Source organism: Phodopus roborovskii, unplaced genomic scaffold, assembly GCF_943737965.1.
Source record: "Phodopus roborovskii unplaced genomic scaffold, PHOROB, whole genome shotgun sequence".
NCBI lineage: Eukaryota > Metazoa > Chordata > Mammalia > Rodentia > Cricetidae > Phodopus > Phodopus roborovskii.
Window position 1 is genome coordinate 8,565,729 of NW_026126636.1, and position 140,302 is coordinate 8,706,030.

The 140,302-nt window shown below is 53.8% G+C and overlaps 3 protein-coding genes across 17 annotated transcripts in view; 2 read left to right on the forward strand and 1 right to left on the reverse strand.

The window, feature by feature from the left end:
* The first annotated feature begins 966 nt into the window (after positions 1-966).
* Positions 967-84,273, forward strand: Pou2f2 (POU class 2 homeobox 2). Of its 14 annotated transcripts, XM_051207490.1 has the most exons (17): positions 967-1,205; positions 20,785-20,845; positions 57,663-57,728; positions 57,818-57,852; positions 58,005-58,061; positions 62,676-62,858; positions 63,049-63,336; positions 77,103-77,208; positions 77,293-77,384; positions 79,488-79,649; positions 79,804-79,945; positions 80,048-80,196; positions 80,275-80,448; positions 81,758-81,824; positions 83,021-83,222; positions 83,323-83,396; positions 83,682-84,273. In XM_051207490.1, the coding sequence occupies exons 3-17, from the start codon at positions 57,671-57,673 to the stop codon at positions 84,005-84,007; spliced, it is 2,115 nt and encodes a 704-aa protein (XP_051063447.1). In that variant the 5' UTR covers positions 967-1,205; positions 20,785-20,845; positions 57,663-57,670; the 3' UTR covers positions 84,008-84,273. The 14 variants fall into 14 exon arrangements, 13 of the variants coding, with proteins under 13 accessions (XP_051063447.1, XP_051063446.1, XP_051063448.1 ...); XR_007835936.1 differs by lacking the exons at positions 967-1,205; positions 20,785-20,845 and adding an exon at positions 46,543-46,612 and having other exon boundaries at positions 83,157-83,222; positions 83,682-83,746; XM_051207489.1 differs by lacking the exons at positions 967-1,205; positions 20,785-20,845 and adding an exon at positions 46,543-46,612.
* Positions 84,274-93,472: 9,199 nt separating this feature from the next.
* Znf574 (zinc finger protein 574) lies at positions 93,473-96,469 on the reverse strand. The gene has a single exon (XM_051207044.1). The coding sequence runs from the start codon at positions 96,422-96,424 to the stop codon at positions 93,731-93,733; it is 2,694 nt and encodes an 897-aa protein (XP_051063001.1). The 5' UTR covers positions 96,425-96,469; the 3' UTR covers positions 93,473-93,730.
* Positions 96,470-103,879: 7,410 nt separating this feature from the next.
* Grik5 (glutamate ionotropic receptor kainate type subunit 5) overlaps positions 103,880-140,302 on the forward strand; it is a 55,841-nt gene continuing 19,418 nt past the window's right edge. The window contains exons 1-12 of one of the 2 annotated variants that reach the window (XM_051207171.1): positions 103,880-104,191; positions 107,508-107,636; positions 107,871-108,035; positions 110,477-110,574; positions 110,653-110,818; positions 112,719-112,897; positions 114,704-114,757; positions 114,855-115,016; positions 116,062-116,214; positions 116,528-116,632; positions 116,745-116,852; positions 127,431-127,634. In XM_051207171.1, the coding sequence (XP_051063128.1) occupies positions 107,558-107,636; positions 107,871-108,035; positions 110,477-110,574; positions 110,653-110,818; positions 112,719-112,897; positions 114,704-114,757; positions 114,855-115,016; positions 116,062-116,214; positions 116,528-116,632; positions 116,745-116,852; positions 127,431-127,634 (1,473 nt within the window). In that variant the 5' untranslated portion in view covers positions 103,880-104,191; positions 107,508-107,557. The remainder of the gene's footprint in view (positions 104,192-107,507; positions 107,637-107,870; positions 108,036-110,476; positions 110,575-110,652; positions 110,819-112,718; positions 112,898-114,703; positions 114,758-114,854; positions 115,017-116,061; positions 116,215-116,527; positions 116,633-116,744; positions 116,853-127,430; positions 127,635-140,302) is intronic. The other variant, XM_051207172.1, reaches the window with a different exon arrangement.

Genomic DNA, 140,302 nt, shown 5'->3' on the forward strand with positions numbered 1-140,302 from the left:
CTCCTTTCCACTAATCACTCGAGTCTTGACCCTTTTCACACTTGGGCCATTCTCCCTGTCCCTTAGCTTCTGGTCTCTGTCGGGGTCTCTCCGGGGGTCCTGCCTTTATCAGCTCCCATCTCTGCTCCCTGGGGCCTGGCTCTCTCCACCCGGTGTCTCTCTGCCTCTGGCCTCTCTCTGTGTCTCTGTCTGTTTTGGGGGGGTCTCCCCTGCTGTTCAGTCCGTGTGTCCTGCCTCTGCGGGCTCTGTTTTTTGTGCTGACTCCTGTCTCTCATCCCTCCCTTGCACGGACCCCCCTTTTCCTTATCTCTTTGTCTCTGGTGTCTCTGCGGCTCTTGGTGCCTCTGTCCCTCCAGCCCCTCATCCGTGGGTCTGGATGTTTCTGTGTGTCTCTGGACCTGTCTCTGCCCCTTGCACTACACCCCGTCTCTCTTCTCCCGCCGCTCTTTGTTTCTGGGTTCTCTCTGCACCTCTGACTTTAGGGCCTCTTCTTGTGTTTGAGCCCTCCACTCTGGCTCTCCTCTTCTGTCTTCCGATGTCTATTTGTTTTTTTTTTCAGTGTCTCTATCACTGAGTATCTCTCTTCCTGTCTCTGTGTGTCTCTGGATGTCTCTGTGAGTCTCTGGGCCCGAGGGCCTCCCTCACCCTGTCTTTGAGTGCCTTTCTGTTCACTTCCTTTCCCAGTGTCTCTGCATCTCCTCTCGTCTCTGATATCTCTGTGTGTCTCTGTGTCTCAGGGCTTCCCCTTGTGCCGGGTCCCCCTTTACTCCTCATTCCTCTCCCAGCTCCGTGTCTCGATCTCTGCTTATCTCTCTGCGTATCTCTCAGCCGTCTCTGTGTCTCTGTGTCTCTGTGGGTCTCGGGCCTCTCCCTGCCTCCGTGTCCCCTGCGCTCCCCGCCCTCTCCCTCTCCCTCTCTCCCCCCCTCGCTCTCTGGCTCGCGCTCTCTCTCTGAGCATCCTTGGGCCCGGGGTTGCCATGGGGACAAGGTGGGAGCCGGGGATGGCGCGCGCCTGGGCTCGCGCCGGCAGCTCAGGCGAGGAGCAGCGGCCAGAGCAGCGCCAGCAGCAGGCAGCGAGCGGGCGCGGGAGCGGGAGCGGGAGCGGGGGTAGCGTTGGCGGCGGCGGCTCCTCCTCGGCCATCCCCTCGGAGCCGTGCAGCTGACGCGCATGGCGAAGACAGCGGCGCCTACCGATGGGAGCAGCGGTAAGGCAAGGCGGCGCGGCGCAGCCGGGCGGGCGGGCGGCGGGCAGCCTCCTCCTCTCCCCAGCTCGCCTGCGCGCCCGCCCGCCCGCCCTCCCTTCCTCCCTCTCCCCTCGCAGCCCCTGCCCGCCCGCCCGCGCCGCGCTCGCCCTTCCATTTAAAAATCTTTAAAACTTTGCATATTAATATCTGCGCTTTGCATAATCTGACCCGCGCTTTATTGATTGCAAGAAGCTTAATGCAGCCGGCTCGGCCTATTGCAGAGAGCTCTCCGGGCGGGAGCCGGGCGGGCGCCGCTCGCTCCGCACCGCGCTCCGGCTGCCCGTGCTGCTGCGGGCCCCGGCCCTCTCGCTTCCCTCTCGGAGCCCGCACCCAGGCTTTGCCCCCTGGCTGGGTATTTTTATTATTTGGGGGCGAGAGTGTGTGCGGGGGATCGGCTTGCTGTTGGTGGCGGTGAAGGAGCCAAAGGAGAGATAGATGGGGGGGGGGGGTGAGATGGGAAAAAATGGGGACTGAGAGGTGAAGAGGGAAAAAAAAATAAAGGAGAGAAGGCAAAAAGAAAGGATAAGGAAAGAGGAGGCGTGGAGGGGGAAAGGGGCGAGGGAAGGCAGCTGGCGGAGGACGGAGCTGAAAGGAAGGATGAGCGAGAGCCGAGACAGAAGAAAAAAGAGGGAGGCGAGGAGCGAGCGCAGAGTAGAGAAAGAGCCGGAGACAGCCCCGGAGCTGGCGAAAGAGGCAGGCAGCAGGCGCTCCATCGTCGCCGTCCCCCAGGCCAAAAAATAAAGAAAAGAAAAAAAGGGGGGGAAATCACACCAATAAAAAGGTGCAGAAAACAAAACGCATCGCTTGCTGGGGCCACCGAACACAAAAAGGAGTGAGCTTGGAGACGCCAGGCGAGGTGCCATCCGCTCCTGGCTGGCCGCGGAGCTTCGGAGAGGCTCCCAGGGCTGGGTGGGACCCCGGTTCTAACCCAGCATTTGAGGAAGGGGTGACTGTGGAGAAAATGAGGCGAGAGGGTTCAGGGCTGGTGGCGGTTCGCCTGCTTTTTTCTCTCCTCTCCCCCTCCTTCCTGGGGGTGTGGGGGCCGGTTTAGTGAGGTGATGGTTGGTGGTGCTGTCTGGAGCTCCGAAGCAAGCTGGGTGCATGGGGGGGAGAGGTAAGGGCGCTGGGGACCAGAAGAGGCCGGGGTGGGAATGGGGGCGTGAGAGAAAGGAACGGGGTGCCTCGGCCAGCAGGGAGGGTGGAAGCAGCCGGGATGGGACGCGGAGAGGCGGTGGCGCCTCTCAGGCGTGAAGAGAGGTGGAAAGCGGAGCCAGGGCCCCAGAGTGACGTTAGGGAGATGCAGCGCACCCCTCAGCTCTCTGGACAAAGTCTGTAACTTGGGGGAACCCCTTGGGCTGCTCCTTGTTGCCGTCCCCTTTCTGTCCCCTTTCGTCCTCTCCTGCCTTCTTTTCTCCCTTTATCCCTTCTCTCTAGTTCTTCTCTTCCTCTCTGCGCTGACGGCCTTCCCTCGCCCCCCAGGCTGTCTTCCTCTTCTTTCTCCATTCTCCTTACCAGCTTCCCTTTCTTTATCTCTCTTTCCCCCTTTATTTCATTCTCCCCTCCCTGCCCCTCTCCCCCTCCCTCACTCTCATTTATTCATCACTTTTGCAGCCTCAGCATCCAACAGGGTGCCAGGGAGAGGGGCTCCGTGCAGAGGCAAAGATCCCGGAACTTCCCACCAGAGCCTAACCTCCGTGGCCAATTCTCACAGATCCGCCTGCCAGTTTGTCTAGCCGGGGCCCTGGGGCCACCACCTATTTCCTTCTGGCCTCTGGAAAAGTGTCTTTGAAGGTTCATTGGGGCATGGGGAGGGGGAGGGGAGACCCTAAGTGAGGTCTCATCGCTGGAAAGGGTGTGGACAGACAGGAAACTGACATGGAAAGGAAAAGGGGCCTCTACCTGAGCCGGTCCTCAGAGCTTTGGAGTCTCAGGTAAAAGATCCCAAGAGAAAGGCTCCGGCCTGCTGACCACTCCCCACTTTCTCCCTCTATCCTTGGCCTGTAGAACTCGATAGAACCAGTAAATCTTAGATCCAGAGAAGGGTCCGATCAGCTCCCTAACTCTACAGTTGTAGACTGTTACCATCCCGACAGGTGAATTTGTCATTGCTTGGTGGGGGCCTGGTGTGTACAGAACCAGGCCATGGCGGCAGCGTGCGTGTGGACGAGGCCTTCGTGGTAAGGAAGAGAGGTGTTCGGGACGGGCTAACTGTGTAGGGCTCTGGAACCCCAGCAGTGAGAGAAGGTGAAAGTACAGAGCCCTGACGTGTGTTTTTAGTGGGGTCTGGGAGCCTAGTGCCCCCATTGTGGGTGTTCCCACACACGAGAGGGAGTGCGCCGTGTATTCGGACCCGTCCCTCTGAACCTTGCTGTTTTTGTACGATCCGTTATAACGTGCATGCGGGAGGCCCTCTCTGGCTCATGTGTGGAAGTGTCCGTGAGTGTGAAGGGCCATGTTTTAAGTGTAGTGTGAGCGGTGGCCAGGAGACACCTTGGAGTAAAGCCTGAGTGTGCGGTTACTAGGTCTGAACGTGGCCTGTGTCTGTTCCAGTGGCGTGTGTGACAGTGCCCTTTCTCCCAGAGCTGTTGTTATTGTTGCGATTGTTGCTGTTGGGGGTCCCTGTGTGTCCTGAATAAAAGGGTTGGGCAGGTTTGTGAGGCAAGGTCTAGGTGGAGTGTGGAGGGATATCTTGCTCACACAGCATCCCGTACCCTGGGTTCAGGGAAACAAAACAAACAAACAAAAAAAGATCTACCCTCCCACAGCTGCCCCCCCCCAGACCTTCTTTGGCCCCGCGGTAGTAACAAAGTATTCTCATGTGTGGGGACTGGCAGGGGGAGGTGCCTGAAAGGAAGGAAAGGCTCAGGATCTCAGACAGCTTCTCTAGTTGTTTGGAATGAGATTGGGTCTACTTCCTGATGTGTAGGTGATGCTGGACAGAGGCTCTTCCATGCACGCATGTTGGAGACATCTACACCCCTGGTTTTCAGGATGCTGTCCACCATCCCTCTTGCAGGTGGAGAGCTGTCCTTGGGGAGCGTGGTAGCCTCACTGTATGTCCATCTTCGTAGGGAAACTAGAGTGTTCGATGTACTGCGGTGGGAAAGGCTGAGTGTGCTTACGCACACTTGCTTTTGTGTACACTCCTGTACCTAGGTTGTGTGTGCAGGAGAGGTGGTTAGCCTACATCCCCTAGACCTTATGGCGTTGGCCAGACATTTTTCAGTGGCCACTCGGGTCTACCTCCCACCTGGTTCGCAGACACTCCCTCCTTACATTCAGGGCTCACAGGGTGAAGCCCCTTCACCCATGAAAACAACAATCAGGCCGGAGGTTGTGCCCTTTGCACCCCATTGGGTAGGGCTTTTTGTAGCCTTGGTGCACAGTGATAATGGGGTGTGGGGGCGGAGGCATGACCCGTTGAAACGAATGACAGATATCCATACCAAGAGCTGGCTGGGTGGTGATCGGTGCCAAGGGTCGGGTTTCCTCTCCAGCATGTGCTGGTTAATTTCCAGGATTTATCAGGCTAGAACTGGCTGGGAAACCCGGATAGGGAGAATCGGAGACCTGTTAGAAGCGATGGCGGGTGTGAGGGATTCCTTAAGTGGCCCTGTTCCATCTTCTAAGTGTACCACTTACTGCTTTTTGCTTTGGTTTCTTCCCCATATAATAATATTAGTAGTAATAACAACAGTGGGTCCCCACCCCCACCCCCACAGGAGACCCGGCAGGTAACCTCGTTTACAGATGGAGATTGGGACGTTCACATTATTAGCTTACTCCATAAGCCCCCAAACTGGGGCCAGAGTCAAGGGTTCTTGGCCCCTGGTGGTGAGCTTTGTCCTTCGAAGTCTCTCCCAGTCCTCCTCAGCTGTCCTCACCACCAGACTTGGGCCCCCTCCCCTTCCTCCCTGCCCCAGGAGACCACAGACCTGTCTCCAAGGACCTGTCAGGTGGATGGATGCTGTACATGACTCTGTGAGGGCTTCGAAGGTCCGGGTCTGGCTTTCCATCATGAGAGGAAGGCTGGACAATGAGTGGGTTGAACCTGCTTGGTCAGATGGTGTACGGAGCAGCTCCTGGGTCCTCTGCTCCTGCCTCCTTGTGAGCCCAGGGCGAGTGATGGTATTGGGAAGCAAATATACATCCCTTCACCTGTCTTCACCAGACAGCTTCCCCAGCTCTGACACATTCTGGGGGCTGGAGGGCCCCACCACCCCAAAAATGAAAGGCTTTGCATTCAATAGGTATTTGTTGAGTGGCAAAAGTCGGTGTGTGAATAAAGCCTAGTGAGTCCCCAAGGTAATTAGCATAGCAGCTTGATCAGTTTTGACCTGAAAATAATGGCTAGGCACCAACTACTGACTCTTTTGGACCTGGATTCAAACAGGCGAGGTTCCAGTGTGGTGCCTGGCTGTGAGCACAAGAAAGGAAGAGGACAAATGGGCTCCAACTCGGAGATGGGGCCTGGGGGGAGGCGCAGGGGGAGCGTTGAGGATTGCTTATGTATCCGGAAGGGAAAGTGTGTCAGGGCATCAGGATGACCGTGTGAGGGAGGGAGGGAGGGAGGAGGCATCTCACGTTGGAGGTTTGTTCTTGGGACCTGAGTTTGGTCTCGTGCGGCAAAGCCTCTTCTGTGGATGCCTAAAAGATGCTCTGAGAAGTTTAATCTGACTGGTAGTGGAGTGTCGTGAGCAACCACACACACACACACACGTGCACGCATGCAGCTCACAATGTTCTTGTAACTCAGGGACTGTCATGTGTGAACATGAGCTGCTCCTGAGTACCTGTACACCAACAAGAGCAGCCATCCTGGTGTCAGTTCAGAACGTCCCTTCCAGAAATGAACAAGGGCGGGGGTGGGGGTGAGGGCTTTACCCCAGGATCCTGTAACAAGCAGGGCTGTGGCCCACACATGCTAAAGCATTGGGAGCAGGCCAGGGACCCTCCCCCACCCTGGGTGTGGACTCATGTGGCATTCATGGTCTTAATCCGCCGCTGGCCGCTGCTGCCACCGCCGCAGTGAGGCCTGGGAGGCAGCATCTGTCACTTTCACAAACACAGGCGACAGAGTCTGAGGGACACTTGTCCATAACCCTCAGGAAGCCAGCATCTACCGTGCACTGCCCCTCCATGCCTGAGACTGAGAGGCCCTCACTGTCCCCGCGTCAAGCACAGAATGACGTACCAGACCACTCCTGCAACTAAAGCACGAGTGTGCACACACACACAGGCATGCACATACACACACATGCATACGTGAACACGTGGAGTGTAGCTCCTTCCATTCTACTTGCCATATGCAAAACCACACATACACTCATGCACCCTTTGACTTAACTTACAACTGCTGACACCCTAACCTCCTCTCTCTCTCTCTCTCTCTCTCTCTCTCTCTCTCTCACACACACACACACACACACACACACTCCTTTTGACTTAAAACACAGCAGCCACCACCCATACACACACACCTCTAAGCTGATTCACACACGCGCGCACGCACACACACACACACACACACTCAAACACGCCAGAATCACTGTGGCTAGCGGTCATTGAAGAATGACAGCCTGAACAGTGTGCTAAGGAGGGGGGTCGCCCTGAGGCAGGGGCCGAGGGTCACACAACAGGGTACATCGGACTCCCTCGAGGAGAGAGTCAGGCAGACCCCGAAAGGGCTCCAGTGGTCCGGATGGTTCTGCCAGGTAAGGGAGATTCAATAAATGCAGGCCAAAAGCAGGAACCAGCTAATGGCCGAGGCCGCTGATGGCCGAGATGGCTGGTCAGCGAGGAGGGGAGGCTCTACAATTGATGTGACTCAGGGCTGGACAAATGATGGCGCATCTGGCTGAAGCTTGCCTGGGGGTGGTGGGCAGAGACTAGAGACCAGGCAGCCTCCCTCACCTCAGTGGGGAAAGGGCCAGAGCAGGCTCTGGTGCCGCGGGGTGGGTTCTCTGACCTGGCTCCACCATGCCTTCTGCCTCCTGACAGACATAGGTGTCTTGAGGTCTTTGTATGTGCCAGGGTGCTTGTCTGTGCACATGGGTGTCCGTTCACACACCTGCCTGCCTGCGGTTGTCATGTGTGTCTGCCTACACAGAACTTGATGTCTTCGGCTCTCTTGATATGCATCCTTGGGTATGCCTAGCCCACCTGCAAAGTGCTCAGGGACATTTTAGGTTGCAGCCGGGGAACCTTTGTGTCTGTGTGTATTGAGTGTGCAGGGACATTTCTCACTGTACACCATGTGTGCTTGTATAAATGTTTATGTATGGTATAGACATCTACATGGATTGCATTGGTGTGAAGGTTAGGGTTGGGGGAAAGAAGGAGCCTGGCTCCATACCCTCAACCCTTGATGCATTTGGTGGTCCATGAGGCTGTCTTTGTGCATCTGCTTGTCTCCGTCTGGATGTCTGGAGGTGGGTGGTGGATTTATATGTTTTCCTGCTTCACAGTTTGAATACCTGTGTCCACAACTATCTCCCTCTGGGTAAAGCCCATGGGTGGGGTGGGGCAGACTAGGATGAAGGGGCATCTTCCTAAATCTCCTCATCCCTCTATAGGGAGGTCATACAAGCCATACTGGGCTCGGCGAGGATCCAGTAGCCCAGCACAGTGCAGACCACTCCCCTCCTCCCCCCTCCATGACCTTTGAGCACAGCAGCCCCAAATACATATTTATCAGAGGGGCTGTGGGGACCAGCCCCTCCCCCACCACTCCCCTCAGGGCCCAGCCTGCCTGGCTGCAGAGAAATTAACCTTGTGACACAGGAGCTTGCTGACACCGGGGCCCCTCCCCATCCTACACAGTGCATATGAGCACGGGTGTGTGTGAGCACGATAGAGAGAAGACACTTCATCCACACTGGGAAGACGGCAGCAGCTGGAGGAAGAAAGACACACTGGTTACACATGCCTGTAACACACACACACACACACACACTATCCAAATTAGAGGGACCACAGAAGTTTTGGATGCACGCCCGAATACACATGCAGATGTAGGTATGGGCCCTGAAAAGGAGAGCCCTAGATTCTAGAACACAGACACATGACAGGCTTGGGATGTACTTCAGTCAACAGAGTGCTTGTCTACCACACACACACAAGGCCCTGTGTTTGATCCCCAGTACCACGAAAAACAGGCTCAGTGGCTCAGACCTCTCGTTCCAGCACTCTGGAAGTAGAGATACAAGAATCAAGAGATCAAGGTCATCCTTGGCTACCTAGAGAGTTCAAAGTCAGTCAGGACTACATGAGACCGGGTCTCAAAAATAAATAAACTAGCAAACAAACAAAGAAACCGGAAACCAATACAACAAACACATGTAGCCGCGGGCCCAGGGACGGGGTAGTGGTGTGCTGTGTCAGAGAGTCTGAGAAAATGAGTAAGTCCTAAGCATGCGTGTACGTGCTAAGGCAGCCAGTCCACACACAGACGCCTGCGTCTGTCTACAGAGACCCTAAAGTGAACACACAGGATTTGGGAACGAGCTTTAGCCCATGTGCAAGGCTATGACGCCAAGGTGTCTGCTCAGGCAAGTGAGACAAGACAAATGCCAAAGTACCAGGATGCTCATCCCACGGAGGGTTTCCCACATGCTTGTCTAAAGACAAATGCTGAGACACGGCGAAAATTCTGCCTGTGCGGGCACACTGGTCAGTTCAGGAACCACACGGTGAAGCCAAAAGGGGCACACCGAGTTACAGGACACAGATCACCCAGCCTAGCTTCGTCCTCACCCCATCCCATTGAAATGAAAATGGGAAGATGCTGAAGTCCGAACAAATGCTTCTAAGGTGTATTTGCTTGTTGCGTACATCCCGAGTGCCTGCATAAGCCAGGCCTCCTCCTAGATCCTGGGGGAAAGGAAAGACAGTTACAGAGTCCACCTGTGCCCACAGACCAGCCCTGAGGGGACCCTGATGGCATGTGGGGGACCTCATGGGGGGGTCAGGCAGAGGTTATCCTAACGCTGTGACCCTTTAATACAGTTCCTCATGTTCTGGTGACCCCCAACCATGAAATTATTTTCATTGCTACTTTATTAATTTTGCTGTTATCAATGGTAATGTAAATATCTGTGTTTTCTGATGGTCTCGGGGCACCCCTGTGAAAGGTTTGTTCAACCCACAAAGGGGTCGAGACCTACAGGTTGAGAAATGCTGGAAAGGCTATTCAAGCCAAGTCACACACACACACACACACACACACACACACACACACACACACACACACACACTGAAAAGATACCAAAGCCACATAGGCATAAATACCCCAGGATTCAGATGTTATACCTACACTGTGCCTAGGAAACCCCTCTGGGTATGTCTCCAGGTGGCTCATGGCGTCTACCAGCTGTGGTCCAGGTTTGGGGGACTGTGACCAGACATATGAAACACATCAGGCACCACGGAAGGAGACTTCGGGAGGCCTTGTCAGGGAGGCGCCCTGGGGGCAGGCATGGCGTGGCAGGCAGTATAGAATGTCCCACCAGCTGCAGGAAGGTCAAGGTCACTGGACAGGAGGATGAAGGAGGCGTCATTCACATAGCCATGAAGGGATTCAGACTTACGCTGTAGGAGGGTTTGAGGGGGTCCAGACCACATGATCCAGGGGCTGCCCTGAAGGACTGGTTCAGGGGCTGGTGAGGGAGGGCTAGGATGTGGTACCCAGAAGAAGGGAGCCCCAGTGTAGGCCTCTCAGGACGTTCCTTCCCTGGGTCCAGACCCCATCTTTTGGCCATTGGTGAGAGCCCACAGTGACAGTTGCCCACAAATGGAGGCCTGCCAGGGGATGGAGGTGGAGTTCGGATCCCCTCTAGCAATTGCTATTACTTCATAGTTTCCTAAAAGGCTACTCCGGTGGTCAGGCCTGAGATAACTCAGCCCCCTTCCTGCTTCGGGGTGCGGGGGTGGGGGTTCGTGAGTCCCTGGTCTGGGGAGGTGGGTCCTTGATAAAGCCCTACTAAGAACTTGGTTTATCAAAGGTTTGGGGGCTGTGGGGGATATGGATCAGACTCCCCATACAGTTTACAGCAAAGAGGCAAGGACCCCAGTTCTGAAGGCAGAGGAGCCTCAGGGTGAGGGTGGGAGCCGCCGTTTCCTCACACAGAGGAAAGTTCCTCACAGATCGTCCAGTGGGTAAATGGCTGGTTGTGTGAAGTATGAAGGCCTGAGTTCAGGTCCCCAGGCCCCACATAAGAAGATGGCTGTGGGGTACATGCCTCTCTCAGGGCTGGAGAGACAGAGGCAGGCAACTCGTCCAGTTGAATCGGCCAGCTCCAGGTTCAGTGAGAGACCTGCCTCCAAATATAAGGCAGAGGGGACAGAAAGAGGCTTGCCGTGCAAGCCTAATGACCTGTGTTCAGTTCCTGGAACTCCAGCTTCGGGAGTTGCCTTCTGGCGTCCACACGCATGCATGGTTCAGCACTTGAGTGTAACCCCTGCCCCGTCAGTCAGTCCTACCCTCGCCCAAGATAACCATCAAAGAAAGACAGTAAGGTGGAGAGGGATTGAGGGGGCACCCAACCTCAACTTCCAGCATCCACGTGCACTCACCTACACATGCATGCATGCTTGCACACTGCTCCATGTATGCACATACAAGAACACACAACCACCACGTGCAACAGCAACAACAACAACAACAAAAAAAAGGAAAGCCAAGCATTGTGGGACATAACAGTAATATCAACACTAAAAATGTAGAGACCGGAGGATCAAGGGTTCAAGGCCAGCCTGGGCTACAAAGCAAGTTCAGGGCTAACCTAGGTTACATGGGCCCTTTTCCCACACAAAAGGAAGAATGCCATCTCCCTTGGCCTGAAAGCCCTACAGGAGTTGTCTATTTGAATTTCACTTCTTTCACGGTAGTTCCCAAAGATCAAGCCGCTTTCTTTCTCTCTTTTTAATATATATATTTAATATATATATACATACATATATATATATATATATATATATATATTATGTACGTTGGTGTTTTGCCTACATGTAGGTCTGTGTGAGGGCGCTAGGCCCCCTGGAACCTGAGTTGTAGACAGTTGTGAGCTGCCATGTGGTGCTGGGAATTGAACCTGGGTCCTTTGGGAGAGCAGCCAGCGCTCTTAACCCCTGAGCCATCTCTCCAGGCCTGCCGCTTACTTTCTTGCCGTTCTTTACACGCATCTTCTACCTCAGGGCCTTTGCACCTGTGAACTGTGCCAGGAAAGCTCTGACTCCTCGGTTCTTTGGGCGGCTGTTCAAATGATCTAAAGTACCACCCATAACCCACCCCTGCCTGCCTGGTTCCCTTTGGTGTGTGTTTTCTTACGGCGGCATCTCTCCCTCCGCTAGAAGCTCCGAGGGCAAGCACTCCGTCTTGTTCACGGCCACACCTCTCTCTGCACCTAGAAAGCACATAGTCTGCTGTTGCCCCTGGCTGTCCTGTGTGAGGGACCACTGTCCTGGTGGAGGGGAATGCCAGACAGGAGCGAGGGCGCTTACTTTCTGGGGGACCACGCCTGTCGGTGCCACAAGGGACATTGGCGAACCAGTTGCCTCCTCGCTGCTGGAGACTCAGAGTAGCCAGAATTAGAGTAACTTTTGGGGCCTGTGCATTCCCGTGTTCTTCACACCATTCATCTTAGCCCCAGAGTCTGCTCCCAGTCTGTGTGCTGAGTTTGTCCCCTCCTCATCACTGAGGTGCTCCCCGGTGTTTCTCTATCCAGTCCTCACTGAGGGCCACAGCTTTGTTTTGACACTGGCTGTCATGTAGCCTAGGCTTGCCTCAAACTCTCTAAGTAGCCAAGGATGGACCTTGAACACCTGACCTTTCTGCCTTTACCTTGTACTGACATTTACAAGTGTGCACCACCACACTCACTTTACATGGTGCCAGGGATCCAACCCAGGACCCTAAGTATGCAGGGCAAGCACTCTACCAACTGAGCCAACCTCGAACTTCTGGCCCTCCTTCTTCCTGCTTCCCAAGTTCGGGATTACAGGCATGTGCCACCAAGTTGGTATAGGTGGTTCTGGGAAAACAATTCAGAGCTTCATGTATGCTAGGCAAGTATTCTACCAAGCTACACCCTAGTCCTGGGTGTCCTGGACCTTACTCTGTAGACCAGGCTGACCTTGAACTCACAGAGATCCGCCTGCCTCTGCCTCCCGAGTGCTGGGATTAAAGGCGTGTGCCACCATGCCTGGCTTAGATTCACTTATTTTTATTTTATGTGTATATTTTGCCTGCATGTATATCTGTGCACCAAGTATGTCAGGTGCCCTTAGAGGCCAGAGTTAGACACTGGACCCCAGGAACTAGTTATACATGCTTGTGAGCTGCCACGTGGGTGCTGGGAATGAACCTGGGGTCCTCTGGAAGAGCAGCCAGTGCTCTAATTGCTGAGCCATGTCTTCAGCCTCTGAAACTTTATATTGTATTTTTGTTGTTCATTAAAAAAGAGAAGGGAGGAGCAGGGTGGTGGAGGCACACGCCTTTGATCCCAGCACTCAGGAGGCAGAGGCAGGAGGATCTTTATGAGTTCAAGGTCAGCCTGGTCTACAGAGTGAGGTCCAGGCTCCAAAGCTACAGAGAAACCTCGTCTCAAAAAAAAAAAAAAAAAAAAAAAAAAAAAAAAGGAAAGGGAGGGACAAACTTGAGGACCCCTGGAGAATCAGGGCTTGGGCTGGCCCTGGGGTTACAAAGGTGAAGATACCCACACATGCCCGAAGCAGCAGAGAGGTCAGGCCTGGCGTCGGGAGAGAGGGACCTAAGGCACTTTTTAACAGAAGCCCCAAGGGACAGCGACTCTCAGAGATGAGGGGCCAGCCTCAGTGTCTGTTCTTCCCATCAACCCACTGGGAATGTTCCTTATTTATGTCTGGGTCGCAGACTCTGGGGGGGGGGTCTTTCCTAGAATTAGATTCAGGAAATGTCCATTGAATGAAGGAAGGGAGGGAGGGAGGGAGGGAGGGAGGGAGACAGGAACATGTTTACCCAGGCACCTCCATTGCGTTTATCTGCTCAGGTCGCCACAAACGCCATCCCCATCTTCCTACTCACCTGAGGCACCTGGCAAATCATCTTTTCTGCCACCCACTTGCCGCTGTCTCTGTGTCCATGACAGCTGAATTCCTTCTGAGGAGAGGTTATAGTGTGACTCCCACTAGCGTTATGAGGCCAGTATAATTATCCTTCTGTTATGTCTGAGAAAACAGAGAGGTGAAGTGACTTGCTCTGGGTCACACAGCAAGGGATCGGAGGTCTCATGTTTTTTATCTCTTGTCTTTGCTGTAGCCCAGGTTGGACTGAAATTCTTTAATTCAGAGAGAGAGAGAGTGAGAGAGAGAGAACAAGCATCCGTACATGCTTGTGCAGGAAGATACCAGGCGCTTACCTTTATCACTCTCTGCCTCCGTAGTCCTTGAACACAGGGTCTCTCTGGGCCAGGCAGTGGTGGTGGCACACTTTTAGTCCGGGCACCTGAGAGGCACAGGCAGGTGGATCTCTGTGAGTTCGAGGCCAGGTTGGTGTACAGAGTGAGTTCCAGGACAGCCAGGGCTACACAGAGAAATCCTGTTTTGAACCCTCCCCCACATAAAACAAAAACCCCAAAGACGGGGTCTCTCAGTGAACTGGAAGCCTGCCATTCCACTGGTGGGATCTGCCTGTCTTTGACCCCCAGCTCTGGGGACCCAGGTGCACACAGTCAGGCCGTTTCTGATGGGGACCCAGGTGCACACAGTCAGGCCGTTTCTGATGGGGTCCCAGGTGCACACAGTCAGGCCGTTTCTGATTTGGGTGTTGAGGACTCAAACGCCAGTCTTCACGGTCTTCCCCCACTGGCCTTGTTGCCCCTGCTTGCACTTGGGGAGCTGCGACGATAAGAGGCCTGTGCAGCCATGTCTGGGGGCGGGGCTAGTTTTAACTGGGGCGGGGAAGGGGCGTCTGCAGAGCAGACGCCTTCGGGTCCGAGTGGACATTACTCTCACAGTTCTTTCCTCCCGGAGTTTCTGCTTCTGGCTCTTCTGTAAACAGCTGAGTAAGGCTGGGGGACTCTCTTCCTCGGCTGCCCTGGTGTAAGCCCTCAGTTTCCCGAGGAGGAGGGGCAGAATTGAGCTTGGTTCTATCCTGCCCACTTTATTGGCAGGCAAAACCCGGGATAAGCTCTCAAGTGGCGTTCAGATTCACTGTGTAGCCCTGGCTGTCCTGGAACTCAGATCCACTCACCTCTGCCTCCTGAGTGCTGGGTTGAAAGATAAGACACCAAGGTGTAGGACCCCGCCCACATTCCTGAAGGCTCTGGAATTCTGCTGGGTTTGGCATAGAAGACAGGGCGATTTTCCCTGAGTCCTTGATCCCAGACCAGCCAATAGAGGGTTAAAACTCCACTTCTAAGTTACTAGTTGTTGTGATGCATGTCCGTGATAGTCTAAACTAATGAAAGAAAAACAACTTTTTTTTTTTATTTTTAATAAGCATGATGGCATACAGCTATAATGAGGGGGAGACAGGAACATGGAGAGTTTACAACTTAATCTGAGCAAGTGAAACTGAGCTAAAACTAAAAAAAAAAAAAAAAAAAAAATCAAAGGTTGGAGGTGTGGCTCAGTGGTAGAGCCCCTGCCTAGAATCCCCCAGTGAAGGGCTGGGGTGTGGCTCAGTGGTAGAGCCCCTGCCTAGAATCCCCCAGTGAGGGGCTGGGGTGTGGCTCGGTGGTAGAGCCCCTGCCTAGAATCCCCCAGTGAGGGGCTGGGGGTGTGGCTCAGGGGTAGAGCCCCTGCCTAGAATCCCCCAGTGAGGGGCTGGGGGCGTGGCTCAGGGGTAGAGTGCTTGCCTAGGGTGTATGAAGCCCTTGATTCCATCCCCAGCACCAAATCATTAACACCTTTGTATCCCTCTCTCTGTATAGTTTACCCCCAAACTCACAGGAATGTATATGTCTGGGATCCAAACTCAGGGTTCTGATTTCTGCTCCCGATCTTTCCTTTTCCTTTCCCTTTTCCTCCTCTTCCCCCCCCCCCTTCTTTTTTGGTTGTATCTGTGTTCGTAAAAATGGGATTATATAGTTCATGCTTGGATGTATAAGTTGCATTTTTTCCCCCAACAATGGATTGTGAGTGACATGTCTGTGCCAGTGAATTTATTTCAGGCTTATTTCCCCCAGCCCCACAGTGTTCCTTCGTGCGGCTGCTGTGACATCGTTTACCGTGTCAGCCCCAGCCACAACACAGCTCAGTTCTTTCACAGGTGTCCCAATTATAACCGTCCCCAGGTAACAGATGAGGGTACTGCGGCGGGCACGCAGGTCGCACACACGTGAAAAGTAGAGGCACTGTTGCGGGCAGGTAGGGGTAGCATGGGCACAGTTCCTGGCTTCGGCTCAGGCAGAGAGGCCCCGGAAGGGGACAGTGTGGGCAGAGGCAGTCCACCAACGCATACGCCTAAGGGAGCAGAAGGGACATTTGAGGAGACCACCCTATCCCAGGCCGAGAGCCCGGCACACTGCACACCTGAGCCCCGCCCCGTCAAGCACTCCACCCCTCTCTGTCTTGTTCCCTGAGCCCACTCACCACCTGCTCCATCCTTGCCAGCTTATCAATAGGTTAAGTGGTCGGGTCAGCGATATTGACCATTTGATTAGGACCTTGTCAGATCAATCCCCAGCTCATCTCACGGGCCTCCTCCGTCCACGTGTTTCCTCCGCTCTTCCAGGCCTGGGAGCAGCTGGCTGTGGAAGCAACTATCACCCCCACACGGGATCCCCAAACTAGGAGCCCCAGCCCTGACTGTCCCCCTAGGTTCCAGCTGCCTGTCCCACATCCCTCTCTGCAGTCAGGGAGCTTGTTTGCACTATGTCCTGTGCTCAGGCCGTCAGAGCTGCCAGCTCTCGGCTGTGTGACCTTGGAGATCGGCCTTACCCTTTCTGAGCCTTCGTATGCTCAGCAGTGTGTTTGCAGCGACCCCGGGAGTTGAGAGGAATCTGCCACCACGCTTGCAGAAGCATCTAGCAATGTTTGGTGCACGACTGCGCACTACTGGAGTTATTCATATTCGCGTCTGTGCCCCTGTCCCTGGGTGGAGGTGTGTGTATAAGCAGGCGGTGTCTCGGGGGACAACTGACACCATCATCATAGATCTGTCCTAAAGTGACAGCGCAACCATATCCTACTCTGGGTGACGCTGTAGTAGGCTGACCTCACCCTGCCCTCGGGTAGCTCATCCCTGCCATCGGGTAGCAGGAAGGCGGTAGATGACTCCAGGACACAGCCAAGCCGAGTAGCTAGTGAGTCAGGCCCCACTGGAAGTGCAGATACCTGCTCAGAAAGCGACTCTCCCTTCTGCAGAGGTGACGTGGGAGTTCTGAGCCCGGAGAGCCCGGCAACAGTGTAGGAGGCAGGCCTGCCAGGGTGCTGCCGCCCGCGGGCACCATGTGGGCAAAGTTGGCAGAGCACCGAGGAACACACGTAGGCCCTGCGAGCTGCCTTGGGGGAAGACCCCAGCCCTAAGGCACCGTCTGACTGAGGGGGGCTCCTCTGAGACTGGGGATTCCCCTCCCGCCCGCCATCACTTACACCAATATTGACGGTTAATGCCGTGTCGCCACCGTGTTCAACACTCAGCGCGGCTAATTGTTTTGACTGGGAATCGGCAAGGCGATTAAACGCCATCGATTTTGCCCTGCGCGCTGCATCGATTTTTAAATTTCCTATTGATCCCAGCCCTAAATCTCCTTAACCAAGACCTCACCGTGGAGATGACAGTCACTGATTAGCCCCGAGGTGGGGGGGTGCGCATAAGTTGGGGGGACACCCCCAAGGGGAACCACCCCACCCCCCTCCCCCCCAGGATGGAGGCCCAGCCAGACACCGGGAGAAGGGAGGGGGTGGGGAACTTGGGGGAGCTCCAGCTCCTTTACCCCTCTTCTTTGCTGTTTGGGATTGTCTCTGCTTTCTTTGCATGGCCACCCCTCTTGTCCCCTCATCTCTTCTGACTTTCTCTCCCCATCCCCTCCCCCCCATCGCTGTCTTTTTCCCTCCCCTCCTCTCTTCCCCAAATTCCCCGAATGCTTGTTTGATCCTGGGCCTCAGTTTCCCACCTGCCCCTGTCGGTGTGCCACGATGTAGAAAAGTCGTCTATAAAAGTCCACCCCCCACTTGCGGTCTCCCGCTTCTTGGGAGGGCGCCCGTGGGCTCACACATGGGGTTGGGTCTGCGCTAACTGACCTTGTGACCTGATTCTCAAGGCCCTCCCTCTTGGTGTTATTTTTGTTTGTTTTCACATTTTCCCAGACAGGGTTTCTCTGTGTGTAACCCTGACTGTCATGGGACTCACTCTGTAGACCAGGCTGGCCTTAAACTCAACAGAGATCCACCTGCCTCTGCCTCCTGAGTGCTGGGCTTTGGTTTTTTTGTTTTGTTTTGTTTTGTCTTTTTAAGACAATTTCACTCTGTAGTTCAGGTTGACTTAGAGCTCTCAATACACCCCAGGATGGCTTCAAACTTGAGACCAAACCTTCTTTCTCAGGCTCCCAAATGCTAGGATTGCAAGCATAAGCCACTGTGCCCAGATGTTCTTAGAGTGGGTGTGTGATCATACAATTCCTCTGTGGTGTGTGTGTGCCCATGCATGCATGCACGCACTCATGCACGCGTGCACAAGAGCATGATCACATTGTCGTGTGTGTACATGTGTGTGCGTATGTGTGGAGAAGGGTGTTCCACCTGTAGGCAGCTCAGCAGGATGGAGGGTGTCCTTTGTGGGTCCCTCAGTTGGTCTAACCCTCTTGCAGGATGCTCAGCTGGTTTCTGCTTCTTCCAGGCAGTCTGGCCTGTTCTCAGTCTTCTCTGTAGCTTGGCTTCCATTTTCTGAGAGGACCCCCGGCCTTCATTGCTTACTCTGGCAGGGAGGGGCCTGGTGCATCTGGTCGGATTTAGGAACTTCCTGAAGTTATTTTGACTCATTTACCTTGCTGCTTAAGGAGCTTCCCTGTGGGATAAAATGTTTCTGTCTCGGAGGAAACTGTTACACAACAGTGTGTATGTGTGGGAATGGGTGCACGTGTGTGTGTGTGTGTGTGTGTGTGTGTGTGTGTGTGTGTAGGGAGGGTGTGTGTGGGCGTGTTACCGGGTTGTTGTGGAGGTCTCGGAACTGTCCACCTTGATTTTTTGAGACAGTCTCTTTCTGGGACTTGTGCTCTCTCAGATCTCTCGATGGGATTAGCTGAGGTGTAAGGAGTAAGGTTTCTCCTCCCGCCACCTGGTCTGGTCCCGCCACCGCGCCAGCCCCAATTAACACAGAGAGACTCTGTATTTGATATAATCCTGTTGGCCAGTTACTAGTTTCTTATTGGCTAGCTCTATCTTAATTATTAACCCATTTCTATGTATTTCCACGTGGTCTTACCGAGAGCGGCGGAATGGCGGTTCTGTTCTCTCCAGACTCTCCATCTTGACCCTCCTTACCACTTCCTCTTTCCTCCTTGCCTCCTAGTCCCTCCTATCTTCCTTTCCTATTGGCCAACAGTGTTTTATTCAATGACCAATAAGAGAAACATATTTACAGAATGGCATCTCCCATCTCTGAGGCTGGCTGGTCAGTGATCCTCCTGCCTCTCTGCCTCCCAGGCGCTGGAACTGTTAACGCCACACCCTGCTGTTTACATGTGGTTTCTGGGGATGTTCCTGAGGTCAGTATTTCACTGACTGAGTGATTCCTCCAGCCTCTCACTGAGACAGAATCTTGCTATGTAGTCCAGGCTGGTTTTGAACTTATGATCGTCTTGCCTTAGACTTCCACCTGCTAACGTGGGCGCTGCCATGTCCAGCTAGCCCTTCTGTGCGCAGTCCCAGCCCCTTCCCTAAATGCTCACAGAAGGCAGGGGCCAGGATGATCTTTACATGGGCTTGGCCAGATTTCCTGTGCAGCCTGCCTCTCCAGGAGGTGGGGACCAGGTCTCAGCCGCCAGAAGACCCAAGCCCTGTGTCCATATCTGCTCTCAATGCGGGCTTTAAGTCACGACCCCTGCTGCCCCACCTGGAGGATGCTTAGAAGCCAGTGTTCCTTGGGGACTGCCTGCCAACCTGGACTGAAGTTCATTCAGCATCTAGATTTGGCTTGGCTGTTGATCCCTGCCCCTGCTTTCCTCTGCTAGGATTCCCTTTCCATCTACCACAGCACATTGGTGGCAGCTTTCCACCTTGTCCTCCCAGCTTGCCTGTGAGTGCTGGGGAGGCAGGACAGACATCTGTTCTAACCCATGCCTCGACTCCCACACTTGGGTCAGACACACTTTAGAAAACCTCCGCATTCGGCCAAACAGAGTGGCTCAGCCTGCAATCCTAGCACTAGTGAAGCTGAGGCAGGAGGATTGTGAGTTTGAGGTCATTGTGGACTGTACCGTGAGTTCTGGGCCAGCCTGGGCTACATATGCGGTCCTGTCTCTAAGAGAGGTAGGAAGGAAGTAGGAAGAAAGGGAAGGAGAGCAGGAAAGAAGGGAATGGAAATATTTGTTGTACAAATGGATAATTGAATACGCAAATGTCCAAGTCAGAAATCCGGCAACCTCACCACTTAAATTTTCATGGCCACACCAATCATAGCCACTCCATAACAATCAACCCTTTCAAATTTCTCTCTCATCAGATCTCGCCAGCCCTCCTTTAAGATACAGTTTGCTAATTAATTAATTTACCCGTCCATCAATTTATGATTCACTCTGCCATCCCTTTGTGATCTTATAAATGCTTCAGATTGGTCGGGTCCACTGCCAAATGCTAACAACATTGCAATGTGAAGTTCCCTTTCCTTCCAGGAACTTCCTGAAGCACTGTAACCCTAGGGAGATCTCAGGGGACTGGGCAGGAGGCTCTTGAGCTTGAGACCAACTTGGGATACATAGCAACACAGAAACATTGTCTCAAAAAACCGAATAGGACTGGGTGTGGTGGCCCAGGCCTTTAATCCTAGCACCGGGGAAGCAGAAACAGACAAATCTGAGTTCTGTCAGCCTGGTCTACCGGGCAAGTGCAGGCCAGCTGGAGATGCATAGTGAGATCCTATTGCAAAGTGGAAACAAGGGGTAGAGGGAGATGGTTCAGTGGGTAGGAGGGCTTGCCACCAAGCCTGCGTCCCCAGGCTCCACACGACACAATGAGAAAAACAGTTCCTGGAAGTTGTCCTTTGCTCTGTGCTCTATGACCTTTGGCATGTTCTATGCATGCACACACACAGTCACACAAAAATGCATACGTAAAGTTTAAAACCAAAGCAATAACCACAAGCTTCCCATCTGATGGGAAAACAGGTGTTCAACAAAGGCGTGCCTCAGTGTGCCCATTATAGGACGGCAACATTGTGTCTTAGAGGTCAGAGGTGAGAGCAACCCAGTAGGACCTGAGTCCCAGGTACCCGTCCCCATGGCTTGTGGATTTGTTGATGGGGAGACAGGAGGAGGGCCGCTCTATGCCAGGGGGGAGCCTCATCCTACACGAGGCCCAGACCACTGCCCTGGGACATTCACTCTGTCCTCTCTCCCCCCAGGTTCTCGGCTGGACCGGGTTGGTGGCCTGAATGTATTAGCTTTGCTGCGTCTGCCTAAGAGGTAAGAGCTGTGGCTTGTGGGTTGTGTATTTCTATGCTTCTTGCTTCCCAGAGTCCTTGTCCCTGGCCTCCTCTTGAAGGCAGCCACCATTCCCCATGCTGTTTCTGCTTCCCAGGGATTACAGTCTATCTGGCATTTTTTTATTTCCTCAGTGCGTCCTGTGGTTTTCCTGGCCAAACAAGCGTTTCTGAGGGTGGGCGACGGTAGACTGTGGTTGTTTAGTTTACATCTTTGGGGCAGGTGTGCGTGATTATAAGGGATTTGAGGACGTTGGGGCTACCATGCTGTTGCCTATAAATGAAAACAGGGGGCCAGCAAGATGGCTTAGCGGGTAAAGGGTGCTTGCCACCAATCCTGGTGGCAGGAGAGCGCCAACTCCTGCAAGTCATCCTCTGACCCCCTCACACAAATCATAGCATGTGCACTCCCCCACAGACACACACAAACAAACAGACAAATAAGTGTCATTTTAACGTTCCAAAAAGAGGATAGCAAAGCCCCCCACCCCCTTAAGCGGTGTAATCGAGGACAGAAGGTAGAGGACAGATTGTATGATTGCAGGCGTGGCTCAGTTTCCCTCTCCATCAGAGAAGCCGCATGGAGATGCAGGCAGACAGCTGGAAGACCCACCCCCCCCCCCCCCCCCGTGAACGTGAACGAGTAGGGATTCTCAGAGCCCAGCAAGGCTCCCAGAATGAAGCCAGGGCTGCCGGGGCATCAGTGCAATGGGAACCACAGGTGTGGACATTTACCCTGCTGTTGGCTCTGCTCAGTTCGCCGCCGCTGGTCCCAGCCCCTTCTCCTGGCAATGAGTGGCAGGGGAGGCTGTGAAGTGGGACCCTCATACTACCACCCCTAAATTAACTAGAACAGCTGAGCCCACAGGCCTCAGGGCCCCGGTGAGCCACCTGTCACCCTTGTAGGCCTCCTGGTCAGCAGTCCCCTATTGTCCCTGAACCACGGGTGCCCTTTGGGAAGCCGGGGAGCGCCGTAGACCATGTTTGCCATTCATCTGATGAGGTAGGGGGTCATGGTGGACTGGAGAGTGGGGAGCGGCAGCTTCTTGTTCTTCTACAGACAGCTCTGAGTCGATCGGTTTTGAGTTTCCCAGAGAGGCAGAAGGGCTGGGATTGTAGCTCTGTTAGAACAGTGCCCGCTCACCAGCATGCACCAGGCTCTGGGTTCCATCCTCAAAGTGCTGCATGCAATCCCAGCATGCACCAGGCCCTGGGTCCCATCCCACAACGCTGTATGCAATCCCTGTACCTGCCGTCCTAGCCCTCAAGAGGCAGAGGCAGGATTGGAAGTTCGAGGTCGTCCTTGGTCACATGGTGAGTTTGAGGCCAGCTTGGGCTATGTGAGACCCTGTCTCAATGAGAACAATGACAGGAAAAAAAGAAAGACAATTTTTTTTTTTTTAAATGGGACATCCCACAGTGTTTAAATGCTGACAACTAATGTAGAATTTTAAAATTTTCTCTCTGGTCCAAACCACTTTTCAGGGCCATAAATGTGCGGATTTACAATAGTTACAGACTGGGACCCAGAAAAAACACTTGTGTGTACCCAGTCCAGTGACTCAGGATGTTCACATCCACCACAAAGTGTGACTCAGGGATACTCACACCCACCATGAAGTTCATTCATGAGCTCTTGTTTTAGCTGGTTACTATGCGGGCACCTTAGTTACAGAATTCCCAACTGTCTCTCTCTCTCTCTCTCTCTCTGTCTGTCTGTCTGTCTGTCTGTCTGTCTGTCTGTCTGTCCATTCATCCATCTACTCTTCCTCCTCCCTCTGTAGCCCAGGCCTACCTCAAACCCTGAATCCTCATGCCTCAGGTTCCTACTTCAATTACAGGCATGAGCCACATGCCCAGCCTCTTCAAGGAGTCACATTGCCTCTCTCTCGGGGTTCTCATGTCCTCAGATGCCCTTGGTGTTGAAGGGAAGCTCTGTCAGGGCTGTGGTCGGCTCAGGGTTAGAGACTGGCTTTGAGGACTGCTACGAGCTGGGTTAAAGTAAACAGAAGGCAGAGGCAGATTTCGAACCCAGATCTGCCTGAATTTAAGTCCTCATTCTTCGATCTCATTGAATGCCAATATACTGCCAGAAACCCTGCAGATTTCTGCGCTTTGGGGGTGAATTTTGTCTGGGAGAACAGAGTCAGACAGGCTTAACTTATGTGGAAGGGCCTGGCTAACACTGCCAGGACTATTTGTGGGTACCATGAGTAAAACTAGGGACAGTCATACAGTAGAGAGGTGTTTGGCCATTGGGGTTTCTTGCAAAGTGGCTTTGAAAACCACGGCCACAGTACTTGAGTGGTTCAAGGACAACATCGACCTGCCATCCTCATCCTGCAGCTCCTGAGAGCTGCACAAACAGCTACAGGCAGCTGCAACAAACAGAATGCCCGCCCTCGCTCTTCCTTTAATCTCTGTTTGGAAGGCAGGTAGCTCCCCAGATATGTCCCCATGAGAGCTGGAGTCCCAGGAAGACTGAGACTCCCTGCTCCCCACCCCCACCCTGGGTCTACTGCCCAGTCCCATCCATGGGCTGCTTCACCCCGGCTTGGCACTTGGCTTTTGTGTATCCCCATAAGCTTCAGAGGGAGGAGGGGCCTCTATTTGTCTACATGTCGGCAGTCAGTTCCTGGTACAGTGTCAGTGCTCAGAAAGTATTTGTCCAACGAATAAATAAAGGAGCGCACACACACAACCAAATCCATATCCATCCATTTATTGCTGCAGCACCCAGGCCCCATCTGGGGGGGAGACTGAGAAGTGAGGCCTCAGAGAGGTCCCTGGGCTGGGGAAGAATCAGGCACAAATGTTTTCAAGTCTGGGGCTGTAAGGGGTCAGAGGAGAGAGAGGGGTTAGGTGCCTCACCCAGGGCCTCCCGGATACCTTCCGCAGGGAGTTCTTGAAGGGCTAAGAAGTCAATGTAGTTTTGCCCCAGTGGGTGGGAAGTGGTAATGGTTGATGGACTTTTGGGGAAGTGAAGGCTGGTGTGGCCTTACAGTCCTCTGGGGCTGATAGCCTCTGAATGCTAAGGCAGGGATAGGGCTGAATTACTGTCTCCCTTCTACCCCATCCATGCACAAGCATGAAGGTCGCACAGGGTCACAGAGTGACGAGGGTTGTGTCCTGAGACTCCTGTACTCCCCTGCTGGAGTCCTGGAGATCTGTGGGAGCCGAGCTCGGTTGTAGGGAGCAAGGCTTGAATGGCTGGCTCTGAATCGCTGGGACTTGGAAGAACCCAGGGCTATGTGAGGCAGTCTGTGGGGCCTGGGTGGGGAACGCCTCCCGCAGGTAAAAGTAGAATAGCCAGGGCTGGTTCACATGTCCATAGGTGGGCCAACAAATATCCCAGATCTCCAGGTCCAATCAGCCTCTGTTTGAGCTGGGTCTGCGGTATGGGAGCGGCTGGCCATGAGCCTTGACTTTAGCACTAGGGTGTGTGCTGTGACCTTTGTGGTTTAGGGCGGGGCCAGAGACAGGGCTTCAGTGGTAGGGCAGCTCTTGGTATGGGGGGGATGGGATACCTCCTTAGAGATGCGTACCAGACACACTGCCTGAACGGACATCGTTCATTACTGGATGTTTAGTTCAGATTTGAGGACAGGGCATTCTAGGAGGTAGCAAGTGATGATGGCTTTGATGCCTTTGTGGTTGGTGTCTGCTTGCAGGGTGGGTGGAAACAGTTGTAATTCGGGAGTGTCTCTTACCCACAGGGTGGGGCTTACAGATGTGGGGGAGGTGAAAAATAGGAAGCTCACCTCTTTTAGCAACCTAGGATGGGCAAGTTGCTGGAATCCCGGGACAGTCCCACAGCAAAATGAAGGCAGGCTGTGAGCTCAGAGTCTCGATCCGCACGCACGCAGCAGAGGACCTCACAGCCACCCCAGGGCCTTTGTGCAAGGCCTTTTGGGAATCCCACTGAGCACTGGTGTCCAGTTTCACTAGCCCCACGGGTCTCCACTCCTGGCCTCTGTCCTCACCTCCTCCATGCCTCTCGGTGCTCCCAACAGGCAGGCTTCATGCTGCTCGGTGAGATTTCGTTCCTCTAAATGCCTGTCAGCCCTGCCTTCCATGCTTCTTCTGAGCCTGGAGGTGTGTAAAGAGCCTGTTAGCCAAATGGAGAGGTGGGGCCTGGCCCGGGTCCGGGTGGCAAGGGCAGGGGGAAGGCAAAAGGCACTGAAGACCTACAAAGACCAGAGGTGGCTTCCTTTGACCCTACTACTGCCGGACAGCTTTTTCGGGGCGCGGGGCGGGGGGGGGGGCGCTGGGGAGTGCACAGGGGACTCAGAGGGGTCTGACACTGGAGAAATTCGGGGAGCTCTGGAGACTGGCAAAGAGAAGGGAGGCAGGGGAGACGGGGTGGGGTGGGGGGCAGGAGAGGCAGGAAGTTCTCTCCCAAGCCAGAGTCCCCGGAGACACACTGTAGGTGGGACAAGGCCACAGCTTGATAGACCCCCAGGAGGAAAGATGAGGGGACAAGGGCACCAGAGAAGGAAGGAGGCACAGCTGTGTGGCAGGAAGGCTCCAGGTGTACCTGGCAGGGAACCAGTGACGTGGCATGTGGGGGGGGGGACCGTGACCACGCTGGCTGCTGTGTTGGTGGGGAGGCCGGCCGCAAGGCTCCCAGCTGATACCCGAGGCCCACTGTCCACCCTGCCCCTCCCCACTCTGGCTCTAGGTTAGGGAGACAGCTGAGTGAGTGAGTGTGTGTGAGTGTGTGTGAGTGTGTGTGTGAGTGTGTGTGAGTGTGTGTGTGAGTGTGTGTGTGAGTGTGTGTGTGAGTGTGTGAGTGTGTGTGTGAGTGTGTGTGTGAGTGTGTGTGTGTGTTCACGGTGGGGAGAGGACTTTGAACCCGCCCCCACCACATCTTTGCTGACTTGGGGTCCTCGCTACGTCACCTCCGTCTGCACGTCTGTCTTTATTCTGTCTGTCTGTCTGATCCCATTCTTACTCTTGTGTCTCTTCCTGTCTGTGTTCTCTAGCTGCCCGTGGCTGGGGCTCCCCGCATCCTTATCTGGCTGCTCCCCCTGTACCATGCCGTCCTCCCCTGTGCCCATGGCTTTCTGCCATCATGGTCTCTCGTTTCTGCCCGTGCCTAGCTCTGGGCCTCCTCCCTGCCTTTTCTCTAACTCTCTCTTTTTCTTCATCCCTGTCTGTCTAGGACTCTAGCTGACCATCCCTGCCTGTGCGCGCGCCTCCCTCCCCCTCCCTTCCCCCCACTATTTTTTTTTTTTTTCTGTTTCTAACACCCACACTCACATCCACCTCAGGAGTAATTGCTTTTGTCTGGGTTGGACTGGACTTGTGGTGGGGGGGAGGGCGGGGGGAGCGGGTGGCGCTGGGGGGGTTGGGAGGGACGGAGGTCGCTTGGTGGAGTTGAGGTAGTGTCCACCAAAGCAGAGGGTGCTGAGGGGCGCCCGCCCAAGGTGGGAGAAGGAAGGGGGAGCCTGAGCCCATCCTGGCAGGGGTCTGAGGCCTCTGGCAGAGAAAGAAAGAAGGCAGTGGGCCCTTACCCTCTGTGCAGCGATGATGTCGCCATCACACTCATTAGTGTCTTGCTCCTGCACCCCTCCCCCCAGACTCGGATGTGTGTGACCTCTACCTCCATCATGTGCACTGAGTCATCGTGACACACAGGGACACACCCAGAGCCTCCACCCCACTCTTGGGAACTCACTTGGCCATCGACACACAGGGTCGTCTGGACCAGGTAGACTCACAGAGAAGCCACCTCAGTCCCCAGTGCTCACGGGGTGCGGTCTTCCATACACACGGGCACAGGGACACATGCAGACTCACTCTTCGAGAGACACCCACACTCAGCCACACGCCAGCAGGGACATGGGCTTGTCACCGCGTGTTAACATACTAGAGTGTGGACACATAGCCACCGCCCTTCCTGGGAAAGGGATTCATCCACATCTTCCCAAGGGCCACACGGGCATTTGAGGACACCCCATGTCAGGAAGACACCATGGATGGATACACATAATGCCAAGTGTCCCCCGGACAGACCTGATAGACTCCGTCACACGCAGGCATGGCATGACTCTGGGGTGAGGGCAATCAGGAGACAATTCTGGAGTCCCCCCCCCCACCCCAGCACTGACTAAGGACCTGTGCACACCTTGCACGTGTGGCGGCATTTCGGACTCCACGGCCCTTTGGCTGGAACCTCATGTCTGACACCCCCACCCCAGCACATTCAGCCAAGGCCCTGGGGTGTGGCAAGGTGGTTTCCAACCCACGGGGACCCAGAATGGGATGGTCCTGTGTGGAGGTGTCAGGTGGCCAGCCACCTCCATCCACCCTTCCACAGGCTCAGGAAACCGTATCCCCACCCCCACCCCCAGCCAGGGACCCTGCCCACCTCCCAAGGGCTCTAGCCTCACCCTCACATACCTTCAAAGGACTCCATCTCTCTGAGCTGCTCCCAACTGAGGGGCGGAGGTTCAATTTCTCCCTAAAGGACTGTTTGTTCCTCAGTTTATCCCAACCACCTGACCTGCGAGTGTGACCCCCTCACACCACCCATCTGCTTCCCCACCACCCTCATACTCACCCCCTCTCCTGGCTCTCCAAGCTCTCTCGGCCTCCCTAAGCTCGCCCGCAGTAGGGGAGTGTGGGGTGGAGGCTGGCCCCGCGGAGGTAGGGTAAGGGTGGGGGCCTGGGTGCGGCTGGCTCCGGGAAAGAAAAGGCAGGGAAGCAAGGGAGACAGAGAGGCAGAGGCAGGCAGGCGGCCAGCCGGCTTTATATCCCTGCCGTATTGATCCACCATGTCACAGCCTGCTCGGTCGATAGCCAGCGAGAAAGAGAGGGAGAAAGGGAGGGGAGGTTTGGGGGGAGGGCAGCCGGGACCCCTTAGCCCTGGGTGCGTCTCGGGCCTCCTGGGCAGGCTGTGGAAGCACACTTGAGCTCCCCTAAAAATAGAGGTGTGCCGTGCCCCCCACTGCCTTTTGGCTGCGGTCCTCCTTCTCCCCAGAGCCCCCTGAGCCTTGGCAGGATTTAAAGACCTAGGGTTAAGGACCCCTTTTTGTTTTCCCAGGGGCTCTTTATCCCCATAGGCAGGACGGCTGCCAGCCATGGCTCCGGTTTGCCAGCCCTAGTCAGGCTGGGCAGATAGCAGGCCTCAAGGCATGTCCCGTCAGGGCAGACCAGACTGTGCTATGTGACACTAGCTGGAGAAAAACCGCTCGCTCTCTGAAGGCCTCTTCCCAGGTACTGGGGGGCCAGGGGCCGTGAGGGGAGTCCTTGCCCTTTTCAGCTGAGTCTCTAACCACAGACAGGTGCCCAAGAAGAGCCTATGCTGAAGGGTTCTGTCCTTTGGTCCCTCAGCCTCCCTGGCTGGCCTGGAACACAGGGCTCAACCTCTCCAGCTCCTTCCTGCGTCCGTCTCCTGTCCTCTCTTCCCACAGCCTTCTATTACCTGCCCCCTTGAAGGGCCAGCCCCAACCCGGAAGAGAGAAGGCCAGGAGAGACAAGAATGGGCCTGGAAACCCTAAGGCTAACCCTGTACCTACATTGTCCCTATGACCCTGCTTCCCTTCCTTGGGCCTCAGTTTCCTCCTTAACCTCAACTCCATCCTGCCTCAGCTCAGCTGGGAGGCCCAGAGGGATTGGTGCAGCTGGGAGGCAGGGTCACTAGGAAGGGAAAGCTTAGAGCAGCAGGGTGCTTGCTGCCCCCCCCCCCCCCCCCCGCCAAGGCTGTGGGTCCCAGGTGTTTCCCGGACAGCCCCCAACTCCACCTCCCGTCCTTTGTCTTCAAGACCCTCCTCCCCTCCCAGCCTAGAGAGGTTGAGGAATCACCTTAGCCTTGACCCGAGGGGGCGGGCGGGCAGAGGAGGGGCAGGCAGCCCTCACCCTGCCTCCTGCCCATGGCCATCCACAGCCCCTCTCTGGCTTCCCTCTGACTACCAGGCAGCACCCCCCCCCCCAGCAGTGAAGGTCTGCTGTTCCCTTTGTTAGGAAGGGGGAGGGGAAAGAGATGAGCTGAGGGGACGTGGCCTGACCCTCGACCTCTCCCCCTCCCTCCTCCCATCTGAGTCCTCAGGGGCTCAGAGCCCCTTGACGGACAGTTCTGACCATCAGCCAAATGGTTCCATGAGGAAGCAAGGGGCCAGGTATGGGGGAGGGGAAGGGGGTCTGTCCAGGGCCCTGAGCCCATCACAGTGGGTGTGGGTGTGTGGGGTTCTCCTGAGTCCTTAGCAAGGGTAGCGTAGGGCCAAGCTTTGGGGGAGCTTGATTGAACCAGGGCTAGGGTTATGAAGTTAAAGCGGGGTTCACCCCATAGACAGCAGCCCTAGAAGCCAGTGGGCAGAGCCTGGCCTGGGCAGAGGCCCCCACCCCATCTCCACCCAGCCTGCAGCATTGGGAGTGCAGTGAGCTTAAAAAAAATTAAAAGAAAAAAAAAAAAACAGGAGCAGAAGCTGGGGGAAAAATATATAAGAAAAAATATAATAAGAACTAAGCGGTGGCTGCAGGAGAGAGAAAGGGCAGGAGGCGGGGAGGGGGGCGCAGGGGGGAGGGCGGCTGGGGCCCTGGTCGCTGCGGAGGCCGGGCCGCCGGCCTCTGTGCTGAGCCCTCCGCGTCCCCCCTGCCGGCCCCCTCCAGCCCCGATCGATCCAGTTTCTTGGCAATAAAGCATTTTTATTGTCAGCTGCCCTGAATGGCAAATGTGAGCCTGGTCCTGCTCCCCCCCCCCACACCCTGCTTCCTCACCACCCCTCCCCCAACCTGCCTTCACCCCCTCCACTACAATCCCCTCACCAAAGAAGCAGCGCCGTCCAGGGTGGAGACCCCCTCCCCCTCCTCCTCCTCATCCATGGGTCCCCAGCACGGGCACACCAAGCCTCCCACCCCACCTAGGCGCTTGTCCCCCCTCCCCCTCCCCCACCCCCTAACCCCAAACCCAGTGGGGAGCAGAAAGTGGTGAGCGGTCTTAGGAGGTAGCAGGGTGCCGGCATGGGTGACAGATGATGAGCACGGTGGGGGAAGGCATGGACCAAAGTCCCAGGAGCCAGAGAACGGGAACAATAACCAATAACAGGTGGGTGTCAGCGCTCGGCACCTGAGGGGGCAGGTGCCCCGCGGCACGGTCCTCTCTGCTCCTCTGAGGTCCTGCCTCTGTTCCCGCTACTCGGAACTAGGCCTCGTCTTCTGGGAAGCAGGTGGGTGAAGAGAGAGGGACATGGTTGGAAGTTGGCGGGGCCTCCCAAGTGTGCCCATCTGTGGCAGCTTTATCCAGGACCCGGGACGACACCCCAAAGGAGAGCCCGTGTGAAGGGGCCAGGAGGAGGAGGGTGGGCAAGCCGTTTACAAAAGGCCCCGGCCCCGTGTCAAGTGGGTGGCGTGTTCTGCCCCCTCCCTTTCTTCCTTCTCTTTGTGTCTTCTCTGTCTTGGCCCCTCTGTCTCCGTTTGACTCCTTTAGTGCAGCCTCTCCCCCCAGGGAGTTAAAGACCTCGCGCACCCCCCCGTTCTAGCTCCCCCCCCCCCCGCTCTTTCCTCCCTACATTCTTCTTCCTTTGCTCAGGCTTTCCCTCTGTGCTTCTGTCCCCCCCCAGTCCCCTCCCATAACCACAGAGAACTTCAGCAGGAAGAGAGGATGGGTCACAGCCCCCCAACATCCGCCCCTCTTCATCTTTGAGAACTCATAGACACCAGGACAGGAAGAACCAGAGTCCCAAGGGGCTTCTCCTCTGAGCCTCAGTCCCTACCTCTGCCCCCAAAGATGGCTCCTGTGGCCCCTTGCAGGCTGGCTTCTTTGAGCTCACAGGAGCGGTAGCTCTTGACAGGAACAGTCACCCCATGGTCGCCCCGGAGTCCTCATGATACCATGTCAAGGATGCAGGCCTGTGCTCACCTCTTTGTGACTTAAGAAGCCGGAGGAGTCAGGACTGACCTGCTGGGATTTTCCTCCTCTGTCTGGGACGTAGAGGCCCTGACACAGTCATGCTAAAGCGAGACTCTGCCTCGCAAACATACAAGGGCCAGTGATACAACTCAGTACTGCGTGAGGCCAACGTGCGTAGAGCACTGGGTTGGATTCCCAGCAGTGCACGATCTGGGTGTGCTGCTGTGCTCAGTAATCACACAGTTTGGGAGGCAAGAGAGTCAGAAGTTCAAAGTTAGCCTGGCTGGGGTGGCACTCCGGAGGCAGAAGCAGCTGGATCTGTGAGTTCGAAGCCAGCCTGGTCTACAAAGGAAGTTCCAGGATAGCCCGGGCTACACAGAGAAACTCTGTCTCAAACAAACAAACAAACAAACAAACAAACACAAAACCAAATAAACAAAAAAGTTTAAAGTTATCCTTGCCTACAAAAAGAGCTCAGGGTCAGCCTTGGCTACATGAGACCCTATTTCAAGAGTAAATAAATACAACATGGACACTCATAAATAAACAAAGTTAAAACACACACAAGACCCCCCCCCCACTCCACCCCCATTATCAGTTCCCGGGGCCGGGGCTGTGACATCAGAGGGAAAGGCTCAGGAGCCATGTGTGGAGAAGCGTCAGTGTGGTCAGGGGAAGAAGGTGGCCTAGAATGGAGCGTGTGTGTGTGTGTGTGTGTGCGCGTGTGCGTGTGTGAGACTGTATGAGGGGATCTAGGGACTCTGGAGGTGTGAGAGGATCCGGGGACAGCTGTGTACTTGAGACAAGGGAGATCCTGGGCCTCCTTTCCAAGCCACCGCCTTTGCCCAGGTCTGTTACCCTCACCTCGCCCCTGCAGAGGTCTTCATTAGAGCAGTGTGAAGCCTTCCTGCCCTTGCCCGCAGAACTGCCATTGGAGAGGAGGGAGGGGTCCTGTGGTAGTGAGGCCTCCCTGCCCCCATGGGTAGGACTGACATATTAAAGAAAAATAAAAAAGACCACGTCTAAGCCAAGCGTGGTGATGCAAAACTTCCCTCAGCACTTAGGAGGAAGAAGCAAGGGGGTTAGAGTTCAAGGTCATACATCCTGAATTCCAGGCCAACCTGGGCTACATGAGATTCTCTTTCAAACGACGATGACAGCGCCACCAACAATAAATGGTGTGTAAGCGCGCTCATACCTACCCTATCGAAGACGGTGTAGGCCTCAGACAGCTCCTAAAAAAAAAAAAAAAAAGAAAGAAAGAAAAAAGGTGTCCCTAAGTTGAGAGCACAAATCCTCCTGCTTCGGCTTCCAAATAGAGGGAGTACAGGTGTGTACCGCTCAGGCTTTTTGCTGCTGTTTTTCACTTTTGAGGCCTTTAGGTAGTGTGTGGTGAGGCTGAATTCTTCTCAACCCTTCGATCTTCTTCCCTCGGTGTGGACCTTCACGCCCATCGCCCACCTCACCCCCACCCCCACCCCCAGTTCTATCCCTGTTAGTAAAGGGCCTGCCTAGGAGAGGAAACAAAGACCCCTCGGAGCTGGCCCTGGGGAAGCCCGGGTGTGAGGGAGAGTTCCAGATTGGTGCAGGTGTGTGGGAATCTGGGAGAGGCCACGAGAGGGGAGATGGGAAGCCTCCTAAGACAACCGCTCTACCTCCTACTTCTTGGGAGTCCTCTGATGAGATGGCTCGGTGGATAGAGGCACTCGCTGCCAACCCTGGCGTCCTGAGTTCGATGCCTATAACCCACACGGTGGAAGGTCAGAACTGACCCCTGCAAGCTTTCCTCTGACCCCCCCCACACACCTTGCTGTGGTGCATGTGCACAGGTGCGTACGCGTGCACACACATAATTAGTAAAAGATTTGGGAGTGCCCTGCCGCCTGGCTCCAGGTGACCCCTTTAGGAGGTTCTCTCCACCGATGTGATCCGTTGCTCACGCCGTTCCATCGTGTGGGTGGGTGGGTGGGTAGGTGGGTGGCAACCTCACTGCTGCTCAAGGGTGGGTCCTCATGTGGTGAGCAGGCTCTCTTGACTCACTCACACCGCCCTCTGCAGAGGTGCTGCCCTCATCCTGACTTCCAGGCGGTGACACTGAGGTTCAGGTTAGTGGCCAGACAGACGAACAGCCCCAGTGAGTGTCGGAGCCCACAGCTGCCATTGAGATCCCACTGATCTGGTTGATCATAGAAATAACTGGTCAAGAGCCCACGGGGTAGCTGACCCAGTATGAGATTCAGGCACCTTCGCTCTGACATGGACTCTCTGTGATACGGTGGCTAACGCCTCCTCCTCCCCTCGGTTTCCTCCCCTGGGTTAGAACCACCACCAAATCGGATTCTTCTTCCTCCGGCTCCTCCTACCTCCACTAGAGGCTGGGTCGGGTGTAGAGGTCATTGTGCCTTCGTCGGTTTCGTCAATAAATAGAGTGTGTTTCAGGCACTGGGGTATCTGGGCATGCAGAAGACGCAGGTCAGTGAGTATTGCCACAGTTCTAATCTGAATACTGAGTGTGAGGCTTGCCCTGACATTAGTTTCTTAAAATATGGGCTGGGGTGTAGATGAGTTGGAAGTGTGCTTGCTGGCATGCTCACAGCCCTGGGTCTGATCCCCCAGCACCCCACAAAACTAGGGGTGGTGAAGCACACCTGCAATCCCAGCACTTCTGTGCAGGGGAGAGCGTTACATGTTCAAGACCATCCCTGGCCACATGGGAGTTCCAGCCCAACCTGGCTATGCTCCCGCGCACACATGAGTGTGTATGCATATATATATATGTATATATATATATATATGCATGCCAGGTATAGTGACACAGTTCTGTAATGCTGGCACTCAGGAGACTGAGGCAAGAAGATCTCGAGTTCAAGACAGTATGCGTTATATACACAGTGAGGCTTTCTCTGTAAATAAATAAATGGAGGAGGGAAGAACAGAACAGCAGAGGACGTACTTACACACAGAAAGTCTGAGTTACAGAGGCTGTAAAAGTGCTTGCTGTGGGCACAAGCCTGATGACCCATGTTCAATCCCTGGGGCCCATATTACAAGAAAAAGCCAGAAGCTGGAATGTTGAGAAGGCTGAGGTAAAGGCGCTTGTCACCAAGCCTGATGACCTAAGTTTGATCCCTAGGACCAACACGGTGGAAGAGAGAGATTACTCCTGCAGGTTGTCCCCTGACAAGCATGCTCACACAGTAGCACACACCAAGGCCCTCTGTGTCTCTGTCTCTGCCCATAGACACACTAAACAAAATATGAGGAAAGGAAAGGAAGGAGGGAAGGAGAGAGGGAGGAAGGGAAGAAAGAGAGAAGAGAGAGAGAAAGAAAGAGAAAGGCTGGATACTGTGGCACACATCTACAATCCCCATAAGCAAGCTCACTGACCAACTGGCCTGGAGTAAGGACCAGACAGAGTCATCGAGAAAGATCCTGCCCAAAGACAAGATGGAAGAAAGGGCAGAGCCCTGACATTTGCCCTCTGACTTCCAAACATGTGCCAGAGCATGTGGGCACCCCTCCACCCATGATTAACACACACACACACACACACACACACACACACACACACACACACACACACATTAAAAGCTGAGTATATCGATGGCCCTTGAAACCCAGCCCAGGAGTCTGAGGCAACCTAGTGTGACCCAACCTCAACAAATAAAACAGAGGTCCAGAGATGAGAAGGGCATTGGTCTGGGTTGCAGGAAGAAACGGCCAGACTGCTTGGGGGATGTAATCAGGGATTTAGGGAGCTTGGGGGAAGTAGCAGAAGTCGGCAGGGCCCTCGTCACAAATTTGGCTGGAGAGTAGCCTTTGGAGAGAGTAATTTTTTTCTTTTGATGGCTTTTCGTGGGGGTTAAGGGTTTTTATTTTAAAACAGGGTGTCATGTAACCCAGGCTGCCCTTGAAGCTACTATGTAGCCAAGGATAACCTGGAAGTCTACCTGCTTCCTGAGTCTGAATGAGCCTTGAAACTGGCTTTGTTGGGCGGCCTCCCTGTTGGTACCTTGGACAGCAACCGCAGCCGCTCAGCATTATGGAGCTGTGGGCGGCACCTACCAACTCAGCGATTTTCTTTCTGGGCAGTGACATGGAAGAGGGCATGGGAAATGGGTAACGCGCCATCTCCCCCAAACTAGGACTTGGCTTCTCTCCACAGCAGTGTATGTAAGTGGATCCTGAGTGACATAGAAATGAATCACTTGGGGAAAGGTCTCACCATGTGTGTTCTTTCCCAGCACGCCCTCTCTCCTGCTGGAATAGCCACTATCCTCACCTTTGGAATGATCATTTCTTTGAAAGTCTTCCCTTGTACCATTTACTATATTAACTGTTGGCCAGGCATTGGTGACACACGCCTTTAACCCCAGCAGTCGGGAGGCAGAGACAGGTGGATCTCTGTGAGTTCGAGGCCAGCCTGATCTACAGAGCGAGTTCCAGGACAGGCTCCAAAGCTACACGGAGAAACCCTGTCTCGAAAAATAAAACAAAACAAAACACACACACAAAAAAAAAAAAAAAAAAAAAAAAAAAACAAAAGCAACTCCTGGAATCGAGTGATTCACACACCTCAGTTTCTCCAATCACCACCACTGGGGGGAAAATCCATTTTGGTTCTGTCTTAAATCTAATTTTTTTTTAAGACAGGGTTTCTCTGTGTAGTCCTGGCTGTCCTTCCTGGAACTCACTCTGTAGGCCAGGCTGGCCCTGAACTCACCTTCCTCTGTCCCTGAGTACTGGGATTAAAGACGTGTGCCACCATGCCCATCTTAAATTTTAATTTTTAGTTGTTTTTAAAGACAGGGTCTCACTATGTAGCTCTGGCTGGTTTGGAACTCACTTTGTATATAGACCAGGGTGGCCTTGAAATCACAGAGGCCCTTCTGCCTCTGCATCCCCAGTGCTGGGATTAAAGGGGTGTTCCACCATGCCTGGTGTCCCCCCCTTTTTAAGACATGATCTCATGTAGCCCAGGCTAGCCTTGGAGTCACTATTAGCTGAGGATGACCTTGAACTACTCATCCTCCTGCTTCTATCTCTGGAGTGTTGGAGTGGGGCCCAGCTCTGAAATAATACACCATCCTTTTTCATGCTTACATAGAACTCCCAAGAATGAATATACTATATTTTCTTGGTCACTGTCTGGTTGGTGACATCAGGAGGGTTTCTAATGTTTCTTAATCTCCAGTTATTTTGAATTTTAGTTTGTCTTGGCGAAGAGGGGGGTGCTCTCACTGTAGCCCAGGCTGGCCTCTGTTGTCCTGCTCCCCTGCGTCCACCTCTCGATTGCTGGTGCCACAGGTGTGTGCCACCACACTGTGCCCCGAATCTCAAACCTGAATGTCAGGCCTGTGGATATGGACCAGTGGCTTGGAGCATTTGCTCTGAAACCTTCAGGACCAGAGTTTAGATCCGGGAACCCACGTGACAAGCTGGTGTGGTCTCACAGGTGCCTATAACCCCGGCCTCGTAAGAGGTAGAGATGAGATGACCAATGGATCTTTCTGTCTTCCGGTTCAGAGAGGCCCTGGCTCAAAAGGATAAGGTGGAGGGTGGTAGAGGTGACATGTGACACCCCTCTCTGGCCCAGACACACACACACACACACACACACACACACACACACACACACACGGGGGGGGGGGGACTCGTTTATGTTATAAGCCCCTTTTCGCTCAGGCACAGTGGAAACTTTTCTATTGAAGATGTTGAAATTCCTGTCAGCCCGGGGTCACGGGCCCATTTTCCAGAAGAACTGGGGAATTAGAGGGGGAAATCCCTGCCTGGGTATATAGCAAACGCACAAAGAAGTCAGTCCTCCAAATCGGTCACTATGCCCCTCCAGTCCTGAGAGATCTCTGTTCTATGGCAGGCCAGTGAGGGCCCAGAGCAGACGTTACCAAACCCCGCTCAGTCCCCAGGAGTCAGCCTCCCTGGGTAGTGGCTTTGTCTGATGCCACTTACACCTCATCTCTTGAGAGTTCCCTGGAGTGGTGCGAACACTGAGGCCTTTACTATCTTTGCTTCTCTTTCAGATAAAGCCTACAGGGAAACCAGGTGGGCCTGGAACTCTAAATCCTCCTGCCTCAGCGCTGGTGTATACCACCAGGCCTGGCCTGGCCTGTACTATTAATTGAGTCAGAAGCCAGGTGAAGTGGCATATGCCTTTCAGCCCAGTGCGTAGGAGATAGAGGCAGAGAGCTCTCTGAGTTCAAGACCAGCCTGGTCTACAGAGCCAGTTCCAGGACAACCAGAGCAGCATAGAGAAATCCTGTCTAAAACAAACAAACAAAACATTGGATTAGGGAGGGCATCTATAGAGAGAGCTGAGCTTAGGTAAAGTGTGTGTAACACATACAAGGCATAGTCTCCATATTGTTTCTGTGTGTGTGTCTCTGTGTGTGTATATATATGTGTGTGTGTGTCTGTATGTGTATATATATGTGTGTGTGTATGTGTGTGTATATATGTGTGTGTCTATGTGTATGTGTGTGTGTATATATATATGTGTGTGTGTGTCTGTATGTGTGTATATATATGTGTGTGTGTCTGTGTGTGTATGTGTGTGTATATATATGTGTGTGTCTATGTGTATATGTGTGTGTGTGTATATATATATGTGTGTGTGTGTCTGTGTGTGTATATATATGTGTGTGTCTATGTGTATATGTGTGTGTATATATGTGTATGTCTGTGTGTGTGTATATGTGTGTGTCTGTGTGTCACAGGACTTGTGTCAGGGCCTCGTTTTCCACCCATTTGAGACAGGATCTCTTTGTCCTTTGTTGCTGTGCAGTGTGCCCCAGGCTAGCTCAGTTTCTAGAGATTCCCCTGTCTCTACTCTCACCTTACCGTAGGAGTGAGTGCTGGGTTGTATGGGATTCGAACTCAGCTCCTCCAACTTGGATGGCAACTACTTGACCCATTGGACTATCTCCCAAGCCCCATATTCTTTTAAAAATGAGTTAGTGGAGTGGTGGCGCACACCTTTAATCCCAGCACTAGGGAGGGAGATGCAGGAGGATCTCTGAGTTCAAGGCCAGCCTGGTCTACAGAGTGAGTTCCAGGATGTCCAGGGATACACAGAGAAACCCTGTCTTGAGAAAACAAAACCTACCAAACAAAAATATTTATAGATCTTAAATTTTATGTATGTAAATGTTTTTCCTGCATACATGTATGTACACCACATGCGTGCTTGGTCCCTTGAGGGGGCCAGAAGAGGACGTCAGATTCCCTGGAACTGGAGTTACAGATGGTTGTGAGCCATCATGTGGATGCTGGGAATCGAACCTGGGTCCACTGCAAGAGTGAGCAACGAGTGCTCGTAACTGCTGCGCCGCCTCTGCAGCCCCGCCCCACGTCTGCTCTTGAGGGTGGAAGGGAACTCTGAGGACAAACGACTGGCCTGATGAGGTTGACAGATGCTGTAACACTTGTTTGGAGAGCCAGCCTTGGGCTTCAGTCTGTGGGACATGGCAGTGTGAAGGGGGTTATTCGTCCAGCCATGGGATTCCAGAGCCCACTGTGTGCTTGGCATTGTTAATATCCCAGGAGTCCCGCAGTGAGCAATGCAAATGATGGAACCTGCTTTTGCAGAGCTTGCGTGTTAGATAGAGAGAGGGCAGGTAAAATGACTAGACAGGCACTCCGAGATGCTGGTAAGAAAACACAAAAAAAAAAAAAAACAAGTCACAGAGTGGCAACAGGAGGAGGTGGCTGGCCTTGGAGATGAGTCCTGGGGACAAGGACACTGTGAAGAGTGAGGCAGTACTCAAAGGCCTGCTATGGGAATGAACTTGGCTTTCTCCAGTGTGACTGGGGTGTGATGCCCACGTGGGAAGAAGGCGGGTCCAGCGCGGCCCTGGAGACCATGGCAAGGTGGCTGTGCTTGTCTGTGGGAACTCAGGGGAGTCCGGGAAGACTAGAGGGAAGGACGCCAATGGGAAATACATTTCAGCCTTTGGACAGCTCCCAGCGAGCCGGAGATTTGGCAGCCTACGGAGTTGGTGTTTGGTGGTGTGAACTTGGAGCAGAATGGGAAGGGCCTGTGGGCTCTTAAGAACCTGGATGCAGTAGGAGATGCTGGGGTTCCTGGGATGAGAGTAGGGACAGGTACTTGCTCCTCGAGAGACTGGTGCATCTGACTGCCAAAACATGTTCAGGCTGCCAAGAGACACAGGATTTGGGGTCAGTGAGGCCCTGGGACTTTGCTCTGTGACTGTTCTTAGCTTCCTTGTGATTAAAATGGGGGAAAAAAACAAAACAAAACACACCATTTTGTATGCTGACTGGAAAAATTAATAAGAAGGGGGTCCTGAGCATGGCTTGAGGATACGAACTCACGTTTAAAAAAAAAAAAAAAAAGTGAGTTCTCATAACCCCAGCGCTGGGGAGGCGGAAGCTGGAGGATTTCTGGGATTTATTGGCCAGTCATTCTAGCCTAATTAGTGTGCTCCTGGCTAGGAAGAGACCCTGCCTCAAAGGAGGTGTTTCTGAGGATGATGCCTGGGGTTGTCTTCTGGCTTCCACACACAGGTGTGACATATGTATATACTCCTGCATGTTCGTGTACACACACACACACACACACACACACACACACACACACACACACGCCTTTAATAGGAAGAAAATGGGAGATCACAGACTCAGGTAATCTCAAGCATTCCCAGATGGGCCCTGTGTGAAGAACAGTTTTAGTCCCTCCCTCCCCTGTCCCATCTCTCTGCAGCTGCTTGAAAGAGCCTGCAGCAGTGGTGTATGCGCCCTGCACTCAGGTGGGAAGATAGTAAGTTCAAGACCAGCCTGGGAATCACAATGAGACCTCGTAAAAGAAAACTAAGCAGGTCGGGAGGGCTTGCCACACAAGGCCTGAGTTTGATCTCCAGCACCCACGTTTATAAAAAGGCTGGGTACAGGCAGCGTATCCTCGCTATGCCTGTGCTTGGGAGGCAGAGGCAGGAGCATCCCCGAGGCTCAGTGGCCAGCCAGACTAGGCAGATCAGTGAGCTCAAAGTCCAGTAAAAGATGCTATCTTAAAAAATAATAATAAACTGGGCGGTGATTGTGTATGCCTTTAATCCCAGCACTTAGGAGGCAGAGGTAGGTGAACCTGAGTTCGAAGCCAGCCTGGTCAACAGAGAGAGTTCCAGGACAGCCAGGACTACACAGAGAAACTCTGGAAAAACCAAATGATGATGATGGTGTGGAGAGCAATGGAGGAAGACATCTGATGTTGACCTTGGCTTATGCGCGCATGCGCGAGCGCGCACACACATACACACACACACAAATGAACCACCTGTGGCTCTTATCTATAATTCTAGCATCTGTGTCTGAGGCAGGAGGATTACTACTAGTTGAAGACTAGATTGTGATACAGAATGAGCTTAGAATATACTTGTCTCCTATTCAGAGATGGGGATAGGGTAATCACCCTCAATCATCAGGTGGTCAGTGCCGGGGCAGGCACCTCACAGGGCTCTGTGTGTGTGTGTGTGTGTGTGTGTGTGTGTGTGTGTGTGTGTTGTCTGCCTGTGTACCACATGTGTACCTGGTGCCCATGGAGGCCAGAAGTTGTTAGATCCCCTAGAACTGGAGTAACAGGTGGCTGTGAGCTGCCAAGTGGATTCCTGGGAACTGAACTCAGGACAGCTGGAAGAGCAGACAGTGCTCTTAGCCGCTGAGTCATCTCTCCAGCCTTGATGAGCTTTTATGGTTTCTGAACCACATTGCAGAGACTCACTTCTCCCGGAGGTGAGCTGGAAACTCTAGCAGCTTTGTAAAAACGGGGGTGATGTCCAAGTATGGAGAAGAGGGCCTGCTTGTGTCCATGTGGATTCACAAAGTCTGTGCCACTACCTGGCATCACCCCAGCTGCCAGTAACGTGCTCTTCCTCTGTACAGCTCCTCCTTTCCCCTCTGTCCACTGGAGATAACCTCAGCATCCACCCATCTCAGGCTATTGGGCCCGTGGTCCCTGCCTTGAATTCCTACACTCATTTTGTCCCAGGCTTCCCACCACCCATCTTGCCTCCAATTTACCCAGATTTCTTCCTGAGGGATCTCTTGACTCAGAATATCTAGCAAAAGATTTCCATCCATTTACGTGTAGGGGCGCATTCCTGTAATCTTAGCGCTCAGGAGGCTGAGGCAGGAGAATCAAGAGTTCAAGGCCAGCCTGGGCTACATGGCATGTTCCAGTCTCAAAGGGACGGGAGGAGGGAGGAGAGGGGGATGGGGAGGAGGAGATGCAGATGCTGCCTCTGGCTGCCATCTCCTGCAGGGTTGCGATCACTTTGGGCTCTAATTGTCATGAGCTTAGAGCTCTCCTTCTTTATCTCTGATGGAGGAAAGATAGTTCTAGGGACCTGGGGTTCATTCTCGACTCCACCAGCTCCTCATCTTGCATCATCAGCCAGTTTCCAGATCTTGCTTTGCCAATTGTGTCCAGGAATACAGGAATACTGGCCTCTTTTCTCCCCTATTGCTAAGACCTGGCTGTACCTGATCACACCAGCCCCCTACCCCCCAAAGGCTGTTAGAATAGCCTCTACAGCAGCTCAGCCCAGTGCTCATTAAAATTCTCACCGAGGGAGGGACTGGAGAGATGGCTCAGAGGTCAAAATACTGCCTGTTCTTGCAGAGGACCCAGGTTTAATTCCTACCACCCACATGACAGCTCACATCTGTCTGTAACGCCAGTTCCTGGGGATCCAGTGCCCTCTTCTGGCCTCTGTGGTCCCCAGCCATGGACATGGCACACATATGCATGCAGGAAAAAGACCCATAAGCATAAAGTAATTTTTGAAAAAGTCTTTAAAATGCTCACAGAAGGGCTGGGAGATGAGTCATTGATAAAGTGGCTGCCGCACAAGTTTAGGGACCTGAGTTCAATCCCCAGCACAGATGCCAACACTTCAGTGCTTGGGAGGTGGAGATGGGCATGCCAGAGGCTGGTTAGCCAGCCAGTCTACCCATATTGGTGTTTGCAGGTGCCTTCGGGAGACAGGAAGCTGGATCCCCTGGGGCTGTGAGCCACCTGATGTGTGTGGTGGGAACTGAACCCGGGTCCTCTGGAAGAGCACTGAGCCAGCTCTCCAGCCCTCTACATGTTTTCTTTGAGCTGGGCAGTGTTGGCACAAGCCTTTAATCCCAGCACTTGGGAGGCAGAGGCAGGCAAGTCTCTGTGAGTTCCAGGCCAGCTGGTCTAGTGAGTTCCAGGACAGCCAGAGTTGTTACATAGAGAAACTCTGTCTCAAGAAAAACAAACAAACAAAAAAATAAATATTTTTTTGAGAGAGAGAGACAAGGTCTCACTCTGGCCTCACAAGGCTGGCTTGGAATTTGAAGCCCTCCTGTCTCAGCCTTCAAAAGTGTTAGAATTATAAGCCTGCATCTCCATGTCTGGGAGGAAATATTTGCTTGGAAACATTCACAGCGGGAGCTCTTGGGCTCAGATGTAACCCAGTGCTTTGCCAAATATCAAGAAATACATGAGTTAGGCAGTGGTGGTGCATGCCTTTAGTCCCAGCACTAAAGCAGAGGCAGGCGGATCTCTGTGAGTTCAAGGCCAGCCAGGGCTACAGAGTGAGTCCCTGTTCCCCACAGGTGTAGGGGACCCCACATTCAGCTGTGGACTGTAAGGGAGGGATCCCAGTGTTCTCAAGAGGGCAAAGGGCAAGGGCAAAGGGCATCTCCTTCTGTTGGCTGTCAGATGATGGGAAGGATTTCAAATTCTAACAAAGAAGCCCACAGTAACCAGAGAATACCAAATCCTAATCCCTAAAACCCAAGGGCTCTAGGAAGCCCACAGTACAGAGAGAGACTTAGGTTCAAATCCTCACTCCGCCAGTCACATGCTGTGTGATTCAGGGCATCTGATGTTACCTTTCCAAGCCCTAATTCTTTAGTAAAATGAGACAACAGATTCATATTCTCAGATGGCTGGAATAACATGTAGGCTCAAATAACACAAAACAGGCCGGATGCTGCTGCCACCCCAGCTGCCCACCCCATCTCCTACACACACACACACACACACACACACACACACACACACACACACACCTCCCCAACTCCCCCACCCGCCACCCCATCCCCGCTGCCAAAGAATCTTAAGTCAGTAGATATTAGTCTTTAATTGTCCGATTTTTTTTTGTTTGTTTGTTTATCTGCTTGTTTTTTGAGACAGGGTCTCATGTAGCCCAGGCTAGCCTTGAACTTACTATGTTGACATTGAACTTCTGATCCTTCTCCTTCTACCTTCCAAGTGCTGGCATTACGGCATGAGCCACCACGTCCAGTTTTGTGAGACTCAGGGATGGAAACCAGGGCTTTGTACAAACTAAGGCAGCTCTTTATCTGGACCCCATGCCTAGCCCTGAAGCCTTATTGACTTGGGGCCACTGGAAGAGCGGTACTGAGGGACCTCACATGCAGGTGAAGAAATATGTAACAGAGATATATTGTTGAAGGGGCTGGAAGATGCTCAGTGGTTAAGAGCTGTCCCTGCTCTTGCAGAGGACCGGGGCTCAGTTCCCAGCACCATGTTGGCTCACAACCATCTGTAACTCCAGTTCCAGGGAATCCAATGCCCTCTTCTGACCTCCGTGGTCTCCAGGAACACACGTGGTGCACAGACTTACATGCAGACCATATACCCATACAACGTAAGGTAAAGTAAGTCTTTTTAAAATTAGCCAGGTGTTGGCGGCACACGCCTTTAACCCCAGGAGGCAGAGGCAGGTGGATCTCTGTGAGTTCGAGGCCAGCCTGGTCTACAGAGCTAGTTCCAGAACAGGCTCCAAAGCAATACAGAGAAACCCCGTCTCAAAAAACAAATTAAATTAAATTAAAAGAGCTGAGTTGGAGTCCAGAAGCCAAGAGAGCAGACAAGAGGTGGGCGCTTGTTGCTTCCAGGCTGAACGTGTCTGGGGTGGTGAGGACGGCTGCATATCCCTGTCTGCATGGGTTTGTTTGCCGCCCCTACCATTCTGTTTTCCCATTTGTTTAGGCCCCTAAGTCAGTTGTCCCCAATGCCCCAGAGGCTGCCCCTTGGCCTGGGCTTCAGAACGGAGGCTGGGCCTAAGATTGCTTCTAGTGACTCAGGCCTAAGTTCATCGTCTGTCTCAACTATCAGTGCTGTGGCCTGCGCCTCCATCTCTATGTTTTCCACAGTCTAGGGGTCTGAGGGGTCTTCTTGAGCAACTGCATGCCTCAACCCTAGAGATGAGAGCGTCGCCTAGAGGCCAGACCTTTTGAGTGTCGTGCAGGCCGAGGCTAGGCGATAAGATTGCTAAGGATAGCAGGAGTCCAGAGAGAGACCAGAGGACTGAGCCATGGAGAGGGTCCCCAGGGGTGGCCAAGAGGAAGAGGCCGTGCCAGGGGGCCAGGAGGGGTGAAGAATCTCACTTTACTGTCCCCGGTGGGCTGGCTGCTCCCCCCTACGGCTCCCCGGCGGGCCCCCGGGGGACCTCGCTCTAATAATGTATTTGATCGACTCGCCGGCCGCGTACAAGCGATTATTGTCTTGTCGGGAGTCAAACGTATCGATCCAGCGAGAAATATGAGCGGAGCAATGGGGCCCGCGTGTCAGTTACCGGCCCTGCTGGCCCTGGGGAGCCCCCTACGTCTCCTTTAATTACCGCTCAGCCTTGAGCCCAGTCTGGCCTAACCTGTGCCGCCTCCCTGCAGGCTCCCTGCACCTCAAGTGGCCCCCCACTGCTCCCCAGTGCCTGCGCCCTACCTGCCTTACTCATTGATGCTCCAGTGCCAGAGAAGCCACTCCCCACTACCCCATTCCAACCTGCCATTCCCCCATGTCATGGGCCCCAAACTCTGTCCCTTTGTTCTTCACCCCTTCTTCAGGATCCCCTGGAGCCACAGACTCAGTGTTCTGCATGGAAGGTGATAGAGTGGGAATTGGGGGGGACCATCCAGGCCTTCCCTCCCTGGCCTCACCCTGGAATGTCTCACTGGAAATGGGTGACCTTTCTTTTCCTTGCTCGCCATCTGGGGCCCAGCCTGGTGTCTGTGCATGATGCTGAGTTGGTAAAGGGTGGGATGTGGGGGAGGGTACCAGCTGAGTCCTAGCCCTCCAAAAACACCCTAAGTACCTCTGCCACTCTGATTTCCAACCTGTCCAAACATGTACCCCAAATGAAGAAGGAGCTTACTGGGCAAATCAGGCTCCGATTCAAGAAAGAATCCACTACCCTACGGCCGCCTGTCTTCTGCCAGGAAGACTCCCGTGTATAGAAATTCTGCCGCTGGCTTCTGTGTGGTCTGGAGATAGCCTCTGGAATGGCCTTTCCGATAATGGGATGCTGTAGAGTGTAGATACCTAGACACTGTCCCCTCCGTGTGTGTTGTAAGAGTCTGGTTCATTCCAGTCAGGCCCACCTGCCAGGTCTTGGGGTGTCTAGGTGCACAGGGCCAGGGGCAGAGGGTACTCAGTTCTTTGTGTCTTTCATGGCTCTGCACATGGGAGTGTGGACACAGGTGGCCAGGCCTGGGCTGTCCATATGTGTAGATTTGCCCTGTGCCTGTGGGTCTGTGTGAGGTAGTAGAAGGATTATGTGTAGTAGAGGGACCTTGGTCTGGTTGGAGGGCTGGTGTCAGAGCCCTGCAGAGGTGTGTGTGTGTGTGTGTTTGTGTGTGTGTGTGTGTGTATAAATGCTAGGGGTCTGAGAAGAAATACTTAAGTGTGTGCATCGTTGTAGAAGGATGAATCCAGGCATCTATCTGTGTGCATGCGTGGTTTGGGGGAACCCTCCAACTTGGGGTGTACAGTGTTCTGGCTGGCCCTGGTAGAGAGGAGAACTGTTTAGGAGACGCCAGGGCAGCTCAGCAACCTGGGACCCCAGGATCTGAGGGGGAGAAGGGGACAGTTGTCTCGGGCGAGCCTTTGTCTGCGCCACTGTGCGCCCGCCCGAGTCCAGCGCCTTTGTGTGACCCTCGCAGGTGTGCGCGCGGGGCGGGGGAGGATGCGGGCTGGGAGGGAGCAGAGGGCGGGGCTCCCTCTTCCGCAGCCGGCCCCGCCCTCCAGCCCATTGGCTGGACGCTGCCGCCCTCTGGCGGGCTTCACGTAAACCGCGGGGCCGAGAGCGGAGCGGCGGAAAGGGTCCCACTGGAAAGCTTGGGACTCGGCTCCGCTGTCCGTCCAGGATGCATGCATTTAGCCTCTGGCGCTGTCACTGGCTACAGGTTCGAGCCGTCTCCCTCACTGCCACTGCCTATGGGCGCTCTTTCTTCCTAGTGGCGGTCCAGGGTGCTTTACCTGTGACAGAGGGTGCAGCAGGCCTTTGGTCGGTCGGTCCACGACATCCCGGTTTTGGACTTGGTTTCTTCTTGGCCCTGGTCCCTTGAGAAAGCCACTGTTCACTTCTCTGAAATCCCGTCTTTTCGTTGGTGAAACGAAGCGCGAAATACTGGCCTGTAACGTGACACCTGTTAGGTGGGAGGTGCAAGGCCAGGGACTGAGAACTCTCCCCGAATAAACCCCAAATTGTGCTTGCCCTTGTTATTGTGTGTCCTCGCCTCTCAGCTCGACAAGCCCCGTTCCAGCTGTGTTCCCCCCATGCGAGTGACAGGAGGGCTGTATAGACACCCCCTTGCAAGAGTCAGTTCTTCCAGTCTCCTCGCTTTCCACCCCACTAACCCCCCACCCTCAAATACACTCATGATTTGGGGTCGACTGGGCGGCTGGGGTAGGTCTGTGGGCCAGGGTATTTTCCCTTCCGAAGGGGGCGGACCGACCCTGTGGTTTCCTCCTGGGGTGACTTCCGGCAGGGAGGGCTGGCCCCCAGAGAGGGCGGGGAGATGACACAGTTGTTCCCCAGCCCTGGCTGGCGGGCAGCATGGTTCACTCCAGCATGGGGGCTCCAGGTAAGAGATCAATGCCTTCTCATGGGTGGGGAGGACATTCAGCACATCTGGACCGCTCTGCCGACCCCCCTTGCAGATCCCGCCTGCACCTCCTCTTCAGCGGTCCTCCTTGGTCTTGGGCCCTGCGCTTCAGGAACGCCCCTTTCTGCCCTCCCCTGCTCTCCCTTCTCAGCTCCTCTTTGCTGCTGTTCTGCAGTGGGCCCCGGGAGCTTCCAGGCTGCCTCCCGGCTGAGGGGACCAAAGACAGAAAGGGAGTTAGGTGTTGGTAGCAGGACTTCATGTGCGGAACAGGTGGGCTGGGCAACTTGGGGGAAGCTGCAACAGGGTTGGAAAGCCAGGCTGTTGCATTTGGGTGGTGCCGTTCTCCTCCGAGCTGGTGTGTGCATATGTGTGCCTGTGGGTGTAGTATTCCGTGTGCCTCGTTTGTCATCACTCTTGGTTAGCTTGGGTGTAAGCCAGTGTTGGGGGGCCGCTGTGTGTGGCTTTCCATGTATGGGCCTTAGCAATGATTTCCTGCCTCACTTCATTCAATCTCAGTGGCTCTTTCCTGGCCTCCCCAGTGAAAATGGCAGGAACCCCTGCCCCGTCCCACCTTGACTGTCTGCACGGTGTGTGCATTATGTGTTTGTGAATTGCTACATGCTGGCCAGGGTGGACACTGCCCAGGTACCATACCAGGAGATTTATACCTGGCGACTCATTTCGTAGAGGGTGGACCTCTCCGACCCGACTGAGCACACCTCGGGCGTGTGCTGGGAAGCCTTGGGTGGGATAAGTGACACCTAGCACAGGGTTGAGACATGGGCAAGGAACCACCATTTCCCAGTTGCCTACTGCTGAGTGTGTGTCAAGCTCCCGGACGACCATAGCCATGAGTCTTGGCTTGGTGTGTGTCCCCTCCTACGTAAATCAGTATGTGGGGACTTCACTGAGCCCCTTCAGCAACCTCCACCTACCGGGTAGCTCTATGCTGGGTGTTGGTACTGGAAATACACCAGGACTAGGCAGCTTCAGATCTACCCTGCTGGAGCTCCACATTCAGGAAGGACAGCCCTGTGATGGTCAGGGCTGGGATGGGGGAGAGGCAGGGATGGTAGAGCCCACAGGGTATCCAATTCAGCTATCATGGGGCAGGGAGGGCTTCCTGGAGGAGGTGTCCGAGCTGGGCTATAAATGATGGAGGTGAAAGGTAGGAAGATTACAGATTGTCGTGTAGGCAGCCACCAGGGTGACCATGTGGGTGTATACATGTAAACCTGTCCAGTGTATATGAAGTCCAGACCATCTATCTATACATGCATCATGACTGTTTCACTACTGACTGGTCCTTGTTGGAGGTCAATCCGGAACTTGTAGGTCTTGGACAAAACAGACTCTTTACTAGGGATTTCTGAAGGGGGGGGGGAGTCCTACCCAGGAGCCGTTACGGTCTTCACCATGTAACATCGACAAGAATCAATACATCGTGATTAATACACTGTGTGGCCTTGGGCGGATCACTCACCGCCTGGTCTCAAGCTCTCCGTCTGTGAAGTGTCTCAGGGCTCCTGCTTGGTTCTCTCAGACGCTCTGACTCTGGACATGAGTGTGTATGCATGCCACTCTGGATATGAGTAAACACGAGCGTGTGTATGCCTATCAGGATGGGCTTTTTGTACACCAGCCTGTGGCATCACGTCTAAGTGTGTGTCTCCCTGTAGGCCTTGCGTGTGTGCATGATACGTGTGTGTGCACACATGCAAATGGGAGTGTGGGCAAGTCTGTGTGGAGGTCAGAGGTCAACCTGAGAATGTCTGTCCTTGCCTTCTGCCTTCTTCACCACAGGCTAGATGGTTGGCCAGCTCCTAGGTAGTTTCTACCTCTCGTCTTGCCATCAAAGCTCTGGGGTTGCAGAGCACACCTTACTGAACCTGGCTTTTTGAAAACAGGGCTCTAGGGGCTTGAACTCAGGTCCTCATGTTTGCATGGCAGGTTTTTTGCCCACTGAGCCACCACACACACCCCCCCCACCCGCCCCAGTTCCTCTATCTACACGCTTAAGGGAGGGCTGCTTTGACGTCTCAGGATATGATAGACAGGACCAAGGCCTGCAACCTGTGCCATACATAAGGTGTCCTGGGCCACCACTAGAAAAAGACAGTGGCGGATGGGAGCTTGCCGCTCGCTTTGGATGGCGTTGACTGTCGTCCACCAGGGCCGTCTCGTGTGTTTGTCCCAAACACACGTTCCTTCCAGACTGAGGCCATGGAGGGTGAAGTCCCTGATGTGCGCTCCTCTCTGGGACCTGTACACACCCACGTTGCAAAGGAGAGGTTGTCCTTGCTGGATGCGGCCCCGGTATGAGCCACCCCTCTTGTGACTGCTGTCCGAGTCTCCACCCTCCTGACAGGACAGAAGTGTTCAGTCCCTTGAGGTTACCTGGGACAGCTGTAGGGTTGGGAGGTGTGAGATGCCACTCCCCGGGAGGCAGGGGGCTGGGCCAGCTGGGCCCACAGAGGTTCCCGGCAGCGCCCAACCCTGCCCACGGGGGCTCCCGGGCCACAGAGTTGGTGAAGGCTGTGGAGGCAGAGGACCCAGGGGACAGGCCAAGTGGGGCCAGGGGGTGAGGGGCAGTCCTCGGGCTCTCTATATTTAGCCCCGTTTTCGGTAACTACTAACGAGAAGCTAGCCTAAGTCTGCTAAAAACTGGCTGGGGGAAATGCAGAGGAGAAGTGAAAGTCAGAGAGGGAGGGGCAGGGAGGGGAGAAGGGACCTAGGGTCCCAGGCCCGGGCCATTTGGGCCCAGGGTGAACTCAGTGCTTGGATGGCCCGGGGGTAGGTCTGGCCTGAGCGGGGTAGAATTTAAGGGACAAGGCAGCTCCAAGAGAGCTGGCACTTTTTCCTGCCAGTTCCTGCAAAAAGTCACACATGACCTGGGATGACAGGGAGGGCAGCCATAAAGAGCCGCGTAACTTTTCCGTGTGATTGAGGCTTCGGGGCTGCCGGGGTTCTGGAGCTCACTGAAATTGCCTGGGGAGGGGTTAAAAATCTCAGTGCCAGGACTGGGGGTGTGGTCCAGTGGCAGAGCGCTCGCTGAGGATGCACAGGTCCTGGGTTCTAGCCCTAACAACACCCGCACACGTGTACATACACACACAGACATGCACATACTAAAAAGAAAATCGGGCTGAGCAGTGGTGGCACACACCTTAAACCCCAGCACTGGGGAGGCAGAGGCAGGCGGATCTCTGTGAGTTCAAGGCCAGCCTGGTCTAAGAGTGAGTTCCAGGACAGACACGGTTACACAGAGAAACCCTGTCTGGAAAAACAAAAAATCTGGAAGCCCAGGTCACCTATGTGCCTATGAAAGTGAAGTCTGAGCGGTAATGGCAGCTGACTTCTGCAGAGTGAGGGCAGTGATTAGGGCGTCCCTGCCTCAACTGGGGCTGAGGCAGAGCCCTGGGTGGCTGATGCCCCGGTCCCCGACTGGGACATCATTTGGTAAAAATGGAGCTCTAACCGTGTGTGTTTATCGTGCATGTTTATCAGCCCTTGGCAGGTTGATACAAGAAGAATGTCCAATTTGAGGCCAGCCTGGTCTACGTAGTGAGTTCCAGGACAGCCAGGGTTATATAGAGACTCTGTCTCAGCTCCCGACCCACCCCTCCCCACAAAGTCCCCCAAACTCACAAGAAGACCAACAACAATGCACAGTACAAAAACAAGCACAGGCCATAATCCTTGTTACCTGGGAGGCTGAGGCAAGAGGATTGCAAGTTCAAGGCCAGCCTGGACAAATTATCAAGACCCTGTCTGGAAACAAAAACCGAGAATCAGGGCAGGACGTAGCTTATTTGGCAGATTGCTTGCCTAGCATGGGTTTGAACCCCAGCACCGCATAAACTGGGCATTGGTGCCTGCCCAGCACTCAGAGCAGAGACAGGGGAACCTAGAGAGCCTAGAGTCCAAGGTCATCCTTTGAGTACAGTGAGTTTTGAGGCCAGCCTTTGCTACATGAGACCCTGCCCCCAAAACGGGGAGCCATGACTATAGCTTAGTGGTAGAGCACCTGGCCTGTGTGGTTGAGGATCTCAGTTGAATTGGTCCGTCTGTCAGGGGAGCCCTGTTTACCCTCCGTGGGAATAACTTGGCCCTTTGCTTGCCAGGTGTGGAGTGCTGGGCATGAAATAGGAAGAATGGTGGTGTTTTCGCTCAGACTACATTCCGTCCCTAGCTACTGTCCCCTCAAAAGGCAGGGGGAGGGCCACCTCCTTAGACGGACAGGGAATGGTGGGACAGGGCATAGTGGGGAAGCCTAGGGGAGGGACAGTGACCACGCAGAGGGCCAGGGAGCTCTGTACAGATGAGGCGATTCTGGGCGGAACCTCGAAGAGAAGCCGAGTTACTGGACGAGGAGGGGAGGGAAGGGGGATCAGAGGGAAAGGTCTGGAGGATGGGCTCAGGACCTGGGGTCACCATCAGCTACGATGACCCCAAGATAAAACCAGACCTGCTCTGGGGGTGTTGCCAGGCTGATGAGAGAGATGCGTGAGGACCAGAGGCTGCGGCCTCTGTGTGGTGATGGGAGATGTCGGTGTAGAGGCAGATAACAGGGAGAGCACTGTCTCCCCGCCAGGACCTTCAGGGTGATGACTTCATGGAGCACACCTGTGCTGGGTCCCTAGCACCAATGTGGGGGCCAGGTGGACAGAGTGGGGGTCCTTGCTCCAGGCAGAGGGACCTGTGTGTGTCGTTGCCTCCGGGGAGGTGGGATGGGGACCAGGAAGAAAGGGCAAGTCTGTGGCAGAAGGGCCCCCAGGGGACACGACCTGCTCTGCGCTGGTGACAGTCAGAGCAGGTGGCCTGGTTGATGGGAGAGGGGCCTGGGCAACATGTCATGTCCTGGGACTCAGGTGCTGCCTGAGGTTAAGAACCATGCAGTGCTTGGATCACTATAAGAAAGTATCACAGAGCAGGTGGCTGAAGGGACACTGATGTGTTCTCCTTAATTCTGGAGGCTAGAGAGCCAAGCTGGGGCTTTGTCGGGGTGGGGGTGGGTCCTTCTATCCTGTATCTGTGGTTTCCAGGTGACTGGGTTCCCCTAATGCCTCAGCATGGTCTTCCCTCTGTGTGTGTCTCTGTCCCCTCTCCCCCTTTTCAATTCTCAGGGTTCCTCCTGCTTTGGCTTTCTTGGTGCCAAGGTTCCTCCTCTTACAAATGCCAGCGTTTGGTTTAGAAAATGGCTTTGTTTTACCTCATGTGTTTAATTTAAGACTCTTACTTTTCGCTGGGCGTTGGTGGCGCACGCCTTTAGTCCCCGCACTCGGGAGGCAGAGGCAGGCAGATCTCTGTGAGTTCAAGGCCAGCCTGGTCTACAGAGCGAGTTCCAGGACAGGCTACAAAGCAAAAGGACCCCTACTTTTCAAATCAGGTGTGGTGTCTACCTGTAACCCAAGAACTGGGTGAGATCATGCGGAGGATTGTGAGTTTGAAACCTTCTGGGGCTATCCCCAGAGATGTAGTTCAGTGGATCGATAGCAAGCAGGAAGATCTGGGCTCAGTCCTCAGCCCCTCGTAATGTGTGTTGGTGCAGACAACCCCAGCTCTCAGTAGATGGTGGGAACAGGGATATCAAGAGTTAAAAATCATCCTTATCTACATATTGAGTTCAAAGTTAGCCTGGGCTACATGATACCCTGACTCAAGGAAGAAAACAATTAGGGCCAGCAAGATGGCTCAGAGGCAAGCCCAATGATCCAAGTTCCTTCCCTGGAACTCACACGGTAGAAGGGGAGAACCAGACCCTGTGATTGCCCTCTGACTGCCACTCACCTGCTGTAGCACGCATGTGTGCATGTGTACTTGTACATGTGAGCAGAATTAAAAATACTTTGAGATGAAAATAGTTTTTAAAAAGATTCTGTCTCAAAAAACAAAACCAAAACCAAAAAAAAAAAAAAAACAACTTTGGCCAGGTGGTGGTGTCACATGCCTTTAATCCCAGCACTTGGGAGCCAGAGGCAGACGGATCTCTGTGAGTTCGAGGCCAGCCTGGTCCACAGAGTGAGTTCCAGGAGAGCCAGGACTTTTACAGAGGAATCCTGTCTCTAAATAAATAAATAAATCCCATCTCCAAATACAGCTACTTTTAGAGTAGACCAGACACGTGGCTTTGGGGGCAGGGACTTACCTCACAGCAGAGGGCAGGGGTGTGCATGGAACTCTGGGGTGGTGAGGTCAGAGACCTTTGGCGGGTGAAGAGAAGTCGAGGGTGGAACCATGCCCTGAAGGCCAGGCTAGGTGGCCTGGGTATTTCCTGATGAGAAGGAGCTATATGGAAGGCTGCTGAGTCAGGCGTAGAAACTGGCGATGACATGTTTCAGGGATGCTACAAGGGGTAGGGTTCTGGACCCAGGGCGGGTTAGATACTACCTGGAGAAGGGCTGAGGCTGGGTGAGTTATGACGAGCTTCATCTCTGGGATCTCTCATGGGAAGCCGTTTCAGCGTCTGAGCATGGGACCTGGGCTTCAAGCGGGCCTGAGCTCCTATGTCCTTCAACATCCTTTGCCTGCTCTCCCTGCCCTCCCCTCCCCGGCACCCCCTCACCCCCAGTCCTCTGCAGCTCTCCCCGGCCCTCTCCAGCCATCCCCAGCCCTTCCCAGCCTATGCCTTCATAGAAACATGCATGCAGCTTCTATATGTGTACGCGTTTGTGTGTGCCAGTGCATAGGGTGACTGCACAAACACGTATGTGCCCCCCGCGTGTGGGGGCCAGAGGTCAGACTTAAGTGTGTCCTCCCTGTTTTCACATTATTTATGTGTGTGGTTGGTGCAAAGAAGCCTCCACGCATGTGGAGGTCAGAGGACAACGTGTGGGAGCCAGTCTTCTCCTCCCAGTGTGTGGGTTGCGGGACTGCACTCAGGCTCAGTGGCGAGAACGTTTATCCCAAGCCACCCTGCCAACTCTTCAGCTTACTTTTCCAAGACAGGTCTCTCACTGGGACCTGGGTTAGGCTGGGCTGACTGACCAGCTAGCCCTAGGGTGCCCCCCCCAATACTGGAATTAAAAACATGAGCCTGGCTTTTTACATGGGTGCTGAGGACTGAACTCGGCCTTCAAGCGTGCACAGTGGCATTTTACTGACTTATATTTCAGAGGGTGGTAACGATCTCAGCAAGGGCGTGCACATAAAAGGCGAGCATCGTCCCGCTGAGAGGCAAGCCCAGGCTCTGTCCTTTCTGCTCTCGGTTGAGTATAACATGCAAACCAGGCATGGCATGGTTCACCCCTGCCATCCCAGCGCTCCAGAAGCCGAGACAGGAGGATTGCGTAGCTCAGCGGGTAGAGAGCTTGTCTGGTGCACAGAGTGCTGGGCTCCCTTCTCAGCACCGTATAAATGGGGTGTGGTGGTGCCTACTGCAATCCCAAGGCTCCCGAGCTGGGAGCGGGACGATCAGAAGTTCAAGGCCGGCCAACAAAACAAAACAAGAGCACGCCTTTAACCCCAGGAGGCAGGCAGGCCGAGGCAGGTGGATGTCTGTGACTCGGAAGCCAGCCTGAGTTCTAGGACAGCCAAGGCTACACAGAGAAAACAAAACAAACCTGAAACAGAGCTAAGTGCTCAGATTTTAAGCATCCAGCTTGGTGAGCTCTGAGATACAAAGACCCTGCTGGCTCCTTCATGTCCTGCCTGGGAAATGCTCCTCAGTGGTGCACCCCCCCCCCAGACTGTGATCTCCTGAGCAGTTCTCAACTTGTGGGTCTTGACCCCTTTGGGGGGGTGGAAGGACCCTTTCCAAGTGGTCACACACCAGATATCCTGCATATCAGATATTTACATTATGATTCATAGCTGTAGCAAAATTGAAGTTATAAAGTAGCAACGAAATAATTTTATGGTTGGGGGGTTACCATAACATGAGGAACTGGGCTAAAGGGTTGCAGCATTAGAGAGGCTGAGATCCACTGCCCTAGAGAAGGAGCCTAAGCATTTGTTTGTTTGTTTGTGTTTTTGTGAGGGTTTTGGGGGAGCTCTCTGTGTTGCCTTAACTGTCCTGGAACTCACTCTGTAGACCAGGTTGGTCTCAAACTTGGGTCCACCTGCTTCTGCCTGTACTATCTTTAACCCCAGCTCCGGGTGATCTGACGCCTCTCCTGGACTCTCTTTCTCTCTCTCTCTCTCTCTCTCTCTCTCTCTCTCTCTCTCTCTCTCTCTGTCACACACACACACACACACACACACACACACAACTTGGGGTTTTTTTTTTGTTTGTTTGGTTGGTTGGTTGGTTTTTGATTTTTTCAAGACAGGGTTTCTCTGTATTGCTTTGGAGCCTGTCCTGGAACTTGCTCTGTAGGCCAGACTGGCCTTGAACTCACAGAGATCCACCTGCCTCTGCTTCCCAAGTGCTGGAATTAAAGGCGGCACCACCAATGCCCGACTTGTCTTTGTGAGTTTCTAAAAAACTATTTATGCTAAGCAGTGGTGGTACATGCCTTTAATCCCAGCACTCAAGAGGCAGAGGCAAGCAGGTCTCTGTGGGTTCTAGGCCAACCTGGTCAACAGAGGTAGTTCCAGGACAGACAGGGCTACACAGAGAAAGCCTGTCTGGAAGAACCAAAAAAAAAAAAAAAATTATTTGTTACTACTGAAGCACATGCTAAGGTGTGTGGCGGACAGACCTTTTTATCCGAGACCTGAGCCTTCACCTCAGCTCCAGGGACTGTTTTGAGGCAGGGCTTCTTGTAGCCCAGGCTGGTTGCAAACCTACTGCCTAGCAAAAGATAACCTTGAGTTCCTGAGCCTCCTGCCTCCACCTCTCAAACCCTGGGGTTACCAAGCTTTGTCACCACGACCAGACACCTAGGAGAGAATGGGGACGAGAGACACAAGGGACGGACAGCAAGACGGTACTCTGATCGAGCTGACACATTTTCTTATCTGGGGGAGGGGGGGCTTATATAGGACCGTAGGCAGGATGTGAGCGGGGTATGGGCAGTTGCACATAGCCAGTAATTTCCCATCTCAGAGACCTGAGGTTGGGAGGGTGGTGATGGTCCCCAACAGGTTCTAAGCTCTGAGTATTGCATTAACAGCCATGTGTTTGCATCTGTGTTTGACCACTCTTACTCAGCCTGCAACACTCAGTGGTGTGTGGAGCCCGGACTGTTCATTTTCTCCGGTGTAGTGTACTTCACTGTATGGGCATATCACATTTTGGTTATGCCGTCCACTGATAGCGCTTGAGTTTTCTCCAATTTGCAGCCACAGTGCAAAGTCTGAACACTGGGGTCTGGGTCTTCCATGGCAAGTAATCCTCTTTCCTTTGTGTGTGTGCGTTTGTGTGGTTTTGCTGGGAATGGATCCTAGGGCCCTGTGCATGCTAGACAAACACGCAGTCATTGAGACGCATGCTCAGAGTTTGCTCTGCTCACCGGCTACCCAAGAGTGGAGGTACTGGGCCACCTCCTCAGCTGCCCCTAGAGTGCCTGTATGATTTACACTCAGACACATGCACAATGCCTGACTTGACTTCTTTTGTTTTTAGTTATGCACATGGAGGGGCAGTGTGTGCACATGTTCACAGGCTTTGGATCCCCCGAGTTGGGATTACAGGCAGTTGTGAGCTGCCAGATGTGGGTGCTGGGAACTGAACTCCAGTCCTCTATAGGAACAGTACTTGCTCTTAACCGCCAGACCGACTCCTGCCCCCTCAGACTAGCTTTGAGTTAGGAATCTCAAACAGGAGTCATCCCCAATTGCAAAATTCCTAGACTCCTGCTGCTTTCCTTTGTGCGGAGTACCTCTCCACCCTTTAGCCTGCCTTCTGCAACTATAGGAGGAACAGAGCACGATGGAGCTGCCTGCTGCCTTTCATAGGGCGGGATTTCATGGTTCCAGTTGGCTTTTGGGTAACTGAGGAGGGGGTGTCTCGTGAGTAAAGTCTGAGACTATCAAGAGTCAAGGTCACACGGAGGACTTGGAGCATGGGCTGAACATCTTGAGTATGGGTTGAGGTCAGGGAACTGAGAATGGGGGGTGGGGAGGCTGAAACCCAGGCCCCGGGCAGGGTAGGAGTTGGTACCATGATGAGCACAGGCTTTAGACTGTGGAAGATGAGGCTGAGGACTATTATCCCCGAGGGGTCCAGGTTAGAAGCAGGGGCCCAGATCCAGGAGCACCGGGGTGCAGTCAGGATACCCACGGCTGCTGATGCAGTGGTTTTGGTTTGGTGTGAAAGCCCTTGGAGCCTCAGCTTCTTCCACAGGAAACGGGGAACCTTAGTGCCAGTGGCTCGTGTGTCCCTGCACTGGGTGGTGGCAGACATGCACCTTTGATGACAGGTGTCAGCGCTGGGGAGGGGGGACTTTTGTCTCTCTGGTGCCTGGCTCACCTCCGGTCCCCTTCCTTGGGGTCTGGAAACTATAGAATGCACATAGATTTGAGAGGGCAGCTGGAATTCAAGGTTGCGGGAGCCATAAAGTCTAGGATGGCTTTGAAGACCAGGGTCGGGGCAGAGGTGGATGGCGCTGGGGTTGGAGAGGAGAGGGGTGGGGCTGCCAGGCTTGTGTGACGTCATACAAGACGGAGATGTGGGAAAGTGGTGGGTCTAGGATGACTGAATCACACCCTGACATGGACAGCTCTCTGCTTGGGCCTTCCAGCAACCATCCGTCTCATTTACCCTACACAGTGGAAAACACGTCTCACCCAAAACCCGGGTGGCAGAACTTCCGCCACCGGCCCCCCGGAGAGGCCAGAGGATGCCCTGGCTCCTTTATGGAGCCCCTCAGCTCCTCCCAGACAGCTAATGCCTTCTTGTGACCATACTCCACCCCACCCCGGTGCCTCACAGAGGTGACACCCCCGTACCACTTTTCGGGGGTGCCCTCTCTTGTCCTTCCAGGGGAAGGCAGAGGCCCAGAACCCTGCGAAAGACACTATGAAGAGTCAGGGGTAGGGGTGGGGTTGGGAAAGACTAGAGGGGGTGGGAGTTGGCAGAAGGAGCCGCAGAGACCTCCTGGGTTCCCCTCCATTCACTCTGCTTTCACTCCTTCTCTGTTCCCAGAAATAAGAATGTCTAAGCCTCTGGAGGCCGAGAAGCAGAGTCTGGACTCCCCATCAGAGCACACAGGTGAGTGGGGGCGGGCAGATAGGAAAGCGGGCGGGTGGGGACGGTGTGTAGGGATGGCTGGCGACAATGCCCTTTCTTTCCCTTTACAGACACTGAAAGAAATGGACCTGACGTTAACCACCAGGTCAGTGCTGCTCAGACTCGCTAGGGAGAGGGTGGGAAGGGAGGGGAGGGGAGGGGAGGGGAGGGGAGGGGAGGGCACAGCTGTCAGTGGGGGCATGTTTCCAGAACTTTTCAGGACACCATCCTCATCTTGCCCCAACTCTCTCTTCACAGAACCCCCAGAATAAGGGTTCCCCATTCTCTGTGTCCCCAACTGGCCCCAGCACCAAGGTAAGCACCCTCGAGACCATCCCAGGAAGGGGTGGTATGTGGGAGGAAGGACCTCTTCAGCTTGTCTGCCATGGACCCAGGTCCTGCAAGAGGACCCGGTGACAAGGTTCCTCCTGCCCCTTCTCACCCTTGGGTTCCTGCCCCAGGCCTCTGTGACTCACCCAGTCTCCTTCCCCTTCCCTGGGGGGTGGGGGTGGCCAGGGAAATCCCCCCCAGAGCCCCAGGGTGATAACAACAGGAAGCCAAGGCTCCTCCCCCATCCCAACTTCCCTGGCCAAAGGGGCCTGAAGCACCCCTGTACCCCATCACACACACACACACAGCAGGGGACAGGTGCCCAGTGGGCACGGCCCTGACATGAAGGAGAGGAGGGGCTCTGTGCTAGGCTCTGGGGGGACTCAGGGAGCTTCTGGTTCAGGTTCCGTTTAACCTGATGGTGGTAAGGGCCACCGAACAGGTTCAGATGCTAAAAGGAGAAGCTAGAGAGTGTGGGGGCATGGGCAGAGCCCTGACCCGAGGTGGCTGAAGGATGAGGTGAGGCGCAGAGGCTCGGCTGTACTTCTCACCCAGCCCTGCAGAGCTGGGCTGCGCTGTGACCATGGGGAAGTCATTTCCCTCTCTGGGCTTCTGAGTTTCCCCTTCTCTAACACTGGGGGAGGGGAGAGCCGTCAGACTGCAGATTGGGTAGCCTCTGAGGTCCTTTCCACATCTGCTCTGTCCTCAGTGCTGCGAGGACAAAATGCTTTGTGAGCAAACGTCCTTTGTACGCTGCACTTGGACGGAGGGCAGGGTCAGAAAGGCCCCCGACTCTTGAGCTGACTTTAGGCTTAGTGTTTGCCTCAGCCCCAGCGGTGGTGTGGGCCCATCCGCCTTTGCCATTTCTTCTGCTCCCAGCAGTGCGAGGCAGTGAAGGGTCCTTCCTCCCCTTCCCAGGCCGGGAATTCCTGCCACACCTTCCCGGCTTCTCCAGGCCCTGGCCTTTATCTCTCCACCTCTCTGCACTGGATGGAGTTTCCCCAGCTGCAGCCATCCGTGTACTTCCATCCCCGGCATGTCTATGCACTGCTGTGGATTATTATTTACATAATAATTTTGTTAAGTGGCTCAATTTTTTAAAACATTTTATTATGGAAAATGCGATACGAAAATAGAAGTGTGTAACGAAAATACCAACCCCCGGGAACCCATCAATCAGTTTCAACAATTACCAACTCGTGAACGGCTTCGTTTTTCAACAGCTTGAATAAATGGGTTTTAAATGGAAATTTCATGAATGGAAAACCAGAATCACTTACCATGGAAATAAATACAATGATTATTAAATTCTACCCAGCGTCCCTCCTATGCTGAAGGGTCTAACCCCAGGGCCTCTCCTCCTCCACTAGTTGAAAGGGAAGATTAGTCAGTATTGGTAAAATGCTTAAAATGTCATCTCGGTGAACTGTGCTGGGGTGGGCATTCAGTCCCAGCTCTCTGGAGGTCAACCTAGGCTGCAATACTAAGTTCCAGGAGTCAGGCAACTTAGCAAGATCCCGTCTCAAAACAAAGCAACAGGCTGGGGAGGTGGCTGCATTGGCTGAGCGCTTGTCTAGCATGCATGATGGCCCTGGGTTTGATTCCCCAACACTCCACAAACCAGGGATGGTAGTACATCCCTGAATCCTAGCACCAGAAGATGCAGACAGGAGCATCAGAAGTTCAAGGTCACCCTTGACTACCTAGAGAATTTGAGAGCCTGGGTTGCCTGAGACCTGCTTCTAAAATAAAAACTGAGCATGGGCATGCACGCTTTTAATCCCAGCACTTGGGAAGCAGAGGCAGATAGATCCCTGTGAGTTCAAGGTCAGCCTGGTCTACAGAGTGAGTTCCAGGACAGCCTGCCTCAAAAAATGCCAAAAACCTTCCAGTGTTTTTTAACTTTACATTAAAATACAATGATAAATCTGAAAACACCCATGGACTATTAATACACCATTCAGAATTTTTCCAAATTATGCACACCCCAAGAATGCTGTTGGATATAGTGATACATGCTGTTAATCCCATCCCTAAAGAGGCTCAGGCAAGTGCCCTGAATTTGAGGCCAGCCTGGGCTACATAATGTAACAAAACCTTGGGGTTTTGTTTTAAGAAAGTAAGCACTTTGATGGACAGTGGAATGAGATGGTTCAGTGAGGAAACATGCTTGTAGCCAAGCCTGATGACCCTGGAACACACAGGATGGAAGGAGACAAGTAATTTCTGCAGGTTGCCCTCTGACCTCCCGTGTGCATTCTGGCATGTGTGTACCTACACACACACAAATAAAATAAAATAAAAAAATATATTTGTAAAACGTTGACTACAGCTAGCCATGAGACCCTTTAATGTCCTTTCCAGGAAAAGTCCTTATCTCCAGCTTCTTCTTCTTCTTCTTCTTTTTTTTTTTCCAGGAAGGTTTTCTCTGTGTAGTCCTGGTTGTCAATGGAACTCACTCAGTAGACCAGGTTAGCCTCAAACTCACAGAGATCCCCCTGCCTCTGCTTTCTAAGTGCTGGAATTAAAGGTGTGCCACCACCGCCCAACCCACATCTCCAACTTGTAATGATGCCATTTCCTGCCTCTTCCTTTTATCCCTAAAGCTCCTGACACTTCAGTCCCACAATCTGTCACTCAGCCTTTCCCCAGCCTCTGTGTGTCTGATGTCACTTTGCATGCCAGATGTCACTCCCCTGTCAACCTGCTGTGTCAGCTTGCATAAGTCCTCTCTCACTCTCTGGATCTCCTTTTGCAAAACGAGATACGGAACTGAAAGACAGCCCCTAATGTCAGCCTGGTCCAGAAAATATGTTATTCATCCAACGAAATATTCCCACGCACCCTCAGTTGGCTCTCTTTCAGCCAACGGTCCCCACTGTCTGGTTGGTTTTTGTTCTTGTTTTGTGGAGGAAAAGAAGAAGGCAAGGATGGCTTGACTCTGGCCTGTTTCATGTATTGATGCACGCTCATCCACAGGCCAGGACCAGTGGCGCTTTGCTGTCTCTGCCATGACTCCATGTTTCACTCTCTGCAGGGTGGGCAGGTAGGGTTTCCTGCTTAGTCTCACCAGCTTGACCAGCTCACTCTTGCCCATCTCCCCCATGGATGCCCTCTGCTTGTCTCCATAATCATATGAGTTTGTGAAGTACCAAGCTGCTTACTTTTGGAGCTAGGGCATCAATGTGTAGCACAGGCTGGTCCTCAAACTTAGTCCTCCTGCCTCAGCCTCTCAAGTGCTAGGATTACAAGTACTCACACCATACCCGCTCCAGCTGGTAAGGTTTTATTGTTTTGTTTTGAGATTTTTGGGGGAGTTTTTTTGTTTGTTTTTTTGTTTTTGTTTTGTTTTGTTTTGTTTTGTTTGAGACAGGGTTTCTCTGTGTAGTCCTGGCTGTCCTCCTGGAACTCACTCTGCAGATCAGGCTGACTTCAAACTCAGAGATCTGATCCGCCTAGCCTCTGCCTCCCAAGTGCTGGGATTAAAAGTGTGCACCACCGATATCTAGCCAATTTTTGATATTATAATATAATTACATCATTTCTCCTTTTCCTTCCTCCAGATCTTCCCATATTGCCCTCCTTATTATTTTTCAACTTTATGGCTGCTTTTTTAAAATTAATTTTTATTTAAATTAAAAACAATCTTATTTTATATACCAATCCCAGTTCCCCAACTCCATCCTCATGGCTGTTTTTTTTCATTAGTTGTTGTTATATCCATCCATCCATCCATCCAATTATCTATCTTCCTAAATACATGTGCACTCCTGGTTACCCTGGCTCTCACAGTAATCTACCTACCTCTGCCTCCTCCTAAAGTGCCTGGACCACAGGTGTGTACCACCATGCCCAGCTTCTGGGGGTGACTTCTTTTAAACATGCAAGACCCTTCTTTTCAACAACAACAAAAATTAATTTATGTACATGGGAGTTTGCATGTGTGTTTGTCTGTGCACCATGTGCATATATGTGTGCATGCTTGGGGCACACAAGGGCCAGAAGAGGGCGCCAGATACCCCAGAACTTGAGTTATTGATCCATGAGCTGCCAAGTGGGTGCTGGGAACCAAATCTTGGTTCCTTGGAAGAGCAGCCAGTGTTATTAACCACTGAGCCATCTCTCTCCAGCCTTTGCAACAAACATTTTATTGCAATGGACAGATGAGAGTTGTAACCCCTAACTGGGCGGGACACCTTTAATTCCAGCACTCAGGAAGCAGAGGTGGGTGGATCTCCATCAATTCCAGGCCAGCCTGGTCTACCCAGTGGGTTCCAAGACAACCAGGGCTACATAGTGAGACCCTGCCTCAAAAAACAAAACAACACAAGAGTTGTACCCCAGGCTGAAGCAAGGGGGGGCAGTGCAAGTCTAAGAGACCTCCGCAGGCTCCTAGCATGGGCGCTTCCCATGCTAGGTGGGGAAACTGAGTCCTGGGAGGAGGCAGGTGCTTTCCAAAGGTGGCCTCTCCCCTAGGGAGAGAACGCTGAGGCCAGAGAAGTGGCCAGAGGCCCCAAGCCTTGCCACGACTCTAGGCCACTCCCCTGTGCCAGCCCTGGGCTGACACAGCCACACGCATACCTTCTTTTTGGTTCACAGGTGGGCATTCTGTCTGGCCTCCACTTAACATTCTGGGGTCCCGGACCCTGCCTCTCTCCTCCCCAGATCAAGGCTGAAGATCCCAGTGGCGACTCAGCCCAGGCAGCACCCCCGCCCCCCCAGCCGGCTCAACCTCACCTGCCCCAGGCCCAACTCATGTTGACGGGCAGCCAGCTAGCTGGGGTAAGTATTTGGTGAAGACGCTCCCTTCCCATGTGCGGGTGACAAGTCTCGCCGAGGCCACAGCCACTGCCTCACGCTCGCCTCCGCTGTCCTCTAAAAGTTGTGTCTGCTAACGGCTTGACTCCAATAATAACCCCTTTCTGCCTTCTCTGTCTCTGCCGCTGCCCGGCTCTCTGCCTCCCGCGCGCAGCTCACAGCGCTGATGCCTGCTCAGCAACAGCTCCTCCTTCAGCAGGCCCAGGCCCAGTTGCTGGCTGCTGCCGTGCAGCAGTCCAGTGCCGCCGCCGCCAACGCCGCCGCCGCCGCCGCAGCCGCTGCCTCCTCCACCTCCTCCGCCTCCTCTTCTGCCTCCTCCGCCGCCGCCTCGCAGCCCCCAGCCTCCTCTGGGGGAGGCGATCTGCCACCATCACAGCCCGCCAGCCAGCCCCCAGGGACCCCACAGCTCACCTTGTCCCAACCCATCCAGCTCACAGCACAGGTAAGGGCAGCCACCGAGCATCCTACCCCCTTGCAGCAAGGGGACCTGTAGAAGCAAGGTGTGTGCACAGCGTGGGGGGCAGCTGGTCCACCCGGGCCCTTCTGACACCAACCGTGTGCCGGACCGTACTGCAGCTGTGGGGTGCCTTGGGAGAGCGTGCCTTCCCGTTCTACAGACGGTTAAAGCAAGGCTTGAGTGCTCCTTGTGGCTGCACGATCTGTGTGCACCGTCTAAAAGCTCAGAGTGTTGCACCATTTAAAAGCTCAGCGTGTAACGAGGAAGCCAGAAGGTACCACCCTCATTCCCGGGGATGGTATCTGTGTGTGCCCGCGTAAAACAGAAAGCCTGGGCTGGAGAGACGGCTGCTCTTTCTTGCAGAGGTCCTGAGTTCAATTCCCAGCACCCACGTGGTGGCTCACAACTATCTGTTATGAGATCTAGTGCCCTCTTCTGGCATGCAGGCATACGTTCAGGCAGAGCATTGTATACATAATAAATACATCTTTAAAAACAAACAAAACAAAACAAAAAGGCTGGCCATCAGAATCAGTGCTTGGGAGTGTAGCTCGGTTGGTAGAGCGTTTGCTTGGCACTCACAAAGTCCTGGGTTCAAACCCTGGCTCCTCACAAATCTAATATGGCACACACCTATGACCCTGGCACTCAGGAGGTGAAGGGTAGCCTAGGATACAGGAGACCTGTCTCAGAAAACAAAACCAAACTTCAAATCAACAAAACCCCTCAGAATTTGTACCCCACTTCTTGGCTTACCCCACAAGATGAGTCTTCCAGTTAAGAGGTCCATGGACTGGATTTAAAAACACACTTCAGCTGGGCGGTGGTGGCACACGCCTCAGATCCCAGCACTTAGGAGACAGGGGGAGCTCTAAATTCAAGGTCAGCCTGGTCCGTGGTCTACATACAGAGTGAGTTCCAGGACAGCCAAGGCTACACAGAGAGACCCTGTCTCAAAAAAAAAAAAAAAAAAAAAACCAGAAAGCCGTGTTCCACCCTCCCAGTGCTGGAGTTGACACATTTACCCCAAATCACAAGTTAGTGGCCGTGCTTGTCTCTTGGAGACAACCGAATGATTAAAAACAAACAACAGAGAGAAACGGACCCCATGTATTGGCGCACATCTGAAACCCCAGACCCAGGAGGCCAAGGCAGGAGGATCGCTGTGAGTCTGAATCCGGCTTGAGCTACTTAACAAAACCCTGTCTAAAAAAAGAAAAGGAAAGAAAACGACAAAATAAAACCCACCAACCCACAAAATCTAGACATGTCCTCTCAGGCAGCACTGCCAAAGTTGAGATATCAGCAGAACCGTGCTCTGTCCGAAGGTTTAGGGGGAAAAACCAAACGTTCTTGTATATAGCTCTTGGTGATGCCAGCGATCCTTAGTGTGCAAGGTGGAGATGGATCAGGTGGATTCTGTCTGTGTTGACACCTGGACTTCTTTCTCTCTGTGTGTCTGTGTCTTGATTGCTCACTCTGATTAGGGCACCGGGCTTACTTTATGACCATGTTTCAAAATAAGGTCATATTTACAGGTACCAAGGGTCAGAACTTCAACCTATCTTTTGAGGGTGGGCCACTATTCACCTCAACAGTAATGGACATATTGTCCATGCAGTGGTGGCTAGTAGCAACTGGTAGGTCAAAAGCAGTAAGACTTAGCGCATGTCTTTAATTCCAACTCCCCTAGGAAGCATAGGCAGGATCTTTATGAGTTTGAGTCCAGCCTGCTCTAGGTAGTGAGTTCCAGGACAGCCAGAGCTACATAGTGAGAACCTGTCTCACAAAAACAAAAAACAAAGTAATGAGATTTGATCTCAAGATTTAAAAAAAAAAAAATGAAAAGAAGTCTGAAGATGTAGCTAGAATCCCCCAGTGAGGGGCTGGGAGTGTGGCTCAGTGGTAGAGCCCTTGCCTAGAATCCCCCAGTGAGGGGCTGGGGGTGTGGCTCAGTGGTAGAGCCCCTGCCTAGAATCCCCCAGTGAGGGGCTGGGGTGTGGCTCAGTGGTAGAGCCCCTGCCTAGAATCCCCCAGTGAGGGGCTGGGGTGTGGCTCAGTGCTAGAGCCCCTGCCTAGAATCCCCTAGTGAAGGGCAGGGGGGTGGCTCAGTGGTAGGGTATTTAGCTAATATGCATGCAAGAGGATTAGTTTAAATCCCCAGTAAAGGAAAAAAGAAAGTCATTAGAGAAGTTCAGTATTGCCTTTCTGATGGGCTCATCCTCTGCAGCCCCCTCCTGAGTTCACACATTCTAAGGTGGTAAAAATCTTGGGAACTCCTGTAGCAAAGAAACCCTTTCAACTTGCCTCCGGGTAGCTTTCACCACTTTTCTCTCAGGCCGGCTTCCCTCCCCCCCCACACACACAGATGGGGAACTGTCTATGAAGGGGAACTGTCCAGTCCCTGTGGGGCTGTCCTCACTGGGAGTTCACCCATTTCAGGAGGTCCTGAACACAGAGCTGGGCCTGCCCGCTGGCCTGGTTCTGCCGAGCTCCCTGCTATATCAGAGCTCTTCCGAGCACAGCCCACTCACGCCAGGCTCAGCCCATGGCCATAACTGGGAGTCGCATCTGTGCCACACGCCATGCCAATCACGACCCCTAAAGGTCAGGTGTCGTTCCTGAGCCATGGCAGGATGCTGGAGGGTCTGTGTCACCGCGTGAGCAGGACTGGCAGAGCCTAACCACACGGCCTGCCTGTGCTGGTTGTCGCTTCAGCCATCCTTCACGGAGGTATGGTTTCCAGTCCCCTCCCACCAGGGCCACCAGAGGCCCTGCAGCAGGTGCACAGAGCACAGGGACGCGGGGTCCCTTTCTCAAGGCACTGGCTCTGGCCCCATCTTCCTCTCCGTCCTGAATTGCTCCCTTCCTCTTCATCCATCACTCCCAGCTCAAATCCCCTACACTTCTGTGAGCTTTCCTGGTCTGCTTGTGTCTGTGTGGGTCTGGGGTTCTACCTTTCAACGGAGGAGAGGAAAGAGGAGAGGTAGGCGGGTTGGTGTGGGACTGACTGGCCATCCGTCACCTCAGGGGGGAACCGTGAACACTGCCTGCCTTCGTGCAGCCTCGGGACCACGGCCAGGCGGATGCTCAGCCACCTGCTGTCCCTTCACACCCTCATGGCTAGACCTTGCAGTTCTCCCCACAAGCCCTTCCCTCTTGTTCATTTCCCTCCTCCAGAATGAGCCACCCCCATTCTGGATCGTTCCGCTCAATCCCTCAGCAGGTGCAAAGGTGCATACAAATTCTAAGAATTCATTCTCATGGGCTGAGTTGCCCTGTGGTCTCATTTGCTCAAGAGTAGTTTGTACTGTACCCCCCCCCCCGGTGCTGGGCGGCGCTCAGGGACCAGGTCCGGCTCCTCCCACCGTGGCTTGCCCACGGACATGCTGCTCCATTCTTCAGCTTCCTTTGCTTGCTCAGCTCTGTCCCTGCGGTCAGGTCACTAACATCCCTAGGCCTCCCTGGCAGGATCTAGGGATTTAGGAATGAGTCACAGGCATCTTTGCCTCCCAAGAGGCTCCCAGGCTTATAGTGAAACAGGAATAACTAAAATGTGTTACATTTGAAAATACTAAGAAGTCTCATCCAAAGCACCGTTAGAGCTGTGGGTACAGCATAATGCTAGAGCCCCTCCCTGCCTAGAATCCCCCAGCGAGGGGCTGGGGTGTGGCTCAGTGGTAGAGCCCCTACCTAGAATCCCCCAGTGAGGAGCGGGGGTGTGGCCCAGTGGTAGAGCCCCTGCCTAGAATCCCCCAGTGAGGAGCGGGGGTGTGGCCCAGTGGTAGAGCCCCTGCCTAGAATCCCCCAGTGAGGGGCTGGGGTGTGACTTAGTGGTAGAGCCCCTGCCTAGAATCCCCCAGTGAGGGGCTGGGGTGTGACTTAGTGGTAGAGCCCCTGCTAGAGTCCCCCAGGGAGGAGCTGGGGGCGTGGCTCAGTAGTACAGCACTTGAGCACTTGGCTGGTTTACCTGAGACCCTGGTCTCAGGTAAATACGCAAAAAAATAAGCAAAAAAAAAGATTCATGAGCCATCACTTTAAAGTGATATAATAATATAAAATAAAAAAGGAAAGTTCCCCTGTTAGTTAAACTGTTTGGTATGATGTTTCCCTGCAGTTTCTAAGCTGTACCTAGGAAAGGACTATTATAGTATATACAGTTGGATAATTGGCCTGAATGGTGTGTTCTACAGAGGGAGCTGTGTGGATGTTTAATCAAATCAATGAGGGCTGTTTCATTGTTACAGTTTTTCAATCAAGGAAAAGGAAGGCATCTCTTCAGGGGAGTATTTCAGAACTCTTGGAGTAGGGGCTGGCACTGACTGAAAACTTTAACTGTGAAAACATCGTTTTGTATTTGTGGAGTGGGAAAGGACTATAGAATAATACTTAACTAAATCTTCTAGGCTGAGAGGGTGTGGTGACTGGCAGGTCTGCTGGAAATTTGGAACCAGGGACATGTCTAATGTGTGCGGGACTCAGGAAGGCCTTTGGGAGGTGGTGGAGGAAGTTCATTGCAATGAATTTTCTCTGTTCTGCCAGCCAGCTCCCAAATAATGCCATGAAGACTTTTGTTAATTAGGAAAGCTCAATTTTAGCTTAGGCTTGTCCCAGTAGCTCTTGTAACCTAAATTAACCCGTATTTTTATTCATCTGCATTTTACCACGTGGCTTTTACCTGTCTCCCATGCTGTGTGCCAGCCTGCTCTGTGGCTCCATGGCATGGCTGCCTCTCTTCTTCCCAGAGTCTTCTCTGTGCCTGGAAACCTGGGCTATACCTCCTGCCTAGCTATTGGCCGTTTAGCCTTTTATTAAACCAATCAGAAAGCGCCTTGGCAAAGACACATCTTTTTTGTTTGTTTCTTTGTTTTGTTTTTCCAGACAGGGTTTCTCTGTAGGTTTGGAGCCTGTCCTGGAACTCTCTTAAGACAAGGCTGGCCCCGAACTCACAGAGATCCGCCTGCCTCTTCCTCCCAAGTGCTGGAACTAAAGGTGTGGGCCACCACCGCCTGGCCCAAAGAACCTCTATACAGTGTAGGAAAAGCTTACTCCTCAACAATTCGCAGGTGGGTGAGCAGAAGGAAGGACTTGCAGACAATGGGGAATGCAAGCAAGCATGGTGCAAAATAGCAGGCAGGCTCTGAGGCGGGGCCAGGGCGGCAGGGAGCAACAGTGGAGGGTAAACGCATTGGGCATAGTCCAGCGCCAAGCTGAACTCTAGGCAGCTGAGGGCCAAGGGGAAAGTTTGCCTCAGACCAATGGAACGCTCTGCTGTAGAACATTGAGCCCAACTCCACAGCTATCTCCTTAATGTCATTCTGGGGCAAGTAAAATGACACCTACATCTCCCTGCTCAAGCGAACAGGGGTACCCACTGGCCTAATCTAAATCTGTGCCTGAGGACTTGAGATGACAGAGTCCGATCCCCTTCTAACTCCTGGGACCTGAGCCAAGGACAGCCAAGTTCCAGGCAGCCAAGGCTACACGAAGAAACCGTCTCAAAAGCAGCACACACAGACACACACACACACTCACACACAGACACACACTCACACACACACAGACACACACACTCACACACAGACACACACACTCACACACAGACACACACACACATAGACACACACAGACACACATACACTCACACACAGACACACACACACATAGACACACACAGACACTCACACACAGACACACACACTCACACACAGACACATACACTCACACACAGACACACACAGACACACACACTCACACACAGACACACACTCACACACAGACACACACACACATGCAAAACAAAGAAAATACTTGTTCAGATTTATTTTTATCTCGTGTGAAACTGTGCGCATTTATGTGACTGTGTCCTGGGGGGGTAGGGACGGGGTGCCTATAGAGGCCAGCTGTCCGGAAGCTGACGTTCTAGGCAGCCGTGAGATACCTAATGTACTGGGAACAGAACTTGGGTCTTCTGAAAGAGCAGCGAGTACTCTCAACTTGAGCCCTGTCTCCAGCTACCTTTCCTTTTTGTTTTGAAACCGAACTCTCTTACATGGCTCAAGCTAGCCTTGAACTTCTTCATAGCCAGGCTGGCCTCGAACCCTTGCTCCTCCATCTCAGCCTCCCAAATTCTGGGAGGACAGGTGCGTGCGCTCCCGCGTACCCCTGTCCTGCCTCCCGCTCCCCCACTCAGAGCCCTTCCTAGTGCAGTGAGTGATCCTCCCATCCAAGGTATTCATGAAGTCCCTTGTGTAGATCATGCCTACTCATGACCAGGGCTGCGTTCCCTGGTAGGGAAACAGACTGTGAACCAGCAACAGGATGGGTGATGTGCAAAGCGAAACAAGGCCTCCTCGTGGGAAAGGGAGGGGCCCAGTCTAATGGGCGGTTAGGAAAGATTTCACTGAGAAAATGGCCTTTAAGAGCCGAGGGCTGAGTGAGTCAGTCTTGAAAGGCGCGTGGGGGGCAGGGAGAGGGAACAAGGAGACACAGGCAGAGGGGAAAGCTTTGACTTGCTCAAGGCTCATGGGAGGCCTTGTGGCTGGAGTGGAGTGGGCAAGGACAGCTCCTGAGAGGTGAGGGAAAAGCCATGCATGGCAGTGCACGCCTACGGTCCCAGCCACTTGGGAGGGGAAGGCAGGAAGATCACAAGTCAAGGCCAGCGGCCTTAGCTGTGTGTGAGAAACTGTTTGAAAACAAACAAACAAAACCACCACAGGCTGGGGATATGGCTTGTTCTATGAAGTACTTGCTGAGAAAGCATGATGAAGACTCAGGTGGATCCCCAGCCCCCTTGCAAAATTGCCAGGCTCAACAGTTCTTACCCGTGAGTGATCCTAGCTCTAGAGAAGCAAGCCCCAGCAACAGGAGACTCGGGGCTCACTGGCCCACCAGCCTAGCTGAATTGTTGAGCTTTTGGTTCAGTGAGAGACCCTATCTCAAAAAAATGAAGCGGAGGGCCTGGGGAGATGGCTCAGCGGTTAAGAGCACTGGCTGCTCTTCCGGAGACCCAGGTTCAATCCCCAGCACCCACATGACGGCTCGCAACTGTCTGTAACTGCAGTTCCAGGAGATCTGACAACCCTGTACAGTCATACATGCGGGCGAAAACACCGATGCACATGAAATAAAAATAGATAAAATAAAATAAAGTGGAGCACAAATAAGGTGGATATTTATCCCTGATCTCCCTCCGGCCCCTACATGCATGTATGCATATGTATAAAAGAGCACACACACACACACACACACACACACACACACACACACGTACACAAGAAGTGGGTGGGAGGCAGGCATACGGGATTAAGAGAAAGGGACTGAAATTATTCTAAGGCCAGGAATGGCAGCCCACTGTAATTCTCACGCTCAGGAGACTGATGCAGGAGGATTGCCCTGAGTCTGAGCCCCACCCCCAACTCACAAAACAGAACACAAGTGTTTTAGCTGGGGGTGTGGCCAGTGAGCAAGACAGTGCTTGTGCGGGGTCCTGAGTTCCATCTACAGTACCACAGGGACCTGTTGGGGTACACCTGTAATCCCAGAACCCCCGAGGTAGAGGCAGGGGACCAGAAGAGCCCAGGCCAAGTCACATGCTGGGCAGGCTGTCTGTGTTTGGCTGAGAGGAAGAGGGGAGGAGTCATAGGAAATGGGCATCTGGGTGTGAGGGGAGGCTGGCTTGCACGGGAAGCTGGCTTGCACGGGAAGCTGACAGTTCGGGAGTATGGATTGCGTGGGCTAAAGTGTAACTCCTGGGATTTTGGCTTCTGTGCCTGGATGATTTTCTGAATTAGGAGAGAATCAAAGGTTTCCCCGGACCTTTCTGGGCTTGAATCCCACCCACCAGGGCCTCACTATGCAGCCCTGGTTAACCTATGACTCACTAAGGTCCACCTGCCTCTGCCTCAGGAGAGCTCTGATCAAAGGTGTGCGCCACCACACCTAGCCGGAAGAATCTCTTAGATACTCAAGTGGAGACATCACACAGGCAGGTGGACATCCCAGGCCAGCGCTCAGCGCAGCCTGGGTGGGCCATTGGGCCATGGCAGTGATTAAGAAGGGGACAGATTTGAAAGCCTGATGAGGCTCCCACTATTGACAGCTCATGATGGGGTGGGGTGTTGAGGGGCCAGAGGCGGCTAGTGCCTGTGTAAGTGATATGTTCATCTCTCAGGCCCCAGTGAAAGCCAGGGAAGAACTACAGTTTATCTTCTTTTTTCAATTAAGAAAGCTGTGGCCCAGATGAAGGGATGAATGACTCAGGACTCCAAAGTCAGGCTATTATTTAACACACCTGTGCCCACAAATATTTACCCTTTCTGTGTGGCGGAAACGTGTAAGGTCTTTTGGGGGGCGGCTGGAGTACAGCTTTGGTGGTAGAGCTTTTGTCTGGCATGCTTGAGATCCTGTGTTCAACCTCCAAAGCTGACAGGAAAAAGTACTGTTGTTCTTATTGTTGTTGTTTTCAGACAGTCTCCCGTAATCCAGTCTGGAAGTTGAAATGTAGCCGAAGCTGACCTTGAACCCTTATCTTCCTGCCTCTACCCCTCCCAAGTGCTGATGGGATCGCAGGCTTCCGCCAACACACTTCACCCTCTCGGCTGTTTGGAAATACGTTATTAATTGCATTTTCCTCCCATCTGACCGAAACTGTGTACCCTGCTCCCCATCCCCCATTGCCCTCCTTTGGAACTATGATAGCTCGTATTCTCCCGCTTCTCACGCCTGCCTCCTTCTTCTTCCTCCTCCTCCCCCAGTCTAGACTTAATTCAATGCCGTGTCCAGAACTGGTCACAATGTGCCACATTAAAGATGGCCTACACGCCACCACCCTCCAGGCTTGGCGGTTCGGCTTGGCTTTTCGGGGGGGGGGGGGTGGGAGCCATGGGGGACAAGGACCTCCTGTCCTGTGCACTGGGGTGAGGCGAGGCACCTGGGCCGTCGCAGCTGGCCAGCTCTGGGGCCCTGGTCTCCTCCCATTGACTCCCACATCTTTCTTACCCACCCCACCCCCACCCCCAGGGGGCACCACTTTTACACCCTTTGCACCCCACCCCCTTCACCCATGTAGTGCATTAGCCATGCACCTGTCTTTCCGTCTGCCTGCAGCAAAGCACAGGCAGCCTGTCATGTTGCCTGTGAGGCATGTGCACTGGAGGCTAGAGTGGATTCCTTCCCAGGCTGGGTGTGGTCGCTCCCACCCGTTAACCCCTGCACTGAGGAGGCAGAGGCAGGAGGATTGTAAGGCGTGTGAGGGCGGCTCGCGCTGTATAGTGAGTTCCAGACCAGCCAGGGCTACGTAATAGACTGCATCTCACAGAAAGGGAAGTAGAAGAGACCTGGTCCTCTTCCCTTTTCAGCTTCGGTGGGGGATGCTCAGCCTCCCAGCTGCTTAGAGGACAAAGCAATTGACTTAGGAACTGGACTAGCCAGGGCCTCCTCCAGCATCTCTCGACTCTGTCTAACTTCACCATTTGACGCTGGAGTAGCACACCCCCAAGTGGTTAAAGAGAGCCATGCGGTCTTTTACTGGCTGGCTGTGCCCAGGCCCTCGCCTGCTGGCCACACTCCTTCCTTCAGCAGATGGCGAGCTGGGAAGGCCTCCCTATGCAGGGGTGCCTTTCTGGGCGAGGATAAAGTGGACAGTCCTGTGCATGGGTCTTAGCCAGAGAGACAGGTAGAAAGCAGTCCCGGCAGGACAGAGATTGATGGATGTGGTGACAGGAAAAGGGGACACAGGAGCAGGTGGCAGCTCAGCGTAAGAGCATTTGAGGGAGACCTGAATGAAGTGGGGGGGGGGTGGTCCTATCAGGGACAGCAAAGGCCTGGAGCTTCTTCTCTGCTGAGTGACAAGGGGGAGTTGGTGTGGCTGGACTAGGGTCAGAGGGCAGGAAAGTCATGAGGAGAGGCCTGGGGTGAGCTAGTCTGCATCAAAGTGCTTGCGTTCTACCGCATATGGGGATGAAAGACAGTGGAGGCCGGGTGGACTGTGGAAATGCCCGGGCTTCCCTTTGGTGGTGATCCCTTTGCTGCTGGCGTCATCGCCGCCATGTTCACAGTAGATGGGAAAGCCTCATCTGAAGTCAGAGGGTGGGAAAACAGCAAGGGTTTCCCATTCAAGTTCATGGCTCCCTCCTGGCATGGCTGTGAATGCTCACTCTCTGTCTTTTTAATTTAAAAAAGTTTGTAGATTTATTTTCTGTGAATGTACGCTTTGCCTATGTGTATGTCCGCTCACCATGTGCATGCCTGGTGTCTGTGGCTGTGAGAGGGGGGGGTATCGGATCCCCTGGGACTGGAGTTACAGATGATTATGAGCTGCAGAGTGGGTGCTGGTGCTGGGAATCCAACCCAGGTCCTCTGGGAGAGCAGCCAGTGCTCTGAAGCCCTGAGCCGTGTCTCAAAGCTCTCTTTTCATTTATTTATTGTTACTATTATTGTAATTATTTGGTGTTTTTCAAGATAGGGTTTCTCTGTGTAGTCCTGGCTGTCCTGGAACTCACTCTGTAGACCAGGCTGGCCTTGAACTCACAGAGATCTGCTTGCCCTGGGTCCAGAGTACTGGGATTAAAGGCGTGCGCTGCCACCATCTGGCTAAACCCCTCATTTTAAATTAATTAATTTTATTTTATGTGCCTGGGTGTCTGGGGTGTTTTGCCTGCATGTGTGTCTATTTAGCTTGTGTCTTCTGCAGAATCCAGAAGAGAGCATCAGATCCCCTGGAACTGGAGTTACAGACAGTTGTGAGCTGCCATGTGGGTGCTGGGAATCCAACCAGGGTCCTATGGAAGAGCAGCCAGTGCTCTTAACCATTGAGCCATCTCTTCAGCCCTTAAACTCCTCTTTTAATAAGTTATTATTTTTCATTACTGTGTTTTGCATTTTCCCAAAAACTTTGGTGGAAATTAAGAAAAGATTTTTACAAAATTTACATCAAGTCACATGCATACCCCCATAATGTCATGTAAGTGGAAGGAGTCAGTAGGAGTGGGAGGAGACAGGAGAGACTAACAAGGCGAATATTTCTGAAATACTTTAGGTACAGTATGGAAATGCCACCATGAAATGCACTGTCCTATATAATTAACATGTGCTAACAACAGTAGGGTCATCGGATGGCTCAGCACATAAAGGCACTCCCTACAGAGAGTGCGCTTCATATCCCAGCATCCATGTAAAAAGCCACAATCACCTGGGGCCTCCAGTGTTTTGTTTGGTTTGGTTTTTCGAGACAGGGTTTCTCTGTGGCTTTGGAGCCTGTCCTGGAACTCACTCTGTAGACCAGGCTGGCCTCGAACTCACAGAGATCGGCCTGCCTCTGCCTCCCAAGTGCTGGGACTAAAGGTGTGCGCCACCAATGCCTGGCTGCCTCCAGTGCTTTGTGACCTCTGAGGGGTCTGACTCCTTAGTCTTCTCAAGGTGTGCACACCCACACACATACATGCGCAGCAGGAGAATGTGTGCATGCCTACACATACATGTGCGTGTTAAACATCCATACACATAATTGTGCGACATGGTCATTCTCAGTTACATAGGGAATTCCAAGCCAACCTGAGCTCTGCAACACCTTGACTTAGAAAAAGAAAAATCTCAGGAATCTGTTACTACAGACTGGCTCAGGTTGCTTGGAAGACACAGGTGGCCCAAAGCAATACAGAAAACCCTGTTTTGAAACAAAGAAAGAAGAAAAAAAAAAAAGAAAAGAAAAAAGAAAAAATTAGCTTCCAAGCCTTGGAAGGCTCCACTATCAATAGACACTTAAGCTGGAGGGAGATGACCATGTAAGTTTTATAAGGGTAGAGTATCTAGGGCAAGGGGGTGTGTAGAGTAGATTCAGTCCCAAAGGATGCAGTACCCTTTGCCATAGGTTACCAACCCGTACAAGTGCAGAAAAGTATGCCACAGTCATATGCATGCAGCTTAGCGGGTCCCCAGTAATCAGGCACACGCATGTCAATGGCCCCTGGAAGCCTCCCGGGTTTGTAGCATGCTAACGGTGTTTAAACAGGGTATAGGATGCCATGGCCGCCCGTGGAAGCTTGTGTTGCTCATTCCAGGGAGTCGGGGCACTTGGGCAGGGGCTCTACTCTCTTTGGCTTGCAGACAGTTTTCTTTCTTGCGTCTGTTTACATCATCATATTGCCTCTATTTGTGTCTGTATCAAAATCCCCCCCCCTTAAAGCATGCATTTATTTTGTGTGGGGTGGAAGGGTTGCAAATGTGCTGTGGTGTACATGTGGAGATCAGGGGTGGATTTTGGGGATCAATTGTCAGGAAAGGCAGCAAACACTTTTACCCACTGAGACACCTTGCCAACACACACTTTTTGTTGTTGTTCAACAGTATTTGGCCGTGAAATCACTGGTCTTGCACATACTGCGCAAATTCTCTACTCCCTCACTGGGGGATTCTAGGCAGGGGCTCCACCACTGAGCCACACCTCAGCCCCTCACTGGGGGATTCTAGGCAGGGGCTCCACCACTGAGCCACACCCCAGCCCCTCACTGGAGGATTCTAGGCAGGGGCTCTACCACTGAGCCACACCCCAGCCCCTCACTGGGGGATTCTAGGCAGGGGCTCCACCACTTTCAGACCTCTTTTTCAAATAGGATTTAATTTTTGAGCTGGGTGGTGGTGGCCAGCACTTAGGAGGCAGAGGCCAGTCTGTCAATAGAGCGAGTTCCAGGACAGCCAGGGCTGTTACACAGAGAGACCCTGTCTTGAAAAACCAAACCCAAACCAAACAAAAAACATTTCATTTTTGTTATTTTTATTTATGTGCACATGTGTGGCTGTGTATGTCACATGTGTGTATTGCCCATGGAAGCCAGAAGAGGGTGTTGGCTTCTCTAGACCTGAAATTACAGGTGGTTGTGAGCTACCAGGTATCGATGCTGGGATTTGAACCCAGGTCCTCTGGAAGAGCAGCCAGTCCTCTTTACCACTAAGTCATCTTTCCATACTCACCCTTCCCCTTTAAACTTTTAACAGCACCACTCTTGCCTGAATTTTCCTTTTTAGCTTTGCTTTTTGGGGTTTTGTTGTTTTGTTTTGTTTTGTTTTTGGAAACGGTCTCAGTGTGTAGCCCTGGCTGTCCTGGAACTCTCTCTGTGGATCAGTCTAGACTTAAACTCACAGAGATTTGCCTGCCTCTGCCTCCCCAGTGCTGGGATTAAAGGTGTGCGCCTCCACTGCCCTGCTGAATTTTCCCTTTTAATGATGCTATCAACCATAATGCATTGGAATCCACTTTCATGGCCTCCTATTAACTTGACCATCTGCAAAGACCCTATCTCCAAATAAACTGACATTCTGAGGTCTTTCTTCAACCTAGATTAGTGCCGAAGCTTTTCTCCAAGTGTCCATACCAGCGAATACACCTGCTATTTGCTGGAGTGCGTTAGAAGTAATTCCAGACATCATACCGCATGCCTTGGGAGCATTTTTAAAAGACAGGAAAGACTTAGCGTGGTTTACATTTTTAAACAAGTCTATTTGTTCTGTGGGAATGTAAGGCAAGGCAAATATTTCACCAGGAAGACAAAGGCAAAGAGCAAGCCCTCTTGGGGCAGCAGGGACAAAGGGACTTCCAGGTGCCCCGCGGTCAGCATGCCGTTCCCAGTCCAACAGACCACAGCTTGCTGTACCAGGGTGCATGGCCCCTGGCCTCAGTGGGGGCTCACATGCTGCTGAAGCGGGGGATCAAGCCAGGATTCAGTCTGTGTTTCTGTCCATCTCCTCTCTGCCAGGATATACAGCAACTCCTCCAGCTCCAACAGCTGGTGCTTGTCCCCGGCCACCACCTCCAGCCACCTGCTCAGTTCCTGCTACCACAGGCCCAGCAGAGTCAGCCAGGTGAGGTCCCAGCCTCCCCCACAGGCTCCCAGTATTCCATCGCCTGCCCCTCGCCCACTCACCTCCTGCCTCTTGTCTCCCCAGGCCTGCTACCGACGCCAAATCTATTCCAGCTACCTCAGCAAACCCAGGGAGCTCTCCTGACCTCCCAGCCCCGGGCTGCGCTTCCTACACAGGTGACTGTCCACTGAGTTTGTCAAGCCTCTAGCATCCCAGTGAGGAGTGAGGGAGGACTGAGCGGATGGGTGTGGGGTCTCTTCTCCAGGGCCCACCCCACATCCTTGAACAGTTGAGGGACCCGAGGCCCCGCCCTACTTCGCCAAACACTTGCTGGTTAGGAACTGGGATAAACCAGCTCCATGCCCAGATCAGCTCCGTAGAATGAAGGGAACCACATCGGATTAGCAGTAACAGAGCCTTTCTGAACATAGATGTCTTTGAAAATCAAATGAAACATCTCAGAGGTTGGGGAGGTGGCTCGGTTGGTAGAGTGCTCACTGCAGAAGTACAAGGCCCGAGTTTGAGGAAACCTCAGAGCCCAGGTTAAAAGCTCAGCATGGTTGTAATTTCATCCTTGGGGGCATGGGGCTTGATGATAAGTGGATCCTTGGCCAGCCGGCCTGGCCAGATCAATAACTTTGAGGTTCATTGAGAGATCCTGTCTCAAAAAAAAAAAAAAAAGTAGCTAGCGATTCAGGAGAAACACCTGACTACTGTTGACTCCAGACCTCCACATGTACAGCACATAGGTGCACACGCGCATGCTCACATGCACAATGCTCCCAAGCACTGACGTGCATACACACGCACACACACATGGATGAACACACGCACACGTGAACACACACACACGTATGTGTGCACTCTGTCAGTTCAGCCCACAGGCCAACACAGGTCTTGGCTCCTAAACCCCTGAAAGGCTAGCTGCTCTTGTGACAACAGCATCAGAACCCATTCGGCTGTGAGTGCTGTGTCACCTGCTGTGGGGCGGCATCCTTGTCCCCCTGGGGGGACAATCCGCTGCTACCAAACTGCTGATATGTCCTAAAGTGATGCCTTGGACCCAGCAGGGATCTCACATCAGTATGACTTCCCAGACACACCTGCCCCAGAATTGTAGAGCATCAATGATCCTTGGCACAGACATCCCTGTACCAACCACTTCCAGGTTTTCATTTTTAAGGCAGGAAATAACCCCAGAGGAAGGTGTTGCTTCTTGTCCATCTTCCAACTGTCCCCTGTACTTTTCCCTCTCTTAGCAAACTATTCATTTTTAAGAATATATATATATATATATATATATATATATATATAATTTTGGTAATATTAGAGACTCAACCCAGGATTTTGAGTATGCTAGGCAGGGGCTCTATCACGGAGCCATGCCCCCAGCCCCTCACTGGGGGATTCTAGGCAGAGACTCTACCACTGAGCCACACCCCAGCCCCTCACTGGGGGATTCTAGGCAGGGGCTCTACCACTGAACTAAATCCCCAGCCCTCTTTTCACATTTTATTTTGAGATCATCTTTCCAAGTTCCTCTGGCTGGCATTGAACTCACTCTGTAGCCCAAGCTGACCTTAAAATTAGAAGCCTCCTGTTTGTTCTCCTGAGCAGCTGTACATGTGCTATCAGGCCTTTAATATTTTTTTTTTTTTAGAGCAGTTTTAAATGCACAGTGAAACTGAGCTCAAGATAGATCCCATATGCCTCCCATCCTCCGCCTGCACCACCTCCCCATTTTCAGCATCCTCAGCCCAAATAGTACTAATGTGTAGCCCAGGCAGCTACACAATATCTCCACATCTGTAGACTGAGCCTCAGGTTTCACCCTACCTATGCAGGAGGGGATTGGACAGCTTGCTAATTAGTAACTTTAATCCCCTAACAATTCAGTAGGCAGGCAGAGTCATAGTAATGGTTTCCATTCTATGGAAGGTTCCATTCTATGGAAGGGAATGTAGGCCCAAGGAGGGGTAAGACTAAGACTGAGCTACCCCAAAAGATCAGTGGTGGCGGATAATGGAAGAGGAACCCACTGCCCCAAGCTCTAGGCTTTGAGCGCATTGTGCCATCAGCCAAAGACTGGCCGCGCCTGCCTTTGGCAGTCTGGGTCTCTAAGGGAAGGTGAAAGGACCATGACCATCTGTAGGATTGGCGTCCAGTGGGAGTGCCCTGGGCAGGTGAGGGGAGTCTGAAGAGAGCGGGCAGCCACACAGCCACTGCTTAGGCACATCCGTCCTCCATCCCGCATCCCATCCACCTGCCCACCCCACCAGGCTGTGACTCGCCCCACGCTGCCCGACCCGCACCTCTCACACCCGCAGCCCCCAAAATGCTTGGAGCCGCCATCCCACCCGGAGGAGCCCAGCGACCTAGAGGAACTGGAACAATTCGCTCGCACCTTCAAGCAACGCCGTATCAAGCTGGGCTTCACACAGGTCTGGGACCACCTTATGGGGTGGCGGGGTTGCGAGGGTGCTGCAACAAAGATGCGGGGATCGTGGTCAGTTGATGGAGTGTTTGGATCTGGCCTTGGACCAGGAGACCCCCGCCTTGACTTCCAAAACCCCCACGTCCTCCTCTCTGGTCCAGGGTGATGTGGGCTTGGCCATGGGCAAGCTCTATGGCAACGACTTCAGCCAGACGACCATTTCCCGCTTCGAGGCCCTTAACCTGAGCTTCAAGAATATGTGCAAACTCAAGCCCCTCCTGGAGAAGTGGCTCAATGACGCAGGTGAGCCCGGCCAGAGGCCAGGTGCCAACGGGGCGCACAGGGGACTGGTGTTGGGGCAGGGCGGGAAGTGATCACTCATATCCGTGCCTTCTGTCTTCTCAGAAACTATGTCTGTGGACTCAAGCCTACCCAGCCCCAACCAGCTGAGCAGCCCCAGCCTGGGTTTCGACGGCCTGCCGGGGCGGAGACGCAAGAAGAGAACCAGCATCGAGACGAATGTCCGCTTCGCCTTAGAGAAGAGTTTTCTAGCGGTGAGCTTCGCCCCCTAGCGACAGGGAAGGGTATCGGGTGGATGGACCCAGCTCAACAGCAGGTCTGTCTGCCTGTAGAACCAGAAGCCTACCTCAGAGGAGATCCTGCTGATCGCAGAGCAGCTGCACATGGAGAAGGAGGTGATCCGCGTCTGGTTCTGCAACCGGCGTCAGAAGGAAAAGCGTATCAACCCCTGCAGCGCGGCTCCCATGCTGCCCAGCCCGGGAAAGCCCAGCTACAGCCCTCACCTGGTATCCAGAACTGGGGTGGGGGGTGGGGGTCAGGGACGGGCACAAGCCTGTAGGCATATGGGTGAAGCAAACTTACATAGAGGAGAGACCAGAGGAGTTGGTTCTGGGGACAGTATGTCTGTCACATACAGAGCACAGTCACAAAGGGACACAGTTTCCAGGAAAGCGTGTCACCACGGAGTGGAGGTCAGAAGACAACCCTTGGGAGTCGATCCTCTCCTTTCCTGGGATCAAACTCGGGTCATCGGGCTTGGCAGCAAGTGACTGTACCTATAAAACCACCTCCCAGGCCCCAGACTGTGGTCATTTGTGTTGGGCACAGGCTCCCACGTGTATACTGACATTACCAGGATGGAGGGCTACATCGTGGCCCTCCTTAGACCCGTGAGGTAGCTGCAGCACCGCACAGCCGCACATGGGTCTGCTTAGCTGTCACACACACCTTTATTCTGTCCCTTTAGTTTTGTTTGTGGAAAGGGCTGTGATATCCGGAGAAACCCCTCAACTCTAGGGCTGGGGAGGAAGGAGGGCCCCTCTGCGAGTTAGCCGGAAGGACCACCCGGAAGGCCGTGTCCTGTCCTGCCAGGTCCAGCATGCACACAGGCATAGATGCCAAGGCATGCTGGGCCCCAGCGCAATTCATTGTGGTGGCATCTGCTGGGCCCGGGGCTGAGGGTGGAGCTCCGGCAGGGGCAGATGCCTATGGTCTTACCAGGAATCTACGTCAGGTTAGTTAAGGGGTTTTGAGCGGGAGAGAGACAAGGTCAAATCATTTAGGGCTGCTAGAGCTGAAGGCATGGAATGCATTCCTGGTTCTCACGCCTCTCCCTCCTGAGTGCATTCAATTTCAATTGTGTTTTTTGTTTGTTTGTTTGTTTGTTTGTTTGTTGAGACAGGATTTCACGACATGTAGCCCAGGCTAGACTCAAACTTACTATGTAATCCAGGCTTGCCAGATTCTCTTACGAAGGCAGGTGTGTTCCCTCTAGGGGAGCCAACAGCAGGAGCAGACCGAGCAGTTGTTCAGGCACAGTCACCAAAGACAGGACCCAGCTCCCCAGGGACATTAGCTGGACAAGATAGTGTCAGAGGAGAAATGGGGCTCTCAGCTGAGAGTCACTGCACCTCCTGCTTCTGGTGCAGGGACCACCTGGGGACATGTGGGGAGGACGATGGAAAATGAGTGGTGTGATCTACATGAAGTTCTGCCCCTGGGGCCCTGTCGCCCCACCCTGTGTGCACAGGGAACCCCGTGGGAGGCTACCTTGTGAGACAGGGCCTAACCAGACTTCCTTTTCTCTCTCCCCAGGTCACACCCCAAGGGGGTGCAGGGACCTTGCCATTGTCCCAAGCTTCTAGCAGCCTGAGCACAACAGGTGAGGGGCAGGCTGGGGGGGGGGACGGGACACATGACATGTATGACTCGGCATGGCTCACAGCCTGAGGTTTAGCAGTAGCTCTGGGCTGAGTCTCGGGGGGTGTGGGGGGGGCAGACAGAGCGGTGGGCAGACCCCCTATGTCATCCACCAGAGCAACCTGGAAAAGTGTGGAGGTTGCCGGAAGGGGACTCACTTGAGGCTTTGTCCCTGGAGTCTGTTGTATATACACCCTGCGAGTCCGGGAACTTGTTTCAGATCTATTAGCTTCGGGTTTTGTATGATTACCATGAGTGTATAATGTGCACACAAGGTCTGTACACACACGCACACACACATGCACACACGCACGCACACACACGCGCACGCACACACACACACGCTCTGAAAGATAGTAGGAGGAACTGGCGTTCAGAGCTTGCTTAATGTGCATAGAGCTCTGGGGTCCATCTCCAGTCTGATTTCTTTGTTTGTTTTTCGTTTGTTTGTTTGTTTTTATTTTTGTTTTTGAGACAGAGTTTCCATGTGTAGCCCTGGCTGTCCTGGAACTCGATTTGTAGACCAGGCTGGCCTTGAACTCAAAGATCCATTTGCCTCTGCCTCCCGAGTGCTGGGAATACACATAGTAGGCTACGACTGCCCAGCCATTTTTTTTTAATAACACAAAGCAAACACTGTTACTATTACTCCTCTTGGGTTAAAAATTAGTAAGTGGAGGAATATAAATTAATAAGGAACTGGCACTCACTGGCCCAGGTTCTTTATGCAATATATCCATCCTCACACCCTGCTCATGAGATTGGTACCGTTTTCCATTTTTCCATGAGGGCATCACTGAAGGTCAGACAGGTTGGGGTGTTCACCACAAGACACAGCTGGGACTGAGCATGCGACCTGTCCTGGCCGGAACCCTTTGGTACTCAGTGGCACACCCCTGAGTTCCCGGCAGCACAGGAGTGGCGACTCATCTCTGGCCTGGTTGTCACCGGTGTTTGGGGCATGGTTTGCCGACAGCCAGGGCCAGAGATTATTGTGATGTCTGCCATGGGGTTGGGGTAGAAGGACCCAGAGGAGGGGGTTGGGGCAGCGTGCTGTTCTGACTGATGGGCTTCTAGGAACGCTATAGGGGTTGGCCCTGACTTCCTTGACAAGGCAGCAGAGGAAGCTGAAGAATGCTTTGTGTCTCTCTCTGGCAGTTACTACCTTATCCTCAGCTGTGGGGACGCTCCACCCCAGCCGGACAGCAGGAGGGGGTGGGGGTGGGGGCGGAGCCGCGCCCCCCCTCAACTCCATCCCCTCTGTCACTCCCCCACCCCCGGCCACCACCAACAGCACAAACCCGAGCCCCCAAGGCAGCCACTCGGCTCTCGGCTTGTCGGGCCTGAACCCCAGCACGGGGTAAGTGTTACGAAGCTGCAGCTGCGTGCTGGGTGGGGAGGCGCGCACAGCTCTGCTCTGGGCTCCTGCCCCTGCTAATGCTTCTGCTTTGCTTTTGCAGAAGCACAATGGTGGGGTTGAGCTCTGGGCTGAGTCCGGCCCTCATGAGCAATAGCCCTCTGGCCACTATCCAAGGTGCGTGCTGCCTCATGTCACACCATCGCCACCAGCCCCGCCCCCTCCCGGGCCTCGAGCCCCCTCATCGCCACCCCAGCCACGCCATCCTGCCCTGCTCACTGCATCACTGCATCGCTCGCCTCTTCATCCCCATCTGTCTTTGGGGAAGGTGTGAGGGGTGCTGATGGACGGGAGTCAGTGGGCAGGCGGGGAGGCAGGAGCCCTCAGGCAGGGCACAAGGAGGTGGCGGCCTCCCTCCGCGGCCTGGCTTATCTCCAGCTCAGCCTCTTCTCTCCCTACCAGCCCTGGCCTCTGGTGGAACCCTGCCCCTTACCAGCCTTGACGGCAGCGGGAACCTGGTGCTGGGGGCAGCCGGTGCGGCCCCAGGGAGCCCGGGCCTGGTGACCTCGCCTCTGTTCCTGAACCACGCGGGGCTCCCCCTGCTCAGTGCCCCGCCAGGTGTGGGCCTGGTCTCAGCAGCAGCTGCAGCCGTGGCAGCCTCCATCTCCAGCAAGTCTCCCGGCCTCTCCTCGTCTTCTTCGTCCTCATCATCCTCCACTTGCAGTGAAGTAGCAGCACAGACCCCTGGAGGCCCAGGGGGACCTGAGGCAGGGTCCAAGGCCGAGTGAGAGCCCACCATGCCTCCCCCCCACTCCTCTGACTCCCTGGCCTTGGTCCGCTGCCCAAGAAGGGACAGGGAGGCTGGGGCGGGGGTGCAGTGGATCCTGGGAGCAGGAGGAAAGACCAAAAACCAATCAACCAAAAAAAAAAAAAAAAAAAGGAACCAACAAAAGAGAAAACCAAAAATATTCACAACCGAACCAGCTGCCCTAAAGGAACCAGAGATGAAAAACAAACGAACAACAACAAAAAAACAAAAACAAAAACAAAGAAACCCAAACCAACCAAACACCCCACCCCCCGAAATCAAACAAACCAAAAACCATTGCGAGCCAGATCTTGGAGTGCTCACTGCTACGACACCAAATAAGAGCCCTCAGCCAGGAGCGGAGCAGCCTCCAGCAGGTCGGACCTCATGCCGCGGAGCCCTGGCTGTGGGACCAACTCCCCACCTCACCCCCGCAGGGGGTGAGCAGAGAAGGAACTAGAGACTGAGCCGGCTTGCTGGCCCAGCCTCAGCCCTGGGCCAATGGAGACAGGGCATTGCCTGGGGCAGGAGGCCCAGGGCCCAGAGCCGCCTGCCAAACGGTCTTTTCCAGAAGGCATAAGAGAAAGGGCCGAACAACCTTACACCAAATATTCAGTAGCTTCACCCAAAGGATGTACAGAATTTTTAGCGTTGTGCTCAACAGAATGTGTCCCCTCTGTGTGTCCCCTCCCCCTTCCCCCCAGCTCTCCCCAACAGGGCAGGGGGTCTTGCTTTAATCCCCCCTCACCCCCAGCCTGGGGAGAGTTCAGAGGAAGGCCTGGGTATGGGCTTTTTGTCCCCTGTACCTCCCTCCATTTGAAGGGTGGGCTAGGCCTTTTTTTTTTTTTTTTTTTTTTTTTTGGCCAAGTTCGAACTCTGAAGAACCCCTCCTCAACTCCATCACCCTTCTGCTCCGGAGTCTGCCTCCTCCCCGTCTATGGGAAGGTGGTTGTTTCAACCAAAGGGTGATGAGGCGAGGACATCCAAGTTGTCTTTCTTTCCATCCTGTCTGTCAGTTTCCCTGAAAAAAAAAAAAAATCATATTCCAGTGCCTATCCGTGGGATCCTTCACGTTCTTTAACACTAACCAGAAACCAAAAAGATTAACTCGCCTCAGTCTGCCCACCCTATGCCCCTTCTGACACCGGCAGATACCTCTCCCCTCCCTCCACATCCCCGATGCACACACGCACACACTCCAGTGGTGGGCTCCCCCGGATGGATGGCATCTCCGTCAGGGTCCACATGGTGATGACATTGCCATCGCTTGCGGTTTCCCATGCAAGAGGGCTGGCACCGTGGTGGCCACCACTCCCGTGAGATCTCCACAAGTCTTGCCTGGACCCTGTATTTGCCTAACCCTGGACATATCTCAACAGTGGACAGAGGGGTTGCTACTGGAAGCCACCCTGCCCTCCTTCTATCCTGGAGGCCAACAAAGTTTTGAACCAAAAACCAAACAACAAAAAACAGAGAAACCAAACAAACAATAAATTAAAAGTAGAAAAAAAGAATTTATAGATATATATAGATATATATATATATATATGTGGGAAAGAAGACTAGAGCTCTTCAAGACAAGATGGAGCCGAACCGAGGAGCCAAGCCCTGCACAGTAGTCCAGGCCTTTGGTCTCCAAGGCGGGTGGAATGATGGATACTTCTTTCTCTTCACAAATACCTCATGGACGTCGTCTTCGGAAAGCCGGAGGGGGGGGGCAGCTGGGGCAGGGCCTGTCCCTCAGCCAGGGTGGATGGAAGCAGGGGGGTGGGGCTGAGAGAGGGTGTCAGGGACGAGGGTGAAGAGCCCCAAGCTCCTGCCCCGCCAGTCAACTGAAGAAGCTTTAGAAGTTAAAGGAGAGCAAAAAGAATGGACAAAGGAAAACCAACTTTGGGTAGTTTGATTCTCTCTCTCTCTCTCTCTGTCTTTCTCTCTCTCTCTCTCCTGTCACATCTCTTGATATCCTTCTTTCTGTATCCTCAAACCAAAGTGTTGCTGTGAAGGACGCGAGCCATTGAAATCAGAGTGAGCCCTGCCCGCGGCTGGGCAAGCGCAGAGGGAGAGCTGGGCTGTGGCCTGTACCCTCTCCATCCCGGACACTCGAGGAGAGGCAGCCAGAGCCCCCAGGTCTCAGCGTTCTCGTTTCTTCTGGTCTCCCTTCTCTCACACAGAAGCAGAACTGTCGGGCTGGGCCCCCGAGGCAGCAGAGACTCCTCGCCCCCGCCCTGGTGGCGTGGCTGCCCGCCCTTCCCACCAGGCACCAAGGGGCTGGCACCTCATCTACCCACCCTCACTGGAATGTAAGCAGCTGAACCGACTCCCTGCCCTCACCCTACCTCCGAGTTTGTCCATTATACTTTCCTGAAAAATGGCTAGCAAGAGGGCCTGGGCCCCAACCCACACAGCTGGAGGGGGGCCAAGGGCTCCTGACCCAATAGGAAGACATTTAAGCAGCAGAATGAAGGAATTACAACCAACCAGCCCCACCCCCAAAAACAAACCCTCTGACAAGACAGGCAGCATGGAAGGCATGATGGAGATGACTCAAACAAAAACTATGATTCTAGACCAAAAAAAAAGGAAGAAAAAAAAAAAAAAAAAAAAAAAAAAAAAAAAAAGCTCCAGGACTCACCACCACCCAGTTCACCTGCTTCCTCCCTGTCAGCCCCTCCCTGGGACCTCTCCCTCCCTGCTCCAGCGTGGAGGGGGGGCAAACAGAGGAGGCAGCAGGGGGCAGGGATGGGCAGATGCCCTGACATTGGTGGAGGGGACCCCCCACACAGCTGGGGGTGATGGAGCCCCTCCCCATCCAACCCCCACACTGGGAAATGAAAAGACAAGAAAAAAAAAAATCCCGGGAGGGGGAAAATAACCAAATCCCAAGCTTTAACTACAGCTGTGAAACCAAATATTGGGAAGCGGGTGGGAGGGTGGGAGGGAGGGGCAGGTGAGCCCCAGGTCTCTCCCCCTCGACCCCTCCCCCGAGGACTCGAGATAAGGCACCAAATACCTCATAGAACTTTAATGTTAAAAAAAAGAAAGAAAGAAAGAAAGAAAGAAAGAAAGAAACCAAATATCGTTGGCTGGGGGCCAGCCAGGGCAAGGGCCTGGGGACTTGAGGGAACCGGGTTAGGGAGGGTGGGGGGGACTTCAATCCCTCTCCCCCTCACCCGCCCTTCCTCTCCAGTTACCCCAGCCTCGACTCCGGGAAACAAAACTATCTCATCGTTTTTATTTTGTGGTCTGTACAGAGCCTGTGTCCGTGTGTCTGTGTGTGAGCGAGAGTTGGAGGCTAGGGAGCTTTATATGGGGTAGGGGAGGAAGCCCCTGCACCAGCGTAGATGTAAGGTGGTGGACCAGGGCCCTGGGCTACAGGGAGAGCTGAGTGGGCCGGGGTGAGAACAGCACTCTGAGCCCCCCTTCCCCCAGCCCTGACCCTTTGCCTAAGGGAGGAGCAGAGACTGGTCTGCCCCAATGGTGGGCCGTTTGTGCCAAAAATAAATAATGCCAGTAACTGAACCACCTCTATGTTCCCTTCTGGGGGCGGGGTAGGGACCAGATGTGGGAGGAAGGGGATGTATGTATGTATAGGGGCAGGTGAGGGATGGGTGGGGCTCCCAAGCCCCTTTAGAAAGGCTGACAAGGAGGGGTCTTACACATCCTTCTAGAAGACCAGACGGTCTCCAAGCCCTTCGCCCTGGGCAGCTCCAGCCAGGGACTAGTCGAGTCATGGAGATGACCTCTTAGACCTGACTGGTTTTCCTTCTCCAGCCCATTCCCAGGGTGTCTCCCTCTCCCTCTCACCCAGGGTAGGGAGAACTGAGTGAAAGAGAATGGTGAGCAAGACTGAGACACTCGGGCAGCCACTGGCCTTTGAGTGGGAAAGGCAAGTGCGAGAGATAAAGGCCTCCAAGAGAAAAAATGAAACAAACCAAAGATTTAACCATTTAAAAAAAAAAAAAAAAACCACAGACAACTCCGCTACCTTTTTATACGTTGGAAAAAAAGTGGAAAAAAATTAGAATAAAAAGTGAAAAAAAAAAAAACCCAAAAAAACAAAAAGAAAAAACCCCAAAAAACAAAAAACAAAAAAAAAAAAAAAAACCCACATAAAAACAAAAACAAAAAACAATAAAAAAAAAACAAAAAACAAAAAACCCACAAAAACTTTGAAGCCGCGGTTCTTTTGTGCGGTTTAAACTTTGACCTCAGCAGTCTCCAAAGCAAGACGACGATGACAAAGGCGGGAAAAAAAAATAATGTATATTTTTAAGTATTTGTCCTTGGTGTTGGCTCCTTCTTAAACAAACAAAAGGAGCGAAGGAAAAAAAAAATCCGTAAGTGTCGCTGGTATGGAGACGACTACGTACTTTGTCTGTGACCCCCCATTCCCCTGCCCCCCCTTTCCTCTAGCCCTGCTGCCCTTGCCCCAACCCGCCCTCCAAGCCCAGGGGCTCAATATTTATTTATTTATGTAACTGCAGGGTGATGGGCTTCACAGCCAGCCGGGTGGGGGCGTCTTTGGGGCTCAAGTAGAGGCCTGGTCTCTCAGCCACCTCCTCTGGCCCCTTTGGGACTGAGTGCGCCTGCCAAGGCCAAGGCACTAGGGCAGAGCCAGCGCTCTACCTAGTAAAGATCTGAATGGCCCCACCCTTCCTGGGACAGCTGTCCCCACCTCCTCACTTGAACGCCCAGGTGAAGGGGACAGGAGCGGGGTTGCCGTGGTAAGTAGTGGACCAGGAAGTGGGCCCTGGCGTGGCCTGCCTCTCCTCCAGGCCCATCAAGGTTAGCTCTGCCTTTTTGGTTGTCTGACCCCTGTGTTGGCAGCCCCTTCCCTCCCCTCTGATCCTTCCCTGTCTCTTCTTGTGGTAGCGGGTTAGTGTTTCAGTGTTTTTAACTTCAATCTGCTTGTTCATTGTACAATGTGCTTCTGTTAAAGGCCCCATTTTTGTAACTTGTGCCATTCATCTGAACAACAAACATCAAAAAATAAAAAAGTTAAAAACTGTACAGAGAGAAATGATGCGTGGTGTGGCTTGGCCTCCTGTGTCCTGGGAACCGTAGGTCCCGTCAGTCAAGGTGTAGGTAGCAATGTGAACTGCCTTGGGGAAGAGCAACTGTATCCAAATACTGGATCAGGAGGGGTGGAATGGCCCTGTGGAAAAACACCCACAAATGGTTCGAAGGCCTGCAGAACGTGCTTTCTACATTCACAAAATTTGAGGGATTTAGGGAGGATTCAAATTCCTCAGTTCTGCTAAGTTTTTCAATAGGCACGGGCTTCGGTGGTCTCAGTGGTAGACAGGGCAGTGCCTACCTCATGGCACCCTGAGACTGGGTGGAAGGGTTAAATGATTAGGGCAATTGGGCGTGGTGGAGGGTGCTTTTAATCCCAGCTGACGGTCCTGTGAGTTCGAGGCCAGTCTCTTGTACATGGAGTTCCAAGCCAACCAGGGCTACACAGTGAGACCCAGCCTAAATAATAAATAAATAAATAGATAAATAATGCTTAGGACTGCTAGCTCTCTAGAATACTGTCTTCAATAGAACCATAAAGAAGCCAGGATATCAGCCAGTACTGCCCACCTCCTTCCCTGGGTGTCTCCCCAAAGAACTAAAAAGACCTTTAAAATAAGAGTTGATAGACTAGACGATGGTGACGCACACCTTTAATTCCAGCACTAGGGAGATAGGCAGGCAGACTTCTGAGTTCGAGGCCATCCTGGTCTACATAGAGAAACTTTGTCTTGAAAAACCGAGAGAGAGAGAGAGAGAGAGAGAGAGAGAGAGAGAGAGAGAGAGAGAGAGAGAGATGACAATGAGTTGAGACAGTGTAGTGCTTGTCTTTTGAGCACAGGGATCGGAGCTGGAGCCCTGCAAGCAAAAATGGATTGGAATTCCAGCACTATGAAGGTGGAGAGGGTGGATCCCTGGGAACAGGGTGGCCAGCCAGTTTAGCATAACTGGTGAGCTCTAGGTCAGGGCAATGAGAGATCCTGTCTCACAGGAGGTGGACGTGGACGACGTTTCTAAGGTGAGGCTGCCCTCAAGCCTCACACACATACAGTATGAACACACGAGAATAAAAGGGGAAAAAGTTATTGCTAAATCCAAGTCAGTGTCGGAACACAGACCTCTAATCCTAGCACTCAGGAGGCAAAGATCATTTTTGCATATCTAAGTGACCAACCTGGGTTATTTAAGATCTCGTCTCAAAAATAAATAAGAATACAGGAGGCTGGGGGATTGAGAGTCTGAAGCGATCTGGACTACACAGTTGGCTCAAAGACCTTGGCTCAAAAAGGGGTTGGGGACTGAGGGTATGGCTCAGAGGTAAATCACCAGTACATGCACAGGGTTTCTCTCTCTCTCTCTCTCTCTCTCTCTCTCTCTCTCTCTCTCTCTCTCTCTCGCAAGCACACACAACTTTAATTGATACAATGTATGTACCTACTTTGAGGGACATTAGCTCAAATCATCCTGCCATCTTCAATTTCATCATTTGCAGCTGCAACTTCCCAGGTGTTACCACTGGAAGGCAGAACTGGTCTTAACACTTTCTGTGCCAGAGAGCCTCTGGCCTTCCTTTGTCCGCGTTGCATTCTGTCTGGCACACTGGTGCTGGGATCCAGGTAACCCCGGAGGAGAGACTGAAGATCGGAGAAACGAGCTATGTGCAAGGCCCTGGGTCCCATCTCCATTAAAAAGAAAAGAAGCCCTTTTCTCTCTTAAGTCAGTAATAGCTGGCTGAGGAAGATTTCCGCCAGCCTTTCGGGGACTGCAGTCAGAGCCGTAGACTGTCCCATGGCTCACACACTTGAGCCTCCAATACACATCTACCTGGAATGTAATAACACACAGGCTCTTTGACGTGCCAGGCCTAGTTAGCTGACCTTCTCTTGTCAAGCCCTGTAAGCCACCAGTGGGGCAGTGTTCTGTTCCCTTAGCTATTTTGCTTCTGCAACTTCTAAATAAAGCAAGGCAATGCAGCTGGGTGTGGCTGCAGAAGCTGGCAATTCTGGCACTCAGGGGCTGAGGCAAGAGGGAGGCTGGGCCACACACAAGAACAATCCTTTCTCACAACGGAATCAGGCAAGGCCAGCCTTTAAAGAGGGCCTGAGGTGACTTTCATTCCTTACTTGCTCAGGGAAGGTTCCTGCATTTCACCTTGGGTGTGCTAGCTGGATGCACATCCTAGGGAGGGGCATCTAACATCCACTGAATCTGGGAATGTCTTTCTGTCCCGTAGATAAGTATTTCTTTAGGACTAAGGTTCAGGGGTTGTTCATGGTCTTTAGGTCCACATGCGCTGTGTGTAACGTGTCTGAGGAAAGGTCCTCATGCGCTGTGTGTAACGTGTCTGAGGAAAGGTCCTCATGCGCTGTGTGTAACGTGTCTGAGGAAAGGTCCTCATGCGCTGTGTGTAACGTGTCTGAGGAAAGGTCCTCATGCGCTGTGTGTAACGTGTCTGAGGAAAGGTCCTCATGCGCTGTGTGTAACGTGTCTGAGGAAAGGTCCTCATGCGCTGTGTAACGTGTGTGAGGAAACCCATATGTAAAAAGAGGGTATCTGGTCTTTTGGAGCTGGGTTCACAGGCAGTTCAGAGCCACCCAGCATGGGTCCTCGGGTCGGACCCCTTTCTAGTCAAGATTTCTGTGTAGCCTTAGCTGTCCTCCAACTCAGATATCCGCCAGCCTCTGCCACTGTCTGGAGTGCTGGGACTAAAGTCGTGCACCACCCCATCTGGCTCTTTTCTTTCGTGGTGGGCGGGGGGCTCTGGTGAAGGATGGTCACTCCGGTCAAGAGGTTAATCTCTGATGAATACACATTAATATTGTTGCCAACCACATCCTCGTTTTCCCTCCGTTCCTGTCCGCCCTTCCAGTAGCTTTTCATCTGGCTCGCAAACACAAACCACTTATTTGAGATGGGTGTTTGGAAGGGGAGGTTTGTTCCTGGGTGCCTTTGGTCCTGGGGAGTAGGATCTGGTACTTGGGGTTAGTGGCTTAGTCTCTCCTGGGGAGGCGGCAGGTACTAAGATGGAAAACCAGCCGTGTGTGAATCATCCTCCATAACTAACAGGGCTATCCAAAGGTGCTTCTCCTCTAATGTTTACTTTTGTGTAACTGCGGGTGCATGTGGGCCATGGTGCACAGGGAAAGGTCAAAGGACAACTTTTGGGAGTTGGTTCCACCAGGAGCTCGAGGGAACCAAAGGTCCTAAGGGTTGCACGACAAGTGAATTTACCTGCTGGGTCCTTTGCCGGGTCGTAACAGGTGTCCTCCTTTTTAAATTATAACCAGGACAATGTGGTAAAAATAAAAAGCGTGGGGCCAGGTGCTGGTCCTCACCTCTTCCCTCTTCATCTGAGCAACAGGTCAAGGCATAGAGTGATAGGCATGCTTGTTGGGCGGGTCTAAGGTTGTCCCGTCCCCCGCCACACCCCCTCCCCTTTTAAGTAAAGGGATTCTTTCCACTAGAAGGAACTGGAAGGATCTTGGAGCAGGAGGTTCAGACACGTCTGGGAAAGGCCATGGTACAGACCGAACAGGATGTGGACGCTTAAACCAAATGAAACAAGATTTAAATCCAGGCTCTGAACTGAACATTCAGCAAGTCACTGGAGGCCTCCTGTGTAAGACGTGCTCTCCACAGGGTTAACTGGGAATGTTACTCAAAATAACCCAAGGCCACAGGTTTCTAATCCCAGCCACGCAAGGGCTGAAGCAGGATGGCCAAGCTCAGAGCCTGCCTAGGATATAGATTGAGCCCGAGGCCAACCGGGCAATCAGGACATAGTTTGGTGGTAGAAGCTTGCCCAGCAAGTGGGAAACCCAAGTCGATCTGTAGTTCCTGGGGTGTGTGGGGGGGGAGGGGGCGGGGTACTTCAGATATACTAGACAACCAAGCACTACCCAGCCGTTCCATCAATAAACGTCTACTGGCTAAACCATGGGGAGCCAAGCACTTGCTACTCTCTAGAGCCCGTCACTCAGAACTTCCAACTCCGCTACTGGGTAAAACCCCAGGAGCTCCCCTCTGTCACTGGTGGTCACACCTGACCCAAGCCACCTGCCCTCAGGGATCTAGGGGGAGAAATCCAGATGGCTTTGTAGGATGTGACCCACATCAGGAAGGAAATGGAGGGGAGGGGCAATGCGTCTCTCAATGCCCCCCCCCCCCCACACCCCCCCCCCCGCAATCCCCCTTAACAAACTACCTCAGATTTTCTCAGGCCCTGGGGCCCTCTAGTGGCAAGACATGCTGCCTTGATCTGACATGAGGTGTCTCTCAAAGAACCATGGCATGGCCGGCCCCCAGCTGTTGTCTTCAACCCAGCAGGCTGTATCAAGTCTCACTACCTGCCAAGTTTTTTCTGGGGGACTATGGATGCAGACAGGGATCCCCAAATCCACCCTACACACCCGGGCCTGACAAAGGCACATAAATGTCCAACTCAGTCTTTATTGACGGCTTATTTGGAGACCACCAAACAGCTGGAAGGTGGGGACAGGGGGCGGGTCCTTTATGTGTCAAGGACCCCGGAGAAACCCCCTTGGAAGAGGAAATAAATTTAAGTTACAGAACTTATATGGTGTGGCGGTGAAGAGAGAGGGATACAGTATGTACACAGGTTTTAAGGGGCTGCTGGAGGCCTTCGGCATTAGAGCTTGGAGATGCTAAAGAGAAAACCGGGGGACAGTCAGCCGCTGATCTGGACCCCCTCAGCCTCGGTTAACGGGTAGATCTCAATGGCTTCCACGAGGGGCAGAGCCTCCACCGCGGTTTCCATCACAGCCAGGCCCACAGCGGCCTCCGCCTCTGCCAGCTGCTGCCGCACGGCCGCCTGGTGCTGCTGCTGGTGAGTCTTGCGGTGCTTCCAGAGGTTGGAGAAGGAGCGGTAGCTCTTGCCGCAGTCAGGGCAGGAGTAGGGCCGTTCGCCCGTGTGAATGCGGCGATGCTCTGCCAGGCGCATGGAGATGGCGAAGGCCTTGCCACACACTTCACAGGCAAAGGGCCGCTCACCTGTGTGCAGGCGCCGGTGGTCTTTCAGATGGGTACTCTGGCGGAAGGCCTTGCCACAGTCTGGACATGGGTATGGCCGCTCACCCGTGTGGATCCGTCGGTGCACCTGCAGCGACGTCTCCGTGCTGAACAGCTTCTTGCACTCACTGCATTCCAGGCCCCGCCGCCTTGCAGGGGCTGCCGGGGCAGCAGGGGCTGCACCACCGAGGGCTGTTGGGGAGGGAGTGACTGGTGTGCGAGCGGCCCTTGAGGCCCTGGGAGCCGGGGGCTCCTTGGCCAAGACTTCTCCAGGACCAGCAGCAGCATGGGCAGCTTCATGGGCCTGCAGGCGAGCAGCAGAGCCCACTTTCTTGCCACAGGTCCCACACTCGAAGCGCCGTGGGGCCTGCGCGGCAGCAGCTGCACAGCGGTGCTCGTAAAGCCGCAGTGAGGAGGGGAAGGCAGCCCCACAGGACGGGCAGTGGTGGGGCTGGCGGCCGGCATGGACCACGAGCTGGTGGACCTCCAGCAGTCGGCGCAGCAAGAAGGAGCGGGGGCACTCACGACACTTGTAGGGGTACTCGCCGGTGTGGTGGTAGCGGTGCATGAGCAGGCGGTAAGGGCGGTGAAAACGCAGTCCACACTCCTGGCAGCGGTAGGGGAAATGCTGGGCGTGCACCAGGCGATGCTGCCTCAGGGTGGAGCTCTGAGTGAAAGCCTTGCCACAGTCCCCACAGCGGTAAGGCCGCTCCCCTGTGTGTGTGAGCCGGTGGCGGGCCAGGTTGGCAGGTGAGTTGAAGGGCTTGGAGCAGTCAGGGCAAGGGAAGGGCCGTTCCCCGGTGTGCGTGCGCAGATGGTTCCGCACATGAGACTTCTTCTTGAACATCTTGCCACAAATGCTGCATTTATGGCGCCGTTCCAGCCGGTGCACAAAACGCTGGTGCCGGGTCAGCTGCAATGCCTTGACAAACTCACGGCTACACAGGAGGCAGCGGTAGGTGCCTGGGGCGGCAGGCTCTGCTGGGTTCTCCTCGGACGTGGGGGGCTCGGGGGCCTCTGGCTCTCTGCTCTCCGCAGGGGCTGGCTCAGGGACGCTAACAGCAGGCTCCTCGGGCAGAACTGGTGCTGGGGGCAAAGGGACACCTCCTGCCCCATGGGTACGCCGGTGATAGAGGAACTTGGTAAGGTTGACAAAGGTCTTCCCACAGGGACACGAATGCAGAGGATTCGGAGTATGGGCTCGCCGGTGAGCCAAGAGAAGGGCTTCTGTGCCAAAGGCCAGGCCACAGTCCACACATAGGAAGTGAGACTCACTGCTGTGGTCACCCAGGTGCTGATCCAGGCTAGAAGGGCTGGGGAAGACGCGACTGCACAGGGGACACTTAAAGACGCCCTCCCGGTGACTCCGAAAGTGCTGCTGCAGCTGGTGGGGTGACAGAAAGACCTGGTCACAGGCTGAGCAGAAGAGTTCCTGGGTGGCCGCCCCACCTGACTCCCCACCGTTGGCCCTCCGGGGCTTCCGCCCCCGCCGATCCCGAGCAATGGCCTCGCCGTTGCCGTTGCGCAGCTCGTAACTGTGGTCAGAGGCCGGGAGGGGCTCGGGTAGGGCCGCTGGCACCTCGGTGGGTGAGGGGATCAGGGTCTCCTGCTTTATGGCAGACTCCTCAGCCTCTGGGACGGCGGGGAAGTGGGTGGCCTGGTGCTCCAGAAAGTCAGCAGGCAGCTGGAAGAGCTGGGAGCACTCGGAGCACTTGTAGAGGAGCAGCTCTACCTCTGTCACTGTCTCAGCGGTGGCGGCCGCCGCCGGGACGGCTGCCCCTTCTCCGCCTTCTTCTGCTTTTCGGTATGAATGCTCCACAGCCACCCGGGCCTGGCCCACAGGGGACCCCAAGACAACTGGGGACCCCAAGACAACTGGGGCAGGGGCCTTGGTGGGCGTGGCCCTGAGATGCATCTGCCGGTGGTTCAGCCACAGCTCTTGGCTGGCGAACAGAGCCTTACAATCCACACACTCATAGTGGATGGCGCTGGAGCTCAAGGGGGACACCTTGGGTGGTGGCTCAGCTGGCACTGCCTCCTGGGGTGCCATCATCTTCAGGTGCAGCTCCTGGTGCTCCAGGAGCTGGCTGGGGGACAGGAGTAGTTGTCCGCACTCAAGACACTGGTACTGGCTCTCCTGTATGAGGGTCTGATAGAGGCCCGTGCCTGAAGCGGCCTCTGTGGCCACCGCCATGCCAGGGTCAGCCACGCCCACCAGCTCAAAGTGCTGCTGGGGCACGTGGGAGTTCTGGTGCACAAGCACCTCCTCCAAGGATCCATAGAGTTGGTTGCACTCAGAGCAGACATAGCGGTGCTCAATGTACAGGACCGTCTCCTCGCTCTCCTCAGTCATGGCAGCAGCAGGCCTGGGCCGAGACAGGGAGGGCGGAGACAGTCAATCCTCCCTCCCGGCCAATTCCTTCCCTTTATCACCTCCACATTCTAAAACCTCAGATGTATTTCCTCCTCCAACTTCTTGAGATTTTCCACCCCAACACCCTCCCTGGTAAGCCCTCCCCTCCCCTGAACACAGAAACAGCCAGCATTAATTTCTCCAGTACCCCAAGTCTCCCGTCCCAGTTAACTTGCACCAGACCCTGTACCCTCTCCCATCCTCTCCATTCCCATGCCTCAAACAGGCTCCCAAGGCCCTGACCACAGTCCCTGTGGTACTGACTTCCCGACTCCTCACCATGGTACCGGACAGTACCCCTTTGCCAGCCCTCCCACAGAGCCCTCACACATTATCCACACCTGCTTTCCAGCTGCACTCCTATATGGGTTCTGCTCTTTCTCGGAGGTTCACAAACTTTTTACACTTAGACCGCTCACACTGGAGCACAAACCATCCCCATCTACTCTATTTTAGGCACCAGTGGCCTGAGCCCTCCCCTTGCTGCTAACCCACAGTGCCCAGATTCCCCATATCAAGTCACCCAGTTTTTTCTCACTGGCTTACTCTTTCCCGTACTTCCCTGCCTTCCCCACTTCCTGACACACAGACACTTAAAACTGGTTCAACCTGAGAACATCAAGACCTTCTCGGCCAGGCCGTGGTGACGAGTGTCTTTAATCCCAGCACTTGGGAAGCAGAGGCAGTCGGATCTCTGAGTTTGAGGCCAGCCTGGTCCATAGAACAAGTTCCAGGACAGCCAGGGCTACACAGAGATACCCTGTCTAGGGGAAAAAATAATAATAATAGTAAAAGACCTCCCGTATCATCAACCTTTACCTAAAAGGCAGGCCACCAAAGCCCAAACATTTACAACTAGACTACCCCCCCCTTCTTACATGCCCCCAGAGTACCCAAACAATCTCTCTCCATCCAGACCTATACTGTGCTAATCCCCTCTGAGCACCCAGATCCCCTTTTCACAGGGGCATAACTCCCTCTGGTATCTAAGGCCATGATAAGTCATCTGGGGATGCCTACCTATATGGCCTCTTTTTTTTTTAAATCAATCAACACCACCCTTTCTTGCATAAAGGCCCAGGCCAATCTTACAACCTTAACCAGTCCCCAAAACCCCCTTAAGAGTATCAATCTAAACCTTCCCTCTTTTTAGAAAGGACCCAAATCCATCCTAACCCACTCCAGGAACTTTCAGATCCCCATTTCATATAAATCGAACATCTCATTTTTGCAAGACGATCCCCCACACAAATGTATAATCTTGTCCAGAGATATTCAGTCTAACCTTCACAATGGCTTAACCTTCCCCCTATTGCTGTTTCTATCCTCTTCAGGATATGTCTCTCTAGATCAGTGCCCAAAGACAGCAAAAAGAACCCCTCTTCATAACGCTCCTCACCAGCATACGACTATGAGGATACCCAGAACTCAACAGTTACGTCTCATCCTCAACCCTCAAATTTCCAGACTACCACCTCTCTGTAACTCTCTCTCCCCAACTACACCCACGATTGCCCAAATCTTCACTTTGGCCCACTTACCTGAACCTAAAACAAAACATTCCCTCCCCCAGCTCAACCTAAGGATGCCCCTAAGAACATACACACCGCTGTCAACATTTTCCAAGGGAATTCCAACCCCCAGTGTCAAGAGTTTCGCGACCTCTCACATTAATATAACCCCATTTCCCACACCTGGATGGCTCCCCACTAGTTCTAACGATACCTCAAACCCCTTCTCTGCCTTAGCTCTTTCCAGGCAGAAATCGATTTTCCTCCCTGCATTCATTCTCGGGCCACCTTCCCACCCTAGCACCCAAGAGCCCTCTGATCGTCCCCTCTGGATCCTGGGCCCGTCCCAGCGCGCCCACCCGCGGCCCCGATACCCCATGCCACCAGAGAGCCCTCGGCCCAAGCAGCTCTGGGACCTCCCCTTCCCGCCAAGGCCGGCCCCCTGCCCGCAGCCCGCGCCCGGCTCCTCCTCACTCAGCCCCGCACACAACTCCAGTCCCTCTACCCCACCCGCCGGCCCAGCCCGGCCCGGCCCGGCCCGGCCCGGCCCGGCCCCCGCCCTGGCCGCGCGCCCCGCGCCCAACGGCCGCTCCGCCCTCCGCACCGGGGCGCGCTCCTCCGGGCCTTCGGCGTGCAGGCCCAATGACGCGAGCGAGCCGCGGGGTGGGGGGCCGGGCGTCCGCGCTCCCGCGGGAACTCACCCGCCTCGGCCGCGTAGCCGGCCCCCGGCCGGGCCGCCGACTGCAGCTCCCTTTGCACAGCCACTCTAGCTCGGCGTCCTCTCTAGCGCCCGTCGTCTCGCCTGCTCCGCAGCCTCGCTCTCGTCCGGGAGGCCCCCTCGACAACGCCCCGCCCACCTCCCTCCCGGCCGCCGCGCGGACTGCGCAACGCGTCCAATCAGCGCCCGCCTGGCCCTGCCGTTAGACCAATCGGTGCTCCAGTCTCTGAGACTGCAGCCAATAGTGCGGAGGGGCGGGATCGGACAGACTCTAGCCAATCCCCGATCAACATTCCCTCACCGGTCGGCCTCCAGGTCGATAGTGCCCGCCCCTTTAGGCCTCCCAAGAGGATCCTCGCCTCCCACCTCTTCTTGGGCTCCGCCTTTGCCGGTCGAAAGGGCATCTCCGAACGGAGAGCTGCGTGATGACGTCGGGGGGCGGGGCGAAGCCGAGGGCGCCATCTTGGGGGCGCCCAGCGAGGCTAGCGTCCGCGCAGGGGCCTTGGGCAAAGTGAGGGACGTTGTGGCTCGCTCGCAGGGCTCCGAAGGCCGGCGGGTTCCAGCTCAGACTCCCCGGGGCCAGTGGCAGAACATGCAGGGGAGAGGGGAGCAGGCAGCAGCGGTCAGGCCGAGTGGGGGGGGCCAAGGCTAAAGACTATATTCAGGGAGGGTGGGATGGAAAGCGGGTGTTAGGAGAGCAGGTGCGTGACAGGAAGTGAGCAGAAGGAAAAGCTCAGTTACGCTCCCTGCGGGAGGCGCTGAGGTGGTGGGGCGGCCACGCGGGTGAAGGGAGGGGACCCGCAGGGCATCGGGTCAGTTTTGGGTTTCGTGCTTCTGAGACAGCCTCGCTGTCCAGCAGGCCCGGCTCTGCCTCTTGTGCTTGGGGGATTAAAGGCGTGGGCCACATTCCTCTCTCAGTCCCAGGAGAGACCCCTGTCACCTGGCACAATCTTTGGAGCCTGTCCTGGAACTCGCTCTGTAGACCAGGCTGGCCTCGAACTCACAGAGATCCGCCTGCCTCTGCCTCCCGAGTGCTGGGGTTAAAGGTGGGCGCCAGCCACGGCAGGCTTCCTCCCGTTTTTCTCTGCTTCCCTGGTGCAGACAGGACTTTTCCTGACTCCTCTGTCCCCTCTCTGTGTCCCTTTACCTCTGTTCTCTTCCCTTCCCCCTCCCTCCCCTTTCTAATAAAACTCAAGCTCGGTGCCTGGGTGTTTGTCCCTCCATCTCCATCTCCCTCCATGGAATCCGCCATGAACCCCGCAGCTTTCCCATAACACCCTAGACTTCCTCTCCTAACATTTCCTTTAATCAAGTCTTCAGCTTTGGCTTCCCCTTCACCTGGCCTGACTGCTGCTGCCTGCTCCCCTCTCCCATGCACACCCAGTGGCGGTTCATTTGCTGCCACTGGCCCCGGGGGTTCTTGGGCTGTAACCCGCCGGCCTTTGGAGCCCTGTGTGCCTCAGTATCCCACACTTTGCCCAAATGCCTACACTGGTGCTTGCCGGCTGGGTGCTCCCAAGATGGCGCCTACTGCTTCATCCTGCGTCCTGAAAACTCTCTTCATTGTTTGCAAGAGCGCGCGCGCGCGCACACACACACACCTAAATATAATTTGATGGAGAGTGACTGAGGAATCTGGTCAGGGTCTATATTTGGACTCCAAATTTGGACAACCCAAATTTTCTGGAAGCTCCTCCTTGAATCCACAATCAGGGGAGCCATCAGAGGTGCCTTTGGTCAAACTCTGTCCCTCATATTTCAGATGAAAAAACCGAGTCTCAGAGTTGGGCCATTTCCCCTTCTGAGCCAAAACACTACTAGGCAGTTGAACACAGGCTCTTCCTTGGGTTGCCATCTTTTGTGTATCCTTCTATGGTGTCTAACTGGATGTCCTAACTTCCCACTGTATTCCCTACCAGCAAACCCACTGGGCTGCTTGGCCTGAATGCTGGCCCTGGGCTTCGTAGCTTTGGGCTAATGTGTCTTGGTTTTTTCCCCTGGGATAAAGAACAGCAGTATAGCCGGACATTAGTGGTGAACGCCTTTAATCCCAGCACTCCAGAGGCAGAGGCAGGCCGAGCTCTGTGAGTTCGAGATAAGCCTGGTCTACAGAGTGAGTTCCAGGATAGGCTCCAAAGCTACACAGAGAAAGCCTGTCTCAAAAATCCAAAAGTGGGAAAAAAAAAAAAAAAAAAAAAAACCCAGAGTCTTTGTCTCAGGGTTGAGAAGCACCAAGTAAACGCTGCCATATAGGCTACTCTTTTTAAGACAGGGTCTCTGCAATCCCAGCTGACCTGGAACTCTTCGCATAGACCAGGCTGGCCTCAAGCGATCCACCTGCTTCTGCCTGCTGGGATTAAAGGTGTGCACTACTATGTCTGGCTGGAGAAGTTATTTTTAGTATTTTATGCTTATTAGGATCTGAAGGTGCCTAATGAGAGCTGACATCTGAGCATGTTAGGTGACACTGGGGGGTTCTGCCCAGTGTTTGTCATGCATTACTTAATAATTTAATTCTCCAATCAACCCTCTTAGGGAAAAGCAACTACCCTGAGGTACTAAGACAGAGGCCCAGACAAATCATGTGTCCAAGTTCCCATAGGGAAGAAGGCCATCATCCCAGCCCAGGGTGGGGAGTTGTTTGTGGTCTTAGGGTAAATGGTTACTTTAAAGAAGAGCAAAGCAAAGGATGGCTGGTGGGGGGGGGGCTGCAGATGTGAAAAATAAAAGATAAAGGTGAATGAAGTGGTTGGTGGAACAGTGAGCTCTAAGGTCAGGGACCAGCTGCTGTCCCATGTAGTCTGGGTTCGCCCTTGGGGTGAAGTCAGCTGTGTCGGAACCCATGTGCAAAGCTCTCAAGTTTAGGCAGGTCCTGTGCTCTGGAGGAGTGTTTTGTTCATGCCGAGGCCTCCTTTTCCCTCTTGAGGTTCCAGCTCAGCTCCTCAGGCCCTCTCCAGGTAAACCTGCTTGGACATCCCAACTTATTTGGGCTGGCGAGGTCCTGTCTCTGCAGAGGAAGCTGGGGCCTGGTCTGACATTCTGGTGGTAGCACCGGACTGGAACTTTCGGAGACAGACAGAGAAGTGAGGTGCCTGGATCAGCCAAGGCCGGGAGGCAGGCACAGAGTGCTGGCCCTAAGCTTGCTTGGAGCAGAGTTAAGGAGACTGCAGGTACTGACCCCAGGGTCAGATGTATGTGTCACATGCCTGTTGGGTGTGTCCCACATAGTCAAAGCTCGCCATGCCAGGCCTGGTGTAGCCTGGATTGCCACGTGCCAAGTGTGTGTGTGCGAGGCATGTGGTCACATGTGCCGGGGGCTGCACGTGAGAGTGTCAGAGTCTCCTCCCCATCACGAGCCTGGGGGTGGCGGTGAGTCACGGGCTCAGCCTTCAGCACCAACTGTCATGTTCCTTCCCCCCAAATTTCACCCCCTCCACACACACACCCAGCCATGCACCACCCACCCCCACTTGAAGATCTATGTTGATTCTCCATTCCATCCCCCTGCCCTTCTGGGCTCCCTCAGAGAGTCCGCAGTATTCCCTGAGAGAGAGGACTTCTCTCAACTCTGGCTCTGCCCTCAGCCTCCTGCCGTTTGTCATACCCTTCCCACTGCCTCCTGCTCAGGTGACTAGAAGACGAAGGTCTCTTCTCCCTTCCCACTCATCTCCACGGGTCCCGGAGTTCTCTGTGCATCGTGGACAATTCCCACCCTCCCCTCCTCAACACCCTCAGCCTGTTTCCAGAGGCTTTCCTCTTCCGTTTTCACCAGCTAGCCATGCCTGCCTCCCTCGGGGGGCCTCCTGTGTCTGTGAGCCACATGGCTGCCTCTGTGGGTCTCCTGTGCCCATGGGACGTGTCCCCTGATTCGGTGACCTCTCTTGCTCTCTGGGCTCTCTGTATGCCTCTGGGTTGCCCCTTCTGTGCATGGCTCTCTATCCCGAGGAGTCTTTCTAGGTCTGTCCCTCTGTCTCTGGCCTCCCCCCACCTTCAGGCACCTCTGTGTCCCTAAGCTGCTTTCCTGTCCTCATGTGAGTTGCTTCTTTTTATGCCACCCCCCCCCTCAACGTCCTTGGCCTTGTGGGGCCTTGGCCCGCCTCTCTGGGGTCTTGACAGCTGTCTTTCTGTTTCTCGCATTTTCCTCCATCTGTAGTCTCTCATCACCTCTAGGCCCCTTCTTCGCTCAGCTCTATCCACCCAAGCCTCTCATCTCCATGGGCTCCAGTCCCCAGGACTGCCTGGGCAGGGCGGTGGCATGGTGTGGTTGGAGAGGGTGGCCCCGGGGGTGGGCCCTTCATCCAATGCAGCCCGCTTCTCATCAGCATTCTCCTCCAGGGCCCCCCAGCCCCGACCAATACGATCTCCCCCTCCCCTGCTCCCCTCCCTCCTTGCTCCCTGCCTGCCTCCCTCCCTTCCTCCAGCCCGCCCTCCTCCCTGCCTCCCTCCATCTCTCCCCTCCACCATCAGCACCACCACCCCCCGCGCTCCAGGACCCAGCGCGGGCGGGCGGGCGGGCGGGCGGGCGGGCGGGCGGGCGGGCAGGCGGCGGCCTAGGAGGGGAGACGGAGCCGTGGCGGCAGCGGTAGTAGCGGCCGGCCGGCCGGCAGCAGGGAGCCAAGCCCGGCTGGGGACACGGAGCCGCCGGCGGCTGCTGCTCACAGGGGACCAGAGTCGGCGGCCAGACCCTCCCACCGAGAGCGGGCCGCCCCCGGGACACCCCACCCTCCTCCGCCTTCCCGTTCCACCTGCTTCTCCATCCTCTCCTCCCACCTCGTCCCCCCGCCTCGCCTGCCCCCTCCTCGGTCTCTCCAGGGCTGCCAGTTACCCTGTCCTCGCCAGCCAGCCCGGCCACTGCCCGGCCTCTCCTGGCCCCCAAGCATGCTTTTCCCGTGGGGACTGAGGGCTTGAGGACTCCAGGCCCTAGCTTCATCCAGGGCAGGGCCAAGGCTCCGGGGGGAGGGGGGGAAGGGGGCGGCCCCCTCCCCCCCAGCAGGCCCTCCCCTCCCCCACTCCTCCCGATGGCCGGCTTTCTTCTCTCCACCCAGTCGTCACCCCCCGTGCCCCCCCCAGGCCGGCCCGGCTAGGGGAGGGGGCGGGGGCCCTTTCCTGGGCCGGCTTCCCCCTCCCCCGGCTTTGCCCGTGCCCCCCTCCGTTTTCACCTTCCTCTCCTCCTTCCCTCCCTCCTTCCCCTCCGTTTGCTCCTTCCCCCTCTCCTCTCTCCCCTCCTCTCCTCCATTTTCTCCTTTCCCCTTCCTCCCCTCCCGGCCCGCCCTTTGCTTTTCCACCTGTCCTTCCTCCCCGCCGCTGGGGAGACACCGTTTTGGATTAGTTGGGGGCCACCGCCGGCGGCGGGGGAGGGGGCCCAGTGGACTGCCCTCTCCCCCGGCCCCAGCCTCCCCGGCACCCAGAGCCGGAGCATCTCCTGCTTGTCGTTCCTCGGGCCTCGAGGGAGCCCAGCCCTCCGTCCCACCAGGATCCGTAAGTGTCTGCAGGGCGGGGATTGGGCTGGGTTCTGGGTCCTGGAAGGCCAGGCTCCCTGCCCGGCTGGCAGGGTCCCCACAGTCCCTGCTACCCAAGCATGGCAAGGAACCTGCTCCCCGCTGTTTTGTGCCCTCCCTCTCAACGTCTCATCCTCCACGACCTTTTCTCACCCTTACTTCTGGGCACACGCCTCACACCTGCCTCAGTCCCAGCTCCCCCGGGCCTGTAGGCTGACCGGCCTGGTGCTATCTCGCTTCTCAGGGGCTCTTGGCTTGTTCCTTCTCCAAGCTTCGGGTCCCAGACCCACACCGGCTTCTGACTTGTGCGCTGATTTCCTCTCTCTTCCCCCTCCACTTTCTCTGCCTTACCATAGGCCGGGTCCCATTGCACCTCCTGTCTCCTGGAAATGCCTTTGCGTTTTCAAGTCTGCATGTCGCCTATCTCCCGGCCTGTCCGACTGAACCCAACTTCTCCGTCCTGCTAACCCTGTCTCAGTAGGAGATGCTAATTCCCATCTAGCCTCCTTCCCACTCTGTCTTTCCATTCTTTGCCTGATCCCCTCCACCTCCAGGCTCCATCATCCCTCACTTTCCAACTTTCCTCCCCCAGACCCACTCTGGGTCCCCAGTCTTCCCCTGTGCAGCTGCTCCCTTCCTTCCAATGCTCTCTCCGGGGTTCCACCCACCCACCCTCCCAGTGCCTCTCCCCACTTCTGAACCCCGCCACCCCTCCTGGCTCCCCCGGACTGGGGGCTCTGGGACCCTCTGCACTCCTGCAGTCATCACGGAACTCCTGCATCTGAGGGGGCTGCTGTGTCCTTCCAGGGCATTCCCTTTGCCTCAGTTTGCCTCCCGGCTCATCCCTAGCCTGTGTGGTCAGCCCTCTCTCTCCCTGTGTGCTTCTCTCTCCTGCCTTTTGCTCCTCTGGCCTCGGCTTCATTTGGCTGCCGTGTAGCTCATCCCTTGTGTGTGTGTGAGTCTGTCTGTCTGTCTGTCTTGCTCACACTCTGTGTGTGTGTGTGTGTCTCAGAGAGTCTCTCTCTCATCAGTTTCGAGTTTCTTTCTTTGCTCCCCATACTTCTTTTTGTTTGTTTGTTCTGTTTCTGCACGCAGGGTTTCCTATAGCCCAGGCTAGCCTCCTGAACTCACTTTGCAGCTGAGGCTGGCTTTGAACTCCTGACCCTCCTGCCTCTGCCTGCTGATGGCTACTACTACAGGTGTGTGCCTTCACACCCTGCTCTCCCCATGGTTTTTATACTTGTTGTTATTCATCTTTTGACTCTCTCTTCTCCTGCTTTCCTCCAGCCTTTTGCACATAACCCCCCTTGCTGATGCCTCTCCTCCAACCTGTAGGGCCTGGCCCCCTCTCCTCAGACCCCCTCTGCGCTTGGCTCTGTTTTTCTGAACCTGCCTGGCCTGAGTCTGGGATCTGTGAGTCCTGGGCTTGCCTGACTTGCGTTCCTCGTCTGCTCTTTTGCTATGCCTTGGTTTGCTTTTGACAGGGTCTGACTCTGTAGCCTGATATGTCCAGGGATTCACTATTCAACGTAGAGTAGGTTCAAACTCACAGTGATCCCCCTGCCTCCAGAGCGCAGGAATTGCATCCTGTTGTGGATGCCTTACTTAGTGTCTGTCGTCCCCCCCCCCACTTAGCTGTAGTCCCCACTTTGGGGCTCTGTCTCCCAAGACCTCTCCATCTGTTTGCAGCCCACTGTGTGTCTGTGCACAGGGCCTCTGTCCTTCTGTTCCTATCTGCGTCTGCCACCTGTGGGTCCCTGCCCTTCTGCCCTGTCTCAGTTTTTTTGTCTGTAGTCCCCAATCCCCATTTGTCCCGGATGTCCCAGGGTGAACCCCTCCCTCCTGCCCTTCCCCTTGAGAACTCTCCTTCTAGCTCTCCCAGAATTCCTTGCTCCTCTGTCCTGGTCAAGCCTCCAGATTAGTTCTAAATTGCAGTCTGCAGCCACCAGTCTGTTGAACATGCCCTCCTGTCCCTCAGGCTCTCCTTACCAAAGGCTGAGGGGTGTGGGGAGGTACTTTCTCAAGGTCACCCAGGAAGCAGGGGTACCCTTTTTCCTTGGCCTGGACTTTTCTGGCCACAGAAGCCAGTTCCGAGCCTTGGCTTAGGACTCTTCCCTTCCCGTTCTGGCTCGGCACCAGCTGAAGTCTATCCATGGGGCCAGGTGGGATGCAGGGGGACACTAGACATACTTCACAGCGCTCTGGGCTCTACAGAAACCCTCTAGCCGAGGTGCATGGTCTACAGCCGTGTGCAAATCTGGCAAGACACATCCCACCCAGTGGTTACACTTCCAAAGGTCTGGAGTGCCCAGAGCAAACCCCGACTCTCTGTGGGCAGACGTGTCCCATACCCCAGCTCCCCAGAGCAGGGTGCGGGCAGTGTTCCCGCTTTCCTTTCTCGGTACCGGACTCTCGCGGGTCGGGTCGCCCGCCTCAGCTTGTGCCTCCCCCTGAGTCTTCCTCTTTCTCTCCCAGTTTCTCACCCACAGCCGTGGCGTTTCCCCTCGTTTGTTCTGCCCTTCCTCCTCACCTTCTCCGGCTTCTGTCCTTTGCCTCGGACCTTCCGGCCCCTTCCCCTCTCCCACATTTTTAGCCGTTTCTGTCTTCTTTCTGTCTGCTCATATGTATCCGCCCGTTTCCCCTTCCTCTCTCATTTCCCGAGCCCCCGCATCTTTGGCAGCCTCTAGCCGGACACTTTCTTCTACTTCCTCCTTTCTCTTTCTTTTGTGCTCTCTTTGCTGTGTGGAGTCCCTCCCCCTCATGCCCTCTGTCCCTCTGCCCCTCTGTCCTTCCCTCCTTCCCCCTCACCCAGTTTCCTAATACTGTCACCCATCAGACCCCGGGTGCCCAGGCCTCTCTCCCATGGGATTGTGGGAACTAGGGACGGCAGGAAGGTGGCAAGTGAGGCTTGGGATGGGGTTGCCTAGCAACCACTGCATCCTCTCCAGCCAGTTTCTGTTGCCTAGTAACGGCTGCCTGCCCAGAGACAGGGGCGGGACTGGGGTGATGGTGGCACTAACAGGTTTCTTGTTGGGGTGGGGCCGGCCCCCAGAATCACTCCTACTTGAAATGTCTGGCAGTGACTGTCTTACCGGGGACCTCTGACCTTTCCATCTTCCAGAGCTCAGGACTATGAGCGTGGTGTCCCCAGGGAGCCAGGCCTTTCCAGAACTGTGCAGCCCTCCCCAGTGATGCCCGGGAGGGCTATGCTTGCCACCTCACCCAGCAGTTTTCCTAGCAGACTCTGCCCCCCTGACATCAGCCCTCTCCCCTGGGGCTGGGGGGTCTCCCTGCAGGTGGCGAGTGGGGGCCGCGGCAGCTGCGTCCCCATGAGGAGGGGAGGAAGATGCCGGCTGAGCTGCTGCTGCTGCTGATAGTTGCCTTCGCCAGCCCCAGCTGCCAGGTGCTGTCATCACTGCGCATGGGTGAGGCCCCAGCACCTCCTCAGGAACTCTCCCTCCAGGCTGCTCTGGGGAACTCGGGCACATTAGCACCAAAGTGCTCTGGCCCCCAGGCTGTCCTTCCCCTAGACCCAGGACCCCAGATACCCTGCTATCCAGCCTCAGTTATAGCCACACCCCCTTCACACCAGAGGCCCCACAGCCACCCTTTCTTGGGCCCCAGGACTCTGGCCCCTCCCAACTCCTGTCTCCTCTCAGCTGCAATCCTGGACGACCAAACCGTGTGTGGCCGAGGTGAGCGCCTGGCCCTGGCCCTGGCCCGGGAACAGATCAACGGGATCATCGAGGTCCCAGCCAAAGCCCGAGTGGAAGTAGACATCTTCGAGCTGCAGCGGGACAGCCAGTACGAGACCACGGACACCAGTGAGCGGGGCCGCGGGGGCGTGGGGTGAGGCAGGGCATATGGGGCCTCAGCCAGTCAACTACTCCACCCCGGGCTCAACTTTACATTCTTCTCCTCGCGCCTGGGACCTTCCTTCATGCTTGTCTCTGCTTCACGGAAGTGGATGCTGCTGGGTTGTGAGGTCCAGGCACTGAGGCCCGGGGCTCTAAAAGTCCCCGGTGGGTCGGGAAAGGCATTCTGCAGCAGGTGAGCAGGAGGTGGAGTGTGGCTCTGTTCCAGCAGGCCCTGTAGAGCTAGCTGGCTTGCCCCATGGGAGGGCTGTGGAAGTGTCTGTGATACTCATGGCCCTCACGGATGGCAGTACCGTCTATCCTAGATACAACACCGACCAAAGCCAACTTGGGGGGGAAAGGTTTTATTTTAGTTGGCAGGTTATGTAGTCCATCATGGAGGGAAGCCAGGGCAGGAACCTGGAGGCAGGGCCTCAAGCAGAGATGGTGGAGGGGTGCTGGCTACTGGCTTGCTCAGATACCCTCCATGGCCATCTACTCAGGGGCATCTCCCCCAACAGGTGGGCTGAGTCTGCCCACTGACCCTCAATCAAGCAAACACTCTATACTTGCCTGAAGGTCAGTCTGACAGAAGCAGTTCCTCCCGTGAGGCTCCAAGTTGGCAAAACTAACCGGAGACCCCAGCTGGGCTGGGCTCACAGCTCTTTGCAGCCCTCTGTATTAAGACATGTTTCACGCTGGACGTGGTGCCTCACATCCGCAGTCTCAGTACTTAGAAGGCTGAGGCAGAAGAGTTGCGGTGAATTTTAAGTGAGTTTCAGGCTAGCCTGATCTATAGAGTAAGATCCTGCTTCAAAAACCAAGCAAGATCCAAACTCAAACAACAGACTTATTAGGCCTGAGATTAGCCGTAGCTTAGTATCCACGATACATGGGTTTGATTCCAAGTACAACAAATAATCATGTAAACAGTTTCTCTTTTTATTTATTTATTTTTTTCTTTTGGTTTTTTCGAAACAGGATTCCCCTGTGTAGCTTTGGAGCCTGTCCTGGAACTAGCTCTTTGTAAACCAGGCTGGTCTCGAACTCACAGAGATCCGCCTGTCTCTGCCTCCCAAGGGCTGGGATTAAAGGCGTGCGCCACCAACCCCTGGCTCTTAACAGTTTTCTTTGCCAGGCGCCTTATACAAGCTTTGACAGATGGCGGGTGTTTCAAATCACCAAGACGGAAAATTGGGTAGACTGTCCAGGCCTTTTTGGCTGACCCATCACAGGCTGGGAGAAGCTGAGACAGAGGCTAAAGAGGCAGATGGTGGAACGGGCATGCACTTAGGGTTGAGCCAAGGCGCAGGGAGTAGGGCGAGGCAACTGGAGTCAGTGCGTTTGCAGGGGCCCTGAAAATGAAGCCAAGTCAAAGGAAATCGGGACCCAGGTTAAAGAGACGAGATCCCTGGCACATGTGTAGAACCCAGGCAGACCTGGCAGAACCCTGCGAAACCATGAGCTCCTAGAGGTAGCCATGTCTGAAAGTCATCCTTTTCGCTGTGTGATCCAATTTATATTCTCTGTCTCTCTCTTCTGCCTCCATTACCCCCATGGCCTCATACATTTCCAGGCAAGCCTTCCGACATGACCTGTAGCCCCAGCCAATACTGTTCTAACCCATCCTGAATTTCTGCCATGGCTAACCTAAAGCATCCAAACAGGACATCACGTCTCCATCCAATCTTGTTCCTTCTGTGCCCTCCGTGTTGAAGGTGCCGCCATTCCCCGCCGTTCACACAGACCACATGCCTGAAAACGGCCCTTGCTTTCCATCTCTCTCCTGAGAACCCTTAGTCTTGCCTCTTACTTGTCTCCAGATTCTTTTCCCGTCCCCTCCATCCTCTGCATTTCTGCCATACTTCAGGGTGTCAATTCAGGCATGTAGCACCCGCCTCATTCACTACACATAACGCCCTTCAGGTGATTGCCTCGCCCACTGGGAGGGCATCATGGGTAGTAGAATGACTGAAAAGCTTGCAAGGCAGAGGAAGTCATCTCCTAGTTTGTATTTCAGGAGGCCCACAGAGCTGGGCATGGTGGTGCAGGCCCGTAGGCCCAGTGTTAGGAGGCTCAGGCTGGAAAATGAGTTCAAGACCAGTCTTGTTTACATAGCAACATCCAGGACATCCTGGACGGTATAGTGAGATCTTGCCTCAACACACACACACACACAGGCGCACGCGCACATCACCCATGGTATCCGCAAGCTTTCCCATGTTCTTCTTGGCTTGGCCTGTCTCTCTCTGCATCCTTCTATCTGAGCAGGCCAGGCACTGGTCCTCTGGGATCCAGGACGGTGGACAAGGATCCCACAGCTCCCAGCCTCTGGGAATTTTCCTGTGGAGGGGGGGGTGGATCGGGAGCAGAAGCAGAGACTCCCTGACTCTGGTCTCTTCCCCTCACAGTGTGTCAGATCCTGCCCAAGGGGGTCGTGTCTGTCCTCGGACCCTCCTCCAGCCCAGCTTCTGCCTCCACCGTGAGCCATATCTGTGGGGAGAAGGAGGTGAGGTGGGGCATGGGCGGCGTAAGGAGTGGGGCGGGGCTTGAATCCCTGGTGAGCAACACCTCCCTTTCTGTCCAGATTCCCCACATCAAGGTGGGTCCTGAGGAGACACCCCGCCTTCAGTACCTTCGCTTCGCATCTGTCAGCCTGTACCCCAGTAATGAGGACGTCAGCCTGGCGGTCTCCCGAATCCTCAAGTCCTTTAACTACCCCTCGGCTAGCCTCATCTGCGCCAAGGCTGAGTGTGAGGAAGAACTGGTGTTCTGTCTACGCTTGCTCGAGGCACCCCATCCCAAGAGCCCTAATGTGCCACACAGTTCCTGGTCCCACCAGGCACCTTCTAGTTCCCAGCTCTCTTTCCCCTTTAGGAATCTACCCTCTTGCCCCAGAGAGACTGGTGTGGTTCACTGATAGTGAACTCTTTTTACCAGCTCTCACCAGGCTTGTAGATGGCAGCGGGCAGTGCTGGTGTATAACTTTACAAAAAAAATGTGTTATTAGTTTTTAGTTAGTGCACAAAATAATTGGTCTCATTTGACATTTTCATATGTATTTATCATCTCATTTTGCTCGTAATTGCCCCCTGCATCCAGCTCAGTCTAGGGGAGGCCTCAGGTCACTGAGCTCTTGGGACACAAAGGGGTACATGGGCTGCCAGGAGATGGGCTGGGCCTTTGGAAAGGGTTCTGACCATCTAGGAGGCTCAGAGCGCATGTCCCAAGAATGCTGCCTCTAAGCTGAACTTGAAGCATTGGGCGAGTATGTTCTGATCAGGGACCTTGTGGGACAGAGGTTGAAGGCTCCAGAGTACGACTCCCAAGAGGTCCCAGGGTTAGAGCATGGAACAGTGAAGTGAGGGGTCAGGGAAGCCTTAGAGGTTTCCAAGCAACAGCACAGGATGAGGGGACATGGTCAGACCCGTGTCGTGAGAAGCGACAGACTTCATAGGGACATGCATGTGTCAGTGAGAACAGCAGGAGGCAGGGGACGTGGGTTAGGTGAAATGATGGCATGTGGATGGAGAAGCCAGGCCTCCCTGAGGAGAAAAATTGGACGGGGTAAGGGAGCGTGCTCAGGTCGTGAGTGACACCAGAGCTCGGTAGGGAAGAGGAGAGCAACCTGTTCGAGAGTGCACGTTGAGTGTGGTGTTCTCGGAGATGTTCAAGTGTGGTGGTCTGGGGGAGGGGTTGAAAGTGTGGAGGTTGGGGGAGAGGACTGAACTTTGGAACCTACAGCAGGAATTTCTCTTCCTGGATGTTCTTAACTGCGCACCTGCTGAATGTCAGACCCTCACGTTAGGACAGCCGTGAGAGGGCTCGACATAAATGCATGTCCTTGTCAGACCTCCTTTCCAAAGACAGAAGTCAGGCAATCCCCTCATCTGGTTGGTAGAGTAAGTTCTCTGGGGAAAGGAGTGGGGGTAGGGAACTGGTGGGCACAGGCCTCTTAGAGAAGGCCACATCTGAGGAACGAGCAGGTCAGGATTAGCCATGGAGGGACATGGAGAAATGGGGTCCTGAGCAGAGGGAACAGCCATGTTGAGGCCAGGGGACAGAAGGCTGACTCCGTGTGGCTGGAGCAAGCAGAAGCATTAAATGACAGAGAGGAGACAGACGCTTGGCACAGAGCAGGCCCACATCTGCTTCCATCACTCTGGCTGCTGTTGGGGGGGGGGGGCGGTGTAGATTGAAGTGAGCGTGGCCAATGCAAGAGGTAGAGATGGCTGGCAGTGGCTTGCGCCAGCCTGGGCAGTGACCAGGGTGTGGCATGCTAGGATCTGGTGTGTTTTGAAATAGAGTCTGGGTGAGTGAGGGGAAAAAGCCTCCCATCAAGGTTCAGCTCGAGCAAGTGGCGAGTAGTGACTGCCCGTCTCCCGAAGGAGGCAGACAGGCAGAGGAGACGATTAACTATGTCAGACATTGCGGTGTGTGGTCAGGAACCCGGTAGGTCAGACATCTGGAAATCTGGGGAACCTCTCAAAAGCTTTAAGTCCCCCAAGAGCCCCAGCTGCTTCAGAGACAGCCACTCCACCTTAGCGTGCTCTCCAGACTTTGGCCCAGCTGCCCCACGCTGGGAAAGGGGAAGGAACGTCTGTGGGCTCTGTGTCCGGGCCGGCTCTAAAATGGGGTCGGGCCCTTCCTTAGGCTTGCTACGGTTGGAGGAATTGGTGCGAGGCTTCCTCATCTCTAAGGAGACACTGTCAGTGAGGATGCTGGACGACAGCCGGGACCCCACGCCGCTACTCAAGGAGATCCGAGATGACAAAGTGTCTACCATCATCATTGATGCCAACGCGTCCATCTCCCACCTCGTCCTCCGTAAGGTGGGCCCCCTCCCGTTTCCACAGAACTGGGGGATGGGTACCCCAGTGGGTATCTGGGTTTGGGGGTTCATAGGTTCTGTTTGTTCTGCAGCTTCCTTTTCACGTGACCCGGGAAAGTCCTTTCCTTCATTTTATTCTGTGCAGGGCAGACAGCAGCAGGGAAGTCCTTCGAGCCACATTGGCTCAGACTAAATGTCTGACTCATCACTCTTTAGGACTCTGTTGTTGCCATGGCTTGTTTCTTTTTAAAAAGATTTACAGTTTTTAATTATGTGCATGTGTGTGTGGGTGTGTGCACGTAAGTGCCCGTGCCAGAGGTGTGGGATTCCCCTGGAACTGGAGTTTAGGCGGTTGTGGGCCATGTGGGTGCTGGGAATTGAACTCCGGTTCTCTGGCAGGAGAGTGCACACTCCGAACCGCAGAGCTCTCTCTCCAGCCCCTGTTTGTTTGTGAGGCGAGATCTCTCTGTGGGTCGTTCAGGATGACCTTGGATGTGAAAACTTTAGGGCTTTTCTTGGAGCTCTGTGTTGAGGGTTCACAAATGTCCGTAACTGGGGTTCTCCCCACCCCTTGCAGAGCAGATTTTTTGACCTTTGTATAGATGTAGAATCTGGGATTCTGGAGTGCCAGGGCCTCTGCCCGTGGGTCTAGCCCATCCCACCCGTCAGCAAGCCGCGCTCACTAATCATTCATTCGCTTCCTCTGTGCTTAGTTTCTCTTCATAATCAAATTTGTATTATTTTTCTCCATTTGTTTTCGTTTCTCTTTCTCTTAATTAAAACCATATGTCACTGCTGATCATAGCCCACAGGAAGAAGTGTTGAGCAGGCTCTTGAGGATATAGAGGGCTTAGGGAAGAGGCCCTGGGTTGACAGGCCACTTGGGCAGAGATCTCTCCCATGCAACTGCCTTTCCCTGACACCCATGTGTACAAGCCCTGCTCCTAGTCTGACAGTAGTACGAGCTGGAATCCGATGCTGTTAGAATTCTCCTGGGGTCTGGGCGGAGATTGTCTAGCCTGTCCTTGAGGGTTGTGAGGAGGGGCCTCAAACGATGAATCCTGAGATTCTGACTGATTGCCTGCAATTGCAGAATTCCCTCTTCTCCCCTCCCCCTCCTCCCCTCCCCCTCCCCCTCCTCCCCTCCCTCCTCCCCTCCCTCCTATCATCTCTCCTTCCCTTCCCTCCCTCTTCTCTGTTGATGTTTCTGGGCATTGAATCTGGGGACCTCATAACTGTTAGTCAAGGACTCTGCCACTGAGCTTGGTCCTCAGTCTGCTTTTTACTTTCCTATGAGCCAAGATCTCCCAAAGTTGCCCAGTGGCCTTAAGCTCACTCACTCTGTAGCCCAGACAGGTTTTGCAGTTACAGGCTTAAGCCATCTGAGTAGCTGGGATTACAGCCCCGGGCCCCAAGGCCTGGCACCCGGGTGTTTGTTTTTTGTTTTTTGATGGATGACCAAACAGGTTGAGCCCTAAACATTGGCAGTGCCAATGGTTTTGGGTGACTTAGGGATAAGGTTAAGGACTCTGTCCCTGCCTGCCCCTTTTCTCAGACTTACATTTGTCCTTGTCTTCAGCAGGAAGTTTTGAGGAGACAGCAGACATCCGAGAGCCTCATGCTGCGCTAGGAAAAGTTTTCCCTGGCCCTAGCGAGTTAGGGTGGGACACAAGGGAACCTTACATGTCTTCTGCTTGTTCTTTCTGTCTGGATGTCTCCTAGCCAGACCTGCCTCTAAATCTCTCTTCCCCTCTTGGGGTCCCCCCCACCCCGTTCTCCGCCTCTTGGCCCCTCCTGTGTTCTCCAGGCTTCGGAGCTGGGAATGACCTCAGCGTTTTACAAGTACATCCTCACCACCATGGTGCGTACCCCGACCCACGCCCCTCCCACCCCAGCTCCCGCCTACTGTACCTCCCAGTCCCGTCCATCTCAGGCCTCAACCCTCTTCTTGGCCCCAGGACTTCCCCATCCTGCATCTGGACGGCATTGTAGAGGACTCCTCCAACATCCTGGGCTTTTCCATGTTCAACACCTCCCATCCCTTCTACCCGGAGTTTGTGCGCAGTCTCAACATGTCCTGGAGAGAGAACTGTGAAGCCAGCACCTACCCTGGGCCTGCGGTGAGCGCATAGATACCGGCTGGCACTAAGACACACTGTGCCCTGACTCTGGGGACAGGGTTCGTCGATCTCATTCTGATCATACCAGAACCCTCTAGTACCCAGGACCCCATAGCGCGGCCCTGTGATGAGTCTCTCCGCCTCTCAGGGCAGGCATGCCTCGGGGCGTTTGGACTCTCCACCACCTGCCCCCCATCTTGATACATTTTCCCCACAGGCCCGGCAGCTCACCGCTCACACAGTCTCTGACCAGAGGCCTCCCTGGTTGGAAGATCTCAGCTGTACTTCCTGCTTTATTATTTATGTATTTCCAGGCAGGGTCTCACTCGGTAGAACTGTCACACCCGCTGTTTGTTCTGAGACGTGTGATCTGTCCCCCCTATTGGGAAGGGCTTGAGACACGACCATTAATCCAGCCAGGAAAGACTGGAAGTGGTTCCCAGCTGCGATCCACATCCCTTCCACACCCAGGGTCAGCACCTCACCACGCCTGTCTCCTTGCCCCTCTGTGTCCCCTCCCATACCATAATGTGCCCCAGGCGCACGAAGGTGGTGCCGGTGGCTGTCTGTCTTGCCTGCTTACCTCAACCATGTAGATCTGGCTGTCTCAGGAAGACGACTGGCCATGGAGGCCAACTCCTCGCAGACAAGCCAAGCATGGTGGCATACGCCTGTAATCCCAGCACTTGGGAGATAGAGGCAGAGGAATCAGTTCAAGACCAGCCTCAGCTACATATCAAGTTCCAGGCCAGCCTTGGCCATGACGAGACCCTGTTTTATAAAAACCAAACAACAACAAAATAACAAAAATCACAGAAATGTCCTTCTCCAAGTAGACGCTGCCATGTACAGTCCCACCAAAGCATAAGACATTCCCCACCGTCTCCCACATCCCCAGAAAGACACTGTAGTCCATCCCGCAGCCTCACCCCACCTACCAGCTTCCCACTCCTGCAAAGACAGCTGTCTGAGGGTTGGGGTGATTCCGTGGGGGCCTCTGCGGGCTGACACTTTCTTGCTCTGCCTCTCTGCCTCCTACACTCAGCTGTCTGCTGCCCTGATGTTTGACGCTGTGCATGTGGTGGTTAGCGCTGTCCGGGAGCTGAACCGAAGCCAGGAGATTGGCGTCAAGCCACTGGCCTGTACTTCGGCCAACATTTGGCCCCATGGGACCAGCCTCATGAACTACCTGCGCATGGTGAGCCAGGAGCAAGGGGGTGTGGAGGAGGTGGGGAGCAGCCGCCGCTCCGCTCAAGCAGGAGCAATGACTGTGTCCACCCCACCTTCCCGCTGCCTTTCCCCACCCTGGGTCTCCTCCTCATTTCTGTGTCCCGTCTGCCCTTCCACCGTCCCCGTTGGGGTTACGTGCTCTTTGGGTCTTGTTCCTCTGCGTGTGCTTTCCTGTGTGTGTGTTACCCTCTCTTGGACCCTGCTCTCCCTGTTCCTTTCACCTGTCTGCCTGTGTCTGGGCCCCGCCTCCCCTCCCTTTGCCCCGCCTCCCGCCCTGCTAGGTAGAGTATGACGGGCTGACTGGACGGGTTGAGTTCAACAGCAAAGGGCAGAGAACCAACTACACACTGCGCATCCTGGAGAAGTCCCGCCAGGGCCACCGTGAGGTGAGCAGGCCCAAGGTGGCACCAGAGCCCTGCTGGGAGGGATGTGGCCCATAAGGCTTCCAAGAATATGAAGAGGGTTCATTTATGCTCACGATGTCTCCTCTGTCCCCAGATAGGGGTGTGGTACTCAAACAGGACCCTGGCTATGAACGCCACTACCCTGGACATCAACCTGTCACAGACTCTAGCCAACAAGACACTGGTGGTCACAACCATCCTGGTGAGTGACCCATATGGAGATCTAGTGCAGGGTCTCTTCCCTGAACATCTTTGATGTCTGTCATACCCTCGGGATGGGGAGGGGACCCTCAGGGAGCACGGGGCAGTGTACCCTGTAACTGGCAGTGTGTCCCATGCGCTCAGCAACCCCAGACTGTGCCCAAGGTGTCACCATTCCAACCACACACAGCGAGAGCGGAAGAGGGTACAGGATGGGCCGTGGGAGCCAGCGTCTGTGATAGGTTCTTGATAACAGCCACTGCGACAATGATCTTTCTGTCACGCTTGCCAACCCCACGCGTCAACAGAAGCCAGCCAGTTAGCCCAGTGTCCACCTTGGGAATGTGGACACCTAGGGTCAGAAAGGAGGTGACCTAACAGCAAGTGCATGGTAGAGAGTCAGCCCTGGAAGCCTCATCCCTAAGGCTGGAGTCCCAGTCATAAGGCTGTGCTTTGAAACTCTAGTCCTTCACCCTGCGCACCAAGCAAGACGATCAGCCAGTGTCATGGGGGTGCCACTAAGTCAAGCCTTACGCATCAACAGTTGCTCACGAGGGGCTGGCGTCTGTCTCAATTGGTAGAGTGTTTGCCTAGCCTGTACGAGGCCTTGGGTCCAGTCCCCTGCGCCACGGGCCCTACGCTCCGGAGGTGGAGACAGGAGGCTCAGGGTTAGGGATAGCTTGGGCTACATAAAATCCTGTCTCTAAAAAGAAATGGTCTGTTGGGAGCCACTGTGCACTAGGCCTCAGTCTCGGAGCAAACACAGTTGTCCCGTGGTGAAGTAGTTTTGTCTTCTTGCTGGGGACAGTAAGGAAAGTCCCTGTCTGGCCAGAGCATCAGACTGAGCCTGGCCCTCTCTATGGGTCACACAGGGGTTACGCACAGGGCCTGGTGGGCAGGAGCAGCTGGGTCTAGGGCCCGGACCAGCCAGGTGAGGCTTCACTCTTGGCACCCGCCCAGTCCATGGCCCTGCGGCTTGCCTTGTTCACACACCCATCAGCTCTGAGCTGGGCCGTGACACGGAAATTCAGAGACAGTTTCCAGAGGGTGTTAGGAGCCCTTATTAGCCAGTCCCCAGGGGACTTCTTACCTAAAGCAGACCTCAAATACCCTTGGAGAAGCGCCAGCGAGCCAGTTGTAGAGGGACAGATGGCTTGCAGACAGGAAACCAGACACCTCCTAATGGTCCCACTGAGGGGCCTTGAGGCCTGATTGGTGCGGGCTGCAGGCACCTATGTGTGCACTGTGTTCCATCCCTGATACATTCTGGAATTGAAAGAGACGAGGCCCTGGTGGGGAGCAGGGCTAGAGGCCAGCGGGAGGATTTCAGGAGAGTCCCTGCGGCCCGAGAACCAATATTATTCTTGATTCATGAACTCCATTCTTCTTCTTAATCCCTTAAATATTTGCTGTAGCTGCTGTGTCCCTGGCCAGGCCCAGGTTCTAGAAATGAGTCAACAGGTGCTCTTGAGGGTGCATTGGGGGGGGTGATGCCAACTTGACTGAGGTAACACACCAACACCCGGGCACTCATTCCAAACCAGGCCATGAGGGGTTCCCACGGGTAAAAGCAGACAGAGAGGCTGGAGGAGGAGCTTACAGGAGGGCAGAGAATGTACGGGCAGCAGGGCCATGTAGGTCAGTGTAGACGAGCATCCTCAGTGTGGATAGCTGGGCACAGCCCATTGGTTCATCAACACTTCATCATTATTTTATTATTGACACAGGGACTCCTTATGTAGCCCTGGCTGCCCTGGAACTCTATGTAGACCAGGCTGACCTCAAATTTCCAGAGGCCCACATGCCTCTGCCTCCCAAGGGCTGGGATTAAAGACGTAAGTGCGCCGCCATGCCCAGCCGCATGACTGACACAGGCCTCCGTAGCGAACCGGCTGTCGGCAGTCCAGTGGCTGAGCACTCACTGCCAAGCTTTCAACTTTCAGAGCCCTGGCCTCAGCACCTTCCCGGAAGCCACTTCCAGATGAGGCAGAGGCAGGGGAAGGCGCCAGGGCACATTCAGGATTGCCTAGCCAGAAGGTGTCAGAGCCGATCTAAAGTGACAGGCTCCAGGAGCGTGCCCTTGACAGCACATTGCTCGCCGTGCATGTCTTCCTGTCCCCGGGGTTGTGTTGTGGGTTTGTCACTGCCATCGACACCCGTGTGACCCGAGCAGCCGCTCATTTATGCTCCTGCTCCCTTCCCAGTGAGGGAAAAATGGCTCAGTGGTCAAGAGCACTGATTGCTGTTCCGAGGATCCAGGTTCAATTCCCTGCCTGTCTGAAACTCCAGCTCCTGGGGATCCGACGCCCTTTTCTGGCCTCCTAAGGCACTGCTGTATGTACTACACAGACGTACATGCAGGCAAGACACCTAAACACATAAAATAGGAAAATTTAAAAGTGAACAGTTAAGCTAGGTAACTTTGATCCCATCACTCAGGAGGCAGAGGCAGGCGGATCTCTGAGTTCAAGGCCTGCCCTGTCTACAAGAGCGAGTTCTAGGACAGCCAGGGCTATTACACAGAGAAACCAGTCTCAACAACAAAAAGTGAGAGAATAAAGTACTCCTAACAGAGAGCAGGGCTTGGGAGGTCAGGAGCCCATAAACCACACCCCCAGAATTCATGCACATGGATTTGGGTCCTGGCTTAATAAAAACCAAACCATTTGTCAGGAATGGTCTACAACCTTCCCTACTGCATTTATATTTGTTTCTATTTTCAAGAGATCTTCTGTCTCTATCTTGTCTCCTGCTGGGGATCAAACGCAAGGGTACTTCACTGGGGGATTCTAGGCAGGGGCTCCACCACTGAGCCACACCCCAGCCCCTCACTGGGGGATTCTAGGCAGGGGCTCCACCACTGAGCCACGCCCCAGCCCCTCACTGGGGGATTCTAGGCAGGGGCTCTACCACTGAGCCACACCCCAGGCCCTCACTGGGGGATTCTAGGCAGGGGCTCTCTCACTGAGCCACGCCCCAGCCCCTCACTGGGGGATTCTAGGCAGGGGCTCTACCGCTGTGCCACACCCCAGCCCTCACTGGGGGATTCTAGGCAGGGGCTCTACCACTGAGCCACACCCCAGGCCCTCACTGGGGGATTCTAGGCAGGGACTCTACCACTGAGCCACACTCCAGGCCCTCACTGGGGGATTCTAGGGAGGGGCTCTACCACTGAGGCATACCCCCAACTTCAAATTCATTTTCTAAATTGTAACATACACATATATATACTTGTGACTTGCACAAATTATAGACCTGTGTCTCTGAATTTTCAAGTGCACTGACTTAACCCGCTCCTTATCCTGAAGCTGTGCCCCTTCTAGTCGCTAACCTGCCCACTTTTGTGCATATAAATGGCGTTATATTGTGTGTTGTCACACCTGATGCCTTTGCCCGTTGTCTTTATAGGAACCGGGTGGTTCGTGGACATTAGTCTCCTGATAGTTTACGTTGCCCGTCAAATGTAGAGGGTACTGGATCTTGTTGCTATTGTGAGTCACTGCACTGAGCAGATTGTTACGACTGTCATGACCTTGTTTTGACGATTTTATGGGTGTGTCCTGAGGAGTGGGGCTGCTGGGTCCCCTGTGTCTGAGCTTTAGGAACCTCTGCCTCCTGGGATTAAAGGGTAGTAGACATTTTCTCAACTGAGGCTCCCTCTTCTCTCTCAGACGACTCCGGCTTGTGCCAGGTTGATATAAAAAGCAGCCAGCACAATGCATATGAGTCTTTTGCCCACATGTGTGTCTGTGGACCATATCTGGTTCCTGAACAGTCTAGAAGAGGGTATCAGAGCCTCTGAGACCAGAGTTACAGGTGGTTGTGAGCTGTCGTGTGCGGCTGAGAATAAAATTCTTGTCTCTTAAAGAGTAGCGAAGAGTGAGCCAGCCTTTCCATTCTTAAGTTGTATCTTTCGATTAAAAAAGATCTCAAGCTGACCAGCAGGATAGCTAAGCTAGCTCAGCAAGTAAAGCACTTGCCATGCAAGTCCTGTGACCCGAGTTCAATTCCCCGGAACCCACCTAAAGGGGGAAGGAAATGATCAACTCTGTAAAGTTGTCCTTTGACCTCCATGCGTATACATGCACATGAATATTCAATAGTAATTAAAAAAATAAAAATAAAGACTTGAAGCCAGGACCCCAGCTATTCTGCAGAAAGGCAAGAGGACCGTAAGTAGCCTGCAGTGGCTACAGAGTGAATTCAAGGCCAGCCTGAGCAACTTAGACCCTGGCTCAGAGGAAAAGAGTAAAATGAGGCTCTGTAGATAACTCAGCAATAGTGATTGCCTGGCACGTGCAAGACCTGGTGCTATTTCCAGTGATACCATTTATTTCTCGACCCTTTGTGTATATGTGTTTGTCTGTATATGTGTGTTTCTATCTGTGTGTGTTTCTGTCTGTCTGTGTGTGTGTGTGTCTGTCTCTCTCTGCACTCGTGTGTATTCAGTTTACTAGAGTTGGTTGTGTCCTTCCACCATGTGGGTCTCAGGGATGGAAGGCAGATCTTTAGGCTCAGTGCCAAGAGTCTTTTACCCACTGAGCCATCTCACTGGCCCTGTTGAACCAGTTTTAATGTTTCTTTAGTGTCTCCATGTGTGGAGCCCAGGGGATAGATTTTGAGAACTGGGTCTCTCATCTTGATTTAAGGCAGGGTCTCTACTGTTTCTGTTACTGTTCTGTGTACGATAGCCTGTGAGCTTCTAGTCAGGTTTGCCTCTGATCCATCCCCTGCCCCAGTCCAGGATTACAGATTCCAGCCATCACACCCAGCTCTTTGTGTTGTTATTGTTTGGTTTTCCAAGACAGGGTTTCTCTGTGTTGTCCTTGAACTCATTCTGTACATCAGGCTGGCCTCGAACTCACAGAGATCCACCTGCTTCTGCCTCCCCGGTACTGGGGTTAAAGGTGTGCACCACCACACACAACCACATCTGGCTTTTTATGTGGGTTCTGGGGGTCAAATTCAGGCTATCACAATTTTGATGCTTTTACCCCCAGGCCATCTTACAAGCCCCTCTATCTTATTTTATTTTCACTTTATTTGGGGAGGGGGAAACATATGTATGTATGTTTGCTCACCTGGATTCCACAGTGCCATTTCTTGCTAGCCTCTCTCTCTCTCTCTCTCTCTCTCTCTCTCTCTCTCTCTCTCTCTCTCTCTCTCTCTCTCTCTCTCTCTCTCTCCAGTCTGGAGCCTGCTGTTTTGCTAGCTTGACCACAGAGGCTTTGCCCTGATCTCCATCCCTCCCCACTCCCTCTTTGCACTAGGCTTACAAATGTCTGATGCCGCTTCTGGGTTTCTGTGGATGCGTGCTAAGGATTCTGCACTTGCCCAGTGGGCACTTTACCACTGGAACCACCACCTACCCAACTGTTGGATGTTCATTCTTGCCATGGCTCCACCCACTTTAACCCTTTGCAGTCTACTTACTTTGTTGTTGTTTTGTTTTGTGGAAAAGGATTTCTGTGTAGCCCTGGCTGTCCTGGAACTCGCTCTATAGACCAGGCTGGCCTCAAACTCAGAGAGATCCACCTGCCTCTGTCTCACAAGTGCTGGGATTAAAGGCGTGCGCCACCACTGCCCATCCGTGTACACACGTTTCAGCATATCACTTTAATTTTGAAGGTCCCCACCAGCCCGGTGTGGTGGTGCACTGCTGTAATCCCAGAATTTGGCAGAAGGAGTTGACAGCACAGTGTGAGGTCTTACCTTAAACAAAAAAAAAAAAAAAAAAAAAAACAAAACAAAAAAAAAAAATCATGGCATTGGTTAGGAGACAGAAGAAAGCTCAAACCAAGGGGGGAAGGGGATAGGATTTTCATAAAGAGTCACTAAGGACAGCATGTGTGCGTGGAGGAGGACGTGGCACACACCTTTAGTCTCAGAGTTCAGGAGGCAGAGGCAGCTGGCTCGCTGTGCATTTGAGGTCATCCTGGTCTACAGAGTGAGTTCCAGGCCAGCCAGGGCTACACAATGAGAGCCTGTCTCAAAGCAAGCCCCCTGCAAGAGTTAGTAAGGACAAAAATTAGCCTCCATCCTTCCCTGCCCCCTTATTTTTCTTTCTCGGAGGCCAGCAGCCTTCCAGAACCATCTCTATGTACAAGCACATCCCAGCTCCTTCTTGCAGAGAATAATATACTGTACGTGCTGTTCTGAAGTGAGTGGGTTTCCCTCCTCATTGATCTTATAGACCTTGCTATTTTAGTGGTTGCCTGGGATCCTTTTATGACACTGATGATCTCTCTAACATGTTCCAAATTAGGTCTCTGTTCCCACCCCAAGCTCCGGTGCGGCAACTCTTCTTGGACCCGTGTTTCTGTGCATAGATGCTCATCCGTCCCTGAGACAGTTTCTTAGAACTGGGCTCCGAAGCATCCTTAGCCTGTCCCCAGCACTGGGGTTCTCAGTGTCCTGAAAGAGGTCTAGTAATCTTGGCTAAGAGCCTTCTTAAGAACCGCTGGGAGGAGCAAAGGTTCAAGGCCAGCCTGGGCTACAGATGATTTTAAGGCCAGCCTGGGCTACAGAATGATTTTAAGGCCAGCCTGGGCAATTTAATGAGGTTCTGTCTCAAACAAAGATTTCAGGAGACGTTGCCCAGCGGGGACCTTGGGCTCAATCCTTAATATAACAAAAAAAAAAAAAAAAAAAAAAAAAGTGGGGGGGCTTTAACCCTTTATTTGAGTGCCAGGGCTGAAGTTGAAGTCTGGTGTCCTGACTGTTAGCCTGAGCTCTGTGCTACGCTTCCTTCTCCGTCATCTCTCTAAGCTCAGACCGCTGCGGACAGGCCCCGAGCTCAGGCCCCTCAGGCTTTGATTTGGAGGTTGGCCTGGCACAGGGGAAGGGGCTGGGTCGGTCTCCGCCCTGTGCTCTCTCCAACCCTTGCTTTCTTTGGCTGGTGGCCTTGGGCCTGACCTCTTACCCCTAACCTGTGTCCTCCTCCCTCCCCTGTATTGCCGGGGCAGGAGAACCGTTGTAGCAGAGGCTCTTGACTCTCGTTCCCCAGCTGCCCCCCATCTGTCTGGCTTCTCCCACGTCCACTCCCCCACGCTGTCCACTTGAGCTCAGTGTGGCGCAGGGCTTAAAGAGCAGAGAGAGCTTCGGGCCCTTGGAGTGGCACTAACTTACGACTTTGCTCCTCTGGCCCTCTGTGTCCTCAGCTGTAAGGCAGAGGTAATAATACCTCCCTCCCACGCTGACAGAGCTGTCACACAACAAGCCCACGAGAAACGCTGGCGGCCGCCGCTATTATTAGTGTTATCTCACATTCCCATCCCTGCTTCCACAATTCTGGATCTGAAGAAGCAGCTTGGGAGGGAGAGGAGTCCCAGCTCACTCTGCCCGCTTTCCCTCAGCCTTGTTTGAGAGTGCAACAAGACCCTGTGGTGTAGTCTGGTCTTTGGGGAAGAACAGCTGTCTACCGCTCTTTGAAACCCCCCCCCCCAAACTCAGAGACCAAAACTGTTACTTCCCATGATTCTGTGCGCTGAGTGGTGGCTCTCATCTGGTCACCCTGGGACTCACTGGCTGTATCTATCCAGTAGCCAAGAAGTACAGAGAGTCCAGAATATCCGTGGGTGCTCCTTTTGGCTTCCAATCCCCGGTCCTCCTGTCTTCCAGTGCGCTAGTGTGGGCTTACTTACATGGAGGCCTCAGAACTGCTCTGGAGGCTGAGGCTCTAGAATCCAGCCAGCTTAATTTCTACCTCATCCTCTCAAGGCGAGTCACACAGCCAGCTACCACAAGCAAGTGCCCTCCATCTGCTGAGGGAAGAGGCAGCCGAGTAGGATAGCCGACTCTGCCACCCACTGTCTCTGCATTCCGGTACACGTGCACACAAAACAAAAACAGGCCTTTCATCCCAGCTGTTTGGGACACAAAGGCAGGAGAGCCCCACATGCAAGGCTCCTCTGGTCCTCAGTATGACTTCAAAATCAACCTGAACAAGTTATGGAGGCCCTGCTTTAAGATGAAGACTTAAAATGATGGTTGACTGCAGAGCTTATCTAGAATCCCCCAGTGAGGGGCTGGGGTGTGGCTTAGAGGTAGAGCCCCTGCCTAGCATACCCAAGTCCTAGATTCAATACCCAGCTTTACAAACAAACAAACAAACAAAAATCTAAAAATACTTCCTTTATTATAGACTTTTGTGAAGATTTAAAGCCAGATAATCTGGGGCCAGTGGGAGGGCTCAGCAGCCAAAGGCACTTGCTATAAAGCCCGGTGACCTGAGTTTGGTCCCTGGAACCCACATGAAGGTGAAAAGGAGAGAGCAGAGCCCATAGAGTTGTCCTCTGACCTGTACAAGTGTGCTGTGACACGCATGTCCTCCATTGTGTACACGCGCACACATACACATACTCTCTCGAACTCACAGAGATCCTCCTGCCTCTGCCTCCCAGGTACTGGGATTAAAGGTGTGCGCCACCACTACCCTGCTAATGCTAAATAATTTTTCAAGTAATCTAAAGATTGCACACAGGACAGGGATGGAGGGAGGGGTCTATCTCATGGTAAGTATCACGGATGTTATTACCAAAGAGTTCTCTCGTGGATTCTCTGGGTCCTAAATTGTTTTTGTAAAGTGACACCGTCCTGCTGCCCATTCAGACAACCACTGCTGGGATAAGTTGCATTTTTATTCTGAGGGACCCCAGACACCTGCTGGTATTCCAGAAGGTTCTCTGCCTCCAAGTCTACTTGTGATCCTCAAAAGTAATATTCAGTGTAGCCGCTAATGGTGACATATGTCTATAACCCCAGCACTCAGAAAGCTGAGGTAGGAGGATTGTGACTTTGTCTCTAATCCCAGTTCTCAGGTGGCAGAGGCAGGAGGATCTCTGTGAGTTTGAGGATAGCCTGGTCTACAGAGTGAGACCTTGTCTTAAAAAAAAAAAAAAACAAGCCAAACCAAGAGCACTGGCTGCTCTTGCAGAAGACCCGAGTTTGGTTGCCTGCACCCACGTGGCGTCTCACAGCCACCCATAACTACAGCTCCAGGGGATCCAGTGCCCTCTTCTGACTACTTTAGGTGCCAGGCAAATATGTGGTACACAGATGTACAGGCAGGCAGAACACCCATATGCATAAAACTTTAAAATCTTAAATCAACACCTACAAAAGACCATCCACACAGCAAAAGGCCAGAGATTGCAAACTAGCAGGTGTGCTCATGGGGCCTAAAGAAAGAAAGAAAAAAAAGGGTATTAGAATTTGAATGAGTTGCTAACATTCATAATCAGGGGATTTTACAGAGCAATCCAGGCTTCCAAATTCTCTTGCAATTTCACCATCTGGCATGTCATGCCTGCCTGCCTCGTGGCAGCTCGGGCTAGAGTGAAATCCTGGTGAGGGATACTCTCTTGGGACACATTGGTGGCTCCTAAAGTTGGTTTAGTGAGTCACCACTGGCTGTGTGCGGGGGGGGGGGGGAGGCGAGTGAGGGGCGCTGAAGAACTTTAAGTTGAAACCACCCATATATGGGACAGAAGTCAGAGAACAAAGGCTGTCCGGGACAGGATGGTTTGAGTAAGGTGTGTCTGAAGGGAATCTTGAACACTCCATTCTAATTTGATGCCAGCCCAGTCTGAGTACCTCCACCGCCCCACCCCACCCCCACCTTCCTCCTAGGCATTTTTGGCTGGAGCCCAGTGAACTCTGACTTGGCTCTGTGGACTGATATGGGGCTGCCAGAGCCCATGCATGCATCCCCAAACCCTCAACTTTCAGGCCCATTCTCCAATCACAGCCTTTCTTTATTTTTTTCTTTTTGAGACAGGGTTTCTCTGTGGCTTTGGAGCTTGTCCTGGAACGTGCTCTGTAGACCAGACTGGCCTGGAACTCTCAGAGATCCGCCTGCCTCTGCCTCCCGAGTGCTGGGATTAAAGGCGTGGGGCACCACCGCCTGACCAGCATTTCTCTGTATGTGCAATAGCCAGCTGTGGTCCCACACAGTCATAATGAGAGCAGTTGGGCAGAAGCAGGAGGAACAGGAGTTCAAGGCCACTCTTGTCTATATGAAGAGTTCAGATAGAGCCTGGGTGACATGAGACCAAGTCTCCAAAACTAACGAACAGGGCTAGGGAGACAGCTCAGTCTGGCTTGTGACCCTAATGCCTGGGAGGCAGAGTCAGGCAGACTTTACCATTCCGGGCCAATGAGAGACACTGTCTCAAGAAAACAAGAAGAACAAAACGGGGGATGGGAGGGCCGGAGAGGTTGCTCAGCGGTTCCCAGCACCTACATGGTGGCTCACAACCACCCGAGTCCCAGGGGACCCAATGGCAGCAGGCATGTACACTGTACACAGACACACATGCAGGTGAAGCATCATACATATAAAATAGAATCAAAAAAAAAGAGAGAGAGAGAGAGAGAAAGAAAGGTCAAGGCCCGGAGGAATGAGTGACACCGGAATTGTCCCCTGTCCTCCCCAGACTTGTACACTCACCTCATGGACACACAGTAACAGACAGAAAAGGGAACGGGCATGTAGGGGTCTGTCATCCGTCCCTCTTGGGTCCCGGACTCAGCCCCCAAGTTCTCAGTCTCTGACCCCTGCTCTCTCTTGCGCATCCAGGAGAACCCGTACGTCATGCGCAGGCCCAACTTCCAGGCCCTGTCCGGGAACGAACGCTTCGAGGGCTTCTGCGTGGACATGCTCCGGGAGCTAGCCGAGCTGCTGCGCTTCCGATATCGCCTGCGGTTGGTAGAGGATGGATTGTACGGGGCGCCCGAGCCAAATGGCTCCTGGACGGGCATGGTCGGCGAGCTCATCAACCGGGTATGGCTGGCAGGGGGCTGGGGAAGGAGGATGGGGAGGTGGGGTCCTGTCAGCACAAAGCAAGAGAAACAGACATAGGGCTCATGGTGCGCCACTTACCTTTGGCCCAGGTGTCTCGGCCGAGTAGGAAGGGCGAGCCATGGTGGCCTCCTGTGTCTTTGCCAGACGCCCGCTCTCCTACCTTCAGAGGTTTGATAAATGGATGGCTATGACATGGAGTAGAAATCGGGCGCCCGAAGCTTCCTGTAGGAAGGAAGCGAGGCCAAGAGCAGCCGTGCGCTTTCTCTGCCCAGCACCATCAGGGAGGCCTGGCGTGCTTACGCCCCAGGAGCTGTCTTCTGGGCTGGGAATGCGGCTCAGACAGTAGATTGAACAGCATGCTTGAGACTCTGAGTCCGATGCATATAAACCAGGCGTGGGGGTGCATGAATGTAATCCCAGAACCTCAGAGGAGGGTTCAAGGTCATTCTTCGTCCCATTGCAAGTTCGAGGCCAGCCAGGGTTATGTCACCTGAGGCCTCTTTTCAACACCAACCATAGGCAAAAACAGTTGTCTGTCCGCTTCCACCTTTCCTCGGGAGGGGGAGGTGTTTGTGCAGCCTGCTCTTTGCTGGGTCTAGTTTTTGCCCTCAAAAACTTAGAGTCTCTTTGGGGTCCAAAAAGCAAGTGACCACAGTGGTTTCTGATGGAGCAAACTCATAGGAGAGGCCTAGAGCAGACCCCTGACTCTAACTTAGTGCTCAGGGCTCCCCTAAAAAGATGAGCAAGGATTGTCAACAGGAAGTCAGGTCCCGGGGGTGCACACCTGTTGCCTGAGCACATGGAAACTGAGGGGGAAGATCAGAGGTTTAAGGCTAACCCAGACTGCAGGGCATGATCCTCTATTTCTCTCTCTCTCTCTCTCTCTCTCTCACACACACACACACACACACACACACACACCTCACAGTGGCTCACCCCTGTAATCACAACAGACAGGGATCTGAGGCAGAAGGATTACCAATGTCAGTCTTGTGGTGAGTTCCAAACCAGCCAGGGCTAAATAATGAGACCCTGTCTCAAAAAACCAACCAACCCCCCCAAAAAAGGAAAGGTTTGAAGAAGTCGGTGAGGGAAGTATGGAGGAGCAGAGGAAATGTGGTTTACAGAGGTGGAACCCTCTGAGACTGATGCATTCTGGGTAAGCCAGCTGGGCCTGCCTGTGCGTAGGAAGTGCTTGGATGAAGGTAAGGAGGGAGAAGAGGCAGGCGGTGAGAGGTGGGAGGCAAGGGCACAGTGGAAAGAATATTCTGGAGTCAGACCAACCTGGACTGGAGTCCTTGGATGGATCTTTTCTCCACTCCGAGCCCCCCTTTCCCCCTTTCTAAGGTGGGAACCGTGGACCGGCTTCTCATACCCTGCTTGTCAGACAACAGGGGATTGTGGAGTTTTCTGCTTCCATTTTTCATGTGTGTGTGCATGGATGCACGTTTTTGTATGAGTCTGGTCACGAGTGTGTGGCTGTGACTGGCTGTGTGTGTATGTGTACGTGTGTTCGTGCATATAAAAGCCTTGATAGTTCAAAGTATCCCTACCACCCCAGGCAGGCTGCTCCCCCTCCTCCCTGAGACAGGATTCATCTGGGTAACAGCCCTGGCGGTCCTGGAACTCTCTCTGTAGACCAGGCTGGCCTCAAACTCACAGAGATCCGCCCACCTCTGCCTCCTGAGTGCTGGGTAAAGGTGTGCGCCACCACAGCCCACTTCAGGCTGCTCTTTAACTCATTTTGCAGCTGAAGATGACCCCGATCTTTCTGCCTCCACCTCTCCACCATGGCCAGTTTACGGGAGATGCTGGGGACTGAACCTAGAGCTTCATGCCTGCTAGATGCTCTACCAACTGAGCCACATCCCCAACCCCTGGTAGGTTTTGTTTTTTTTTTTTTTTTTTTTTAAATTCCAGAGAAGACCAGATGGACACATGGAGAGAGTCAAGGCTATGCAAAATAGCTGTGTGGACAGAGCAGGGAGCTGCAGTGAGGTCAGCCTTGACATTGGGCTGGGCTAGGCTCGCCCTCCCGTGAGAGAGAGAGAGGGAGAGGACAGAGAGAGAGAGAGAGAGGACTACTTCGGAGCCCCTGAATGTCATAATGTCATTCAGATAGACACAAGCAGGGTGCTTTGTTAGACAAGGACGTCTGTCCCTCAGGACATTGGTTCTCTAAAGATACTTGAACAGCAGAACGTTTCCCTCCCATTGAAATCTCTTCAGAAGCTGGGACAAACGCAGTGCCGCTCTGGGGAAGCAGCGGTGGGGGCCTGAGTCCTGACTGTTTGCTTCCCTCACTCCAGCCTGCAGGCAAGCCCCAAGGCATGGCCCCCGGAGGCTGCTGGCTGATTGGAAGCCTTCTACCCCCAGAGAGGGTGTTAAGGCCTGAGTCCCTGAAGAGGGAGCCTGAGAGAGGGGAGGGAGGAGACCCAAACCTGGTGGTCCTGTACCCACCCCAGGTTCAGACGAGCCCAGGACCTGTACCCACATCCCGTTCCTTTTTCTGAAAAACGGAGTGTGTGTGTATATGTGTGCAAGCGAGAAATTACCTGGTAGGAGTTGGCTGCCTCTCTCCACCATGCAGGCTCTGGGGCAACTTGGGAATTCAGGCTTTTCCCACTGAGCCATCACCCCACGTATTACCTTTGACCAGAGCCCCCAGAAGTAGGAAGCCTGCAGAGGGGCCCAAGTCACAGCAAACCAGAGGCCAGTGGTGAGCTAAGGTCTGTCTGACCTCAGGCAGATCTTCGTCTCCAGCTTAACCGGGTGAACACAAGGATTTGGTATCTGGAACCACCGTTCCTGGTTACTGCACAGCTGAGCCCTTTCGAGTCTTGCTTCTGCTGAGTATTGCCCATGTGACCTTTGGCAAGTTACCTTCGTATACAATTGGAGGATGGCTCCTGTCCCATAGCATGACTGTGAGTAGGCAGAGGCGCCACCTGCCTGTGACCCGTTCCGTTATTGTTCTTGGTCCTGTCAGCATGGTCTCTTCATGCATGCAGTCATCCAGCTGGCATTTATCGAGCACCTACTGTGTACCAGGCTCCCTGCTTTGCCCTGGAATAACCACTCCAGCCCTGGCCTCGCCCTTAGTGGGCAGGTCATAGAGTGTGAACAGTAGCTGGTTCAGGTGAGGGAGAGGACAGGCCGGCCTGTGGACCAGAGTGAAGATTGTGCAGGGTGTGTTGGGCCAGCGGTTGGAGGGCAGTAGACACTAGGGGACGAGGAAGGGCTCGGTGGACACAGGTCCGAGGACCCCTAGGAAGGGAGGGCAGGGGAGGAGGGAGGGAGCGAGCAGCCACTTCTCCCTGTGTCTGGCTGGGGCAGCTGTCAACATTTACAGGGAGAACAGAGGAGGAGAATCAGGCTGGGACCACAATGAGGCTGTGACAGGGCTGAGTCTGTGCCATCTGCTGTGGCGTGGCCAGGCTCGCAGAGCCACGGGGGAGTGCTAACCACATCTCCCAGCAGCAGTAACTGCCCCTGGTTGACTTCACACCGTGTGCTGGCGACTCTGCAGTTGTTACTTAACTCTGGAGCAACACTCCCTCGTGCCAGCTAGAGGCCTGGGGCTCAGCAGCACGGTTGCACATCTCAACTCCCGGCAGCCGCGCATGTCTGTTCCCAAAGCAACGGCCTATCCTTTGCGGACCTCCAGGCAGGAACTTGGAAAGCCTGAGCAAGCGGGACAGTGTTTGCTGTGGCTGATTAAACGTTCCTTCAGCCTTTGTCCAAGCTTCTCGTTCCTATAGTCCCACAGTGAGGGAAGGGCTAGTATTCAACTCAAATGCAGAGCAGCCATGCGAGTTAGTGACCCGGTGAGCCAGAGTGGGCATCCCAGTAGGCTCGTTCCAAGCTGGAGAGTGACTTCCAGATAGATGAAGGACAGCCCATCCACGGTACTGGCGTCCCTTGCCCCCAGCCAGGGATCCCTGGTCATTCTCAGATCTGCTCCGTTTATCACACCCGGTGGCCACTGCTGAGAGCCGTCCGTCCCCCTGTGCTGGGAATTCAGGCTCTGTCCTGTCCCGCATTTCTGTTTTAAAGATTTATTTATTTTTGTTTTATGTATATGAGTGTTTGCCAGCAAGCATGTGTGTGTAGCATGTGTATGCCTGGTCCCCATGAAGGTCAGAAGAGGACATCAGATTCCCCCTGAACTGGAGTTACAGATAGTTGCAAGCTGCCATGTGGGTGCTGGACACCAAACCTAGGTCTTCTGCAAGAGCAGGCAGTACTGCAGCCCCATTTCCCCCTCTTCTCTCCCTCCCTCCTTCTCTCTCTTCTTCCCTTCCTTAGATAAAATCTTATGTGTCCCGGGTCCTCCTGGAACTCACCTACCTCTTCCCCTGAGGAATCAAACCCAGGACCCCATGCATTCTGCCAATAGAATGACACCCAGCCCCAGCTCCGCCCTCTTGCTAGCCTCCTCACCAGCTGCCTCCCCTTGGTTCATTCTATACCAGTTTGTTCTCTCTCTCTGCAGTGCAGGTCTGACCTTCTGCTGTTTGCCTCAGCCAAAGCCACAGGGGCTTCAAGATAAAGCTTGCCTGGCCCTGGGAGGTAGACCAGATATCTTAGGCCAGCCTCTGGAGGCCGAGGGCTTGGATTGAGGGAGTGAGGAGTCAAGCTTTGATACACTTGTGTCTGCTCCTCATCCCAAGGGAAGTTCTAGAGCTGAGCTGGCCAAGGACATCCTCCCTGCAGCCTGCCTTGAGGCTTTTATACTACTGATAGACACATCTTGGGCTGTGAGCTACCCTCGGGGAATGTCAGGACCTTGGTCAAGGGGATCTCTTTCATCGGCAGAGCTGTGAGCTCCTAGCGCCCAGAGGACGTGGGCAGCCAGTTCTCTGACTCCCTAGTCAAAGTCCGGGGTTCACTGGCGTCCATGACAGTGATACAGTGGTTAGCAGCTGGCCAGTGAGCTCCAGGCTCTGGGGGAGGGGACTCTGCAGGATTCCTGGCAAACCACCACATCTCCCTGAGCCTCAGTTTACCCCTTTGGAAATATTACAATCTATCCCCCCCCACACACACACACAGAACTTTGGGTTAGGTGGGAGCATTTGTAAGGTGGGCTGTGTGCTGATGTCATAGTCAGAGGGGTGTGCGTTACACAGGCTGTTTGAACATTGCCTGTAGAGTCAGATAACCCTGGTTTGAACTGGACTTGCTCCTTGCAGCTTGTGTGATCTGCAGACAGGCAGCTAGCTGCCCATCTGAGTCTCAGTGTGCACCTCTAACTGGGAGGGGCCCCACTGAGGGACTGATGAGATGACCAAGACAATGCCGGCATCACCTTGGACATCACACACCAGGGGCGGGAACCCAAAAGCTGATGCTGAACAAGCGAGCAGTCGACTGTCTCCAGGGCTCTGTGGGACTGCTGCCCTCTGCGTGGTGTTTCTTCAGCCAAGTACACTGTAGCTGATCCGGTTTGCTTGCAGTTTCCATGCAGCCCCGTCTCTGAGGATTGCACCAAGTCCCCTAGACTGGCATTTTTAAATACTCTGCTGTATTGGCATTCTAATTCCAAAAAGAAATAGTTGATGTGTTAAGAAAATTAGATAAGTAGATGCAGAGATGAAAAGGAATCTTGCTGTAAGATAGCTCTCATGTACCTGCAAACCATCATCTTGAGGCCGGAGAGATGGCTCAGCAGCTAAGAGCACTGGCTGTTCTTCCGGAGGACCCAGGTTCGATTTCCACCCACCCACATGGTGGCTCGGAACTGTCTATAATGGCAGTCCCAGGACATCCAATACCCTCTCTGAACTCTGATGCACCAGGAGTGCCCATGGTGCCAACATCCATGCAGACAGAGCACCCACACACATATATATAGGAATTAAAAACAAAGCATCACCTATAATTCTAGCAAGGTTGAAGGTTCAAGACCAGACTGGATTACATCCATAGACCCTGTCTCTAGACAAAATAGTAAACAAACCCAGCTTGCTGCATGGGTAGTGTATAATTCTGTGCTTACAAAACTGTCTTGCAGTTATTCTATCTTCCACAAAATACACTTACCAGGCGGCGGTAATGCACATATTTAATCCCAGCACTCAGGAGGCAGAGGCAGGTGGATCTCTGAGTTCAAGGCCAGCCTGGTCTACAGAGTGAACTCCAGGACACTTAGGGCTGTCTAGAGTGGGGTGGGAGGGAGCTGTTGAAGGCATGGTTGAAATGAGTCCAGCAGACCCAAGATGAGCGATTAACAGGCTTTTATTAGGGAAGCACTTACACAATTAATAGTCAATAACTGCCGCAGCCTTCCCGCTGCCTTCCCATGCTCTGACCACAACCCAAGGGAGCGAGCCAGCCCCTCCTCCTCCTTATATGGGGCCACTTCTGCACACCTAAAGCCATGCCCCTAGCAAGTTCACTGGGGGAGCTGTCATGTGGTGGGGGCAGCTAGCTCAGCGGTAGAATGCTCAGCCTGCACAATCTGGGCTCTGGGTTTGATTACCAGTACTACAGAAGCAAGGCAAGAACACAGTTCCTTTGTTCGTCCTGCTTCAAATGCCTGGCTACCATTTTAATTTTATTTTATGTATTTGAGTATTCTGCCTGCCTGTATGTTAGTGCACCATGTATGCAGTTCCCATAGAGGCCAGAAGAGGGCGATGATGGATCCTCTGGAACTGGAGTGAGATGGTCAAGCCATCATGAAGCTCTTATCCACGGACCCATCTCTCCAACCTGAGAGTAACCACTCTAGAGGATACAGCTCAGCCAGGCACCATAGTAACCTTGCTTGTAATCCCACCATTTAAGCTAAGGAAAGTTGTAACTTGCAGCCAGAGCTACATAGTAAGACCCTGTCTCAAACAACACAAGCTGCTAAGTGACATATAACACATTTGCTGCTGTGCTGCCGCCACCTCTAATTCCAAAGTTCATTCATAACCTTAAAAAATTCCTGGACTCGCTATTGGCCCCCGTCCCCCACTCCACCACTCCAGCCTTGGACCAATAAATACTCTTTCCGTCTCTGTGGAGTTACCTACTACTGACATTTCATACGTGAGGTCTGGTTTCTTTCACTAGCTTTGGAGGCTGTCCTGGAACTCGCTCTGTAGACCAGGTTGGCCTCGAACTCACAGAGATCCACCTGTCTCTGCCTCCCGATGCTGGGGTTAAAGGTGTGTGCATGTATGTGTGGGTGTGTGCATGTGTATGTGTGTGTGTGTGCGCGTGTGTGGGTGTGCATGTGGGTGTGTGTATGTGTGTGTGCATATGTGTGTGCGCGCGTGTGTGTGCATGTGGGTGTGCATGTGTGTGCGCATGTGTGGGTGTGCATGTGGGTGTGTGCATGTGTGTGTATGTGGGTGTGCATGTGGGTGTGTGTATGTGTGTGTGCATGTGTGTGCATGTGTGTGCATGTGTGTGCATGTGTGGGTGTGCATGTGTGTGTGCATGTGTGTGTGTGCATGTGTGTATGTGTGTGTGCATATGTGTGTGCGCGCGCGTGTGTGTGCATGTGTGTGTGCATGTGTGTGTATGTGTGGGTGTGTGCATGTGTGTGTGCATGTGTGTGTGCATGTGTGTGTGCATGTGTGTGTGCATGTGTGTGCGCATGTGTGTGTGCATGTGTGTGTGTGGGGGTGTAAATGTGTGTGCATACATGCACAAATGCCTGCCATGGCACACAAGTGGAAGTCAGAAGGGAACTCATGACGCCAGCTCTTTTTCCCTTGCGGAGGTTCCAGGGATGCAACTCAGGCCGGCAGGCTCGGCAGCCAGCACCTTTGCAAACCGCCCAGCCCTCTCTTACATTCCTTTTTCACGGCTTGGCGTTTAACTGAACAGACAGACCGCTTGGATCTTTTTAAGCTGCTGGGGGGGTGTAGTCTTGAGAAACAGCTACTAGAGGGAGAGGGCAGCAGATGGCTCGTGTGGGAGACTGTTGGATGACAGGAGGTTCAGGCCTGGAAGACGTGGCCTGGGCTAGCGTGGCAGTTATGGCAGGTGTGCCGCCAGACTGGACGTGCACGGGAGGGAATCAAGTGCCCGGGGTTGGGCTGGACCAGCCGAGTGGATGTCCATTGTGTTTCCACCATGCAGTGGACTGGGTGAGAAAGGACCACATTTGGACGCCAGTATTTGAAACGGAAAGGGAGACTGGGGAATTGCGTTTATGGCGGGCGCCTGAGTTATTAACCATCCCCTAGTGATGGCAGGCTGGGTGGCTTCCAGTGTTTGCTGGCACAAACCCCTGCACCTCTAAACTTGGCCTGCGGGTTTGTGGGAATGCTCCTGAGGGATCCATTCTGAGAAGTAAGAGGGCCAGGTCAAAGAATAGGAATGGTTTTGAAGTATATACTGCCAAATGGCTGTTCAAAAGGGTTCCGCCAATTTATATTCCCACCAAAAGTGCAGGAGAATGTCAAGTTTCCTGAGTGCTTGCCAATAGTGGGTATTATCAATCTGAAAGAAAGGGAGCTGTGCCAATGAGGAAGTCCCCGAAACAGTGCTTGATTTTTTAAAACCTACATGATGTTATGTTATATGGCTACAATCGACATGCACATATCTCTTTATTTATTTTACCTACTTAGCATTTTAAGTATTCTTTTAAAGATAATATTTATGTATACAGGGTTCTGTCTGCATGTATCCCTTCCTACCAAAAGAGGGCATCAGATCTCACTACAGATGGTTGTGAGCCACCATGTTGTTGCTGGGAATTGAACTCAGGACCTTTGGAAGAGCAGCCAGTGCTCTTAACCTCCAAGCCATCTCTCCAGCCCTTTTATATATATATATATATATATATATATATATATATATATATATATTTAAAATTTTTCTACATATGAGTATTTGCCTGCATCAGTGTGTATGAGTCTGATGTCTCTGAAAGCCAGAAGGGGGCGCTGCATTGTCTGGAACTGGAACATGTGGGTGTCTGGAATTGAACCTGAGTCCTCTACAAGAGCAGCCAGTACTCTTAACCTCTGAACCATCTCTCCAGTCCTCTCTCTCTTCCCTCCCATCACCCCCTTTCTCTCTTCTCTGAGATGGGGTCTTGCTATGTTGTCCGTGTAAACTTCCAATTGCACTCACGCAAATCCTCCTGTCTCAGCCCCAGGAGTAGCCCGGGGTTGACATTCAGCGTCTTCCTTCCTTTTCGTCTTTTTGGGACAAGGTCTCTCTACTTAGTCCTGGCTGTCCTGGAACTCACTCTGTAGACCAGGCTGGCATCAAACTCACTGAGATCTGCCTGCCTCTGCCTCCCGCGTGCTGGGATGGAAGATGTACGTCACCGCCGACGGCTTTTAGTTCACTTTTGAGGTACAGTCTCACATAGCTCAGGCTGGCCTTGAACTCACTATATAGCTGAGGATGACCTTGAACTCTCTATCCTCACCTCCTGTGAGCTGAGAGTGTAGACCTGCACCACCATTCCCAGACCCTCACTTTTTCCTCGTGGATTCTCCGTATAGAATAACCAGTTACCAGAGCATGGTGGTGCACACCAGTAACCCAGCAGACAGATGGCTCTCTTGAGTTTCTGCCCAGCCTGGTCTATGCAGCCAGTCCCAGACCAATCAGAGCTACACGGTGAGACCGTGTCCTTAAAATAAAGACCAGATCAGAGCTGCAAATGTAGGTTAGTGGTAGAGCAATTGCCTACCACATGTGAGGCTGTGGGTTTTGTCCCCAGCCCTTAAGGAAGACAGACAGACCGGTGCTTTTTAGTGGCTGTGTTGTGTATTGTGAACAGCTTTTCAGAAGGACTCCAGCCGTCCCCGGCCAACTTGGTAAAAGGTGAAACATGTAGATTAGATTTTTCCTGCTTTGCCTGCTGGACTGTAGTGGGGTGGATATGGTCAGATGGGGCAAACCAGAAAGCATCTGATAGGGGGATGGCCGCACCTTGCGTCTTCCCAGTTTCTGGCTGAAGGTTAAATTCACATACCCGGAAGCTGGTAGAATCCCAGGTTGGCGCACTGAGCACTAACCCAGGGAACCTGTCCCTTAGAATGCTCCATCTTTCTCTGGATAGTGATTCTAAAGGCAGTTCCTCATTCTCTGGGGAACTGCAGAGATTAGCGCCACCATCCACAGCTCCGAAGGAGCATGGGTTCTGATCCCACCCCGTTCCGCTGCCTGTTCTGTCCATACAGAGACAGATGGATCCCAGAGAATGACTGTGGGTTGTCGTGCCTGGAGTCAGGTGATGACTCAGTTGCCGTTGCTGACCCAAACGAAGTGTCTTTACCAGCGCAGATCAGTACAGCTACAGCTGACAGATACAATGAGTGGCCTGGCAAATACCTTTTCATCCATGCTGATTTCTAAGGAACACCGGAAGCCCAGGGCACAGCCTCGCAGCTTTGCCTCGGGGCAACTTCTATGTTCCCACTTTCCGCCCTGATGCAGGCTTCCTAGAACTTGATCTCCAGGGCACCCACAGTCCTGTGTGGACAGCAGTACGCTGATCACATCCAAAGAGCTGAAAGGACTTTCATTAGTGGAGTTAGAAGTAGCCCTTTCTGATGTCAATCAATCATCCAGGACCGCTTAATTCACTGGAAAAATAGTGGTTCTGTGAGGTGTGTGTGTGTGTGTGTGTGTGTGTGTGTGTGTGCACGCATGCATGTGCGCACACGCGTGTTACTGTGAGTTGAACCTAGAGCCTCATGCATGCACTAAGCCATAGCTCCAGCCCTTCGCCTCTGATCCTCCTCCCTTCGTCTTCCAAGTGCTGGGGTTGCTGGGAGTGTGCACTCATGCATACCTCATAGTTATTTGAACAGAAGGAATTGTGTGTATTGTATACTGTATGTGCACACATGTGCATGTATGTGCGTGTGCTCATGTACAAGCAAAGCTCACGTGGAGGCCAGAGGTTTCCTCTTCTATCACTGTCCACCCTATTTTATTTTATTTTATTGTGATAAGACAGGGTTTGTCTGTGCAACAGCTCTGGTTGTCCTGGAACTCACTCTGTAGACCAGGTTGGCCTCGAACTCACAGAGATCTGCCTGCCTCTGCCTCCTGAGTGCTGGGACTAAAGACTGTGGCACCATGTCTGGCTCTGTCCACATGTGTCATACATGTGTGCTTGGTGCTCTGGAACTGGAATCACAGATGGTCATGAGCTATCATGTGGGTTCTGGGCATTGAACCTGGGTCCTCTTAACCATGAGCCATCTCTCCGGCCCTCCGTCTTATCTTTTGAGAGTCTTCACTGAACTTGCCAGCTAGGCTGGCTGTCGAGTGAGTTCCGTGAAGTCACCCGTGTGTCCCTGTCCCCCAAGTACTGAAGTTAGAGGTGATGCACCTCTCCACGCCCAGCTGTCGTGTGGCTGCTAGGAAGCTAGCTCAGGTCTCCATGTTCACACTCACCAAGCATTTTACCCACTGAGCCCATCTCCCCAGCCCAGAGAGGATTGCTAACTATCCAGACAGGGTCCAGTGGAGATACTGAAATCCCAGCACTCGGTGTAAAGGCAAGAGGATTGCAAAGACTCAGTCCCAAATCAAAGAGGAAAGGGGCCAGCAAGATCGCTCAGTGAGGAAGAGATGATGATGATGAGTTCAGTTTCTGGAATCCAGGTAGTAGAGAGATGACTGCGCAAATTGTCCTATGAGCACCATGGGGCATACGCACGCGCGTGGGCGTGTACACACGGCTCAATGGTCGATACTAGCAACTGGCAACAGCTCCTGCCTATAAGACTAGAGGAGTCAAAAGACAGCAACTCAGAGCATGGAGTCCCACAGAACCCAAACCTAGGCCCGAGGAGGGGCCCTGTTTGCTTGGTGCTTTTGACATTTGGCAGGTGTCTGGGTGTTCATGGCAGTTTGTACCACATTAGATAGCGTGGCTTCCATCTGCTTGTCTCCCAAAGGACCCATCCAGCTTTGCATTTGGAATGGGGCTGGCCGTGCAGCAGACTCAGGGCAGCGTGTAGGCTGGCCAGTCCCCTGAACGGGACAGGCAGCAGCAGAGTGTGCTGGTGGCATGTAAGATGCTGTCTGGAGCTGGAGCTGGTGTGCTGGCGCCAGTGGGCGCTTGTAGAGGCAAACCTACGTCCTCCACGTTGACTTGTCCTTTGAGACACTGCTGCTGGCTCCTTGAGGGCCGCACAGGACATCATGCCACCAAGGACTGTCACCTGAGTTCCCACTGGGACTTGTGGGTCATTTCTGCCATGTCAGACCCTCGCCAAGCCATTGCCTTGCTAAGCAGGAGGATGAGAGACCTCCAAGTCGGGAGTGAGACACCTCCGATAAAGAGCCACTCGGGAAGTATTTTTCACTTTCAGGCCATTTGGTCAGAGCACTCATCCCTTCTGTCAAACAGAAATGCTGTCAGACAATGCGTAAACAAGGGGCCGAGTTCCAGCTAAGCTTGGTCTGCAAAGGCTGGAGGGGCCACTCTTGCTCACCCTTGCTGTCCTGTGCCTGCAGAAAGCTAGAGCTCAGAGGGCCTGCTTGGCCCCCTGGAGGCTGGCTCTCAGCAGATGTTGGGAAAAAGTGAAGGAGCCGTGTAAGGAGTAAGGTATTTCTGCCCGCCGCCTGGTCTTGTCCCGCCGCCGCGCCAGCCCCAAATTATACACCGAGACTCTGTATTAGATACAATTCTGTTGGCCAGTTACTTGTTTCTTATCAGCTAG

Bases quoted from the DNA above. Each gene is read 5' to 3' on its own strand.
- Pou2f2 (XM_051207489.1), top strand. From the start codon at position 46,585: ATGGTTCACTCCAGCATGGGGGCTCCAG. The intron at 46,613-57,662 runs GTAAGAGATCAA...CTCTGTTCCCAG, and splicing joins CTCCAGCATGGGGGCTCCAG to AAATAAGAATGTCTAAGCCT. The intron at 83,397-83,681 runs GTGCGTGCTGCC...TCTCCCTACCAG, and splicing joins CCCTCTGGCCACTATCCAAG to CCCTGGCCTCTGGTGGAACC.
- Znf574 (XM_051207044.1), bottom strand. From the start codon at position 96,424: ATGACTGAGGAGAGCGAGGAGACGGTCCTGTACATTGAGCACCGCTAT.